Source organism: Pyrgilauda ruficollis, unplaced genomic scaffold, assembly GCF_017590135.1.
Source record: "Pyrgilauda ruficollis isolate IOZ18807 unplaced genomic scaffold, ASM1759013v1 scaffold51, whole genome shotgun sequence".
Classification (NCBI taxonomy): domain Eukaryota; kingdom Metazoa; phylum Chordata; class Aves; order Passeriformes; family Passeridae; genus Pyrgilauda; species Pyrgilauda ruficollis.
The window spans coordinates 537,368-681,546 of record NW_024526711.1 but is presented as its reverse complement, the minus strand read 5'-3'; the positions used below and the strand labels follow the sequence as shown (position 1 = coordinate 681,546).

The 144,179-nt window shown below is 38.0% G+C and overlaps 1 protein-coding gene across 1 annotated transcript; it reads right to left on the bottom strand.

Moving 5' to 3' along the window:
* Positions 1 to 25,866: 25,866 nt before the first annotated feature.
* Positions 25,867 to 131,991, bottom strand: BCKDHB (branched chain keto acid dehydrogenase E1 subunit beta). Its single transcript, XM_041480409.1, has 11 exons — positions 131,839 to 131,991; positions 129,328 to 129,405; positions 126,699 to 126,767; positions 110,589 to 110,722; positions 109,752 to 109,907; positions 105,715 to 105,823; positions 99,355 to 99,452; positions 97,146 to 97,256; positions 68,657 to 68,743; positions 31,078 to 31,230; positions 25,867 to 26,203 (listed from the first exon to the last, which is right to left on the bottom strand). Exons 1-10 carry the CDS (start codon positions 131,972 to 131,974, stop codon positions 31,090 to 31,092), a joined length of 1,119 nt encoding a protein of 372 aa, XP_041336343.1. The 5' UTR covers positions 131,975 to 131,991; the 3' UTR covers positions 25,867 to 26,203; positions 31,078 to 31,089.
* Positions 131,992 to 144,179: the final 12,188 nt, after the last annotated feature.

Genomic DNA, 144,179 nt, shown 5'->3' with positions numbered 1-144,179 from the left:
AGCAGCAGTGGTATCTTTGAGTATATTTTCAAGCAAACACATGAAGCGCTTCTATAGTTGAGGAAAAAATTGAAATTAAAGGAGCCAGTAAGAAGCATAAGCACAATAAAACTACCAGGGCAAAGAAAGGGCATTTCTGGAGTGTCACTCTGATAGCAATAAAATGCTCATAAAAGTAATCAAAGATTAGATGTTTGCTGTTTCCCAAATTGCACATGAAAATACCACCAAGAGGAACATATTTACAAGCAAGAAGAACATACAAGTACTACAGCAGCTGAGTGTGTGTGCAGCTAAAAGAGTGACAACTGGGTAAATAGCCATGACCTCTGGCATTTGGCTCCATATAGACCTTCCTAAATAGCCAAAAGCTCTGCTTTAACTAAAAGCAGCAAACAAGGTGTGTGCTGATGGTATCTGCCTATAAGGGAATTTTATTTTGTTCATGCCACAGAGAAATGGCACACTGCATTCTAGTAAGTACCCCAACATGGCTATGACATTTGCATTCTGCAACAATGTAGTCATTATTGTTAAATAGGAATTAATGGGATATTTTTCCTTTCAACACAGTGCTGACAGTGCTGATTTTATAACACACTTACTGCAGGCATTCTTGTCCTGTTTAGAGAAAGGGAAAAATTGGACTGAATTTGGCTTGAAATCTGCATTGGCTTCTTGATTTGGAAAGATGGCTTTAAGATACTCAGCAGAGATTTCCAGTCTGATTCCATTTGTGACACCACAGCAACACATTCCTCAATCCTGAGCTGACACCCTCACAGTTATCACTAAAGCACTGACTGTCTCCCCTGGGGCCAGCCCTTCAGCCCCGGGTGACACTGCCCATGGTAATCACAGTGATGCACACGTACAATACTTTGCCATGTCCTCTGTCTATCACTTCTTTTCATGCTGAAAAATACTCAGTCGTGCAGCAGACAGATGTTTTGATTTATCCCTCAGTGCCCAAAAACAGTGGCAACTTCACAAAACATCTACTGATGCCTACAAGCTTCTTTTATTTAGAAACAGAAATGAAACAAAAATTAATTCATTGATTACCCACACAACACGTTAGCAAAATTAAATGCAACAAATAGTCCACCACTTTCAGAAAGTTCAGTAGGGTAGTAAGTCTTTGTCCTAACTTATGAAGACCATGTTTGTAGATGTGCAATGAGTTTGAATGGGATAAACACCTCCCCAAAAGCCAGTTTTGGAGGGGACACTTGCAACACCCCTTCCACTGACAGGCAGGCCCCAAATCCTGGCTCCTCCTCTGAGACCCAAAACAGGAGATAGGGGATGAAGGAATGGGGACAGGGGGCAAAACATGCCCCCTTTCTATCATGCTGACAGCATATAACCACAGAGAAATCTCCCACAGCAAACCTACCTTTTATTGACATTAGAGGTAGGATTAGAAAAATCAGTGAGAAAATTACTAAGATGCAATTTCTTTTTTACAAAAAAGAATTCCCTGATGGCAATGAGAGCATTAAGACATCGCAGGAGCTGCTCTGACTCCGTGCAGCACATACTGAAACCCCAGTAAACTTCCCTAAACCACCAAGTACACAGGTTCTGCTGCTGTTTGGTTTCTTGTTGATGCAGAAGTTATAGATTTCTCTTGCTGCCTGTAGTAACTGTAAATTTATCTTCTAAACACACAGAAAGGAGTTGCAACTCTTTTTGTGAAATCATCTAAGTTACAATGCTTACAATGCCACTACAGCCTTTAACATAATTTATGTAACATCATCAAGAAGTCTGATGGAGAGATAGCAGAGAGCTTAGGAAAAGGAACACTGAGTACAAATAATGTTCAAAACATATACTTGATATTTCTTCCACAGCTCTAACATGGACCTAAAAATCATAAATGTGTCAGTATTATTTTCTGATTATATCTTTGTATGGAATATAAAGTATCTTTTATTACCATGTAAGTACAAATTTCTAAATTGCCACAACTCAATAATAAATTACATGAACATGTATGAATGTCAGAAAAAGTTGTTTCCAGAATAAATAATGTTTTGCAACTCTTCATTTATCTACACAATGTTTTCCAAATTTTTTTAATAAAAATAATTTTTAAACTATGTTTTTTAGACAATACCAGTTATACACTGAATTTTTCTGGAGTTTATTATAAAATGTAGATTTCAGTGATTTGAAAAAATACATGCCTTTTTTTTAGATAAACCTGCTAGAATCTAGGCTTTTGTCCTGCCAGGGGATTTCAACCATCCCAGCATCTGCTGGATGTTCAGCACAGTGAGCTGTAGGCAAACCGGAAGAATCCTGGAATGCTCAGAGGATAACCCCTTGAACCAGGTAATAGAGTGGGTGAGGAAGGCCAAGGCAAAGCTGGAGCTGAACGTGGCAAGGGAATAACAGGAGGAGCTTCTACAGTTAACCAGGTCTACATGTTAATCAGAAAAGGAAGGTCAAAGAAACTGTACTGCCCCAATAAACACGGCTGGCAAACTGGCAACCACGGATGAGGACGAGGCTGAGGTACTCAATGACTTCTTTGCCTCAATGTTCATTGTCAGCCTCTCTTCCCACTCCTCTCAAGTGGGTGGAATGCAAGATGGGTACTGAGGGAGCAAAGTCCTTCCCACTGTAGCAGAAGGTCGGGTTCATGACCACATGAGGAACCTGAACATACATAAGCCTATGGGGCCTGATGAGATGCATCCCAGAGTCCCGAGGGAACAGGGAGCTGCCCCACCACTCTTCATGATATTCAAAAACTCATGGCAGTCAGATGAACCCCCTGGTGACTGGAGAAAGGGAAACATTGCACCCATGTTTCAAAAGGGTACAGAGGAGGACCTTGGGAACTACCAACCTGTCAACCTCACGCCTGTGCCTGGGAAGGTCATGGAACAGAGAGGTCCTCCTAGGAGCTGAGATAAGGCTCACAAAAGACAAGGATATGATCTGTGACAACCAGCACAGCTTCACCAAGGGCAAGTCCTGCCTGGCCAACTCAGTAGCCTTCTACGATGGAGATGACAACATCAGTGGACAAGAGAAGAGCTATGGATATCATCTATCTGGACTTCTTTGAGGCACAGTTCCCCACAAACATCCCTCTTGCTAAATTGGAGAAAGATGGATTGGATGGGTAGATGGTTTAGTAAATAAGAAATTGATTGGATAGTCACATCTTGAGGATTGTGATAAGTGGCTCAATGTCCAGATGGACATCAGTGGCAGGTGGTGTCCCTCAGGTTTCTGTACTGAGAGCAGTGCTATCTAATATCTTCATTAATGATGTAGACGAAGGTATTGAGTGTACCCTTGGCACATGTGTAGATGTCACCAAGCTGAGTGGGGTGGTTAAAACACCTGAAGGATGGGATGGCACCCAGAGGGACCTAGACAAGTTGAGCAGGGGGCCCACGTGAATCTCATGAGGTTCAACAAGGCCAAGTACAAAGTACTCTTCACCTGGGCCAGGGTAATCCCCAGTATCAAAAATGGGGGTTGAAATTAAAGGATTGAGAGCACCTCTGCCGAGAAGGACTTTGGGGTGCTGGTGGGCTACAGCTGGACGTGACTCAACAATGTGCACTTGTGACCCCAGTTCACTAGAGAATAGAAGTGGATTGAAAAGTCCTTCCACACACAAAAGAATTTAGTAATGTGAAATACCCCTTAAATCATGTGGGTCACATGAAGAGTGGTGAGGTCATGCTTATGACCTCAGCACACCTTGCAGAACAGGATTTTTCAGCAACTCCATTTCCAGTGTAGGATAGGTACCCACAAGAAATGTGGGTGGCCATGGAGAGGGTGAGGGCTGGGAAATGCACTTGTTTTTTCAGCAGAGCTGTTTGGGCCTCATGGCTCACTTAAGGACTATTTTACAGCTTGATGCTCTTCCACATTTCTTAAGTATATTCTATATTAAACATGAACTAAAATAGACAGAAGCAATTTACCATAGAAATGTTGAGGGCTGCAGGCTGAAAGTAGAAGAAAAGTATTATGTTCAAACATGCCAAATCCTGCCTACAGCTCTGGAGTTTACCTAAGTTCAAGCTAAAATGAGGCTTACAAACCGTCACTAAGAAATAAGAAGCCCTGAAGAAAAGAAGCCTTCCATATTGGTTTTTTACCTGTCCACATAGACCAGCTTCTCAGGTGTTATTTCAGGGCCTGGGAAGGGCCAGAGCCATCGCCTCCTACAAGTGGAGCAGTGGGAAGGGTTTAGCTAAGCACCAGAAGCTCTGGGGAGAGAGATGAGAAGACAGAGATAGGAACTTTAGGTAAGAAGGAGATGTCAATTGGTACAGGAATGTTTTGGGCAACCAAGAGCTGGAGAAGGTGGAAGTGCACTCAGAACTCTTCAGCTGGGCTGGTTTCATGGTGAGGGCACTCTGGGCTGCCATGTCAGGCTGAGATTAATGAGACTTAATTAACAGTTCCTTGCTGTTGAACAGAATACAGCTGCCCTACAAAGCCATAGTTTCATTCAACTGTGCATTAAAAGGTGAGATTAATGTTTCTAATAGCTAAAATCAGTGCTCTTGCTTTCCTGTTAGTTTTCCCTCCTTGTTTTCACATCTTAGGAAAAGCAAATGGTATCCAGAAATAAGATTGAGCACAGACTGTGAAGAACTAGCTCTTTAAACTTGTTTTGTCTTGTTGCATTTTTACAAATTCATTTAGCATTTCTTCACCAAGCTGATCAATGTGTTACAGTAATGTCCTTATTGGTTGTAAAAAATCATTCCCACCAATATGACAATGACACAATAACCAAGACAAGATACATAATACAGTTAGTCTTGAGACTCACAACTAATTAAAAATAATTAGTGAGGCGCTACAGACATTCTGACTTAAAAAAAAATTCTTTGTTATTCTTGCCATCCAGTTCAGAGAAGCTGATGAAGGGAACAAAGTACATCTGGTTAACTCTGTCCTCCAGATATAAGTCCAAGGTCTCCTCAAATGGAAAAAAAAAAAAAGGTTTTTGTACTGTCAAATGCCCTGTGAGGGAAAAAAGCCTGAGCAGCTTGTATCTTTTTCACCTCATTTGTTGCAGCTCCATATGACTTGCTCTCTGGGTACTGTAAACTGCTCATTTTATGGAGTTTTATTGAAATATGAACCTGCAGCTCCTTTAGGAAACCCATTGTTTTGCTGTTTCTGAATCTCTGTCAGGAATAAAATCTGTCCACAAGTCTCTGTCACTCCAGGCTGCATGTCTGTGTTACATCTGACACAATGGCAATTAAATAGTGCAGCAGAGTTAAGGCTTTAGAACTTGAGGTGTGTGTCTTGAACTTGGGGTCCAAGTTAAGGCTTTAGAAGGGGTGTGTGTCATTCCAGGGGGAGTGAGAGGGGCTCTTGTATTTCCCAGCAGATAACTGAGGTTCATGGGGAAAGAGAGCCACTTGCTCTTGCATTCAAAAGCCCTCAGGAGGGATTAATGACATCTGGTTGATGTCTGTGCAAATAAAGACACACTTTATGCTGCTGCTGCAATACCAGGAAATGGGGGGAAAATGAGGGTTTTGCTCATGTCCAATAAAAACTAAATGGAAATTTAATCTACAGGTACTTCTCTCAGAAGTGATTAAAGAAGTAATTGAATTAAGCAGACAAACTGCAGTGGCAAACCCTAAGCCCAAACGTGTCTTGATCAAAAAGCGAGTGCTGATAATGCATGAGCTGCAATAAAACTGATTAGGCCACTGACTGGGAGGAAATTGGTGGTTTTGTTGTTGCTGTTGTTATATTGACCAGATCCTCTAAGTCTATTAATTCCTTAGACCTGTGCTTGGGTAACACTTAGAGCACTGCAGAACCTATTATTTGAGAAATAACCTCAGTAAAGCCACAGATGCAACATGCAGAGATAAATGGGACAGGAATCAAAGCCACACAAGCTGGCTATCTTTCTTCTATCAGAAGTGAGGTGAAAATCATTAACTAGCTCTCAGAGGGAAAATTCAGCAGAAAGCTCAAGGGGATGGGTAGGAGAAGTAGTGCTGCAGTGTAGTGCTACCTATTCCAGGTAACTGAAAACACATTTCAGCTAGTTTGCTGTGGTTTTCATTCAGAAATTATTTAGCTTTGGTCCTTTGCTTTCCTTTCCTGATATATTCTAACCACCACCAAAAATGAGTTGTGATCAGTGCAATCTCCTCATAGATATTTGACAGAACATGTGACATCCTGAAAACTATCACCAGGCTGAAGTAATTGTCATTCCACTCCTGCCTGTCTGTGATTTTTTAGTAGTCCTCAGGAGTCCTGCAAACAATATCCAAACTACACAAACACCATGTCACTTTTCCTTCCTGTTTACACAAAAATATACATTTGTACAGATAAACTTAGACCAGCTGATTACTGTGGAACTGACCACCAGCCAGGGGGAGGGAACATTTGAAGTATAATAATTTTATCTTCAGCTGCTTTTGCTGGGAATGGGAAGAGGTTTTTACTCACTCTCCCAAAAGGCAGAGGACAGAAACTAGTGTTTGGGGGTTTTTTTAACAGGCATCAGATTTCTGTGCAGCATGAGCCACATGTAATTCTGCAAGACCATGGGTGAATGAAGATCTGAGCAGAAGTGTCTGGATGCTAAAGGGCAGAGTGAGGGTCTGTAGTATACAACAGGAGAATACAGAAATGGGGGAGAACTCCTCACTGCATGCCAATCACAGGCCAGCTAGTACATCCCTACTCCCTTCTTCCCACTAAAATTTCAGAGAAGTTGCAAAAAAAGTGTTTTCCTTGCCATTAGAGTGAAGTATTATCAAAAGTTCCACAGTGATAGAGGAATAAAGGTGTCACTGGTTTTCAGCAGAGTTTTCTCCATGCTTTTGAAATCCCAGCCTGCTTGCCTCACATACTCACATGACCTTCATGACTGCAGCATCCAAGCACCTCATCATCTTTCAGACATTAATCTTCCCAGCATTCTGCCAAGCAGCCTGGCTGTACCAGCTCTGCTTCACAGCAAGTGATAAATGGCAGTACCGAAATCAAGACCTAGAGACACAAAAAGACTCAGGCATTCTGCTGCCCAGCTCAATGAAATGTGTGCTGGGGGAGGTTTAGGTTGGACATTAGGAACAATTTCTTTACATAATGGGTGATAAGATACTGAAATAGGCTGCCTGCAGAGGTGGTGGAGTGATCATCCCTGAAGGTGTTTAAGGAGAGACTGGACATGGAACAAAGCGCCATGGTCTAGTTGACATGGTGATGTCTGGTCATAGGTTGGACTTGATGATCTCAGAGGTCTTTTCCTACCTAGCAGATTCTGTGATTCTGTGAAATGCAACATGGATCCAGCAGCATCTACAGCCTGCTGCTTTTACAATACACAGGGAGGCTCAGGGATGTACAGCTCTCCCTCCAGTGCCCCACATGGGCTGCAATCCATGGGCTGAAGGAGGCAAGTCGCTGCACCAGGAGGGCTCAAGGGCATCCGAGGGATGTGAAGGTTCATTTCCAGTGTCACACAATCATTTCCATATACATAGTAAGGTCCTTCTGAAGCCATCCCAACTACTTGACACTTTCTTTTGTTAGAAAGCTTCTGCCAGATGCCATTTCTTATGTAACCAGACAATTTCTCATTTCTGACCTAATTTTCTTCATCACCATTTCTTTTTTTTTTTCCTACTAATAACACTGCCATTTAACTTAAATAGTTATTTTCTCTCACTGTGATTTCAACACATAATTTTTTCATGAAGGGCCTGTTTTCTTCATATCATTAAGCCAAAGAAGTCACTCTCAGTCTCCACGTGGAAGATAGACATCCCATTGCTTTGATCACCCTTAGAGCCTTTCACCACATCTGTTTCAGTTTATCTTTTATTAAAACACAACTGATCAGAGCTGGAACCAGTTTTCTAAACAAAATCATGCACAAAGCCTTGCACAGCAGTGCTAATGTTTCCCATCTCTAGGGGGAAGATGCTGTCTGTCTCATCCCAAAACATGAGTAGCTCTTTTTAGGTCACATTTTATCTGCAGCTGTAGCACCCCTGCAGCTGGGCTCAGTTGCTGCGACTGCTCGAGAGGCACAAGAGCCCAGCCTGCCTCACACCTCCCTGCTTGTTGCATGTTTAGCAGCTCTGGAATCAACACACTTTAACTTCATCCCTACTTCATACTTAACTCTGGGCCTTACCCACTGTGGTCTGTTGTGAAAATGCCCACGGTCACCACGGGAAGGAAAGGGAAAGCCACCCCCTCTCTTCTGGCTATCTTGCTTATCAACAGGAGCCCAAAATAGTGAAAAGGCTCAAACTTGACTCACACAAGTCTGAGGCTTTCACTTCCAGGTGCTGGTGTTTGTATATTTTGGGCAGGTTTCACTGAAGAGGACAAGACAGCCAAGAGTCAGCCCCACTTGCCTTTGATTTTTTCCCAGCCAGAGTTGTCAGAGCCTGCTGACTAATTAACAAAGGAAAGTCTTGTGCTTCTGAAGTGCATGTGGCCTGACACCCAGAGCAATTTCTAGAGCATAGAGGCAAATATTCCAAGGAATACAAATGCAATAAGAAACAGTTCCCTAAAGGTTCCCATCCCTGCTGCATCCAGCTGGCTGGGCAATTAGTCTTTTATTCATTAATATAATTTTCTATGGCAGCCCATAGTTCAATTTTAAATACCTGCCATAACCTTCTGGAATATGTACACAAGCACTTTATGAAGCCTTAAAAACAAAATTAAGAAAATATCTGTACAGCAAGAGGAATACCAAATCTTCTGGGGTGTCCAGTGGCACCCTTCCTGTTCTTCTGGGATTAAAAGAAAACAAATATAAACCCAGCAGAGCATAAAGCAAAAAGTAATGAACATGCCGAGGTATCCTTTGATAGGGGTATCAAGCAGGAGTGCTGTAATTGTTCAGCTTAGTTCTTCATTTTAAGAAACTTCTAACACTGAGAAATGTCTTTGATCTGCACAAGGGAACAAATGGTTTTGATATGGAAAAAAATAAAGGTGCTTAGAGAGGTACATATCCTGTGCCTCTTGTATAATTACAGAAATGTAATCAAAATGGAGTTCTTTGGTGAGCTACAGGCATCTTTGATGGGATTTGCACAAGGAAGTGACAGGAGAGACTCTGGGAAGGTGTGGGCCGGAAGCTTACTGCACTTGTGAAGAGAAGTATTGTGGTCTCCAAACTGCCATCAGAATTTTGGAAAAAAGATGCCTACCTCTAGACAGAGGTGATTATGCAGAAAACAAATTTAGAACTTATTTTGAAGTCAGTCCAAGTTTTATGTCACAGCATTTTTTGCCTGCATTCTTAGCACTGCTCTGGAATGACAATTGGAAAGGAAACTACTTCATCTAGTGAGCAGCCGCACTTCAGATGAGCTGTTTGAAATGCTGTGTGAAGGAACCATGTGCCTTATATTTCCGAGACTGCAGTAAACAAGAACACCTCATGACTGATGTGTGCATCAAAGTTTAATTTAGGAAAAAAACATATCCAATCTCTTTCTGTAGGTAAAAGAAGTATTGACAAGGCTTTCTGTTCTGTCTACTGGGTGAAATCCTGAATTTGCAGCTAGGACTGTAGAAACTGAACCCAGATACATCACCAGTACTGCTTTTTCCACTGGTCTTCCCAACTGGACCGCAGGCTTACCATGGTTGTTGCCGTTATTAGAAATTTCAATCACAAGGTGTGATATGCCACTACCTACACGAACAGGAGGAAAAAACTAGCACATCAGGGACTTTCCCCTGCAAGTCAATGAGCATCAAGAGCAAATGGAAAACACCAGATCCACCAGTGATGCTGGCATCCCAATCTACAAGCACCACAAGGCTATTAGTGACAGAGAAATACTTGGTGTCACATATTTGAATTACTGTGTCATGGTGGCCTCCAGTAACACACTGTAAAAGGTCCTCAGAAATGTTTCCCCATACTCTCAGGAATGTGACAGAAACAGTTTGCCCTCAGACAGGCTCCAAGCAAACAGAGCACATCGTATAAAACCACAGTCCATAACTTGCTGCATCTCATTTGGTTACAGATGCAGATGCAGCCATGTGCACACATCTGGCCGTGGGTGCGTGACCGCTGCCACCTCTCCAGCTATTGCTCTGGGACATTAAGTTCTGCATGCAGTACTCAGTGGCTTCATGGGAAAGGAAAGTAGCTGGAGCTGAAAACAGTGGGATCCAGCAAAAACAACTTCGTTTTGCAATGCTCATCACTGCTTCCAGTGTCCTACCATAACTGTAGTAAATAGATTAAATGAAAGCAAGGGAACAGCCCAAGGTTACCACGTACACTAAAACTGATGGCCACCAGATTCACAGAAGCAGTGAAGCAAGTGGTACGAATTAAACTCACAAGTGTTACTCATTTTTCTGGGTGTAAAACCCCCTATTTTTTAATTCAAATATGGAGAGAATCAGCAATACAGTACATGCAAAATAAATTAGTGGTTCATTCCCAGACCCAGCAGGCCATAACTCTGCCTGCCCTGTTCTTGTTTCTATCTGGTTTTCATCTCTGTGACTCATAAACCCAGCAGATTATTTCTCTAAAACCGCAGACATTGGTCCTTTCATCTACTTCTTCCCAGCTGATCTTCAGCTCATTTAGGACTTTGCTAATGTTTTGTTGACACAATGCTCTTGGTCATCCCTGACTTGTCTTCCCAAACATTTTCTGGACCCTTGTTGGCCATAGGGTCCTGCCAGATTTCCACTTCAGTATCTTCCTGATCTAATGAGCTTTCCTACCATAGTTTACTGGCTGTGGTCCAGCTCTCTCAGACATTTCCAGACCCATAACCCAGTATGTTCTCTTAACTCTTATTCCCTGTCAACATCATTAGAACATGTGAATAACCTTAACTCTTACCACCCATATTTGTTTTTCCCCAGGAAGAACAATATGTCACTGCTTTACTGTTTTCCCTGTTGAAAGGGTTTTGCCAGCTTCTCTCCTTGATCTTTCCTCTGGTGTTTCTCAGCACTACTGGCCTTTACAGTCTCTTGTTAAGCTGCGCCCGCTCTTTTTCTCCAGTGAAAAGCAAACGAGAATTCTCCAGGTTTTCCTGCCATGGCAGGTGCTGCACTTCTGTCTGCGTGCCAGGAGTAGGTGCTGCAAGATGTCTACTCATCCACACACCCAGGGCTCCTGCCAAAAGCTGGCACCACCCCAGTGTTGCTGTTAGAGGCATCCCTTTCACCCAAATAAAAAAGAAGAAGTGATTACCATCACCTTTGCCTAATTTCTGATGTTACCTTATAACAGCTGGCTGGTTTGGGGTTGGTGTTTTTCACTTTTGACATAGAGCTGCAGTTTTGTTTTTTCTGTTTCTTCTAACATCTCTCAGGTGCTACCATCTTCCCTGGGGTCTCTACGAACCACTGCTACTGTGAGGAGATCATTGCCAAGACTTTATGGGTAATGGTTGGCCCAGGCTCCCCAGTGCAGTTTCTTGAGTCTCTGTCACCATCTGTGTTTAAGCCATACACAACCTCCCATCTCTGAATCCGTCCCATCTACCCCCATCGTCAGGCACTGTCTCTTCCCATAGAGCCAAGCTTTTCTTGCTGGTTGAACACCAAATCAAATTAATCATAGAATGATTTGGTTCAGAAGGAACCTTGTACCACCTAGTTCTCATTTCCCTGCCACAGCCTTCAACTAGACCAGGTTGCTCAAGGCCCAAGCCAGCCTGACCTTGAACACTCCCAGAGACTGGGGCATCTACCACCTCCCTGGGCAACCTCTTCTACTGCTTCACCACCCCAATAGTAAAGAATTTCTTCCCAAGATCTAATCTAAACTCACCCTTTTTAAGTTTAAAGGCATTACCCCTTGTTCTATCACTACATGCCCTTCAAAAAAGTCCCTCTCCAGCTCTCTTGTAGGCCCCCTTTAGGTATGGGAAGACTGCTATAAAGCCTCCTCTGAGTCTTTTCTTCTCCAGGCTAAACAACCACAGGACTCTCAGACTGTTTTCATAGGAGAGGTGCTCCAGCCCTGTGAGCATCTTCATGGCCCTCTGGACTCTTCCCAACAACTCCATATCCTTATGTTGAGACCCCAGAGCTGGACACAGCACTCCCGGTAGGGAGAGGAGCAGAGGGGTGGAGTCATCTGACCCATCCTGATGGCCACATTGCTTTTGATGCAGCCCAGGATACAGCTGGCATTTAGAGGTGCAAGTGCATGTTGTTGGCCCATTCTGAGCTTCAGTGTGTCCAGGTGGCCAAGAAGGCCAATGGCATCCTGCCCTGTATCCACAGTAGCCAGCAGGACCAGGCACTGATTGTACTCAGCACTGGTGAGGCCACACCTCAAGTCTTGGGTTTAGTTTTGGGCCCCTCACTACAAAAAAGACACTGAGGTGCCGGAGCGTATCCAGAGGAGGGCAGTGGAGCTGGGGAAGGGTCTGGCACACAAGTCTTGAAAGGGATGCCTGAGGGAGCTGGGGATGTTTAGTCTGGAAAACAAGAGGCTCAAGGGAAGACCTTCTCACTCTCTTCAACTCCCTGAAAGGAGGTGGTAGCCAGGTGGGGGTCAGTCTCCTCTACCAAATAACAAGCAATAGGACAAGAAGAAATGGCCTCAAGCTCCGTGAGATTGAAGTTGGATATTAGGAAAAATGTATTTACCTAAAGGGTGGCCAGACATTGAAAAATGTTTCCCAGGGAAGTGGTGGATTCACTATCACGAAACATGTGCAAAAACTGTGCGGATGTGGCACCTGGAGACATGGTTTTGTGATAACATGTTGGTGTTGGGCTAATGGTTGGACTTAATGATCTTAGAGATCTTTTCCATCACTAGCAGTTCTATGCTTCTTGTCAAGCCACAGTCTCAAGTCTTTTTTCTAAGAGCTGTTTTCAATCCATTCTCTTCCCAGCCTATATCTGTGTCCTTACACCTGTGCAGGACCCTGACCCTAGCCTTACTGAACTTCACAAGGCTGACATGGGCCCACCTTTCAGGCCTGTCAAGGTCCCTCTGGATGACATCCCCTCCCTCCAGCAGCCAGCATCACCATGTAGCCTGGTCTTGTTAGGAAAATTGCTGAGGCTGTATGCAATCCCAGCGTCCACGTTGCCAACAGAGATGTCAAACAGTGCTGATCCCAATACTGATTCCTCAGGAACACCATTCATCGTTGGGCTACCCACATTAAGCAGGTAACCAAGGCATTCCCAGTTGTTATTATTGCAGTTAGCAGACGTGCCTCTGGCCTGGCCAAGCCACAGCCTCTCCCCTGCAGAAGATGCCCCTCTGGGACTGACCATGGTGGTGTTAACTCGTGCCACACTTCCACACTCACAATTTTGCCCAAAGGAGGTCTGGAGAGCAAAACCAGGGTGTTTTGTACAGAACAGCTCACCCCAGCAAGCACTTGGAGTCAAGGTCATGCCTGGAAAAGCAGTTTTACCTTTCAATTATTGGTTTTCTCAGTTTGTATCAAAACGCAAAGTGGGATTGCGAAAAATAATACTTCAAAAGATTTCAGCACGAAAAGGTTGCTACATGTTTCTGGCACAGGGGTCTGAATCAGAAAACTTCAAATATGTAAACACACCCAAAATGCTACAAAAGATCAGGCCAATCATATCTGCCACATGACTGACTTTATTATAACTGGAAGCCATACAGGTACTGAACACGGATTTTTTTAATACTTTTAGATATTTTGTGAGCTTCAGAATGGGAATTCTTGGCATGAATACTGCTTGAAAAGGGCTTTTCAGCAAATGTATTAACCTTACAGGATATGCCAAAATGAAAAAGCCATCTATCCATGAAATTCCTGTATCTTTTGGCATGTCCATACAATAGAAAAAATTTTGGGGGGGTTTATTTATGATTATTATTTTGGAAGCTCAGTAGTGCACTCGAGACTTTAATCCTAGTAGCTGAATTGTGCGGTCAAACCACTGACCTGTGGACTACTTGCAAAATAGAAACTTACAAAGGGCTTGACAAAGGTTATTTCTCTCTGCAAAGCCACAAAGGTGCCAGTAGGTTTGGGTCCAGGTGCCAGCCTACAGCTTTCCCTTGAGGACATGGAAAACAGGGAACCAGCTCTGATTTTCACCCTGGAACCCTTCCTGTTCCAGGAATGGCAGCCAGGGCAGGGGGAAGCTGAGGCTCCCTTGGGGTTGGGTTGAGCAATGAGCAAGATCCTCTGGGTTGAATGTCCCCATGCCATCCCATCCCATCCCATCCCATCCCCACCACTGCTTCCAGAGCTGGCATGCTGCAAACGCCCCTGGCTGGGCTGGTGGCACCGCCTTCCTCTGGTGTGTGAGAGGCAATGCCCACAGTTTCATTTCTCAGCAGGCCCCGCTCAGTTCAGTGGTAATAACATGTTTGCTGCAGGATGTAAAAATAGAAATGTATGGATGTGGTAATCCCTCCCTGAATGCCTGGCCAGTGCTGCTTAGGGAATGGCTAAACAGGCAAGCTAACCCCCATCACACTTTCTTTCATGTTTTTCATCATCTCTAGCTGTACCTGTGCTGCAGACTGAAGGTGGCCAAGTCTGAGAGGTGGGGTTGAGAAAAAAATGAATCAAGGACTTTGTTTAAGCAGGTTTTTCTGTTAAAGAAATTGTGTCAATTCAGAAATCTTACATCTTCATGAAAGTATTTTTAGCTACCATTGCTACAAGCCCTGCCTTAAGTCTCTGGAGCTAAAACCAGATCTTAGCAAACAAACTAAAGCATAATCCTTCTTTTTCAATATACTTACCTGTGTGAATTTCTGGCATACGGCACACTGGCAGAAAATCAGCACTTTTCACTCAGGTGGTTTTTTGTTATTTTGTTTTTGTGGTTTTTTTGTTGTTTTTTGGGGGGTTTTTCACACAAGTAAAAGGAAGAGAAAAAAAAAACATTTAGAAAATTAAAAAAAAAAAAAAAAAACAAGGAAAAAAATTAGAGTGGGGAGAGGTGTTGTGTTCAGGCATATCCAACATACATTAAGAAATTCTTCTCAATTCTCCTTCTTTTAATCAGAGATCTGTTCATCAAATCCACTTTAGAGAACTGATTTAGTACATTGCTGGCCAGTTTTAGGTGTTCTCCACATGAAACACCAGAGATGTCTCTTGATCATTTTTCCCTTTCAACAATGAAGGCAAGGAAAACCTTCATTAACAATAGGCAAGGATATAGGAAGAAAAGGAATAAAGCTGAACTTTGGTAATACATGTGTAGATTCCATCACAGCAAAAAATATAGTCAGTCTAATAGCATATACGAGGCTGAGTATATATAATAAAAGCATATAGCAGTATACAATGTTTACTGACAATACTGGGTCAGTAAACAGTTCAACTAGAAATGCAAGTGATGAAGTAGTTTTTAAGGTGATGATGCTGATGGTGCTGAAGGAGAAGCTCCTCAGCTATTCCCTGGCACTCCCGTGCTTTCTCCTGAGAGGACTGCTGGCTGAGGGAGGAGGTGAGGATCTCTTCCTGCTCACTGCATGTGTCACAATATTCCAGTGGAATTTCACCCATACCAGCACATAATCCAGGGGCTGCAGTTTGGACTGGATAACAGCCTTTTGTTCCCACCTCTGTGGCAGAGCAGAGCTGGTGCTGCTCCTGGCACTGTGGCATGGAGTGGCCTGCCTGCTCAGTGCAAGGCCCTACCTGTTGGCCACACAAACAAGAGATGCTGCAGGCACAGGCACATCTGTGTCACTGCTCATGAAAGACTTTCCTGGTGTGACAGGAATGCTCTGGCCAAACTGACAGCACTCTGGTCACAGCCTTTCAAATCCCTGAGCACAGCACCACCAGCTTTGTGGAGGCTTGCATTCTTTCATGGCCTGGAAGCTTTACCCGGGTGTGGGACAGAGCTGGAGCCCCTGTACTCTCGTGTTACGTTCATTGGCCTGTTTATTTCTATGTGGGCTTGCAACCCAAAAAGCCAGCTGTGTCCTGAGCATCCAAAGCAGTGTGACCAGCAGGTTGAGGGAGTTGATTCTGCCCCTCTGCTCTGCTCCTGTGACACCCCACCTGGAGCACTGCATCCAGCTCTGGGGTCCCCAACACAGGAAACACATGGATCCATTGGAAGGAGTCCAGAGAAGGGCCACAAAGATGATGAAAGGGCTGGAGCACATCTGTGAACACGGGCTGAGAGAGCTGGAGTTGCTCAGCCTGAAGATAAGATCCCAAGAAGACCTTGTGGCAGCCTTCTGTGACCTAAAGCAGGCAACAAGAAAGCTGGAGAGGAGCTTTTTACAGGGGCATGTAGTGATAGGACAAAGGGGAATGGCTTTAAACTGAAAGAGGGCAAATTTAGATTTAGATGTAGGAAGAAATTCTCTGCTTTGAGGTGAGGCAATGGAACAGGTTAGTGAGAGATGGTAGATGCCCCAGTCCTGGAAGTGTTCAAGGCCAGGTTGGATGGGGTCCTAAACAACCTGACCTAGTTGAAGGTGTGCCTGCCCATGGCAGGAGGGTTGGACTAATGACATTTAAAGGTCCCTTTCAATTCTGTGATTCATACTTAACATCCCAGTCCTGAGAGATTGTGCATCAAACCCCAACAGTTTTCAGATCTTAGAGAAACCAAACCTGCTCCCATTGTCCATATGTCCACCTCACAGCCATCATCACTGGGCTCTCAGTGGTTTGAAGACAACAGGACAAAAAGGTTTCCAGGATTTTCTCCTACTGTTTATATTGCCTGAAACAATGTTTTTCTCCAGACATCCCCAGATCTCAGCAGCCAAAAGGCAGGGCTGCATTTACCCTGGGACTAAGAGGAGCAAAACAAGAAGGAAAACAGAGGAGTCTTGCAGACAGGAGATGGGGATGGGTGAGCCAGAGCTGGCTCAGGGCTCCGCCTGCAGCCGCTGTGCCGTGAACGCCTCCCTGCCTGGTGCTGGCTCCGGTGGCTCTCAGATGGGCAACAGAGCAACCGTGACTGGCACTTGGCAGGAGGATAATTATAATCTGGGCTCTGCAAGTGTGGGTTAGCTCTCACTGAAATAAACTGCTCGAATCTATGATGAATATCAACATTGTAGGCACAAGGGGCAAGGCAGTAAATTGTAGTAGGATGAAATACCTACATTTAATTATGCGAAATTATATAGAATTTGAGAGTTTTCCTGATGCATGCTATTTAAAGCTATGCCTAAGTGCACTTCCTTGTCTGAATAAAGCAGCTTTTATTGCAAGATGTGGGCTTACTTTGCAGTTTACAATTTTTAGTCTTCACCACATTTTGTCACTTTCTTATTTCTTGACTGATGTTTCTGAACACCTTATTTCAAATAATAGAACAGAGCTCAAGTGCTGCACTATATACAGCCTCTTAAAAACTCATGAGCAGCGTTCTGTTGATTTTTTTTCCTCCAAGATACTCATACTTGAGTATGCTCTTCACCGAAGTGTGTAATACATGCATGCACAGAAAGTAGTCATTGCTCCACCAGCCTAAAATTCATGCACATGTACACCATGTGGATGGTGCCAACCTCACTGATTTTCATTGCAAATAATTTTTGATCAAACCAACCAGGAGTATTTAAATTGCCCCAGACCGGCCCAACAGAGCTCACTCTTAGTCTCCAAGGTTGAGCCCTGCTTTGGGACACTGCCTTGGGAGCTCTGTGCTGCACTCTCATCATGGTGGGGCTTGCAAATTACAAAGTAAGGAGCATCCATCTCGATGCAGAGGGACACCTAAATCATTTCCAGTGTGGGCAGAGGAAATGACCAGCTGGGGAAGCTGAAAGGGTTGCCACCCACACAGTTCAGCAGCCCTGGAAATAAAAGAGGGTTTATGTGCAAATAAGAGCCTGGAATATTCCTGCCTGACTGGCTTGGCATGCAGGATTTTGCAGAGAGTGAGCTTACAGCCGCAGGCCAGTAAGGATGCACAGGATGTCAACAGAGAGACTGAAATTTTGTTCAGCCTCAGTGAGCACAACATTTAGCTGGTGATGGTGACCCAGACCTGAACCATTTATTCACATGCAAAGACACATGGGAATATTTCTGATCTGATGTTCCTGCCGTTACCCAGCCCTGAGCACCCTCCCTGAGCTGCAGGGCTGTCCTGAGGGGTGGTCAGTCCTGCACGAGCCTTGCCGCTGCATTGGCTGGTAGAGCCTGGGCCTGGTGATGAGGCACCAAGATCTGATGTCCTCCAGGTGTACAGGACACAGGACAGTGTAGTCATGGCTTTATTTCTCAGTGTTGTGGTTTAAACCCAGCCAGAACTAAGAACTGCACAGCCACTCACTCCTCCCCTCTACCTCCCCAGTGGGGAGGAGAATAGGGAAGAAAAAAGTAAATATTGCAGTTTGAGGTAAGAAGAGCTTAATAATTGAAATAAAATAAAATAAAATATTATAATAACAATACTAGTATTGGAAAGGAGAGAAAGAGATGAAACCCAAGAGAAACAAGAGGCATGACACACTTGGTGACCAGCCGCTGACTGATGACCAGTCCATCCCCAAGCAGCAATCCTCCTGGCCAACTGCCCCCAGTGTCTCCACTGGGCATGGCTTTATTTCTCAGTGTTGTGGTTTAACCCAGCCAGCAACTAAGAACTGCACAGCCACTCACTCCTCCCCTCTACCTCCCCAGTGGGGAGGAGAATAGGGAAGAAAAAAGTAAATATTGCAGTTTGAGGTAAGAAGAGCTTAATAATTGAAATAAAATAAAATAAAATATTATAATAACAATACTAGTATTGGAAAGGAGAGAAAGAGATGAAACCCAAGAGAAACAAGAGGCATGACACACTTGGTGACCAGCCGCTGACTGATGACCAGTCCATCCCCAAGCAGCAATCCTCCTGGCCAACTGCCCCCAGTGTCTCCACTGGGCATGGCATTCTATGGTATGGAATATCCCTTTGGCGAGTTTGGGTCAGCTGTTCTGGCCCTGTTTCCCACCAGCTTCTCATTTGTCTCCTCACTGGCAGAGCATGACAAACTGGAAAATCCTTGAATTCAGGTCAGCACTACTGAGCAAAACCAAAGCGTCAGGGTGTTACCAACATTATTTTTGTACTCAGTTCAAAACATAGCATTGTACCAGCTACTTTGTGAAGAAAATTAACTCCATCCCAGCCAAAACCATGACACTCGGATACACTATGAGGTCTTCATATTCCCTGGCAGTGAAGGGGAGCAACCACAGACATAATTCACCTCATTGCATGGGACTGCAGCAACATTTACCGAGCAGATTTTTTCAGCATAGTATCAGAATTAATGAAAGAATGAAAGAGCTTCATAAATAATAAAAGAACAAATCTCACTTGAATTTAACTATTTCCCCTGGCTGAAAAACAAGCAAATAAATCCAAAGAACCTGCTTTGTAGACAGGCCCATATTTAATACTTAGTTGAAGAATCTTAAGATTTCATCTATGGATATATGTTTCATGTATGGATATTTGTGGATAGTTATGTTACCAGGACAGTGGAAGGAAATGACTGTAACCTAAGGATTGCTTGTCTTTAAAAATAAAATTAATCAAATTCATTGGGAAAGATACTTTAAATTTCAATCTCATGGAGCCAGATTCATTCAAGAGCAGCCTCACTAATTTCAGTGTGTCTACAGACACCACAAACACCAGTTTGCTTTTGCGGCTGTGCTCCACCGAGATAATTTTAACTGTATTAATAACTTGAACATCCTCTTCCCAAAACATCAGGATGAATGCAGGCAGGATGAATGCTGCCACAAAATAGCTCTGCAAGAGCAGAGGCAGCTGAAGCTGAGGGGAGTGAGCTGGTGCAGCAATGACAGAAACCCAGGCAAATTAGCACAGGGCATCCCTTAAACTGCAGTACTATGGAAGCCGAAGGCTCGGTTAGCGATGCTGACAGCAAAATGCTCAGTGATTTCACTGCTCGTAACACAAGATGAATCACATGTTCTTCGTTGAAAGCTAATTAGATAAAGTGTCATCTCCCAAAGGCTCAAGCTGTGCATATGACAACACCCAGATCACTGCCTGAGTGGGTGTTTCACAGCCTGAGCAGTGAATTGCTGTAAGTCACCAAAACTGCCTCCAGCTGGGTGAGAAGGAACAAGAAGGGATGGGGATGGGACACGGTGGCTGCACACAACACAGGTAGGGAGAGATGCACAGTCTGTGATGTCCAGGCTGGCTCCCTCTCCCAAGGGACTGAGGCTGGGACTGGCAGTGGAGTGGGAAGTCTGGGAAGGATGGACTCACTGGTTGAGAACAGGCAGGGCTATGACCCTGCAACAAAATGCTAATGCCTGCCTCACACCTCTTCTCCCTCTCACTCCTCATCACCCAGCAGCAGCAGCTGCCACTGCTCTGGTACTCACTCCATGACCTCCCCAGGCCCAGTCCCACAGCCTGGGGCAGCAAAACACCCAGGAAAGTTATGGGTTGGCTGCGGCATGGGGCCAAGCCAGGAAGGGAAGGACCAAGGAGGAGGCCAGGGCTTCAGACCAGCTCTGCTTTGTAAGACTGTTCAACATGCACTTGCTTCAGTGGCCTCTAACTCAACTGCAACACAGCAAATGAGGAACAATAGTTCGGTTATATTACTAAAAAAAAGGAGTGACAAAAATTACTTCAAACATTTAAAAGTGTTGTAGTTGAAGGAGCAACTAGGTTGTTGGCAAAAAGGGAGGGAGGAAACTTTACTGAAGAGATGGGAGGGGGCACTGACAAAAAATCATTTGAGAGCACTAAGTTATGATTACACTAAGCTTGTCCTTAGTCCTTTTTGTTCTCCATATATTAACATTTGAATGCCAACCTGCTTTTCTTCCCAAGCTAAATTCTGTTTTGTGAACAAACCACAGGATCAGTAGGTTACAACAAGAGATGCCATGAAACCATTAGAGCTGCACTTGAACAAGGCTGCACTTTGCTCATCCACTGCCTCAGCACTTTCTTGAGAGGCATCTTTGAAACTTCCTGAGGCCAAAACACTTTATTATGTGACACACACATCTCAATCATCTTATGCTTAGACTTAAGGCACTACCCTGCAGCAGGCTGGATGGTAGAGAAAAGCATACAGCACTATGTTACAGCCACGGGTCCTGCTGGAGGCACCTTGCCTGCATCTCCTGCACAAACCATCCAAAAATTTTAAACATATCTGGGTTTGCCCCTTCCTGCAAACCCCTAGACTAGCAAATAACGAGTGTGAGACAGCCGAGCTGCATGTGGAACACTGTGCACTGCAAATGCAGGCAGGCTTGGAGTCACACAGCGCCTGTCAGGTCCCGGGTCATCACTGAAACACAATCTCTGCTATCTCCCGTGCGCAGCTGCCGCTGAGACCCGCCTGGATGCGCGGCTCGGGCCGTGCCAGAGCCCGTTCCCGGCGCACAGGGCCGAGCGGTGCCGCGCTCCCGGCTCTCCCAGGGGCTCGGCAGCCTCTGTGCCCCCGGCCCCCGCCGGACCAAAGGCCGCGGGCATCCCGGCACAGCTCCGCACGCCCACAGCGCCCTTTGCCGGCCGGAGCCTGGGCAGGGGCTGCCTCGAACCCCAGCACAGCTGAAACTGGCGGGGCAGCAGAGGGGAAGGGGTGCATCAGCTTTGGTACCCGTAAAGTCCCGCAGCAGCCCGGGCCGCTGTCCTCAGAACTGCCAGAGACTACTCAAACCTGAAACTAGCAGCGGCTCAGGCAGGGCAGAGCTCACAGAGCTGCAAGAGAGCAACCACAGGCAATTCAGACAATTTCTCTTTTCAGCAAGTACTCAGCTGCAAGCAGAGTGCAAGTAAACAGGAATGATTTAATTACCGTATAAAAGTAATTAATTACACACAGGAATCAACAGGGATGCCTTATGAGACACTGGTGGCACATTACTGTCAGCTGTAGAACAGTTAGCCACAGACCTACATGAGCAAGACCAGACACTAGTTTCTGCTCTTCGAGTAGCAGAGTCATTTTGGCAGACAAAAATAGGGTTTAAAAACATCACCAAAGACCATAAAGCAATTTCAAAGCAAGTAACATAAAACCAAGGCTGGGGTTGCTTCAGTGTTGCCCGTGAAATATGTAAATAGGCAGCTGATCAAATTAATTGGTATTGTTCATCAGGAGGTTTAGTTCTTTCTGTTAGGGGGCTGGGGATGACTTACATGACCTTAAGTATGGATTAGGCCAATGCTGCTCGTAGCAGCTGGACTGAAGGACAGACCATCCTCTCCCAGCTCCTTCCACCACTTAGTGCACGGCCCCAGCATCCACAAAACACTTCATGTGCTTCCTCTCCATTCCATCCCTTCTGCATAGAATGAGTCTTTTCATCTGAAGTTAAGAATCTAATGTCTACCTTTGGACTGTGATCCCATGGCAGCCATGACAGCCAATGGGGAACTAGATCCTGCTGCCTGCACATTTAGCAATGATACCCCAGATGACTTCGAGCATGGTGGAAGATGTACCTTGAGTAGCAGGTGTGACCAAGGACTGACAGGAGACCTGAACCTTTCCAGACAAGCAGCTGAGGGCCAGGCAGGACACCTTAACGGCACCTAATGTGGCACCATGCAGAGACAACCAGTCAGTGGAATCAGTTCAGCTTGCAGAATGAGTCAAGATTACCTTAAAGGAACTTAGTACCAGCTCACCTGCTCTGCTCAGCCATACACACCTAAATCCAGACACATTTAGGTGGCTTAATCCTGAGTTGAATCCCACATAGAGTATACAGAAAGAAAGGGGACTCATCTCCCATTAACTCACTCCTGTTGATCATGGTTTTGCTGAAATAGAACTAGGTCCTTGCCCCATTACCTTCAGATAATCATCAGAAACCTTGTGACATATGGCAACCAACTCCAGCCAGGTATCAGTTCCAAGGCTGGGGTTTTTTATTCTCCTTGAGGAACTAACAGTGCAGTGCAGCATCAGCCCATCATCTAGGAGATGATACTTTCTTTCACACACAACATCATGTAGCCCACCTTATGTACATCCTGTAGATTTGAGCAATATATCTGGAAAATCAAGGAACGGACCAATCTCAGTGCTGGCATTTTATGCAAGCTCACAGAAAAATAGTCAGACATCAGCTATCCAAATTTCTAGAAAACAAAGAACTCCATTTAGATGCCTGAATGCCAGCATCTATGCTATCTGAGATGCCTTGAGGCACCCAAGATACACATGGGGTTGGCAGATACCACATAGGACCTATGGAAGCAGCAGCTGGAGACATGGAGACCATGGAGGATACCCCAGGGTGTCTCAAATGGTACTCAATGCCAAAGCACAAGCAACTGAACCAATTTTTAAAAATCATGTTTTATACTGAAGTCAGCCGTAGCTCTCCCATATCTAATCAACGTGTATCTTGCAAAGCAGCTAAGCTGAAAAAGAGCTACAAAAGAATTGCATCCTTATTTCAGGTCTGCTGAAATCTGGCAGAGCTTACAGACTGTGTCAGCTTATTTTGTTATGAACATATAATGCTCACTGAACCCCATGAGCTGCTGTGATAACAATCTGTGCCAGCTTGCTGAATGGATTCCTTTCAGTTGCTGCCTCTGAAGTTATGTGGCTAGAACAGAGCTTCTGCAGTATACCAGTGCACCAGAAACACCAGGTTTCAGCTAAGGGAGCAAGAAATCTGTCTGGAAAGATTAATGGGCTCAGAATTGGTTATCAGACCGTAGGAGCAGAAGGTCATTGTGTCAAGGCTCCTGGCTACTGCAGTGAGAATATACTACTGGCTAATCCTCTTACAAACACATGCACTTCCACGAGGAAGAATACCTCTAATGATTTAAATCCAATTTTTATATAATCAGTGCACTGTTTATTATGATAAGGTTGTTATGGCACTACAGTCTTAATTGAGCTAGATGACAGAAGAGGATACAAGTCTTTCATCTGCAGTTAATAAATCTGGGGTCCCATGAAAGCTGTGTAGATCTTTCATAGAATCATAGAATAATTTAGGCTGGAGAAGACCTCTAAGATCATCCCAGTTCAACCATTAACCTGGCACAACCAAGTCCACCACTAAACCATAATCCTAATGTCAAAGCTACACATCCTTTAAAAATCTCCAGGGATGGTGACTCCCCTATTTCCCTGGATCTCTTCCAATACTTGACAACCCTTTCGGTGAAGATGTCAGGACCCAGCAATAAACTTTGTACCGCAAGTATTTCCAGCAATTGGTGTTAAATGAGCATGACTAGATAGATTACTAATTTTCTGGACTATCAGCAAGGAGCAGTGACACAATTTTTCCTTTAGGAGTTACTTAGAGTGAAACAATCATTGCCCAGGTTAAATCTAAGAATAAAATTAGGAGACCTAAGTGGTTAAAACCCAGAAAATATGACTTGTCTTTGGATTTTATTATTAGGAAACTTAATAAGAAACAGTTATTTGTATGTACCAGCATACACCTTCCCATCCAGAATAGCACAGTAAGTCATTTTTCCGTAACACGCACTTAAACAGTCTCCCTCCTTGAGCACAGGTTATGTGAGTGAATACTGCCATCTAGGCAGGCTTTTGGAGGCAGCACCTATTTTAGAACATTAATCCATATTTGCCAGGGAAAAACATACTATTACCCAAAACCGAGGAGAAAGGAACAACTTTTTATACTATTAAAACCAACACACCACCAGTCACCGAAAACACAAAGCCTGCCCTCAACCAGATTGTAGCAGTCCACATTAAGAGCAAATATTTTCTACATGTTTATTAAGAAATATATTATCCCATATTTCAATACAGGCAACTTGAACTTAAGCTTTGCACTAAATCAGAAATAACTTTTTTCTGTGAAAACTGTAAATACAAAGTATATTTTATTAAGGCTATTAATTACCAAAGTACATTTTACTAAGGCAGTACTATAATTGCATCTATTGTATATGCTTTGAAATACAGTAACAGTACATTTTGAGGAGACAGTTACTAAAATATCTATTAATGTTTTACAAAGACAGAAATAATTTTTAAAACCATTTTTCTTCATATAGCCAAAATAGCTTCCATCCAATGCAAAAAAAATATAAAGTATGTAATGCATGTATCTTATTTCAGACAATAAAGTTCTATACATGGCATTTACAGGAGACTTACAAGATTCAACAACAATCTCATTTTGATTGGATACATTAAGAATTAGCTTCATTATCAGGTGTGGAATTCTTCAGGGAATGCACGAACTATGAAGACAGAATCTTACACAAAATGGTAGGACCTGAAAAGATAAGTTTAGCACTTTCCATGGATCCAGTGATATTGAATGTGAAGTTATCCTCCTCAAGTTCCTCCCTGGTGTGTTTCACCTGCCACCTTGAGGATTGTCCTCAGCAGTTTTGTGTACAAAGGTATTCTTCTTCCTCTCAGAAAGACCCCCCTGAATAATCACAGAAATGTGATTATCTGGCCACCCATCTCCTCAACCCCACCCCAGTCATTCCCCTTACCATTGGGTAAGAAGCAATGCAGCATGAGACTGATTTGTACAGAGAGCAAAGCAGGCAAAAAAGAAGAGGAACTGCTTTTTGCACAGCTGCTTAGTAGAAACACATTCCAATTCTAGAAGGAAGGATATTGCAGCAGAGATGTACCAATTAAGCCTCTCACTCACAGCAACAAAGCAAAAAAAGCTCTCCTCCCCTCTCAAGAAAAATGGACTTTCCCTTGCAGAAAAGGAAAACAGTATTAGGGACTATTTTACATGAAGCCACTCAAGTAAAACACTGATGCCACCCGTTAAAGCAGGTCTCCATCACACAAGCTGGGCTGGCTGTGTAAGGTTTATCGTGTTGAAAACAGTCACATTCAAATAACTTCTTTGGGTTCTTCCAAAACAATAGCAAAACAAAGAGACTACATGAGCATAACATGTTTTATTGAATAAAATTCTGCTTCTAATATTTACACAGTGAAGTCTAGATGTAACCTAGTGAAGCATGGCAATGTGCAATTTTCATTCAACATCTGGAATATCTTTAAATACATCTGAAACTACTTACTGTAACAATCACCTGCCCATCACTGATTTCATAATTAAGGAAAATTTGAACTTGCTGAAGAATAGCCAAGATGAACATTCAGGATAGCTGAGTTAAAAGAAAAGTGTGCTATGTAAATTCCAAACCCAAAAGATCTGATTAAAATGTCAAGAGTTTTGAAGGCAGCTTCTGTATTTCCCTGTTGTTCTTCTCCTCTCTGCAGAAAAAGATGACAAAATAAATTATAAATCTGAAGACTGAAACTAATATCTGCACATTAAACAGACAGCACACTCCAGGGTAATCTTAGTTCTTAATTCATAATGTCGTAACTTCAAGGTGTATGAACTAAAACAAATTACTACCAATTACTTACTGATTTTGTATTAAATACTATTTTACATCTTTAAAGCTGCCAGGGTAGACCCACAGAAATTAGAAATGCTGCAAATGATACCTAGAGTCAACACACCACTAATTATTGCCATTCACGCCAAGAAATTTATGATGAACTACCTTCCCTCCTACTCTAGAATGTTAAGTAAATGTTTTGTATTTGTTCTACTAGATATCCTATCATTCTACTATTACAGAGAAGAGGGGTCTGCTAAAGAAACTATAATCAACACCCTTCCTGTTTACAGGGATTTTTTAAAAGAAAATTTCAGTGCTGATCTTGCGTGAGTTCTCAGCAATGTCTGAATGCAAGTACAGACTTGCAGCAGCCATACTAACTCATATGAGTCCAACTCATAGCTCTAATACACTGGTATCTTATATGTGGACTACTCACTCGTCGTAAGACATGATTCACTGACCATCTGTATGATTTTTGTCATCCAGAAGGAAAAGATTATAAACCAGGAATGTTGTGTCCTACTCAAGCTTCTGGAGGTTGTTTATTCTAGTGGGTTACAGATAGCACTTATTAAGCAGGCAGTCAAGCCTGCCACATTTGTGATTTATGTGTTGAAAAAAAAAAATGGTTGTTAGTCTCAGGTTAAAAAGATCTTGCACAGTCTGTCATATATTATGTATCAAACAGGGAGAGAGGAAGTACAGTTGTCCTGTTCTCAAGCTAACCTGTATGAAGCCCTGCCAAACAGCCAGGAGTTCAAGGAAGACACAATTACTAACTAAAGTACCTTCCAGCTCCCTTCCTGTTTCCCAGCACCAATTTCAGCAACCAGCAACCAATTTCAACTGCATGCTTGGAAAGAAAAATAAATTTAAATCAGCCCCCTAAGATTCCCCTAACATCACCTTTAAGCACCAAGATTAAACTTCTCATAAAATAGTTCTGCAATGAAGTTCAGTGACAACTCTGAATTTTTAGAGACTGTAACAGTAACAATGGTTCTCGATGAACACACACACTCTCATGGAGGAAAAGTTAAAATCTAGTTTTAAAATTCAGAATTTGACAATAAAACAACATATGCAAATGTGGTAGTAAAAGCTGCAAAATATAACAGAAAAGTACTTGGACACCTGCCATTTCTATGTTACAATCAGCCCTCAACATATTTGTGAACAACAGTATATTTTATAAAACTTGTCACTATTTTCTTCGATTTCATGGCTATCTTCTGTTTCTTCTTTTAGGGTTTTTTTTCCCTCCTCAAACAAACAGCCAGACACTGTTCCATTTACCCAGGAAATGTATATCCATCCTAATCTCACTGCTTTTTTTATCTTTATATGCTTTCCAACTACAGAGTTATCTGGAACACAGCTGCCTACCTGGAAGCTATTTCTCATATACCTAACATAGCCACAAATTTTAATAACTGAGAAGCTGCTGAAAGATAGAGACTTTGCTCTTGCCTGTCTCGTTGGTGAGGTACACAGGACACATTAACAAACACTGTCTTTACGCAGGAAATCCATCTGTACTGACAAACTCAAGATAAGCAACTACCTGTGTGTGAGATGCTGTCAACATAGGCTGAACAAAACTAAATGTACATTAAGATAATAAGGCTAACTTTAGAAATTATTAACCACAGTACCCAGATTTTATTACTCTTCCAGTTCTCTCTCCCCTATCCCTCTGGGGGGAAATGAGAGAGGCTGTGTGGGGCTGAGTTTCCAGCTGGGGTTAAATCACAACACCAGCTTGACTATTTCTGTAACTCAAAAGCCAACTCTACACCCCTCTTCACCACAGGGAACTCCCAGCTGCTCTGTCTCTTCAACAGTAGGACATGAAGGGGCCCAACCCCTCTAACACCAATAAGGACTGACTGTGCTCAAATCCACACAAACTGTATAACCATTTCTTAGAACAACATAAGAGATGGCTTGGAACACATAACTTCACTCTGTACCAATGGCAAGTAACAAATGTTACCCTGAGTACAAAAACAAGTACATGTAAAGCAATCCTTCAATTTCTTAGAAACATAAGTGGGCTACCTTACAGGCAAACTCTGTGGAGTTAACAGCAGAATGGAGCTCTATTGCAACTGCTGTGTCAAGTACATAAGACCAATGTGTAGCAAACAGAAAAATAAGGGACTACTCCCCTGAAATGTGCTTTACAACAAGGCACAGTAATGTTCTCTCACAGAAAAACAAAGAAAAACTTTGAGTAGCTCACTCTGTAACACGAACATCTAGTCACACCAACCAAAAGATATGGTGCTATGGGTGCCAACATCTGGACGTTTTGTTAGACAAACAGGAAGCAGAATTTTCTGTGTCTTGACACTGTTTTTCAGACAACCTCTAATAAACCTGCTCCTTGATATGCTAAATCCTGGCAAATTTTTTAGACCAGGTTTAGCGTGGATTTCCAGAGTCGAAACTGGGTTGTGCACAAATTCAATGCAGTTGAATTCAATGCAATTCAGAACCCATTTTTTCAGCTTATACCTCCCTCACTTTACCATCCTATAGAGGAACAGGGGGTTAACTAAGTCTCTGAACCACAAAATGCCCTCAGTTTGTCTCCCTTTTCTTACAGAGGTAACAGTATTTGGTCCTTTGGTTTCCTCTGAAAAGTAGCAAATCAGAGGCTATCTAGCATGAGCCAGTACTTCACCTCAAGGAACAGATACAACCAAACCATTCTCCTTAGGTAAGATACCCTGACTTTGTAACAGAGGTGCCAAACAAAAAAAAGCAAATAAATCTTTAATGAGTTTACTTCAACCCAGATCAAAGGCAAGGGCAACTCTTATAAAAAGGATCACACTGATTACATATTCTACAAAAAAGATGACAAGTCAGAAAACAGCTTTACTTTCAATTCCAAGGAAATGAGGCGCACTAAGAACTGCATCACCAGCTGGGCAAGGGAGGGGATTGTCCTGCTCTGCTCTGCACTGGGGCAGCGTCACCTCCAGTGCTGGGGCAGTTCTGGGCACCACAATGTAAGAAAGACATTAAACTATTACAGAGTGTCCAAGAAGGGCAAGAAAAATGGTGAAGGGCCTTGAGGGGAAGCTGTGAGGAGCAGCTGAGGGCACTGGGTCTGTTCAGCCTGGAGGAGACTGAGGGGAGACCTCACTGCAGTTACAGCTTCCTTGTGAGGGGACAAGAAAGGGCAGACACTGATCTCTTCACTCTCATGATAAGGCAGGACTAAAGAAAAGAGCATGGAGCTGAGTCAGGGAAGGTTTAGGCTGGATATCAGGAAAAGGTTCTTCACCCAGAGGGTGGCTGGGCATTGGAACAGGGACCTTAGAGAAGTGATCACAGCACCAAATCTGACAGAGTTCAAGGAGCATTTGGACAATAATCTCAGGCCCATGATGGGATTCTTGGAGTGTCTTCCACAGGGCCAGGAGTTGGACCTAATGATCCTGATAGCTCCCTTCCAATTCAGCATATTCTGTGATTCTGTGAAATGCTCTGGTATGTCAGTAACAAGCAATATTTGAGAAAAGTAGAACTACATTATTTTTTTGAGACACTGCATCACTGCTAGCAATCCCATTTCTCATAGAGAAACTCCACTATCTTCTATTGAGGGAAACAAACAGAGTGGAATGCCAAAAAGTCTCCTGAAAGTAACTCTGCATATACAGGAAATGAACATTATGGTATTGGTAACCTTTTATCCACGGCTCTAAATTTAATTCACAGTTTAATGCAGAGGTAAAACAGACAGAAGATGGCACCCCTAATATAAGGCCCACCTTGGCCCTCCTGTCTTTGGTGTCAAGAGCTGAAAATCCCTTGCCTGTCCATTACAGTTTCTATTGTTTTCTTCTTTTCATTTCCCATGTACAAGACCCATCAAGACTGTATCTCAAAAACTAGGTTAGTTTGTTCAGTTAAAGGAAGCACAGAATACATTGTGTCAACACATTTTCTAAGCTCTTAAACTTTGGTCATTATACACCAGAAGTTCTCCCACAGCAGAATTCTAAATCCTCATCAGCCCACCCCACAGTCAAATGTTACTTAGTATAATATTATAATGAAACAAAAGATGTTACAGACTGTAACAGACACAGGAATATGTATTACTTCACAGTCTTTGTGCTCTGCAAACAGAAATCTTCAAGCATGATCAAATTACATTGAAGACCATAAAGAAAAAATATTTTTATAAGTATTAAACAGTAGTACTTTAACAGAACTATAACACACTACAGATGCTTCATGTATTTCCAATGGTTTGTGTGTGTTTACAATACAGAGCCAATATTCAGAGTAAACTGGGTGTTATTTGTACATTGCAGGATTACAGACCAGCCTGAGGAGTGAAAAATAATAAAATTTAACACTGTGGTTAGTATATTCTCTGCATAAGTATTCCTTTCACCCTTCACTTTATACTCTTTTCATTACTCAAGATTTAAGACACTTAATTTTTAAATTGATTAAGCAAGGTAATGAATTTTAAACACTGATTTCAATGGCAGTACTCAAAAATATTCAGACACCTTTAAGACTGAAGGCCCAAAGCCATAAGAGGCAATTCTTACTATAAATAACTAAACAAACTAGTAAATTAAATAAGTAATTTAATAATAAATAAATATTTAAATAAACAAGTATTACTATAGGCCCAAACCTTGCAGTAATCCTGTCAGAACCCTGGCAGGTAACCTGTCAGTACAAGCTGTTATTTCTCACCTGCACTACTGCTCAGTAGTTGATCATTCTTCTAAGAGCATCATAGCATTTCCATTTGTCTGGGATGTAGAAAGGCTCAAAGATGTGAGGGAAGGGAGTGTCATAGCCACATACTCTTGCAATAGGAGCTTCCAAATTCAAAAAGCATTCCTCCTGTTAATAAAAATACAGAATAAATCTTAGTGAGGGCATTCTTTTCAGGAGTCTTGCATCACAAGTTGGGGTCATATGAACTTTGCCAGACAGACAGTCCTGGAAACTCAGAAGTTCTATTTATATCACTGAATAAGTAGTCATAACCAGAATAGTGCTTCCTCTTGCACAAAGGTCCTTATTAAAAATACAAATTGTATTACTGTTATTTTCATTCTCTGCATGTGTGCTGCATTAAATCATAGGCAGACTGTATTTAGTACATCTGCTATACATTCAGAAAACTGCTGCCAAGAACCAAATATTTTAGGAGCAAAGGAGTAAGAGTCTCTTTCCTGTGCCACTTTAAAAATATAGAAAAATTATATAATCTAAGAGTGTATATTATTTGTTGGATAAAGGAACATCATATTCAAACTTCCTTGAACTCTTAGATTATTAAGGCGCTGTCTAAGCATTAAGCAGTTAGGAAAAGTAAGTGGATTTGCGTATCTCCAACCTTTGAGTTAAATCCATGCACTAGTCAATCCCCCACAATTTGTGTTCTACTTGGAGATCAGATTTGACAATGACTCTGAGAGTTTCATTACTTGACCTAGAACAGCACAAAATATTACAAATGCCACATTAATTTGAAAGAAACCCATAAATATCAGCCTTACTGATAACATTATCAGTACATTATCATAACATTATCATAACATTATCAGCCTTAATAACCAAATAAATAGTGAGGTTTCCATCCTCCTAGTCTCAAGTACCAGAATGATGGCATGCACCACAAAAATCTGTGAGAAGTGGGTGTAGAAATAACTTAGCCAGACTGAACTGATGTTGATGCTAATTATCAGCTCCCTTTTCTCCCCATATCTTTAGTATAGGTATTTGCTTTCCAAAGCAGACAAATGAAGTGATAAAACATGTCTCCTCCTGGTCTCTCCTTTATGGAGTGCAGCAACTGAGAAATCCTGGCCAACTTCCCCTGTACTTGGCTCAGCAAAATGGAAGATGAAGTATTATCTACCGGCCCTTTTCCGCCAGGTCCACAGGGAAAACAGTTAAAAAGTTTTTCTACAAATGTTTGAACGAAAAGTTAAAATGCCTTTCTACAAATGAGTGCCAAGTATTTTCTCAGACTGATGAACTGTTTTGAATGCACGTTGCCTTACAGTCCATGGCAGCCTAACTCTTCCTACTGTGCTTTCTATACATCACTATTTGGCAGTATAGAAGGTCCTGGTAACACACTGAGATCACAACCTTTCACTCCAGCACTGGGTTTTCCTGGACAATGAACCAAAGTAAAAAGTCCAAGAAGTGGTGTGATTACACACAGTATAAATTACACTTAATAGTGCATCAATTCACCTAGAAAACTTCACAGTCTGAGTAGGTCTGAGGTAAAAGATAAAGGTAAACAATATAAATATTTTTGAGCTCCATTTCCAAGCACTCTTTTCTTTGCAAAGCAAAAGATTCACATTAGTACAAAACCCTGGAAAGCAGAGTGTAATAGGTCTTTTACCTATTATCATGAGATAGATAATGATGTCCTACTCTGACCTGCTGGCAAGGTAATTTTGATACTAAACAGACCTTGATTCCCATGTTGTAACTGACCAATAAGACAAGGCAATAGATTTTGGACCATCCCAAAACTGACTGCCCATTCCACCTGTCAGTTGCATTACATCAAAACATGCAAGTATATTCTAGACCTGCAGCCCTCCAGCCCTGCAGTGCTGTTTTCAGGTGCCTAACACAGATCACTATCCAGAAGACAGACTGTTTAAACAAACTGGTATCTCCCCAGGAAAGACGTTAGGGAAAAACTTTAAAGTTAAAAGGTCTTGGAAGTAAAGTAGTAGGCATGGGATTTCTGGTTCAGTGTAAAATGTTTAGTTTTGAAAACCTGTAGGAAAAAGTCATACTCTATTAGCAGGATATCCATAACCTCCAAAATTCAATTAAAGTAAAAAATTATTATTTTGTTAGAAAATTAAGTGTTTATGAAACCAACAGCTATAGTTGTTAGTTCAACCTATCTAAAATTTTCTTAATGTTAAAAAATCCAACAAAACATTAAATTGCTGTTCTTCTTGCCCTGCTTCCTAACTGCAGAGGCCAAATTCTGGCCTCAGTTATTCAATATGACCTTTGCCAATTTTCCTTCATTTGCCTGATTTTCACTGAAAGCTTTCTGGAAAAAATGTTATTATATTAAGATATAAAGCCATATAATTGGTCACATAATTCTATTTCAACATTTGATGCTTAATATACTCTTACTAAGACTTTTCAAAACAACTTAAGAGCACAGGTCCCAGTAAAAATCTGTTCTTGAAATTCACAGCAATCATTCAAATTAATCACATATGCAACACTTTAGAACAATCACATGCCTTGATTTTTTAGAATAGAAGCTAAAACCAAGGACTTGCTGGATGTTGCATGATTGTATGTGAAATGGATCCTCCAGTATGTGGTACACTCAGTCTATTTGCCCAGATTACAATATCCCAGTATGCTAATATAGAAAATTTTATCCAAGTTTCTTTTAGCTTTATTTAGAAGTATATTTTACTTTTATCAGAGATGCAGGTACTCATTGGTAAATCCGGGTTCTGAGTTAAAAACTCTTAAAAATCTTTGAATGAGAAGTGCAGACATTTACAGAGATATACAGTTCTACAAAAAGGATAAAATAAAAAATCAAGTCCATTATTCGGCATAACTGAAAGAAAACATTACTCATCCATCTGCAATGTATGGAAAAATAAAGCAATCTCCTCTGCCATTTGGAGGAAGTGCTTTCAGGCATCTGGGCAAGAAGACAGTTAAAGGAGTTTTTTTTGCTCCAGCCTGTCCCTCCTCTGAAGGGAATCTCTACAGTTCCACAGTCACAATAAACAGACCTTCAAATGCAAACACTTTGGTAAGTAAGTATTGGTAAATGAGACTATTTAATGCATAGCTAGTAAATCAGACAAGTTCAAACTCAGTCTTTCCCCCTATTATAGTCAATTTCTTTATTTCTATATTTTTTTTGGATGTATTTAATTTTTCCCCTGTAGCTGGCATGGATTAAAATCCATAAACAGGATTTTTTATTTTTCATTTCTATTGTGTGTAGAATATTTCCTAAGTGAGAAAGCGCTCCTTTAAAAATAAATTATTTCTGCAATATTTTATGTCATCAGAGTCTCTCCCACACTGTTCTTATTTTGCAACACTACAAGTACCCCAAAAATTAACAGCTACTAGAATGCTAGATGGCTTCTATATGAGACCACTGATTTTACAACACCTTTTCCAGTGTAGGAATTTACTTTCTGAAGGATGATAAACAACAAGTTTATATAAAGGCTAATATGAATACTAAGAGTTAGATAGAACTCTTGATGTTTATTTTGGTATTATAGCTATTCTAATAAAAAGAAGACTAAACATAAAGTCCATTACACAAGGCAAACTGTAGGAACATTCTTCATGCAGGAATACTCATTTTTTTGGCTGACAATAACAACAAAATTTAGACTCAGGAATTCTTTTGCAAATGAATTGCAGGTTGCAAAGATTTAATTAAATTGTGATCAGTTCTGTCAATTAGAACTCTGAATTTTGCCATCTCATCTACAGATTACAAAATTTAGAAACCACATATTTAATTAAAGAGCTTTTCAGAGGGAAAACTTACTGCGTCAGAGTTTCACTTTCTGTTCTGTTTTTTTTATTCAGATTTATTTATGCTGTTGCCATAAACTAAAGTGTGGGGCTTAAACAATTAAGAAAATTTATTTCAGATCACTTTTCTCATGATTGTTACATCTATATTATCTATTACTTCCACATACAGATTTTCAACTGTAAAGTACCTATTATTGCAAAAATAAGATGAAAGCTACTATAGGTTAATAATGAACACAGAAATCTCATTTACAATAAAATCTGTTCTTTCACTTATAGCTTAGATTTTCAAAAGAAGCTTTCCAAAGACATTGTCAATCAAGCCCCATTTTATAAAATGTGGATTTCATGCAATAAAGCTGACACTAAATAAAGACTAAATGTCTTTTTCCCTGATTTCAGCTTTAAAATAATGTCTTATTTAAAAAATCTACTTTTTATAACAGAAAAGTCAAGCGTCTCCCATTTTCATATGTTTCTCAGTTGTAGTACAGTACTTTCCTTTACAGCTGCAAGCGCCAAATGCTACACATTTTAAACACAATTTGCTTTGACAACAAATATATGTCACATTCCTATGAACAGTCACTTCTATGAGCTACATAAGTACTATACAATGCACCCACGAGATATTTTCAAGTTGAGATATGAGTAGAGAGAGTGATTTATATATTCTTTCTTTAGAGGAACTTTTTTTTTTCCCGCCAGCTTAGCCATTTTTGTCTTAAAGTACTTTTATAAATCTTTTCCTGATAGTTACAACCATGACACAATTTTTCCTCAGAGAACTCTGCAGATGTAGGTTGTAAACTTTTAACTTCTATCAAATATTTTTCTCCTTTTCAAATCACTTTAAGACTAGATATTTATAACTTAGCAGAGATTAATAATGATCAATTTTATTTGTTACCAATTCTATGTAATTAATATCTTGTCAAATACAGAAAAATAGTTAGCTGCTAAAAATATTTATTTTTTAATTGCCAAAAGAGATCATACTTTTACTTACAAAATACTTCAGTAATTAGAAAACAAAGAAAAATTTAGGGGGGAAAAACTCTGTTCTGTGTAATTAATTGCCTTGTTACCATTAAAAAGCAATAACTGCAAATATTATCTTTGCAGTAATAAATCACATAAAACAGTATTTATAGCATAAGTCACATTTATTGATAAAAAATCAAGTATTATAACATAAAATGAACAATTCATACACAGGCTTGAAGACTGCTTTGGAATTTCATTTCAGACAGCTTCAAAAATGAATAGAACAAACTTCAATAAGCCAATACACAACTGGTATGGTCTGTTAAATTTTCCTTATCAAATTAATAACAGAACCACTCCAACAAACATTGACAGCAAGAGCATTAACTTGAAGCTGTTGGCTAAGTTGTCTTGGTGGCAGAACTGCACAAAGAAATCAGCACTGCATTCCCAAGGTGTTTACAATACCAAAAAAAAACCCAAAAAAACCACAAACCAAACAAGCTCAAAACTTCATTTATATCAAATAATTATCTTTTCAACAAGGAGGGAAATTATTAAAAAGTAATTTTTATTTCTTTACAACCTAATCCTGTGTTTTATGCAAAAAGTCAAAGACTTTCTATGAAAATACTACACCAGCTAAATTGACTCTGGTAGAATCTAGGGCTAGAATTGAAATATATTCAGTTCAGAAGAACACACAGACAGGAATTAAGGTCTTCCTGGCAAATGTATAATTTGCATTGTTTAGGGTATGAGGTACAGCAGCCAGTACATTTCTTCTCCACAAAATAAAGGGCACAAGACAGATACACTCAAGAGGATATGGAATGGCTTCCAGGTTATGGAATATGCTACTTTAAGTGAACCATAAGAATGTCTTTGGCAAGTCAAGTTTTTGGTAATTAATTGCAATCCGCTAGATGATCGCTTCCCACCTTTTTGCTACAAATACTAGAAATATTTTTTTTTCCTAAGCAATTATGTTAGATGTGCAGAATGTGACAAAATTATTCAAACAGAAGTTGTTCCTCTATATAGCAGCAAACTACCTTACAGCAAAGTCACTACAAATTGTTATTCTATTCTAGGATATTCCAAGTTTCCTGTACACTTTCTTAAGTGGCAATTACAAATATTTGCAGCGAGACCCAATATTTTCTAAAAGCATGCCCAAAGCCCAAGAGCTAGAATGATTTCCTAGGCCCATGAGTATCTGAACATTCTTGCTTTATTTAGCTACTTGGGATTACAAACTGATCTGTTCAGTAAATGATCCTGCAAACTGCTACATGTGCAATAACATGGCTGTATAATCCAAGGGAAATCAACAGAACTGAAGTGCCTGCATAAAATTATTCTTACATGAAAATATTGCAGATCACAGGTCATTTTTCTGCATGAATGAGCAGTTGTTCTGCACAACAAACATTTGTTAAGATTTCCAGTAACGATTACCCTACTTCTAATTATTTCCTACCTTTTAATAACAAAGGTAGAAATATGCTACCAATGTAATCAAACTTTATACTTTTCGATCATCATTTATCACCTACCATTCTAATTACTTACTTAAGTATTTTGTAAAAACATCTTCTGGTTAAGCTCAGCATGCCAAAAGTGACTGGAAGGATTTGCTGCTAAGAGTTTTAATAGTCAGTGAGTGGTATTTTTATTTTTACAGCTGTTGAGGCAGCTGAGAGATTCTTGCAAAGACAGCCTTGTCAGTCTACATATCTGGCACAGTAAAATTCTCCTAGAAGTATTTCACTCAACATGCACTAATGAACTTCAAAGGAAATGCAATTTCAGCTGCTGTTACTAAACATTTTAAACCAGCACATTTCTCTTTTTATATTGAAGCATTTGCATTTTGGGACAGCGCAGTGAGAATGAAGCTGTCAGTGTGACTGTCACTAAATCCTTCCCCAGGGCAAACCTACAGCTTGGCCAGGCAGCCAGGGCACAAGTACAAAGGAACTACCCTGTTCTCCCATGAAAAGGTCAGAGCTTTCCTAATATCTTTCCAGAATTTTTTACATGATCACCTTTGCAAAACAGGCTCACAGTGGAGGGGATTATTAGATCACTTGACACAAAGATATAAGGAATTTCATGGTGTATTATTTCAACCAAGTCATAATTTTACTTATAAATTTAATTTCTCGGAAGCCGCTTGATGGTACAAGCCCTCAGGTAAAAGAATTCTAGGGAAAAGCTTCAAGTGAATAATAAATATTCTCTCATATATAAAGGCAAAATTAACAGTTAAGAAATCTGACTGGTGAGAACAGAAATGTAATTTTTATTCTACAGAAAAAGTTTAAAAAGTTGGAGAAAAATGTAATGAGGTTTTAATATAAAAGTTTATGTAAAAAAGTACTCGGAAACACTGAAAATAATTATATTGGAGACTGAGCTTTTGGGTACAGGCTAACCTTGAAAGCATGAAATAACTATTTCACCCAATTTCTTAGAGTAATTAGCTTTTTTTCTTTCCTAGAGAGATGCAATTTTTTATGGTTTTCATCATTCTACTCTATACTTCATTTCCTAAATTACTATTCAAAGAGGCTACATTGATATTCCAGTGTATGAAAAATTGCCAACAAAACAAATGAAAACAAGACCTCTAAAAAAATAAGAAATGAATACTTCATTAATTTTTGCAGCTATAAATAGTCAATGCAACTCTGTTACAAAAGACCACGAAATGGGCTGCAAATGAAACACTTTCATTTTAAAATGTTTAATAAGACCATAAACAGTTCACATTACATCTCTTAATTTAAAAAGTGATCCAAAAATGAAGACAAAGAATAACATATTTCGGAGGCTATGGAATTTTGAGTTTCTTTTATGCCAGAACAAACAGTTGAAAATTATTGCCCTGATTTCGAGGAGTCGATGTGTATAAAAACAAATGTGTGGGACCTGCAACATATTCAGCACTATTACACACAGAAAGACAGATAACAGAATTAATTATTTTTACACAAGAGAGAAACACAACATTAGATGTCAAATGTATATTTTAGGAGTCTCACTGAAGTTTGAATTGGATTAAGCCCAAGTATTTAATTTGGTCTATATTTTAGATCATTTAAATAAATTTCTTAAAATGGTTATGTGAACTTTACTTTTATACTAAATCATTTACACAAATTTAATTTTCACCCTACTAATGAACTTACTGCTTTTAAGTTGAAAAATAAATTTCTTATATAACCTAACCTATGTCTTCCATCAATGTTATCAAATTGTACAGTGAAATTTCTTAATGAAGAAACAAAGTAAAATACCTACATAGCTGCCTTAGTTACTGTGAAGCACCTCTCATAATTTTCTTGTTTTCTGTTTCAATCAGTACTCAACATAAAATTACCATGAATAAAATGCAAAAATAAGCTATTGGTAGTACTGCAAAAGGAAAATTGCAATGGAGTTCACACTGAGATTTTCTTTTCTGCCTATGTGTCTGCAAAACCGTAAAAAAAAACCAGTGTTTCTCTCATGTAAGTACTTGAGAGAAATTCTCAGTTTATTCACTAACTAAAATTTTTGCAGAACTCAATCCATCAGGACTCTACTGGACTAGATATCTCTAACAAATGTCTTTCAATAGCATAATACATAAAATCAGAATATCGTAAATATAAAACAGAACTATAGTTCAAATGGACACAAAAATCAAAGCACATTTTTAAACAACAGTTATCCAGTCATGGAAATTTCTGTGCCCACCAGCCCATATGTCTGATTTCCTCTCAACAAATGAGACCACCAGCCATGCACAGCTGAAGTTGGAGCTTTTTCCCCAAACTTCTGACAAAGTGTAAGGATACAAAACTCGGCAAGTTCTCAGAACTGAAGTCCTGTCTCTGACATCACAGAAGGCCACAGTTTCTATCACAAATCGATATTGATATATTTGACTGTATTGTACTCTATTGTGGTGGTAACGTTGTAACATGGTTATTGGCTTTTTTTATTCACACTCGTTCTGTATGACAGGTCATCTTGAAACTCTTTTTCTAATTTCAAGCTATTCATTTCAGATTCATTCATGTATAGTTTTCCCCCAGTATTACTTCAGCAAACGCTTTTCTGCTGGTTACCTTTGTTTATTTTCCCAGTAAATTTATAAACAGGACTTACATGCCTTTAGTCTTCTTTTTGATAGCGGAAAGAAGGCAGAGAGCAAGATCTCCACAGCTTCTGATGACCCTAACAGCTCCTGACTCATGTCACCTGGTTTCACTACTTATTTTAAAAAACTAGTTCACCACACCACTGTCTTCTACAACAAAGTAAGTCCTTACTGTTTCTACCATAAGGGCCTCTCCAAACACACTTGTCTTTTTGTTCAACTGCAGGATATACAACTGAGCCAAAGCCAACTGATACACCAGATACTCTTTCACCCAACAAATCATTTATAAGCTTATGCTTTAAAAAGTTAGTAGTTCCTAGCCATGTAGAAACTCTGCTTCTGAGACCCTCAATATCACCCAGGTTCATTACAGGACTCTAATTTTTACTATATCAATAATAGACTGACTTTGTGACTTCAGAATTCTGGGTTTTTAACTAAGAAACTACAAGACTGTTAAGATTTAACTGAGTCTTTAAAAATGCTACTCTTTACAACTCGGTAATATTTTTGAGAGCCCACCATACCACAGTCCCCACATCATACACCTTGGAGTTCTTGTACTGACAAGATTTTGTAAGGTCAGGATCTAATCTGTCAGGTTAATCTGCCACAATCTACACTCACTGTATAAAGCCCAGCAAATTCACCAACAAATTAAGTTTCAAAAACACGAGGCTGACAACATTATCAGAGCACAGTAACACAAGAAAACTAGAACTTCATGATTTTAGAAGGGAATTATTAGCTGTCAAGAGTGAAAAACAGTATTCCAAAAAATCCAGCCAGTACAGAAGTTATTATGGGGCTTTTCTCACTGTATTTGGTGTGATTTTTCACTTGTCAGATGGTAGAAATACAGTCAACCAATCCTGCTAACAACTGTAAGAATGAAACATGCAGACACTGCTGATATGGGTTTAGATCGCTAAAGATCCAGTTTAAGTGTTTGACATTGTACTTTTTCTTGATCAAGACAAGAAACATGTTCTCAAATGTCTTCTTTTGTGGTTGACTTTAAAAAAAGTCATGAAATAAAGTTCACACATAACACTATTTTCCTGGGTTGTTTCTGCTATGAATTCAGGGATACTCCAGAAATTACGGGGTTTGTTGGCTTCATAGTTTCCTATCCATTGTAAAATCAATGTTACTTTGAATACTCTACATACAAAAATAGAGGTTTAAACATCTTTCTCTGAATAGTATATAATTTTTCAAGGCATTTCTACTTATTTTAGTGATCACCACAAATTATATAGAGAAAGAAAATGTTAGCTTGAACTGGTTAATAAACAACTTCAGCCTAGAAGACCCAGTGACTGAACAGATCAAGGGCTGAGATTTGCTGCAGCACAGTGACCACAGCATGCTGAAATTCAAGTTGCTGCTTGCAGTTTTCTTATTGAATACAATGGTTTCCTTTATTCAAACATATTTTGAAAGTTTTCTTAATTATTTGATATAATTTCTCAAAATTATTAAAGCTGTTTTCTAGACTTCTTTCTTTCTGATTTACTCCCCACAAAAAAAAAAATTTTAGGGGTAAAACAGGAAGTCCTGTGTAATTCATTAGGTTACCATTAAAAATCAAGTAAAGCCATTTATGTTCTTAAAACGGAGATAATTTTAGGAGTAAGAATGTCCATCAGGAACAGTGAAAGAGACGATGATACTTGGAAAATCAATCCATATTTCCCTCTCTTTTCAGTCCTGATCCACTGTCAAAGGTGGCAAAATCTTTATGGACATAAAATACAGGACAATATATATTCTCAGTACACAGACAGTGAAAGGTCTTCACATCTTTCAAGTTTCTCAGCTACCTGGAATTCAAAGTTGGTATAACATCCAGCTTTACAGGTGAATGAAGATGGCAGGTAATCAAACATATAAAAGGAAAATAAATGCCATTCATTAGGTGACTTCTGAAGTTGCTCCTATAATTTTGGCAAACCCACTGGTTTTTTGAAACTTCTAAATCCATATATAATGTTACATATAGTATTTAGAGCCAAATGTTTCCCTCAACTAGCTCAAAACTCCATATGAAAATGGGGCAAATTCAGATTTCAATCCTTAAACAACAGTAAAACTTTCTTTATAACTTGTGCAAAGATGGTAACACCCACATTTATTCATATAATCCCATCACACTTACTTATAGAAGAAATCTTTTTCTTAGTATTCTGAATATGGACAGTGATTAAATAATAAACAGTAATTAGACAATTTTGACTCAGAGGAAAGTAGATTTTTCAATTTTGGTTCAACCAAGTGGAGTCCACTTAGAGAAAAGCTGCTAAAATTGTCTTGGTAAGGCAACATTGATGACATAATTTGATTTTTGAGTAACAGTGGACTGCCTCCTCTGTATTACTTACCAGGTTCCTTGCACATCTGAAACATTTTCAATACGTTCTGGAGACAAATTGCTTACCTGAGGCATTCTGAATAAATGGGAACAATTCTCTGACTCAACATATTGCAATATATGGTGTTACAACTCATATTTCAGAGACATTTTGTCTCCTTTCACTTATGCCCTTTGGGACTGAATAGAAGTAAGTCCATCAATACATTTATTAGCATATAATCACATGAATTCCATCAATATCAATATATTTTGTGATTGACTCAGACATACGCATATGCAGACCTGAACTTGACACAGAATGTGTATTGTGACACCTACAATACACAAAATGTGTATTGTGACACCTAAAATAGACAATATTCAATGCTAGTTTTTTATAATCAGTATTTCTTATTCTCAGCCAAACAGCATTCTTCATGTAAGGTGGTGGCCAGGTAGCAAGAATCAGATGTTTGGAACCTACTCCCCAAGTAAGGTATTTGAAGCTAATCTACAACAACCACATAAAAAATAAACAAAACAACAAAGTCTAATTTTTTAGACTTTGAATTATATGAATAATCAATAACCACAGAGATGGGTAAAATTTGAAAGAAGGACATTCTCTTTGTGGGACCCCAAAAGTCACAGTGCCACTGAACAGCAAAGAAGGGACCTCAAGTAGAGCACTTCTGCCCATGGCCAGGGTGCTCATCTCAGGGATGGCAGCTCCTGACACCCCATGCTCCTCACATAAGCATTTTATCCAATGGACATGAACACAAAACAGAAAATAGTCCAGGGAAGAAGCTCAAACTTTGAACCAATAACACCAAGTTTGTCAGAAATTCCACCTGGAAAGACAGAACTAGTATTCTCTGAAAAACCTCCTGCTAAAACTGGCAAAATGATTTGACATTGGCATTTTCTAACAGAACAGTATTTTGCCAAAAGGACCGTGGTCAGTCTTAAAATAGAGGCACTTCATCTTTTTTTTTCTTTTTTTTTGTGCTAAAGAATGGAAGTGTTTCATGTAATTAGCTTTCTACTTGATTGAAATAATAGATTGGCAGGGACTAAATATTAGCAGCCCCAGTGGAATTGGTTATTCCTCCTCCAGGTCCTCAGCAACTTTCATCTGTCTTTTTCCCCTATCATTAATGTCTTGGATCTAGCTATGACTTACAGAGGTATTCAAATGTAAGAGTCTGAACATCTTTTACAGTTCATCTTGAAGAAAAATATTGAAACTATGTTAGGCAAAGGGACAGATACATCATATTTCTACTTGAATATTTCATAAATGAATGGCAATGCTTGTTTCTCTGGAATAACACCAGTCAATGCTAGCCACCCAAGGGGCCTTCCAGGATTTAATTACCGAAACTTAGGCCTGAAGATAACTTTTTTTCTGTGGCAATACTGAACAGTATAAGTTTGACTGTATTTAGAGTAGCAGCCAATCCTAAAATGCAATTCATCCATCTCAGCTGTCCAAAAAAAGCACGAAGCTTTCACATTATAATGCAGGATTTAAGGAGTGGGGTTTTCTGCCTTTTTTTCCCCTTCAAGTTTTTGCAGGAACACCACGTGAGTTGTCTTTGGCCTCACCAACTATTTCTTGTATGCTTTTTGGATATCACTGTTACCATTATTTCTGCCTCCCTGATGGAACATCTTAGGTCTGAGGTTTCATGATTCAGAGCAATTATATCATAAAAACTGAATGTTAAAACAATTCATTTACACATATGTTTGTACTGCTCCAAAGACTTTGTACACTGAGATCAGATTATAAAGCACATGGAACTAAACTTGTGTTTCAACTTCAGTTAACAGACTATTCAAATACAGTAAATTGTTTTAAATTAAGATTACTAGATTTAATTTTGAAATTTGTGCATTTTTATAATTATATTATACTCTAATGTATTTTGAAATGAATTAATTATATTATTTGGCAAAAATACAAATGTACTGCCTTTATGTTCCTATTGTATTATTTAAACCTGGCTTTGATTATAAAACCTATGAACAGCTGTAGAAAGAATAATTTTTCCTTTAGTCATAAGTTATATAAAAGAGATAAAATGTAAAAAATTAAATATACGGAGTTCCACATACCATAAAATAATTATTATCATATTTTTAAGGTATGGAAAACTAATTTTTAAGATTTACAGTGCGTCAGCCAGTGGGTTTTTTAAATCAAAAGTTATGGGCTTTTTTCTAAAGTTCAATTACTAATATGATCAACATATTTCTGATCTTTAGAATTAAATTTAATAATTTCTAAACAGTAATAAATGATAAGCATATTAATTTAAAATAACAGTTCTGTCTTTAAGTTCTGAATGTATATTCCATAATTCATTGTTAAATTTCATGCTATGAAATAGGCATGAGAATGGCTTTCAGATTTTAAAGCTGTAGTGCTACTACAAACCAGAGTACATGGAAGCAATTAATTCAGATTGCAATCATCTTCTGCTCTGTTTATAAAAAATTAAGCTTTAAAAATACTTATTTAAAATTGTGATAAATCAAAAATATGCTTGGAATATGCATAAAGATAATTAGAGGTAATCTATTATTTTTTAGTATCAAAGTATGCAAAGAAATGTACTGTACTACTGAAGTAAAAACAAACCCATACACTTTCATTAATTTCATAAATTATATATTTCATACTTGTTACTAATATTTATATAAATACAGTCAATAAATTATTTCATTATTACTTCCACTAATCACCATTTTGAATTCTTTCTACAATGTAAACAAAATCACTGGCTTGGAAGTGTCAAAAAAAAAAAATAGAAGTTGCATAGACATTAACAATTGTGACTTGTGAAATGCTTTCCCATGCTTACTTAAAACTCAGATTTCAGTCAAAGGTGACAGCAATAAATAACACAAAGGGTTAGGTCTGAATTTTTTGTGAAAAAAACAGTACAAAACATGCTAAGGCACTAAACTCTCTTACTTATTTTACTGCTTCAACGTGTTACAGCCCACTGAACTGTGGACTAAAAGCAAGAAACATTTCATTTTTAAAACAACTCCTCAGTTTGGTTTTTGTGCCCTCAGGCAAGGACTCCAGTTCAGCTCCCTGGGTATTTTGGCTATATAGGAAGATAGGCATCCATGCCATCAAATATTCACATTTCTGCAGTATCTGGTCAAGAACTGTAAGAGCTAAACCAACCGATTTTGCTTTATACTTATTGTAATTCAATTCATTTGAAGACAGGGACCAGTCTGCTTCAGCCGCTGCTCTGGAAGTGGGCCCTGAGAAAAGCCATCTGTTCCACTCAATAAAATCAATTTTGTGGGCCCTCTTCCACTTTTATTTCTGAATTCAAGTGCCAAACACCTGCAAATTCTCCAGGCAACTTTCAGATCCAAAATTCCCACTTCCCTCAGGACACATTTCAAGACATAAGTGCACTACTGCAGCGACTGGCAAAGCTCCCCAGGGTGGAGCCCCCACAGTTAGGGGGCATCTCCAGGGGGGACAGAGCCATCCCCTCCACTGAGCAGGCAGGGACAGCATAATGATCACTCTTCCACCTTGGGCAGTAAAATTCAGGCCCTCAAGTCACAAAGCAAACACTGAAGACCAGGTTTGGCAGGTTTAAAACACCTAAAAGCAGGTTTTGTTCCTCAGAAGCCGCTGAATAAATTTTTGTTGCTACCCAAAGGAAAAAGGCAACAACCACAGCTGAGTATTACCTGAAAGGACTTCAAAATACATTTGGACAGTAAAATATTTAATTTAGAACTGTTTTGTCAACAAAATGTCTGAAATTGGTCCAAGAGAGTGGGCAGTTTCTAACCTCAGCTGGCTATTTTAGAGCCAGCATCTGGTTTAAGCCAGTTGTCCAAAACCTCCTCATAGTTTGAGGAGAAGAGAGGGCCCCCATGGGGCATGGCAGACCCCGGGCATTCTGTGTGACCGAGACTTCTGCTTTGTGACTGCAGAGGGAGCTTATGGCACCAAAACTTCCCAGTCCCTTCACGTACCCCAGGCCAGAAAATTGTCCAGTCAAGCAACAATTAAATAAAAAATTAAGTTCCCTTTACATAAAGAGTTATCACCACTAAATTTAATGTATCTGAGCTATAAAGAACATACAAAACTGCATACAAAGAGTACGCAATTACCGCAAGCCTCGGTCATCCTGACGGTTAGCTACATAGTGAGGTGAACCTTTGTTTTCCATACAGTGCAATAAATCATGCTGGTAGATGACAGCGTAGAGCAAAACTATCCAGCCAAAAACTGCAAAGAACTGGCACTAAAATTTCCCATGTGCCAAAAAGCACTACAGGGTTAAAAGGAAAGTGCAATAAATCATGCTGGTAGATGACAGCGTAGAGCAAAACTATCCAGCCAAAGAACTGCAAAGAACCGGCACTAAAATCTCCCATGTGCCAAAAAGCTCTACAGGGTTAAAAGGAATGTATAAAAATACTTTGTGGTGGGGAAATGCACAACAGCTTTTAACACTGTAACACACTTGACTATTAGTATGGTTATCTGCTTATCTGATATATTTGTCTTCTATCAAAGATCAAATCTTTTCTCTGCCTCCAGGACTTTACCATTTTATGGCATCACTCAGTGCCTAGATGAAATAAGTGCATCTGTCCGGGATTAATGACTCTGGCCTCCCTCAGTTTAAAACATAGATACCCATGTTCTGCAGCTGAAAATCCTAACTTTCAAGCTCTCTTGCTATAAATGCTAAGCATTTCTGAGCTGAGAAAGAATTTTCTCTCCTTAATACTCAAGGGTGAAGACTGGCAGGAGAAAAATGAGTAACGGGTCACTCACCATTTTCCAGCTACGGAAACAAAAAAATCAGCGGTTCCAATCGGATCAAACACTTTGCTCTGGAAGTCTGAATCAGCTTTTCCAACCAACTGAGTAGTTAGAGGTTACAGCACATGATAAAATCAAAACACCAACAGCATTTCAGGGCAAATTATTGCAAACATCAGGATTTTCAAATATTCAAATGCAGGAGATCATTCTTAAGTCTTCTGAATAGTAAAATGTGCTCACTTGTAGAATCTGGCACCCACATAGGAGTGTAGATCTTATGAACCTGAGCAAAAATCTAAGAACAATCTTTGAAGTTTCAAATATGTGTTTTATTCACCATCTTATTTTTATTCTTTAGAAATTGTGTTCACAATGAAGAAAAAAAAAAAAAAGTGAAAGTCCAATAAAGCGTAAACATAATTACAAACATATGCAACAAATCTCCGTAACAAAACATTTGTGGAAAAGCCTGAGTGACCTGGGAGAATATCACTCAACAACAAAATATATTTTCCTGATACAGTCCTCTTGCATTTTAAAATAACTATTTTGAATACTTTTATGATGCAATCCTCTCAGTCTGTACAATTACTAAAGATAGTAAGTCACAGGTAATGCCAGTTTTATATCAGAGCTTCAATCACATTTACTTATTTTGCTGTGCTTCAGAGGCTTGTCCTCTAGAATTAATGTCATCTGTCATTTTAAAGACTACCATCTTGATTGTGTATCCCCTCCTTTTTATGAATTCTGAACTTTGCAAACACTCCTGAAATCCACTGAACTCAGTCCTCCTTTTGGACTCTATTCTGAACTCCAATATTATTTCTTTCCAGTAATATTAGTGAGAGAATTAGAATTTGACCAATTGCTTTGCACAAAAATCCAAATTTCTGTCACTCTTTCAGGATATTTGACAACTAAGGCATTGAGCAAACACACCACACTGATAAAGCTCATGTTGTTAAGTGTATTTCTTACTAATACTTAAAAATTTGAATGAATTTCTGCTTTCTTTCACTTGATAAAGTGTCATTTTATCTACAACACTACACTAAAACAAGTCAGATTTTTGACAGACCTATTTCACTTTCTTGTATTTTAATATCTGAGACAATTATTATTTAAGTCATTTTCAAATCCATTTAATCCTCACATTTCTCAGCTGCATTGTGGGTAACACTACTGCTTTCTCTTTATGTATGTAGTAATGTTTAAAAGGATATACTACCCCTTTTTAAAGAATAATTTAAGGTTGGGATTTGAAAATTAGTTTGATATTCCTTACAAACTTCCCATTGAATATTTGCTATTACAGGGTAAGAGGTTGTTTTTGTAGTTATCCTCAGAAAAAGAGATATATCTTTAGTCTTTAATTCCTCTTTTTCACAAACACCATTTTTTAGGCCCTCCTACCATCTGGTGAACTTTAGGCATATAAACTAAGGCTTCTGGATACTTGGAAAACTATGTCTTGCTAGATCATACAGGATCTTTATTAAATATGCTATGGTAGCTTAAATAGTCATTTTGATTGGGTTATGATACTATAAATACTTATTAACAGATTTTCTCTCACCAAGATTTTTCAGTGTGAATCCTTATTTTATAGCAATATAGAGGTATGCAAATATATTCAAAGGTATTTCAAGAACAGCTGGCCCTTCTGCTTCACTTACATTTTATTAATAGGCTCACAGAATCACAGAATTTATAGGGTTGGAAATTACCTCTAAGATAATTGAGTCCAACCATTAACGTAGCATTGCCAGGTCTCCCTCTTAACCTTGTCCCAATTTGTCACATGTACACATCTTTTAAATACCTCCAGGGATGGTGATTTCACCACCTTCCTGGGCAGCCTGTTCCAATGCCTGACAATCCTTCAGTGAAAAAGTGTTTCCTAATACCCAACCTAAACCTTCCCGGGTGCAGCTTGAGGTCATTTCCTCTTGTCCTACACTCCTGTCACAGGGAAGAGACCAACCCTCAGGTTACAACCTCCTTACAGGCAGTTGTAGAGAGCAACAAGGTCTCAGAGAGCTCAGGGATCACTTCCATCAGCTCACTCAATACCCTTGGGTGGATCCCACCCAGACCCATAAACCTGTATGTGTCTATGTGGTGTAGGAGGTTGCTGACCACTTCCCTTGGGTTATGGGATCTTCATTCAGATCCCCCCTTCTGCCTTTCAGCTCAGAGGGCTGGGTACACAGCTATTATCGTCTTCAGAGCAAAATTCTTAGTCACCTCTGCATTTTAAAGCTAATCTCCATACCACATCTTCAGAGATCAGAACGTTAATCTCAGTTCTAAATACATTCTTTATCTTATTAGAAATGCTGCATTATCCTGAATAAACAACTGTTCTTTGAAAAAGCACAGTAGTCCTCCTTTACTTGGTAAATAATCATTTATGTGGAGATAAATTGTTTGATTCTGAATAGACAAACCAGAGTGTCTTCAAGTGCTAATCACACATAATTTATTAACGTCTCCTTTAAACAGTAAAACTGAACAAGTACTCCTGAAAACAATGTGCTGTCTTATGAATGTTTATGAATTGTCTGAAGAGATGACATTAGCACTCCTTACTCAAAATTAGTAGTAATGTTTAAAAGGATACACTACTCCTTTTTAAAGAATAATTTAAGGCATTTTCAGCATGTAATTCTTACCAGACATGGAACTCATAAATCATCTATTGTAAATTATGCAGTCTATTGCAAATTATGCAGATAATTCAGCTGTCTGTTTTTCCTCCCTCTAAGAGTGGAACCTCTCCCTAACTTCAGTTTAAGTGAGGCATCCTAACCAAGCACCAAACACAAGATACAACAGAGATTAAACACCCTCTGCATATGTTAATTGGTTTTAGAGAAGGGTCAGCTCTTCTGTGTAAAATCCTGTTTTTTTATCATCTGCTATTTAAAAAATAGATAAAAATCTGACCTTAATCAATAAAAACTATGTCTGACAGTTCGCATTAAGAAATTATCTATCCACAATTAAATTAAACTATTGGCTTGTATTTGATTACAGAAGCAGCAAAATTGCGTTTGGAGAACATTCCCAATCAAGTATAGATACATGCAGAATATAAAATAGTCACAAATGTAATTGATTCAACATTTTCTTTGACTGTTATTAAACAATTTTTAAGTAATGCAAAATAAACAGATACCAATCAACACATCTCAGAGTTACAAAGATCATATGTTGCTATCATTTGTAAGTGAAGCTAGCAAGCTTTACATAACAACTCAAAGTTTAAGGAACTTATTTTCAGTTGCTGACATTTTTATTGATTGCACTGATGCCAAGTGGAGGTAAATTACATGAACAGTGGAGCTCAGTTAAGCAGTAATTCAATTCAGCTACACAATATTTGTTGATGAGCACCCACCTAGAGCAGAAATCTCAGCAAGATCAATTAGCGACCTGCCAATACTGCCACGGTTTAGGGGATGTCCCCTGCATTCCAAGTCACTACACCTCTGCAACTTCTGGAAAGACTTTGTGCTGCATTCTGCAAAATCCCTTACAGAGTGCCCTTGCTTAAGATGCAATGCATCTTAAGACAGTAACAGGTTTACTTGCAACTTCAAAATGCTCCTCTAATTATTTTTATGGCCTGAGTTCTAAAGAACAGTTTACCATTTCAGGTTTTCCTTAGATCATTTAAAAATATCTTATTGTAAATGAAACCATATGATTGCTTTCCTTCCAGAGCATTTGAAAGAGCTGCTAAAATAACTGAACAGTGCTGAATGTGACAAAAGGTAAAAATAAAAATAAGAAAGGTACACTAAAAACAGAGGGTAAGAAAAAACAATACAAACTAAGCTTTAATTATGCAACAGGGTCATCTAACTTGACAGTGTGGAGATCTGAAGTGTTCTCCAGAACACCCAGTCCACTGCCCCATACAGAACCATTCTGTTTCACACAGACAGCTTCCAGTAATCCCAAAGATAAAATGGATTCATACACTTAAGGCTTTATGGAAACTATGTGACACCAAGAAGTAAGAGATAAAGTAGAAGCCTTTTGTCAACAGCAGTCAAGGCTTATCTAGCACCAAGGATCAGGAGAAATAAGGTCAAGCAATCCTAGATAAGAGATGGACACCCGTGCTCCAATGCTCTGCTGCTTTTCTTGCTACCTTTTCCAAACAAACACATCATGGGTTCCCAAAGTTTCCAAACTGAAGTCCCCTTTTATCTAAATCAGCCAGCAATATACAAACCAGGAGTTTAGGAGAGAAAATTTTCCAGATTTCCTTCTGAGCACTGTTCCATTTGTCTACTTTTTGAGCCCAATTCCAGCTGTTGCAAAGGAATGCAGTGCAAAAAAAAAAACCTTCAGAGAAATCTGATGTTGAAAACCGTGCAACGCTGCAGGATACGAAGCCTACCAGACTTCCAAAATAAATACCCTCCTTCCTTCAAAAATAATAAAATATTAATTCAGCTTATCTTTTCCAAGTATCTCAAAGTATCACTGTTTGAACCTTAAAGTCTGTCAAGAGAATGTTCAAAGAAAACCCAAATTGACCTGTTTGATGATGACTGGGCTTGACAGACCAGATGAGAGGTAATTTAGGTAGTGGGAGATGTTAACACATAGCAAAAGCATTCCGGTCTCATATGGTCACTGCAGCTTTTCATATTGACACAATAACTGCCAGGCATTGAATTGCTATGTTTTTTCTTTCAGAAGTGCTATCATTAGTTTTCTTTTCTTTCCACCATAATATTCTAGATTAATTAGAAAAATTAGTTATGTAAGAATAGACTAGCCCATGCACTTCTGCCAATCCATTCTGTTCAGGCCACTGGGTACTATATAAACAAAACCCAGCATGGCCTTCCAACTAAATCAGGTGGTTGATACAAGGTTGAAGTTTTTGCTTAGAGAGACTCCCTGGTACCACAACAAGATTTATAAAAGCTGATTACTTCCTCAAATCCTGTATGATTGTAGGAATCAGACAGAGCAGGGATGTGATCTACAGAGGAATATAATTAATTCACATTTTTAGGAAGGGCAAGAAGGTTCTACAGAAATGTGAATCTACAGCTGTAAGCCAGTCAGCCTAATATCAAGTTTCTAGAAAGACAGAGCAAATCATTCTCAATTCCATGTCCAAGACCACCATGGGGCCTCAATGCCATGTCCAAGAGCAAAAGTTCTTTGGGAATGGTCAACATTAATTAAACAATGGCAAATCTTGCCTGATCAACCTGACTGCCTTCTAACAGGCGTTTTCAAAGATAATGGACAACGGGAGAAGAGTAGACACTGTTCTACGAGGATCTGGATCTGTCAGGTTCAAAGGGTGGTGATCAGCAGAACAAAATCTAATAGGAGGTGATTAGTAGACATGTTCCTTGGGGTCAGTGTTCACCAACAGCTTTATCAGCAATCTTCAGGGACTGAGCACACACAGCAAAAATACAGAGGGGAAAATATAGGAAGAAAGGATTGATAAGCGGGGACATGGAGCAGCTATTCAGAGGCACCTCATCACGCAGAAAAATGGAATGACAAGCACGTCATGGAGCACAACAAGTACTACACTCAGTATCCAAGCACTGTGAGCACCAATGCCGGCTGGGGACAGCTGGCTGGAAAGCAGCTCTGTGGAAAAGATGCTGGAAATCCTATCAGGCAATGAGCTGCATGACAGGTAGCATCAAGCACTTTCAGCAAGGGCAGGTAATGGCACTTTGGGCTGCGTTAGCAAGTCCAAGATCAGACTGGTTTTAAAGACTTTGCTTTCAATGTCTTCGTTTTGTGGTTTTGAAAATTGTATTCCTTACATGACACAAATGTAATCTTCCTGGGTTAATACTACAACTGGAAGTAGTTCTCAGCTAATGACTTCTTCCTCAGCTCTCACTGTCTTTTCTTTCAGGACTTTTCCTGGATTTTCATTTAAAAAATAAATTAAAAAGCTAGGAAAGGAAAACAGATAGGCCAAAGTCTGACAGATACATTTTTGTCAGTTTTTTTTTCTTGCTTTAAATGAACACTCTTTGCTAATGAATCATAACACATAACCCCTGTTCATACTATATTAGTTCAAAAGAATAAAAGCCAAAAATAATTGGCATCGGCAAAGATTTCAGATTTAAAGAGAGTGAGCACAATACATGCCTTGTGTTATTCCTCTGTACTGTACCAGAAACTCTGTAATATCCCATCATTACAAAATGTGCTTGTGAAAGAATATAAAAATAGGCAAACAAAATAAAGACCAAAACACTCAAGCTCAGAACACACAGTGCACAAAGTACATTCCCATTGTATTTACCCAGTCATTAGCTATCTGTTTGCATTGTATATGGGGAAGTGCAAAGTAAACCAGAAAGCCTGCTTGCGTAGGCACTGACATCAGGACTGTAGGGTTATTAGACACTGGACAACCTTTCGCAAAAAGCTTTTAGGATTTAAAAACTTTCTAAAATAACAGACATGGATTTACTGTGAGAACTGAGAAAATTCTAAGCCCTCATTGCTCTACTTTCTCTAATTAATGCTCTTTGCTATGGCAGGCACAGCCCCCAGCACTGCATGACAGAGGCGTCATGCCTTCTGTTGATGTAACATTCTTGAGTTTCAACATATGACTATTTAAAATCCATAAACACAGTGCACTAGATTATGCATTTCCCTGTTAATTAAAAGCTGTTATTTCTCTCCCATGCCATTGCCAAGGCACACAAAAATAGAAGGAAGAGTGGCCACAACTGTGAAAATATCTCCAAGATCTGTTAATGATCTTAATGATCTTCTCAAGAGCTGCAGCTCACATTGCCAACTACAAATGAGAAAGCAGAAAAAAGAGTCCAGAAGAACAGTAGCACAAACACATCCTTTTCAGCCCAAAAGAAACTATGGAACAATAATTCAATACACATTCATCTTTACGACAACACACAGACATGACTCTTTAGCAGAATGGCTATTGTAAACCTGTGGGGTTTGCAAGCACCATAGTAAGAGGAGAGTATAAAAGCAGCACACTGGCACATATCTCCCCAAAAACTGGTTTTTACTATTATTTCTTGTTATCCAGAAAAAAATGTTTTATCAAAATGGACAGAAAAACAAAATCACCTCTATAGGAAGCTTAATGTTGATGACTGGTTTGATTTTTCATGATTGATGTATACCAGCAGTTCAGCATCATTCACGTAACTTAGTCCAGTCGGGAGCTTAGGAACAAAACCTTCCCCTCCCGCCCCACGAAAAAAGAGAAAAATTTTACAGTTTAAAAAACCTAAGAGTTATTATTCCATTTTGGAAGCATCAAAACAATATTTATTTCACTATTTTCAAGCTTGAAAATTGCCAGTAAAATCTGCAGCCATACTTCTCCAATTTTTTTCCTTCTGATTTGCGTACACCTAACGATTCAGGAAGCACAAGCACTGCCACTTCCTTCAGGAGAGATACAAAGGCATGTTACAATATGATTACTTTTAATCACTTCAGCTGCCAGGCCAAACTTAATAGTAATTTGAAACCCTTATCTCAGCCATCTTCCTCAACTGCTTCATGTTTTAGTATATCTATTGCTAGTGAATTATGACAAAATTAAAAGCAAACACAGATTAATGGATTTTACAACTGACTGGAGAAAGGTATGATGAACATCTAGGACTCCTAAACAGTGAAGCTGCCTGGAATACTGTCAGAAATTTGTCTCTACGCCTTTGCAGAAACTGCCAGTTACAAGGAATAAAGCTGTTACACAGTGCAGCTATTTCCAAGCAAATTGCTAAGGCTCCAGCAATTGGAGTGGGTGTAAATGACAATTCTCTAAGAGAAACAGGGGGTTTCCTTTCAGCCCTCAATAGATATCAAGGGGCAGAGGGAGAAGATACCACCTTCAGGTTTTGTTGAAAATGATGCTGTTTGCTTTATTCAAGTTAACACATTCGTGATATCTCGTGAGACTCCATTCTAGCCAGTATCAGAGGGAACTTTCGTTATGACAGAAGGCAGCTTTGAGTGTTTTGATACTACTCAGGCTGTATTTTTCCTCTCAGGGAGAACATGTTTCATATCATTCCCTGTGGCTGAATTAAAGAGACTTTCCTCCCTCTGCTTGTGACAAAGAGGAAAGGAAAGGAAATGCATACGTGTTTAATTCAGTCACAACTGAATGGCATGTCAGATCTGTATATCCCGTAAATTATGAAGCCCAGCCTTTCCTAATGTTATCCCACATTTTTATAGCTCTTTCGTGCTGATGGTTTCAATCAGCATTGGAAGTGTTTACTTCTACTGCAATCCTGGCTGTGATATTAATGTTGTCACAGTCAGTCAAGAATAGGAGTAACCTATATATTGGCCCTTACATATCTCGTAATTTATTTCAGCCTTGTTTTGAAACACTGTAATAACCAGCTCTATTTTTATGCCTCTCAGTGCTACTGACCTTAACTATTGCAAAGCAGAACTGTATTAAGACAGATATTACACAAGGGCTGATAATTGGCCCTCATACCTCTCATATCCAAAGTGCCAGGTAACTCACAAGGCAGTGAGCACTGGGCTGCTGCCTGCAGCTGGCACAGTACCTGTTAGCACAAAATAAAGGACCAAGATCTCACACTTGCGATGAATTTTAAATATTGCACAGGGCTTTTCAAGTAAAATAAATCTTACTTCCACAGGTGTAAGTGATCTTCATCATATTTTTAGCAGCACTCCCATCTCATGACTCAGAGTAGGACTAACTTATGTAGAAGTACATCCTATACACCCTACAGTAAAGCATTAAAGCACTGGAACATGCACTAACAACCAGCATTTTTTTCCCCAGAAAATATTTTAAAATATCAGTGAGGAGGACCTGGTTTCAATAATGTAAAATATACCTACCATAATAAATATTTTAGGGGCTGATTAAAGAAAAACTGCCCACATAATTATAAAAATGTGTAGCCTATAGAACTTCAAAAACAAACCAAAATTCTATTTTGTTTAACACTGTTAAACCATTTTATTTTAGATATTCAGCAATTTTATTTAACTACCAGCTGCAGTCAGATTAGGGAAGATATTTTCTTTGGCAATGCATGCTTGTATGCTTAGAAATACATTTTATTCTGGTCATAGTTTAAGTTACTAACACTGGAATGCAAGTTTCAGTAGCAGATTTTTCTTTCATCTTTAATTCAAGCAGTATCATGTACCACCACGACTCAGACCTGAAATTCACTTCTGCATTATGAAGTCACTTGGCTGCCAGCATTTCAACAGTTCTCATAGTACAACTCTAGCATGCATCACAATAATTCTGTATTTAAAATGATATGCAGGATTTTCTTTAAAAGTCATAGCAGCTAATTGTATTATGTCATCTAGAGTGTATTCAGCTGCGATGTTCACAAGAAGTGATAATGAGTTGCCTTACCATGGCATCAATTATTATTCAATTATTTCTGCTTACTTTCTATTAGACTGTTTGCACACATTAAATACAAAATATATTATCAGTGTAACAGAAAAAAAGCCTATTATTTTACCACAGTGGATATGCCTCTGTCCAACAAATGTTATATGTGTGGTAGAGATTATTACATTTGCATCTTTTAAATGAATCAATTCCTGGTAAAGCCATGTTTTTAACCACAGGAGGCTCAAATTATGTATTCACAACATCACAGAAGTCACACAATTTTCTAAAAGTTAAGCAATTGAAAGGTTCACATCTCTGACATGAAAACTCTGAATTCAGTATGGAAAGATTTCTGAAACATAGTTTGCAATAATTCTCAGCCATTCTTTTTTGCAAGCCATCCTACCTATAAATAATGCTTGCTCAGGGGCAAGTTCAGCCCACAGGTAAGGAAATAAATCAGAGGAAAGGACAGGAAAAATTATTTTTATTCTAAATATTAATTTTATCTCTGTTTCAAAAAATTCTCACTATATTAACATAATAGATTTTTGTATATATTGGAATAATACATGTGAAAGCCAAGTCTCAATCTCTGTCCATGGGGAGGCAAATTTCATCATTTAAATCTGCAAACCATGAAACACAACACTGTTAAACACGAAAGTGCTGCTGCCTCAGGAAATAAGATACTCCCAAATCTACAACCCATTTTAAGAGACCCTTTTAAACCACACAACTTCACATCTTCTTATTTCTAAAGCACTCTAAATTTGAAGAAGTTCTGAAACCAGTAAATAAATGGTCAGATCTGGACAGAAAACCCAACACCTTTTCAGTCACATAACTACGAGTACAAAATTGCTGTGTAAAAATCAGATCTCTCTCAAAAAGTAGAACAGATTCTTTATAATGAAGTTTTGAAATGCTAGCTACGCCAAAGTTAACTAATGATGCGTTGATCTCAGTGGTTCAATTACCTTCCAACCAAAAACTTAAATACAGACCTTTCCTTTTTCTTTCAGTACTTTCTTTTGAAAAAGTATCACTGTGATTACGACATTTTTTCTCATTTCTTCCACAGATGATCTATGGACTATCAACTTGAAAAAGAAGAACTAGGAGATTAGATTACTTTAGAGTAGATTAGATTAACCTTTTGTTCCCTCAGTTTCTTGATGAGAACCACTAAGAAAAAGAAGCAAGCAGGATTGTTTCAGTAAGCTTCATGACAGATGTGGATTTTTTATTTTTTAAGTCAGGCAATATATTTAGGTGAACAAATACAGACTTCTAACTACAGATATCTTCTAAAGGAGAAAACCAGACACCTTTAAAAAAAAACTTATATGAGAAGGACTAGAAAACAGAAGACAGAGGAGTCTCACAAATGGTTTTAAAAACAAAGGCTAAAATAATAGAATTTCCTTTTCTGATTGTCTGTGACAAACCCACCATAATTGTGGCATATTTTTCAGATGGTTGTGTGATGCCCAGAAATACACTGTATTGCCTTTTAAAACTTCCAGCACGGCAAGACACACTGGATAATGAAGATTCCTTCTTCATTGCTGCTTTTACCATTTCATGTGGCATGGGTGCAATTTTGAACTGAATCATTGTGTTGAGGAACACTGAGTTCTCTCAAAAAATGTTCTGCATTTTGACGAATAGAGCTTAAAGTAAGTATGTCCAAGCTACAAGTTTACTCTTACAGCTGGCTGCTATACAGACTCATTTAGGTCTCCCAATATACAGTAAGTACTGGATATTCATGCAATATAAAGCATCCCCTCCTACAAATACCTCCACCACAGAACTGAAATAACTTGATCTTGTGAGTGTACATAAACATCAATAAATACACACACACTGTTTTACAGGGCTTGTACGTAATTATTAGGTAAAACCTGCAAGAAAATGAACTAGGCAAAGTTCCTTACATATTTATTTTTATTTTTAAAATTTCGCTGAGCCATTAACATAGAAGGCTAGACTTTTTATCTGTTTTGCTCTATAATTTCCCCCTATACTACATAGATTTTTAGATGCCACAGGTCACTCTTCTCTAATCATGCTATTCTGAACTATTCTGTTGCTCTAAACTAATAGTCTAGCCAGACCATTTCTAACAGCCATATCAAAATATGAAAGGCTAGGAAAAAACCAGAATATACTTGCATGAATCAGCACTTTACAACCCCAAACCAACACACCAAAATAATTTTTTTAGTAAATAAGACAAGGTAGTGATTGCATGGTCCAAGGAAGTAAACCCGACATATAGTGCAATTAAAAAACTCCACATTTTTCTTTACTCTGGCTAGCCAGGGTGCCTTAGTACATTCTAAGTTGCTATACCTGTGGCTAGTAAAGGACTCTAGAATCCCACTGAGGCATTTGGAAAAATTATGCCAAAGGCTGAGCGACATTCACTACCCAAGAAGTTTTTTACAGCTCCAGGGCACTGGAAATTGAAAGAAAGGTCATTATTACACTTTTACAGGGGACTCCTGGGCTGCCTATCACAAACTGCTGTTCAAAGCACTTACTAGTAGTTCTCAAGCAACTCATAATTTACTGGGAATTAAACATAATGCCAAACAAAACAGAATAAGTTAAACACGGTATCGTTCCGTTTTCAGGAGAGAGAAGTTGAATATCCTTGAATCAGTAGTTGCTTTGCAGATTGTCTTATTCTGGAGCCCCATCACAGATCACCTGCTATCAGACTAGAGTCAGAATTTCAAGAAACTTTATTTATATTAAATTTCATTAAGCAACAGTTAGTGATTTGACAGGGTGTAATACAAAGAACTGCTGAGTAATAGGCTTATCAGGGACCCCAAATTGCTAGAGGGAAGTTCATAGTTCTGATGTTCTCCTAGATCATCATTAGCTATATTTACATATCAGTTAGAAATGCTGACATTACTGAACTACAACATGGTATTAGAGGGGGAAAAAAAAAAGAAAAATATCACTGGATCACAGAGCAGAAAACGTAAGATGTACAGTTCAGAAAAGGTTTTTTTGCCCTCCTCACAATTAAAACCATTTCATTTCTATCAGCTGTATGAGCTATCAGAAATGTAAATGTTAGAATCACAACATGATTCTAATCAAAACAGTTTGCATTAAAACTGTAAATGCAAACTCTATCTTAGAGTAAATAAAACCACAAAAATGTTCCTTACATTAGAAGAATTCCTGATAGCTAGGAAGATGAAAATGCAAATGAAGGGCAGTGCACAGAAAAGAGAAAATTTTAATTCTGCCTCAGTGCCCATGTTTTTGGTCTTTTTCAGAATTAGCACATGGAAGACTAAACACATTGTTCGAAGTTATAAATCACAACGAATTAACATGGGTGTATCAGCAGGACAATGATGCTGGAGCTCAGCCTCAGGCATATGAGCATTTGCATGCCAAATTAAATATTAGAACATGGAAAAAATGTCCTTATTGGATACACTAAGAGCACACTTTATACTCTACACTTGAGTGATTAGGGTGAATCAAACACTGAATTGTTCAGTAGTTAAAACTTTTGATTTCACTGAACCACAATGACTTTCAGCATATTCTGCTACTTTACCACTTCGTATTGCCCAGGGATAAACTCGTGCCTCTTCAGGAATTTGCATTTAAAAATAAAAGTACTTGGCTGCACCAGTACTTCTGTACCCCACCGATGCAAGGAAAACCAGTTCTGAGAGGAGAAGACAAACAGGGTTTGATGCAGCTGGAAAAACTGCTGCCCTCTGCCTAACACCCAAAGCAGCTGAAAGTGGCACAGGAAAGAGTTATTTTGTTTCAATCCCAAAAGCCTTTGCTAAATCCATTACTTGAAAATAAGTAACTCCATAGAAAGCATTCAAGTCAACCCCCAGTTTTAAAAATGCTCTTTTCTCAGTTGAAGGCTTTTGTTAAAAGTGCCTATCTCACAGGGCTTTGCCTACCTTAAATGGCAGCCTGGAGAAGCAGGCAGTCACAAGCTGATCACTGGCTTGAGCTTTCCCTGTTCCATCCATGGTGAGGTGTTCATGGGCACACAGCTCCCCTCCAACCCATCCTTTCCATCTGTAAGCTCAGGTCCTGCAGCAGCAAAGCCGGCATGTGCAGCACACTCCAAAAGAGCGGGCATTTACCCACATACACTGGGAACAGTTCCTCAAAACCTTACTGCTGGACTTGTTCTTTCACCTACACAAGACTTTTATTGAGGCAGAACTTATTGTACTCCTCTCCTTTCAGTGCCTATGGAAACTGCCAAGCTCCTGTCTCATTTTTCATGTAAACAAACACCTTTAGCCCCATAGAACATGGGAAAAGCTTATCCCAACCCATATTTTTTAGACAGAACAGACCCAAAGCCAAGTAGATGGGCACACTCACACAGTGTAGAAATCCATGTCCAAATAAGTGCCAGTGGAATTCAAACACAGTTTAATCATCTGCTATCAAGAAGGATGTGCCACAGGTGGCTGACTGAAACACCACCTGAAGGCAAAGCACTGGTTCATGTCCTCTCTCACACATGGAATGACACGGTGTCCAAAGCCAAGAGGAACAAGTGTGCATGAACAACCTCGTGGCTGGGACAACTCTTAGCCCACGTGCCCACTTGTTCATGAAGTGCTTCACAGAAGCTGAGAACATTTCAACCTAAGCTGCAGATTAATAAGACATTTTGATATTTGTTACGTCTAGAGACTGGACTAATTGGGCATGTAAACACTTAATGTTTACACCTTTAGATAATGTATTCTGGGGCTGATTTTATGAAAATCCACCACTTTTGAGCACTTCATTTCCCAATGTTGAATGCCGTTTTAGGATTTGCAGGGTGAGTGTTTGTTTTAAGAAACGTATTTGGGAGGTTTGCACAATACAGAATACTGTGTCCTGTTCAATATTTGGCTATACTGAAGTCATTAAATCCCTTTTCTCTGCTCAGTATTGAATTTATTCCAGCCTAGAGAGAACACAACAGTCCCTTGTAGCTGAACTGGTAACATATAACATATGCCACTATTACAATAATTTGCTGTTTTCATTGTAGAAGAATTTGTTCTTCCTTATGTTCACTAAAATTAAATAAGTATGCATAAAGTCTCATGGGTAAATTGGACTTTATCACATGATAACATCAAACAAAACATTCTAAAAGTCCATTTCATCCTGTGCTGAATTTCTCACATCCTCCACTGCATTTCCTAGTTGTTAACCAAGACATCTGTGTGGGTATAGGTGTCAGAATGTAAGACAAATGAAAATTAAGATACCTCCATGCAATGAGACAAACTGTAATAAGAGACTTTTGTGCAACATCCAAAACAGTTTTGGCCTCATGGATTTAGTGTGAAGAAAGTCCCAGGCACCACCCTGTGAACAGGCATTGCTTGCTAGATTTTGGTTCTCTTTTAAATGTGATATAGGTTCAGGAGAATGCCATCTCTGACTGACAAACACAACCACCAAATCCCAACAGTTGGGCTCACAAACCCAGGACTGCGCAGGCACTACAGCAGTGAGGGGCAATACTCCTCCACAGGGCACACAGTGGAGTACAAGGCACAGAATTTCTTCTTTTTTACACAAGAAAGTAAAGCATAAAAAAGCTAAATGTTTACTGCTATATCCAAGCTCTTTAGAAAGCTCTTTTAAAATAAAGAATAACTCTTAGCTTGATAATTAATATAAACTATTCACATTAAATTCATACATCAAATTCCTAATCTGAAAGCAGATTTTTTTTAATATTGAGTTTACTGAACTTTTCAGAATCACTGTTGAATCTTACTTTTCAAATATTTTTCATAGTGCATAAACCTTTTTTTTAAACAGATCAATAACAAAGCTTAATTTCCTTTCTAACATTTTGTCTATTTACCTTTATTTTCTACATTGTGTAACAAAATATGCTGACATTCAATGCTATACAAGACTTCAGACTTAGCAAAAATTTCTTCTATCTGCTTTATGATGCAGTTCATCCTGCATCATAAATTGGGAGTTTGCTGAATTGTTTAGAGTCACATTTAATAAACGCAGGCAACACTTTAATGTACCTTTGTCTCCAGTCACTGAATGGCAACTTTATGCTGGTATTTCCCTTACTGCTCCCAATCTCTCACTTAAGAAATAATCTTATTGCTTTTCATAATTATGGCTTATTTCTGTGTACTTTGATTTTCTTTTCCTTCAGAACCCTGTTCTTTTTTGTATTGCTAAACAATTTATACCCACCTTGAATTTATTTGCCTGCATTTATTCTAGCTTTCCTTTACATTCTATATTAATATTTTCTAGACCACACTCCTACTGACAGAAACTGATGGTGTGAGCTATAAAACCAGACTTTTATATTGTAGTGTGTGATTGCTGCTAGATGTGCCGAGAGTGATAGTGAAAGTTAAACAGGATAACAAATGAAGGATCACATTGTGTCAATATTTAATCTCTTCCAATTTTACTGCCCATTGTAATTGTGATTTACTGTATTGTAATTGTGTCAACGGAAGTTAAAAACCATCAATTCAGAAGTAATAATTTTCTTACATCAGCTGAACAACCATACTGCTATACCTGCATGTTTTAGTGAGCCTTTTCCTTGGATATTTATGTTACATTTAGTCCAGAGCTTCTTTCTTTAGCCATTCCATGAAATGGTACTCAGTGAAAAGGGATTGTGTCCTACAAAAAGCTGTCCAGGCTGGCCTCAATTATTTTTCTAATCAACTCAGGGAAATATAATTTGAGTCTTTTTATTATTTCTCCAGATGAATAGAGAACAATTAAAATTTCCTTCATTTCCATAATTATGTAGTTCTAACAATTTGTACCTCAAGCTCCTCCAGCTTCTTAACACATACACATTCCATTATGCCTCAAAGGTCAGTTCAAAAGGCAATTTGCTTCAATACACCTTGTGAGAATGAAAACATTTACCTATAAATGAATAACAATTAACCCAGAATCACTGCTTTCAGTAAAGTCAGACTTTTGATACCAGTTTACAGCCTGTTCATTAAAATAAGATTTCAAGTGGCACCAGCATAAAATCTGATGCTATTCACTGTAACTTCAAAATCAATCCCAGAGACAAAGTTATTCATTAGTTCCTTTGGCACAAAGTACAAACACAGGTGCATAATCTGAAAGTCAAACCTGGTCCCATGGATATTTTTAAGTTCTGCATTGCATTCACTTCCTCAAAGCACCACAGAGACTCAGAGAGGACTCTTACAACTTCCTTGGGAAATCCCACCCTAACTTCTACTCATGGGAAAACTGAAATAATGGAACTGTTTGGAATATCTCAACATCCCAAATTCTAAAGACAGATAAAGCAATGGTATGAAGAAGTATTTGGGACAAACATTCTGAAAGCATTTTGTTGGGAAGGTGAAAGTTTTCATTAGGATTCTGTAAAATAATAGTTACTCAACACAGTTCCTGTTCAATATCAGTCAGTACCAGGTCAGTTTATTTTAAATGTTCATACTGCTGAAATCATTACATTTCTCTTTCTTGTTCTTTAACTTTTTTGGGCACATTTTTTCCTATGGTAACCTGCATTAGGATATAACTTCTGTGGAACTCTTATGTCTTACAAAGGTATTTCATGATACACCCACTTTTCCTTTTCCTGAAATGCTTCTCACAAAACCAGCTCATCTAACAGTTTCCCCCAATGCCATGTTCTACCAGGAAATTACACCACTTACTGGAGATTAGGCCTAATTTTGCTGCAGGAGGAAGAAATCTAAAGTATCACTGATCAAACAGTCAAATTGTTATATCAAATTTGTAGACACAGAATGCAATATTTGAAAAAAAAAAAAAAGATCATGTAACTCAACTCTCAGAAACAGGTTATTTCACTGAGTTTCTGAGTCTTATCCTCTGATTGATACCAGTCCTCTGGAAGGCCAATACTTCTGTGTAATTCTGAGAAACATGCCGAGTCCTCTGGAAGGGCTCCTAAGGACTGAGCTGTGCTCACCTGTACATTTCTTTGGTAGCTGACCAAACATCCCCTGGGCAGGCAGATGCCCAAGGACAAAGTACTTACCAGGCAGTAAGAAAAGAAACTGTGCTAAAGACAGGAACCACAATTAAATCAGAATTGCTCTGTTCCTGCAAGAATGATGCATCTGCGCGACTGCCTACAAAAAACAATGTGCTGACTTGTTACTTTATAGACAGCAACGACTTTTACCAGGTCAGCTAACAAATTTATTTACTCAGACACATTTCTTTTACTTTAATAACAGCATATATTTTCATGGTGTATCTAGCTATAATGGCATCAATGTACATAAAAATCAAAATTCCTAAATGAAAATTTAAATTCCTTAAATGAAAACATTAAAAATTATAAGAGTAATTTTCTATTTTTAATAATTTTAGCCATTTCTTGCAGAGAATGGGTAGAAAACCACCAAGATCATCCTGAGATGTACATTTCCTGTATTTGCAGGATCACTACCAGAAGGTATATGCTACTTCCCTGAATTTACTTCAGCCCTATCAGAAAATAGCAGCCACCATATTATTGAAGCCACAATACAAGCTTCCTTTTCATCCCTTTCTCTCTCTATTTTCCCATATCTGTGTTTCCCCAAACCACCTTGGCCCTCACATCTCTCCAGTTTTGATTCCTTCTCTAAACATCCCACAAGGCTTGTATGATTCCAAAATTCTTCGTCCTGCATCTCCTATACCAAGTTCCCAGTGCTGGCAGGCAGCAACCCTGTGAAGTAATCTGAAGAGTCTCTTACTCTTTGTGCTAGCTGTCTCCATCCTGCCTGTTTCTCTTTTTTTTTTTTTAATTTTTGTTTTTAAACAGGACACAGTTACTGGATTTATGTTTCTATGTATTACAAATGATTAATATACTGATGATTTCCACACACAATTCTTCATTATTTTGGAAGTGACATCTCAGTGGGCTTCTCTCCCAACACTTCTCAAACTATGCTGCAAATTTAACCCTTTCTCTGTTGAACGTGACAGTTTTGCAAGACTTTATAGAGAATACAAACTATTTTGACTTTTAACTATACGTGTACTGAATTTGTCCTGGTATCTCTTGCTCAGAATATCTCTTCAGAATACCGACTGAGAGAACTTATGAAATATTGTGGGCAAAGTTGTATCATGTAGAGTTTTAAGTACACCATCTTTTCTTGGGTTTAGTTTTACATCTGAGCAGAGCAAATGACCACTCAGTGCAGTAACATACCCCTTTTAAATATTCTGTACTCAACACACAACAAATCTGATTTAACATGCTCTCCAAATGCTGCTTTTAATCTCTCATATGCAAAAAGGAAAATATTCAATGTACTTTTTCCTATAGTTTGTGAGTGAAAGCCATTATTATCATTTGATCTCTTTTCCTTGAATTGTATATCACAAGAAGGGTATGTGACCACTAACTTTTAAAATAGCCTATATACTTCTATTCACCTTATTCTGTGATGAGACCTCACAGCAAGGATGGAATAACAATATGGAAACTAACCATCTAATCCAACTGGACATATTTTATTGAAGTCTTATTACTTCCATGTGTAAGAAGAAACTAAAGCCAACTGCAATCCCCAATTTTTGGCTTTCTCAGTATGCATCATATCCAGCAAAAGAGAATTTCACTTTTTGTTTTCATTTTTACAGTACAGTGAAATTAGCCTTAACTTCATCATTAAGAGATCAAGATTTTTAAATAAGAAAAGCAAAGTCTTGATTATGCCTAAAGCAATACTGTTCTTTAAAAAGTTGTAACTTTTTATTTTAATCTCTTTTGCAGTATAATCTTTCAAGTACTCATATCAAAATTTTAGTATAGATGATAGAATCTTCAAGAATGGAGACACAGAGTAATGACAAAATGGTTATAACACAGAGTCAAGTCAAGCAATTTATATTAAAGAAACTTGTCATGGATAAATGCAATGGCAAAGAATTATATTCAAATTTTTTCTGAAGGAGCATATCTAATAGACCAATAATTCTTAAGATACAAAGCCTAGTTTCCTAAGAAAGATGAATATAAAATCATGAGCAACTATAATGAAACAAATATTTTCTTTCAATATTGACAGAGATAAATAGCCCTTTACTAAAGCACTTTCAACTTTGTTTTCTAAACAAGTGATATTTGTCAGATATATCTCTGATATGAAAAACAACACCTCAAGAAGGATCAATCAGGTAAGTAGCTTTTTCAGTGAAGGTCAGAGAATTAAAAACTCATATTGTAATTTTAGCAATATGTTGGGCATCCTGAATTTTTCCAACATTATTTACTGATAACATTTTTTTCTCCACTCACTTTTTTTTCCACCATAAATGCTTTCCTCTGTTATACGGTAGATTTTGACTTTGCTGCTCACCTTAGAATAGTTTTCTCCTCAAATGTCAATAATAATACAAGATTCTAGAAGATAGGCTGTTTTGGTTGAGTCTATTTCACATTTTTGTGAGAATTTAAAAAGAAAATTAATTTCCTGCACTCACAGCTGGCAGGACCTTATGGCTTTATTAGCCCTAGTTTAATCAGAGGCTATCTACTAAAGAAAGGAGGTCAAATGCTGATCATTTAGAAGGATGAAAAATTATGGAATCATAGAATGGTTTGGATTGGAAGGGACCTTCATCTCATTCCAACTCCCTGCCAGGGACATCTTCAACTAGACCAGGTTGCTCAGAGCTCCTCCATTCAACCTGGCCTTGAACACCTCCAGGGATGGGGCATTCACAGCTTCTCTGGGAAACCTATTCCAGTGCCTCACCACCTTCACAGTAAAGAATTTCTTCCATATATTTAACATGAATTTCCCTTTGTTCAGTTTGAATCCATGACTCTTTCTTATCGCTAAAGTTCCTGATGAAGTGCCCTTCTCCAGCTTCCTTGTAAGCTCCCTTCAGACACTGGAGGGCTGCTATGAAGTCTCCGTGAAACCAAATATTTGATTCTTAATGGAGAAAACATTTTGGTAGACAAAATGAATTTACCCTAATATGATTATGTTAAAATTAGTACAACTACTCTTTAAAAGAAACTGTACCACAAAGATAAAGAAACATAGTATTCTGATTCCTTCTGCATATTTAATTCAGAATTACACTCCCAGAATGAATAACACTATTCCTTCCCAGAAAAAGGCTAATTACCAAGTTTTAATTACTGCCTATATGATTTATATTTTGTGAATTTTACAGTCCCATTTCACTCTAGTCCAATAATTTAACTATTCTGAAATAATAAAAAAAGAGTCATCAGATAGTGATGAACACACTTAATTTAGATATTTCTAGAAACTAGAACTACTGATGTGCATAGGAAAGAAATCAAGTTAAGGGGAAAACTCCAAAGAGATACAGGTATAAAGCACATCAGAAAGCTCAAAAGGACTTCCAAAACCTAATGTTCCAGATGTAACTGATACTGATGTACATCTCAGCCTTTCCAAGCTGTTCTGTACTTACGAGCTCAACACGCGCATGAGCATCACCAGAACACACGTGAACAACTTCTGCAGACTTTTCTCAAGAGATCTCTGAACACTGTGTGTCACAGTGTGTTATACTGTGCTGGACATGAATGCTTTTTCTGTGTCTGATTTCAACATTCCTAAAATGTATTTTTAAGAAGCTCAAGGGATAAGCACATGAGAAAAATAAAAAAGAACATTAAAACCAGACTACACATGAAGATTTTCCCCCTGCATCTCACAGTACACATTCTCCCTGCTTTGCAGGGGAAGTTAAATTTCTAGCTTAGCAGACACTATGCACAATGCCTAGTAGGTACATGATTTCTCATTTGTTCAGCTGAAGAAAGGCAAGCATGCACAAAACTGCAAAAGAGAATAACTTTTAAAAAATATAAAACCTCAACTTCTAATGTAAAGTATTTCTTCTACGGGGAAATATATTCATCCACACAGAACACTTAAAAACATATAACCTGTGTACCTGAACTGTGGAACTGATTTCAGATGCAAATCCTCCTGTCAAGGGAGCCTCATGGCTAATCAGCAATCGCCCAGTCTTTGCCACCGACTGAAAAAGAAAAACAAATGCCCAAAATGTCATCAAATTACAGCTCTCGTGATTTCTTACTTGTACTACTTGTGGAATATATGAAATATGTGACTTTGTTAGCACTGTTAGAACACAGCTACTTTTCCCCTCTTGCATTTCCAGTGAACAATAAATTATCCTAAAAGACTCAACTGACTCATTAATAGGATGGTTCTATACTTACTATAAAAGTATTCACATTTTCCACTCAATTTTAAGAAAGTAACAAGAATAAATTTAAACCAGTTTCATATTAATTTACCCTATCAATGCAAACTGTAACATTTCTGAAACAGAATAAGAATTTTAACAAGTAGCCAGGAAAAAACTGAGTCCTCAAAATACTAAAATATACATACACAAAGAAATTCTTCCCTGATATCGCTATACAAATAAATCCTATATAAAGTCATGAAACACTGCTATTCATAAAGTAAAATTGCTAAATAAAAATTTTAGGAAGAAACGTGTGGATTAGTGCTACACATTCAAATTTTACATGGCAATTAGAAGTACCGCTTTCTAATTTTAGATTTCAATATTTGTGCACTTGTTATGTAATCTACTTCATAGCTAAATAAAGGGCATAATATATACAGATGATCTAATCATCTTTGATCAAAAAACCAAAACTGTGCTCATTGGAAAAGGTAACAATGTAACAAAATATTTTTAATCTTATGGGAAATATAAAGCCTCACCACACACAAATATATTGATATTTATTGGAACTATGCTAAATTGCCTGAATCAAACAGTATCAGATACCTTTAGTAAGAAATATGGTAGCAAAGTGTCTGCTTCCATGACATGCATTTTATAATAAAAAGGCTCATTAAAAAGTTTCATAAACTCCTAGATATGTACACCAGAAAAAAAATCAATTATTGTGTATGTTAATCTTTCAAGAACAGTTACAGTCTGACATTTAAGATAAATACATAGTGTACTCCTGGTCTAATGTTATCCATCAAGTGGAAGAGCCCAAGACAGCGCTTGCTATCAGAGCAGACCTTCTGAACACTGTGATCTCTAATTTAATGTCTACACCAGCACACTCTCCAGCCAGACAGCTCCATGTTATCTACATAATAGGATACATAAAGGCAATGCTCTAATTATGCAGCTTTCTCTCTGATTCGAGTATTTTACTAATTCTTTTGCTTTTCTAGCAATGACTCAATCAGTGGCTCTAACCAGCTCATGCACAGATGTACTGGCAACTCGTAGGCTATAAACATGTTCCGTATACTGTACTACAAAATGGTTTCAAAACATTCAGAGCTAAGCAAGACAGAAAAAGTAATTTCAGCAGTTGGAAACTAATCCAGTTACATAGGCTGATTTCCTGGGGTATTTTTCCAGCACTGGAAACTCATATCTAAAGGAACAGAGGTATTAACTGCACTGTAAATCTGTCTAGTACATCAGAACAACAGTTCCATGAACAAAATGTACACTCCAGTTTTAAGCTGATATGATTAAAACTGATACAATCAGTTGCTATAGTACAAGTTACTATAGTAAAACTGATACAACTAATCAATGTTAAAGTTCAGGCCAGTTGTTCAGGGTTTTTTTAATCCTCTATTTCAAAGAAAGATTCTTTTGCATTACAAGCTGTCATTAAAGTTACAGATTTTGTTTCTCAGAGGATAACAGAGTATAATCCAACACTGTTAGTATATGGGAAAATTCACACAGGGTCAAACCAATAAGCCATCAGTCCAGTAAATTATCTCCCCAGAGATAATTTAATGTTTAGGGAAAAATAAGAAAAGGACCTTTAATGTGTTCCTTCACTATGTCTCAGTCTCCAATTATTTTGACATCTCCAGTTTCTTGAATCTAATATGGACTTTTATACTAAATAATTAATAACTTTATTTCATCTGTTCTCAAATTGAATCCATGTAAATAAAGAAAAGATGGGGGGAAGGAAAAATATTCTCTTCTTGGTAACCTGCTTCTACTGTGTGAGAAATCCTTGCTTTTACAAATGATTCCCACGGGAAGTCCATGTCTGTGGGAGCTTGTTAAGAGTGAACAAGCAGCTGTGATCACCAAGCATTGCATACAAACATCTCAGCCCTACTATAACACACTATATGTATCACTCCTGCTAAAAAATCATGCAGAAGTTTGGTGCTTTTAGAACCAAACCAACCCTACAGTACATTTTTCAGGAACACATGCAATCTTAAGTATTTCTAGTGTTTGTAAATGAGTCGTACCTACTAGTAAATTGTTCCAGTTTTTACATCCCTTCCTGGTTACAATTTTGCCCTATTTCCAAACTAATTTGCTGATTAAACTTCAAAGCTGCTGCTTCATGTTTTATTTCTGTTTGCTAGAAGAAGGTACTATCTATTATCACATTTCTGCTCCCAAATGAATACATTAAGACTGTGAACAAATGGTCTCTTAACCACGATTTTGCTAAATTAAGCAGACTGAGCCGTAAATCTTTCAGCAGACAGCACATTTCCAATTCCTTCCTCATTCTTACAACCCTGCTCTGAATCATTTGCAGTTTTCTATGTCCTTCTTGAAGCACACCCATCTGGAGCCAGTATTCCAGATTTTTTCAGAACACCATCAAATGCAAAGATAATGGAGCTGCAGTACTGCAGCTCTTGGATGTATGAAGCCTGTTGGCCAAAGCATAACAGGAGAAGTCCAGCTTTTAGTGATAACTGCAACTCCCTGCTTGTGGGAATGAAGGCTAAAGCACAATGGTTTCCTGGAGTAAAGATGAAAATATAGTGTGCCTTTATTACTTCAAGACACAAAATTATATTTGGACATGCTGAAAAACATCTTATGTGCCTGAGCTTAGCTCAGTTAATGAGCTTATGTTCTCTTTATCAGTAACTGTCTATTTTATCTGTTTCTTACCTCTAACTTTTTTACCAGTAACGCAATGTTTTCCATATACTTGATAGAAATATGAAAAAAACAGGTTCAAAATCCAACTTTGCAGAACCTTGAGACTATTTCCATTCACTGTCACTGCCTTTCTATGCCACACAGTTACAAGTCAGCTCACTAATACTGTCTTACTTCTCAAACTATGATAATTCATTTTTGAGCACCTATTAAATGTTCTCAATGCTGAACTGTTGAGCATGTATTTCTAATTATTTTTGAACAGCTGCTTCTTTCTTGATAGTGTCTTCTGAACTTACAGATCATTCTCCCCAATTAATTTAGTACAGTTTTTTGGGGGGAGAAACTGATCCATAAGGTATCAAGACTAAGAAATTCCTGGTCAAGAAATAACTTTCAGTTAGCAAACATAGTGCAGTCTTTGTATGCCCTCTTAATTTTAATTACGATATTGTTTTTCTATCTTACATATGACAGCACAATACAGTAATAACAACAGACAACAACAACAGATGGGATTCATCTAGATACAATTTTTCAATATCTATTACAACGAAAAAATATTTCAGTCGACATAGCTTAGAACAAAGCCTGCTAACAGATTCATAGTGTCCTAGAAAGCTAACATTTCATTTCTATATCTTCAAATGAAAATTTAACCTTACTTCCTGGAAGCAAAATAGTTACTCAGTTAAAAGTACAAATTTCAAAACTAGCTGCTCTACTATCTACAGGGCACAGCAGACATGGTTAGTGATTATTTGCATGTATCATCATTGCTCTTTCATAAGTAATTAATTTCACTTTATAAATCTATGGCAGAACATTAGCTCCTGTTAATTTAGACGAGGTGATCATTCAACCACCAGGATAACCAAAGCCCAACATTGAGAAGAGCATTTAGAGTACAAATAAATGCAGCTCAATAACATCAGGTACTGGGGTCCTCAACCAGACTTCCTAGGAAACACCACTGCATAAAACTGGAGAAAACAGTGGCTAAATCTGCACAGTGTAGCAAACTGGCCAACATAGAATCCTACCATTTTACCACTTTTTCTGAAGGTGGATAGATGGAGTGGTTTTATTGGTCTGGATTAGGTACAGAAAAGGATGGCCTTTCAAAGAACAATGCATTTTGTCCCCTCACAACCAAACACCTGTATTTCTGTACAGGATTGATTCACCCCATTTCCCCAACATCCACATTCTGTCTTCCAAAACCGTAGTCTTTACAGTTTATTACCTAAGTAAAAAATTAAGATTTTGAAATGCATGCACATTCTGCAGCTCATGAAGATCACTTTTGAAAATATATCTTCAAAAGTGTGGTATGGCTTAAGAGATTAGCACTGATGAAAATGTTACTTCTTTACAACTAGAAGTTGTTGCTTGCTGATCTTTAAAGTCTACATACACTTCAGAGGGCACCAAGAGATTCTGTATATACATCATATCTCGAATTAAATGAAAATTGATTTTTTTTTTTTTTTTTTGCCATCTTCAGTAACAGACCATAAAGGGAAGTCAGAGGCAACATCCAGGCACTTAGAGAGCATGGCTTCTCTCTGTATCATGGTCATTCTGTGCTGTCACAGCCAAGTCCAGATGATACAACCCTGGGATTTCAGGAGAGGGAGAGGTCCTACTCTGCCCAGAACCTCCTTTTCCCAACCCATCCCTGACATCTCCTCAACACCAGCACGGCTACTGGGAAAGTCACTTGACAGGGATAATCTGATTTATCCTGTACAGTTAGCACAGAGCAGCAAACACCACTTCAGAGACAGATTTTGAGATGAAAGGCATATCAAGATTTGCACAGAAAAAGCTTCAGCAGTTCTCTCTCCTTCTGGAAGGCAGCAGAGACCCACGTTATGGCACACCAATGTCACCTCTGCTATATGCAGTTATTAGAGAAGAGAACTCTAGGGCTTTAAACTATTCAATTAGCCCCCCAAAAAAAACCAGAAACCAATACTGAATATACTCTTCCACCTCAACTTCATTGTCCTTTCTGTTTTACATTGGTGTCATTCACAAGAATGACAACTGACAGTGCATCAGAGAAAAAGGCTAACAGCATGATCTAATAAGGAAATGGAAAAAAAACTAATGCCTCTGCAAAACAAATGCTTTCAGGGTGCACTCTGAAGGTTTACTGAGATGCAGCCCAGTGTTTTTATAGTGAAGCAGTTGAGCAAATTGTTTTCAACATCTCTGACCACACTCTCTATCCAAGAGTTTCTATAATCACGTTTCTGTTCAACTCTCAATTCATTCTGTTGGATGTTTTCTCCTCTCCTACTGGCACTGATGACAGAAGAAAACAACACAAGCCTGGCACTTCCAGCACTTTGAAATCCAAGTGCTGACACTACCAGTAACATGTTCTGCCCTTACTTAGGAGAAAGCAGCCAACCCAAAATGAGTTTGATGCTAAACCACATGTAACACTACTGCTCTCCACATATAGCAACACCACAACTACCAGTGTAACCAGCTGCTTCACTAACACAGACACTGCCTTTAGAGATATCATCAAAGTCAAATTTTTCTTACAAATAGCTGTTATTTTGTCACAATGGTAAGCTAGCTATTTTCTTCAAGAAAATTCTGTTCTCAGAAAAAAAAAAAAAAAAGATTTTCCATCTCTCACAGAAAAGGATTTTTATTATGTTCACTTTCCCCTTTAAATTTTTGCATACCTTTGATTGTGTTCTTTAGAGACCATAAAAATTTCCTGCATAATCGAAAAACTAGATTTCCACAATAATTTTTAAAAACTTGGCAAGAGAACTGAAATTATATTTTTATTGTATTCCATTTTGTACTGAGCACGTATGAAGCAATTATAAAACTGAATAAAAATGAACATTAATTGATATGTGCTTTTGCTGAAAACAAATCAGAATATGGAAACTTTAAAAAAAATTACTTGGTCAAGTTTCAATAAATGTCTTGAAAAACATTTTCCTTTTTCTTAGACCAGCTTTAATGAATTTGTGCTTGGAAAATGTAAAACCTGAGGGAGGCTACTCTCCCCAACCCATTAGTTCTACCTTCCCTTTAACATTTCAATAACAAATTGCACAGCAGCATTCTTGGTACTGAACCACAAGCATAGGGACAGAAATATGATCCCAGATTTCTATTCAGCACTTCCCACACAGAAATATGTAATATAATCTGCCAGATAAATCACTGAGGATTACATTCACTTAGCACATGCAGATTCACAGGATGACACATCCCAGCTACAATGAGTTGTTTGTGCATGTGATACACTGACAGTCTAGATAATGCTGTTACTCCATCCCCTATTTGCAGACATCCCAGAGGATGAATCCCACTGCATTTTTGTGATCTCTGGAAAATCAAACAGATCCTCAAGCACCATTTTTTTCCCCACTAGGGTCCTAAGAGAAGGAATAGAAAGGAAGGGGAACAGTTTATGCCCTAGTAGCCTGGACACAAGAAAACCCTGCAGCTTCCTAACAATCATATTCTAGTTCGCAAAACTAGGAAAAGTATGCCCTCTTTAAAGATCCAACCAACAAAAACTAATTTTTAACATTGAAGAAATAATGAAACAGGAAAACAAAATAACATCATTTGCTGTGGGTTTCAACAGAACTAGATTTCCAGAGAAGGAAAATGAGAGATGTACTCTATCACAGTGTCTACACTGCACTCCCAAAGTTGAACAAAACTCATTGAGTCATTTTTCAATAAAACCAAGACAAGTCCCAGATAAACAAATTACATGAAGACCATTACTTCATCGGTTCAACAGCCCAAAAGCATGAATGAGGTTTCTCAACTACTGGTAACAAGGCAGTCAGTCTTACCCTCCTTCTGTTAAAGATTCTCTTAAGTATAACAAATATTATCACAGTATTGCAATTGTATAGCAGAGAATCCTAGCCTAACACTGGCAACAATCTATGAAGATCAAAGACAAATCTCCTTGGAAAGAAAAAGAAGTAATTTTTATTACATCACTTAGGAAGGCCGTTGGACAAAAAAATCTTTAACCAAAACTTCTCAAACAATATAATGAAAAAAAAAACCCACATAGGCAATTCTGTAATAAACTAGTATGCTGATTAACAGCAGGGAATGGAAAACAAGTCCATCACCTTTCTAGCTTGAGACAAACAGCTAAACAGTTGCCAATTTGAACTGACCCGCATTAGCAGAGCACAAATCTTAGTCTTCCTCTTACTACTCAACCAAAACTGATCTAATCCACTCCTGTCTGCTTTTTCAGCTGACGTAACCAAGGTCTGTGCTTTCTGACCTACAAGTCTGGAATTCATTGACTGCAGATGGCACAGCCAAAGTTGCTGGGATAGGCTCAAACCTACTGCCAGCTTTGGAAGCACAGAATGAGTTTCCCCAAAGCAAAAGGATCTGTGATAACTAATTTATGTGTCAAGAATGATGACAAGCAGATCCTTTATGGTTCCCAGACTGCAAAGAGCCAAAGATGAAGACACTTTGATTCTGGTTTCTGTCAAGGAGAAGCAAAACAAAGAAGATGACAACACTAACAGGTAACTGTGACAAGGGAAAGAACAGAGAACAGTCATCCACTAATGTTGAACAAAATGTGTGGCCTTCACATATCAAGAGTGCTAAGAGAGGCTGTCCTGCCACACAACCCCCCTCTGACACTGTCCCTATACCTCTACCTGCTTTCTCTGGAGTAAAAGATGAAAACAAACAAAACCCACAACACCCTCTCCCAAAAAAAAACAACCAAACAAAAAAAACCCACACAAAACCTGAGAATTTTTTAGTCTCACCTCCTTTCCAATTGATTTCAAATCACAATAAAAGACCAGATATTAGAGAACATCAACAAAGACCTAAAGTATGATGCATTACAACAGTAACTATCATTGCAATGGACAAAAATGTAGGAAAATTAAGGGAAGTATTAGAAATTTATTTGCTGCCCAATAAGATGTTTACCTGAAACCAAATGATTAATGCTTCACCAAATAAATTATGAAACCATGTACTCAAGTGTAGTATGTTGTAGACAGCTGCCATGCTCTCTACTCAGCTCTCTGAGAATTAATACTACGCATTTGAATATTGACTTCTAATAATGAGAAAAGCTCAAAAAAAAAGAAACTTAAGTTCATTTTACATAGCCCCTTTAAATCTGTTCTCTCCTAAACAATCAGTCCAACTGTGCTTCTATCTGGCTGCGTCTTTTACCAACTCCTTAGTATCAGCAATATATAGCTGGAAGAAAATCCTAATGAGAGCTCAAAGGAAGGGGAAGCAACAAGCAAACAATCTGCAGCACAGAGAGAAGCTGGGCTATGTTCTTGACAGTGCAAACGCAGAAGCAGGAGACAATGCAAAACTGGAGCATGGATAAAGGAAGGGAGGGAGGACAGGCCCTGGTACAGATCCCTGTACCAGGGCCTGTCCTGGTTTGTCACCAGCTTCCAGGCAGAATACTGTGCTCTACCCACGAACCATGACTATGCCAGCACACAAGCAGTATTTTACCTACCCAGCTGTCCACTGGACCAGACCTGTTCATTGGATACAGGAGCATTCTGAGAGTATCAAAAGCTTTCTTGCAGTCAAGGTGTCATTCACTGCTCATCCCTTATCCACAGATCCAAATATTCATCACAGATTTAGCCTTAAAAAGGCCATACTTACTTTTCCTCATCTCATTAACACATTCAGAAATCATGAGAAACTTTCAGTTTGGGTGAAGAACACTAGTTTTATCAAAAACAGCTTAAAAGCATTTACTGATAACTCTTTTGTGAAATACGTAACCTTTTCTTAAATTTGGTCACAAAATGCAACCAAGTGCTCACTGAAGCAGAGGATATGCACCTGTGAGCTGTCTTGAGTGCTGTCAGTAAGATGACCCACAGCTGAGAGCACTCCAGCAATCTCAACACACATTTTCAAGTCTACATTCTACATCATTATTTAGAAAATATTACTGTTTTCTTCTTGGGCAAATCTGCAGTTGCATCTGAATAATGGGGTAGACTGTATACCCTTAGTAGAGTTGCAGATGACACCAAACTGAGGAGCAGCTGATGGGCCAAAGGAGATGTGCTGCCATCTCGAGAGACCCGGACAGGCTGACAGGAACCTCATGTAGTTCAAAAAAGGGAAGTGCCAAGTCCTTCCCTTGGGGAGGAACAACTCCAGGCACCTGTGCACACTGCGGGCTCCACAGCTGGAAAGCAGCCTGGCAAGAAAGGGAGATGGATGTCCTGATGGACACCACATTGACCATGAGCCAGAAATGTGCCCCTGCAGCAAAGAAGGCAAATGGTATCCTGGGCTGCATTCAGAGGTGTGCTGGCAGCCATACAAAGGATGTGATGCTGCCCCTCTGCTCAGCATTGGTGAGGCCACAGCTGGAATGCTGCATCCAGTTCTGTGCTCCTCAGTAAGACAGGCATGGACATACTGGAGAGTCCAACAGAAGGCCACAAAGATAATTAAGGGACTGGATGAGGGGACTGGGATGGGGGGACCTCATTGATATATCTACACACCCAAAGGGAGGGTGCAAACAAGATGGAGCCAGGCTCTTTGCAGTGGTGCCCGGAGGCAGAGTGTCTGTTGTTATGCTGATGTTGAATATTGAAATCCACATCAGGACAGACTTTTTTCCCTAATTGTATGTATGGCAGAAACAGTTCATAAAGAACTAATGTGACCACAGCAGGGAAGCACATATGAAACATCTTGCAGAGAAATGTTAACACAACCATAAAATTTACTGACTCAACATACCAGGATTTTAATATTCCAGTATGTATCATTTTACACTATAAATGCCAAAAATAATTCTGAAATACTAATGTGGATTCTTCCTGCATAGCACCAAGAACAATGCTGTAGTGTAAAGATGGTGGTGCAGAGATAAAGAAAAATGAAAACAAGCACAGGAATAATACAAAGTAACAAGGAAAATTTTTTAAATTACAGTCAAAACCAAATGGAGTTGCTACAGGGCTAGGTAGAACATCCTAAGAAACAATGAAGAGATGATAATAAAACAGTTATGGCTTTTATACCCTACACAACATTGTTAGCATATGACTGAGATGATCAGCATAGAAATTTATAAGCTTCCTGCAAAGCCAAGAACCAAAGACAGATTCCCCCATGTGTAGAGCAGCACATGCAGAGTAGCAGAAAATTCCTCTCCAAAGAACTTGCAATTTAAATAGCTGAGACCGTGAAAAGAGAAACAAGGTATGACACACAGCAGGGTGCATCTCAATACAGTTTGGGCTGCTTGATATAATTTTTAATAGAAGAGGGTTAAAGTACACTGAAAGGACTAATATTCTATCAAGTAGTGACTAACTCTCCAATGCCTTTCAGTAAACTTACTCTTGTAATACCACTGCTACAAACCCTCTTGTAATACTTTTATAACATCATTCTACACACCCTAAAACAGATAATTGCTGAGAAGACAACAGGTGATAATAACGGTCATAGATTGTGGGGACAATGAAGAAAATTGATGTTTTATGTAAATGGATACTCCTGATTAAATTTAAAGTATTTAAGAATACATTTATCAACTTCATTAAGAGATGGGCAAAGAAAAAGTACTCCTGGAATTCCATAGCATGGCTTTTTGACATCCTTAAGACAAATTGCTACATACAAACTAGACTGAATTGGTTAAGGATGAAAACTGATTCAGAATTCAAAAGTAAACTTAAAAACAAAACAAAACCCATCTGGACTGATTCTTATAACTTCAGATACACTACACTGATTTTATTGCATTTTTTTCCTCCACCTCTTCACATCTCATTTACTTTCTGGCACTGGAAGCTCTCTTTAATAGTGGCAATTAATAATTTTAAATACATTTGGTGAAAGAGTATGTTTACTTCTGAGGACTCCACATACAATCTACTAACACTACTCAAATAAGTAGCATGAATGTTAAGAAAAACTTCTTTTAACAAAATACCTTTAGATTGCCCAGTCATTATGTTCGAGCAATAACTATGAACAGATTCCCTAAATAGACTTTTAAAGTACAATGGCAACTAAACTCAAGGAAAATATTCATGAATCCACTGGACTGGTAACTCATGATTCCTCAGTACTGTGAGCTACATTTGCCTACTTGACCACAATTAAATACATCTATTCAAATAATCCTTCTTTGTGTATAGACTAAAACATAACATTTAATAGCAAAGGTTTCAGAAAACATGAACTTTTGCAGCAGTTTCCAACATTCACCAGCGTGATTAAAACACTGTGGATAGACCTATCCTTCTTCATCCTCATTACCTTTTAGTTCCCTGTTTATGGGAGCAAAATTAGAAAGTCTCAGGAAATACAGATGAACAATACTGCACCAAAGAGATCCTTTACACTAAAGAGATCCTTTTCATCCCAAAAATCTACATGGACACATTAGAAGACACCCTTCAACTCTGTGAGGCATCACCACATTCAGCTGACATTCCAAGGAGGAAAGTCCTTTCCTGAGTTTTAATTAATCGTTAAACATACTAATTACTGCCTTCATAAATTAACTTGCTTCTTCAGTTTTTCTTTATTCATGTTCAAATCCAGCACTTATTTTAGGCTTTAAATGTTGTAAGTCTGTAAGTTAATAAGTTAAAATTTGAGGTTAGTAACCTTCCTCTCGCCTTTCAGAAATTACATGCATATTGTTTATTAATATTCTCAGGTTTTGAAAATTTCATCTGTCCCTCAAATTCCTGGAATAATCAGGCTGACATAGTACATCTTCTTTTCACTATAACACTTTCTTTTAAAAAATAAAAGCCAAGCTTTTAAGTCTGAGTGTTTTTTGAGGTTACTCCAAGATAACCTGTAAGGAAAGACTGCAGTCTTCTACAGCCAAAAAGGCATGGAAAACACCCACATTCCATAAGATGAAGGTCCCAAGATCTTAGAGGGATCTACCCCAGGATTATGAAGGTACCTAAACCCCTAAAATACTAAGAGCCTCTAGCTAGCTTTATTTATCTCCCTTCTTCACAACCACCATCATTCTCTCTGCTCAGTACCCTTTCTCTTCCAGATGCTCTGATTCTCAAGTAGAATTACATCAAAAAGTCAGATAGTGAAGCCAAGTTATAAAACAAGAGGATGAATGGTGCCTCAGCTATTCTTTTATTCTTGAAAAACAGATGGGATCCTGGGCCATTCTTAAAGGCCCCACCATGGACAATCCAGTGATTTGCAAGATCCATAAATCCTCTATTAATCCAAATATTGTACTATACTTTCTGTGAAGAATACAAGAGAGAGAACTTCCCCAGCTCTTCTGGAGGATCTAAGAATGGGACAGCTAATTCACTGCCACACTCACACCCCAACACACACACAAAAACACTGTCTTGGAATAAATCTTGGCAATACTCATCCAGAAGCAAAACACCATCCTGCCAGATACTACCCACAAAACAAGTCTCCTCAGAGTAATTTTACTGAAGCTAACTATAGGTTTGGAGAACTTGACCGAAGCCAACAACTATTCTTAAAAGAAAAGAGAAAAACAGCATCAGGTCACCAATAAAATAAGTAAAACAGACTGCAATTTCATTGCTGAAGACAATGATACTTTCATTTTCCTCCACTGAATTGGTCAGTAGCTTTTAACACAATTCAAATAACCCTGTAGGACAAACAATAGTTGTGCCCCAGCAAAAAACCTGCTTTTGTCCAAAGAGAAAGATTAAAATAAAAGTGATGTTTCTTAAATTTGTAGATAAAGAGGAAGACTGCAAGAATATAAGAACCTGAAGGCAGAATAGACAGAAGAAAAACATGAATTCTGGAAAATGAAAAGTGCAGGAATGTCGATGAAGAACAGCAACAAAAAAGAAAAGGGCCTAGCAAGAGAGATGCCAAGTTCTGGAAAAAAATATCTGGATTCTGAAAGGTATGGAGAAAGGAACTGAGAAAAGTACTGGCAATACCACTTGTGGCACACCCCTCGTTTTTGACTCTGGCTCATACTGGGAATTGTAGCATGACCAGGACAGCAGCGAGACTTTGTTTCACCAAACCTCCCAAAGAAGCAGAAGCTTCAGCATCTCTGCATCCAGCATCTATTTCATTCTTATTTCATAAATTACTTTCAATTTTGATAGCACAAATTCATAAAGTTCATTACAGACATCTGAATTAATTTCACTGCAGATGTTGAACCCACTTAGGCTTTATTGGACTTAGTATCTGAATAACTAACATGGACTATATGGGAAAGCACGAGACAATATAAGGGAAAGATCTGAGCAAAGTAATCACTAAATAATTAAATAAAAACACGAAGCAGACCAGGATGATCAAGCAGAGGTCTGAAAATGAGAGCTGAGCCACCTCTGCCCCTTTCAAAAACAAGCATTAGCAGGTGAAGTGACAGATATAACTATTTGAATAACAGATTGTTACAGAATTTTGTGCCACGTATCTTGCAAACCTATGCTTTAAAAATTACTGTATCCTTTGTTTATGTTCTTCTTAATATATTTTTTCTGTATTACTTCCCATTTATTTTTCTAAAGCAACAACCAATTCACTTTCTCCTTTCATTCTTTCAGCATCATTTTTTTGTCCTATTTTCTCTTCTATCTTATGTGCTCTCTTCATTCAAACTATCTCAGCAATCCTCATGTCATTTCTTCTACAATCTCCATTTTTTCTCCATCAGTTACACTCTCTCCGTATCTGACCTACTTCAACTTACAGAAGAAAGAATAGTCATTTTCAAGATATGTATTAATTTTCAGCCTGGCAGCCAAGAAAATGAAGGTCCCACAACCTGATCTCATTTTTCTGTCCATTTGTCAGTGTCCTGATAGACATTTTGCAGCCAAATGCAAGTCTTAAAAATATTAAGTTCCTGAAAGCTTGGTAAAAATCAGTCTGTATGAGGAAGATTAGAACTCCCACTAACTTCATAATCTCATGAAAGCCAAGCTGCACTTAAGACAATCTCTCCCATGGCTCTTTATGGGTAAGCACCAATAAATTGTCCTGTTGCTTTTTGTCTAGCCATCCATTTTAGAAAGGAGCTGAGCATCTTAATGTAGGTAAATGGAGGACATGAAATGGTGGAAAGCAGGAAATATGGGACATAAATTCACAGAAAAACAGGTTTCACTCCTCATGTAGTAATTATTTTTCATCCTTTATCATAATGTTGTTATTCAAAGTAAAGAAATAAATTAATTTCTGTGTCTTCACAGCATAGCATGGGAAACGAAAATATGGTAAGGCATCCATAAATGCAAAACCCACGGAAGACATATCTGAGAGCTCTCTAGGGGCTTTTTTCTGGCTCCTGTTTCATGGAACAGTCCTACTATGCCATTAGAATTTCTAAATCATCAACACAGAGTTGATGATTTAGAAACTCAGTAATTTGCCCATAATTTCTTCATTTAAATTTCCATGAAAATACCATGAAACAATAGCTGTTTTCTATTTAAGCAATAACTCTGTTGCTTTTAAAACAATTAATTTGACCTTTCTGATGTCTGTCACTCAAGCCACTAATTTGGATATAACTTCTTTTTCCCCAGAAGAGGGACTACAGCTGCAGTGCTTGGGATAAAGGTAAAACAATACTTCTCAATATCAACTGAATAAGATCACGTGATGACTCAAGTCTATATAAATTTGCAGGTTTTATTATTCCCGTTTTCTGGACATACAACTGTATGTAACAAAAAGTCTGTATCATATAAAAGAAAGGTTAATATTCAGCAATCTTTTCCTTAATAGATAGACTTGAATTTTAAAAACTACGATTCCATTTTCTGGCAAATGCCACAATTATAATCTTCCAGCATGCTCCATATGTCTTTCATATCCAAGCTAAAATTAATAAAAATATTAGATTACACTAAAATAAGAACTTCTACTGCTGAAAAACATTACTGAGGTGAATCATATGCCGTTTAGTGCTACTTGTACTCAACTAAAGTCATCCTCCAATTATTTATTTCCATAGTTTAATGGTCTTTTGGCTACTGAGAGCAACAGTAAGCCAATGACATTTGATTAGCACAGGTTAGCACAGGACAACAAAGCATTAGCACACATAAAAACTGTCACAAAATATATGCATTTGACACTGATCTCAATGGAAGTCTCTTTAGTGACAAACAGCAAATTAAGCCTCATATTTGAGACAGGTATTTCTTGACACACAACTGAGCTTCATTTAATCACTGCATCGAACCTTTTAACATGCTAGCCCAGGAATCACTATTTACAGTAATTTTCAAATGTAGACAAAAGAAATTCTATCCAGAGACCAAGAAACACATTTTATTTTTAAATAGCCTCTCCTGGTGAGCTGAAAAATCTGTGAAAGCAATCTGGGAACAGCCTGATATAAACTTTTTTCATTGATCACTGATCACCATAGCATTACAATGAGTCAGCAGCATGAGAAAATTATCAGAAATAAGAGTTTGCAAATATTCCTTATATATTTGGTGCATACTCCTAAAATAATTAACTATTTGGCTTCTTCTGTTCAACATGATACACAGGCATTTGCATTTTTCACTTAGACCAGCAGCTTAAAAGGCAATGAATCCTTTAAATGTTTATCAACTAAAAGACAGTCATCTTTGTACATGACAGAAAAAATAATCAAAGCCTGTAATTCATTTACTGCAGAGTTCTGACTATTGCTGAATAATACTCTTTGTTCCCTCCTGTCTGCTTATTTTGTACTCCTTGCATATCTGAGACTGCTTTCCTCTAAGCAGTTTGAAATGTCATAGTCTTAAACTACGTGTCACATGAATATTTTTCTGCCAAATTGCTAAGGCAGTTTTCATGTTCGATGGCAGAGGGGATACAGACAGAAAAACCATGAAGTTGCTGTAAGAACCATACAAGGCACAAATGAGACCTTTCTGTCTTGAAGCTTTAATTTCCAAATGCAATACTATTGAATAACTCTCATTCCCAGTCCAGAATTAATGCTGAATCATTGTCATCCCTGAAATGCCTGTAGAGATCTCCTCATTTACATCCTCTACATATGCAGGGCCAGAGAGAGAAGGCATTCAACACAGATCCATGGCAATACCGGGGAGCTTTGTACATCTCAGAGCAGGACAATGAAAGAAGCATAACCAAGCTTGTCAACAGAGCAAAACTGTATTTTAACATTCAACTAGAATGGCAATTCATTTTTGGAAAGCAGTAATTAGCAAAGCTGTAGTTTTGTTAAGGATCTCTAAAAACCTTGGTTTGCTATGGGAAGGGCCAGAGGGAAGACCAATTACCCAGCACTGTAGGTAGCAAACAACATGTGGTTGTTTACTAGTTTTCCCCATTTTTTTTAACTCTGAGCAACATTTGCTTACAGAAAAGCACTTGCTGCACACCACTTCTCACAGAAGCTCAGCAACTTACTGCCCCATAACAAATTCCATGTGCTCTGATATTCTTTAGAGGTCTGTTTACAAAAAACTTTTTTGAAGCAAATTTATCACAGTTTCTACAGTTCTCAGGTAAAATTTTCTTGAGTAGAATATAAACATTTTAGAGAAAGACTTGCTTAATCTTTGTTGTCACTTCTTTTCCTTAAAGAGAAATTGGTTAAGGAAAAATTTAACAGTTAGCATGTAAAATTTAGAAAATTGGAAAAGGGAGCTAAGGGTCTGTATTGTAGTGCCTTGAAGAAAATGAGACAAAAGACCTAAAACTTTAAAAGTTTCTGGAGGACCTAAATGATTCATGTATTTTTCTCTGGCAACACTGGAAAAATGAAAGATTAATACAAAATTTACAAAAGGTAAGACCACAGCATAAAGAAATTAATTTCACAAATATCTTAAAGGATCTGTAAAACACTTAACTAATGCAAATCCCAATTTCTTCCTTAATACTTCCACATCTAATGATGTTTACTTATCAAACCATTGAGCCTAAATTACGTAATTTTAGATTGCTCAGAGTTTCTTATTTATTTAAAGATCAGCATTTCTGTATTGCCAAAAATATTTTATTTCTTTAGAACACAGATGGTGAAAGCTCAAAACTTCATCACATCAGCAATTTCCTCTGTACTTTTCTGAATCATCAGCTGCTCAATTGTGTCAGTTCTGATATTACTTTAGGTGATAATGAAATAAATACTAAATTAATACAGAAGAGAGGGGGAATGTGAGTCTTCTACACACCTTTATTTTGACTTTTTCCTAATATTGGGAAAAAAGAAGGGATTTTATTCTAGCGTGGTACAGGTCAGAAAATTAGCACTGATGACTTGAGCAAAAACAAGTTACAATTATACTAAATATCTGAGAACTATTGAAGTCACAGAGAAAAAAATATATAGCTAAATTTATCTTCTCTATTGAGCAAATCCCACTGTGTTACTAAGTCATTTCTGAAACAAGAAAGGGTCCATATATTAGCTTTTCAATTATCCCAAGTAATTGCCCTAGAAAATCTCTACATTTTGGAACACTTCAGTATTGCATCTACACAATTAGATATAACAGCCAAGATCTTTCAGGTTTAATTTCAACACAGATACATCAATTCTGATGATACTTAGATGCCTAGATAATCAAGATAATATAAATCTAGACACATACATACCCAGTAACATGTGCATTAACTACTTCAAATGTATTTTGATTGTCCAGTAGAAAGGACAATTTACAAGCGACTGTAAAGAATAACCTGAAAGATTTATTTTCTTTCACTGGAAAATAAAACTGTACTACCACAAACTGCTGACAGTGTTTTAAGATCTAAAAATCACATCTCCCCCTTGCCAATCTATTATTTAAAACATCACTGAGCTCTAAGCCAAAAAAATGACAGTATCAAGACAGTTTTCTAATGTCAGCAAAACACCATAGCTGGTAATCAGAAATTAATTGTTTCCATGGGCTTGTTAAAGTACAACAATTTTTCCCATCATTTGGAAATAGTTCCATATCAACATGTGAAAAACTAGGTCCCACTGCTGAGCTTAACAATCCAAATTTTTTTTTCCCCTCAACACCATTTTCCCTGTAAGAAAAAGCAGATAGAAAACAAACATCTTCTAAATTTAATTTAAAAATTGAAATTTTTAAGAAAAATGTTTTAAAACTTTGGAAAAGTTTTAGCAAATCAATTTTTCCCTTTAATACTGAAGTAACATACCAGTTTAACGGCAAATGAAAAATAGATGGCACTTGCTCTTTAAACTCAAAACTGATTCCCCTTTTTGCAGCAAAGCCATGTATGTCCTCCATCCTTAAGAAATCTGTAACCTTCCAACAAAACACTGCTGTAAATTTCTAAGTCCAGGTAGCATGTCAGCAAATGCACCACAAGTGCCAGATGTGGTAATATAGCATAGATTAGTACTTATTGGTAATGCGCTGACCACATGCCAAAAGAGTGATTTTACAGTTTTGTCATGTGCAGATCAAGGAACTTATTAAAACTGGCAATATGGGGATTCTCAGATGGACAGAGAAATTAGAATGCACATTTACAGCACAAGCATTATACAGTAACCAAGTGGTATTAAATTACCACTTCCTCTTTTCTCATCTGGACAGTTTGATTAGCATTCTCTGTAAACTTTTCTAAGTCTTAAGCTACAAGACACAAACCTAAGCACAGTTCCAATTTACAGCACACTTCACTGCTGATCCAAGTAATGTGACTACAGTTTAAACAGCATACTGCTTAGGCAAGTGAATAAATACCTCACTTATGAATCAAATGGAAAAAACGAATCAATTGCATGATCTTAAACATATATCATGTTCATATATCATATACATTATGCTGACAGCTTCCTCAGTAGGCTGAATGAACAATTCCCATCACACCACACTATTTGAAAAAATATTTAAGATTATTCTTATGTTTAACATAGTTATTTTAGATTGCTTCAGATTAAGACCTTCCAGTACTTTAGTAATTTAATTTCTGACTGCTTTTCTTGTAAGTTGTTATTTATATTCTCTCATCAATGAGATGAAAAATCAGTCTGAACTAGTTCTCCTAGAAGACTTTTTATAATTTTAATAAACTTTCCTATTTTAAATTAAATAAATTGGCAAAATAACTATATAACACCAGCTCACAAGCTACAAGGTAGTTTTTCTAATTGATTAATGGCAAAAGCATTTGCAGAATAATCACACAAGCAGAAAAGTAGGGAAGAACAGTGTCAAGACAGTACAGGAAATTTATTTTGTACTAACATTCACAAAAAGCAGAGAATACCCTATTTCCCTGCAGATTTAGCACTGTGGTGAGATTAATTATGCAGTAAGTAAAATCACATAACTTCCAGAACTACACAGATGGGTAGTTCTTAGTCAAGTCATGGGTAGAAGAATAAGACATGAATCAAGCATATGACATTTGAGCACTGCTAATGGAATCTCCTGCTTTTTCTCTGATGTCATTGGTCCATCCTGCATTTCCTATCACAAAGGCCCGATTTTTTCCGTTCTTCTCAAAGTAACGATGATGTACGCATGCCACAGCTCAAAGCACTTCCTTTCACTTGGCTCCTCATTTTAACTAGTTTGTACTTCAAGTACAAAGGCTGGCAACTATTGTTACACATCTCTGTGAACCTGAAGAAGAGAGCAACAAGAGCAGCAGCAAACGGTGCAACAGTCATTCCCCCTGCTCTTTGGGAGAGACAAAGACAACCTCTCTAATCAGATACTTCTTTTCCTTCTTTTTCCCTTTGTGCCTAGAAGAATCAAGTTGAGTAATAGCAAAGCTTTTCTCTTTTTCAGCACAGGAAACAGATAGATACCAGTAAAGAACAGGCACAAAGATCTGCAGAGATCTTAAAGGGCTGATATTAAAGGTAAATTAGATGAGCATCTTCCAAGAGATGAAGCCACATGGTGTCATAGCACCACTAACCACTTCCTGTATCCAGCATGCAAACACCAAAAAATCCATACGTAATTTAGCCGGGAGCAAAATTTCAAGCAGAAGAGATTAAAAGTTAAGATCTGCCCCTTGGAATTCTGTCATGTGTTGTCTGAAAAAGAATACTCTGCACAACAGGCAGCTGCTTGGTTCTGTAGGGTCAGTTCAATATGATAATTGAACAGAAATCACAGATAAGGAGGAAAAGTTGCTAAAGTACACTGATAAAATGTAGTACCGCAGAAAAATATAATTAATTATTTTGTTTTATAATTTCCTTTTATGTTAAAGTCCTCATGAACTTTGAAATATACAAAGTTTAGGATTCTCAAAACTGCACATCAAGTGAAAATTTCTGCAGCAACAGCTTTACATATCAAAAGCATATTTTGCAAACAAAAAGCTAAGAAAACAAAATTAGTCTAATTTGTTTCTGGAGAGAAAAAAAATGCAGGCCTGGTTTTTTTTCCACGTTAAACCACTATAAAACCACGTAATAATTAAATACATGCATCTCATTCAAGGACATTTTTTGTGACATTACAAAACAGCAATTTTTTGGTTTTCTATATCCACATGCAAAAGTAAAATGTCCACCAAGCCCAAGCAAATTCTGTCCTATCCTATCATACTATTAAGTGAAATAAATCATCAATTTCAGGACAGTGCAAATTACATACATAGAAAAAGTAAGCAAATTGCAAGGTTTTCAGATTAGTTCAACCTCCATATGACAAAAACAATAGTAGAGAACTCATTAACATATAATCAGAATTTCAAATATTTCTATACGGTAAAGGTCTTAATGTATCTCAGAGCTATCAAAAATTGTATAACAAGAAGTTATAATATGTATAACAAGACAGTAGCTGTTCTGTCATAAGGAGTCAATAAGGTAATCACATATTCAGGATTTCATGCATTAGTTCAGCCCATCAGATTCCAGGGAGCAGAGTCAAACAGCCTAAAAGAATTTCAAGAGACTTGGGGGATTTTAGGAGTACACCATAATAGCTTGACAGAAAAAGTTATTTTGGAATAGATTGAGTTTATTTAGAAGAAACCCAATCTCAAATTGATTGTGCTGAACACTGTTGTGTTGCAGACAAAAAATGAAAGCAATCTTTAAGTACAGACTCTTGAACATGAAACAAAGATGAGAGCGATAGGAAATTATTTGTCCAGCTCCATATTAGTAGTATCACAGAAGGTAACAGCATAATGGAAACTAAGTAACACCAGGTATAACTCTAAGACCTTTGGAAAATAGATATCTGAGTATATATATCTTAAAGAAAAACAAAGCCTTCCTATAAAGAAAATTTCAACAATATTTACCTTTGGAAATCTCTGTAGTCTATGCTTTTATTACAAGCACTTCAAATTACTTTCACTGTGAACATAAAAATACTTACAGTAGGCCAAATACAATGCACTGTGCTATTAATAAATGCATATTGCAAGACAATAATTCAGTAAAAAGCAGATTAAATCTTGGCATAATGAATTTGAACATTATCTTTTGAAGTACAAAATTATTGTAGAAATACTTAAAACTTCATTCTCATAGGGTAAAGGTTAATAAAGCACAAATAGGAAGAATCTACAGCATGTGAATCCTAAAAAGAAGCAGACTAAAAGAGCAGCTGGCTCAACTAAGTGATAATGGCAGGATAAATAGCTACAGACATTTAAAGAAAGGCAATACTGTAGAGAAGCAATAATTATGTCTGTGGAAGAATGATTCATATATGATTACCATCATAGAACTTCATCCCAACTTCCATTAGAATTCAATCAGCACCACTAGCAAGGAAAAAAACAAATACACATACTGGAGCCATAAGATAGCTTCTAACCATAGACTATGTACCACTACCCATTTATTTGCATAAGTGCCTTTAAAGCTGAAGGTTGTAATACATAATGTGAGCACAAGGGAAAAGGTTTGATGAAGAACTGATAGACAGTATCATCAGCACTATATGTTAAGAGAAACTACACACAAATGCCTTTTCTCACCTATGGTTTTTTCTAATCAGATTCTTTCTCAAGTATCATTTGTCAATATATAGGCAAAAGACTGAGAACTATTTTTATATTGGGAGGGAGAAAGGAGAAAACAGAACTATATATACACAAACCCCTTGGCACTGAGGTACTTCCCTTAAAAAAACAAGATGCATACGAACAAAAAACAAGGCTTCAAAGCTTTCTTAAAACATAGAAGAACAAAGATATGAATAATTAGTTTCTAAAATAGTTATGTATATATTCTCGTAACTTTAAAATGTCTGCCTCCAAGTATGGCTCCAGCCTTCTGCTTCTGGAAGCCAAGCAACAATCCACAGCACGCTCTAGCAACCTGAAACTACAAGACTAAAAGACACAAGTTTCTTATGGAAACAGTGACAAAATTAACTGTCATCATGCAAGCAGTACAACTTTAATCATATTTTATAGGTACAAGATCCATTTAATAAGAAATCCAAGGAGCAACATGTAAAATGGCAAAAGACCAAGAACAGATAGCCAAGAAACATAAATCTGATCCCAGGATACCTGTGCTACAATTGTACAGTTCAATGCCTGGTGAGTGTAGTTAATGCATAAAAAACCCACATCAGGGTTGCTGATCTTGATTTTCCTTTTATTCACAGTCCAAATAGATGAAGTAAACTCAAAGGAATGGAACAAGCTGGTAGACCTATAGGTCTGCTAGGACATGCTGCCTGTTAAGTATAGGACATGAAAGATGTACTACTGAAAATTATTCACTGATGACATCTGACAAAAATGCCACTTGTGCATTAAGGATAATGCTTCAATACACGCTGGAAACAAAGGCCTCTGTCAAGAGCCTCAATGGAAAACAGGCACAGAGTTCACCCAATCTGTATTACCCCCGGTTCCCTCTGTGGAACCCTCTTTTTCTTTTGCTCATATTGGCTCTTTCCAATGAGCAGCAGATGTGTTTGCAGCCTGACAAGCATTTTGCTGACCTCCATGAGGGAGACTGCAGAATCCTTCCTGAAGAGGAGCAAAGTAACACAGAGTGCCAGAACTACATACATGCCTTCGCTTGACATCAACATTTCTTTGCACTAAGGCAGCAACCCTTCAGAGACAGTTAAGATGACTAATTAGGTATCATGGTGCATGGCAAATACTTGCCTTCTAAATAATTCAAAAGGGTAAAAAGTGCATTTGCAAATTTTCACTTGCACAGTTAAAATGACAGATTGATACTAATAGGTTCAACATTTAAATTAACATTCTTGCCTCAATTCAGAGTGAAAAAACTACAGTAACTTGCACAATCCTTTAAGAGTACTTAATCCTGGGCTAGATTTCCTACTTCCAGTAACACATATTTTTCAGTATAAAAACCACTACAACTACATAATTTTACCCTGAATGTGACCAATGAAGCACTGGGAAGTGTGCCATGGGCTTTTTAATCAATACCACACCACCCAGCAGTTCATAGACAGGAAAGTCCACACAGCCTAATCTATCCAAAGTGTCCAAGCAAATCTGTTAAGTATAGTGAAGGAAATAACTATACTATACTTCTGCTTGAAAACTTCATTTCTGAAAGGGAGAAAAAGTGCTTTTAAACAGTTTTGTGGCTTATAAATAACCAATTTTATAGACATTTCATACATGACTCATGTTTCAGTTTTCTGAGCAGTGTCCTTCATGGCAGCTTAGTCTTTCAATAATAACACAGCTAATCAATCAAGTAGTGGAAAAGTGTTATCTGTCAGGATTAGGAACTGACATCTTTGCTGTGGCTGCACTAAATGCAGATGGCTGCATGCACATGAACAGCTGGGGAGTCAGCAGAGCATTCAGGGCTTCTTTATCAGCAGGATATGTTGAGAAACATATTAACTTCATGCACTTGTGTTTACAGGTGAAGGTATAATGGGAAAAAAATCACTCCTGATCCCGGTTCACTCATACATTAATAAAACAGACAGATGTAGGATGCTGATGCTAGAATAAGCACAGGGAAACCATTCTCTCCCTCAAAAAAATAAACTCTGTGGACAGCTAGCTCATTTCTCCTTGAGTTATAACTGCTGTACTACTTATACTCCAGTCCTAGCGAATAAAACAAGAGCTTTAGTCAGAAATCAGTGAAGATTGTCAAGGTAAACAAGAGACCTAACAAATTTCTCACTGACCACAATGACACCGTACTTTGAAAATGTATACATGGACAAGATGTTCAGTAATCTAAGGACAGCCTTTGCTGTTACACTTCCTAAGGAAGCAGCTAAGGCAGCACATACTCTTTAAATAAGCTTGTGCCACTTTTCTGACACATAACAACAAAACTTTTTCAGTTCATTTATACAGCTACATATTGAGAGTTAATGTGGGTTTACTTTCAATCCTGCAGGGAAAAAGCACATGTTTGCTTTTGCTTCGTGTCTCATTCAGAAGCAATATACTGGGAGCCTGTGCACGTACAACCTGTACAATCTACCCCATTTTTCTTTCAAAAGACCTTAGAAAGATCACAAATCAGCATGCATTTTAATGTACAGAAATGTATATAAAACACAGATTCTTTGCTTTTATCCTAGTAAAAATGCCAGATATGTTTTTTTAAACTACTTATGTCCTTTATCTCAGCAGCAGGTGTCATTTCTCAGCTACAAAATTAGAGTTCAATTTGCCTCACCTAACTTTACTCTAGGAAAATTACAGTTTCCCTTTTTTTTTTTAAAGACCAAATTTTTAAACCATGACATTTCCAGAGGCCAATTTATCTCATGAAAAAACCAGACTGCTGATGCATTTGCAGAAATATCCTTTCTCTAGAATAGCTCTAAGAGCTCCTCTAACTAGGTCAACCTTCATTTTTCCTTCTTAGACATCTGAAGATCAACAAAAGAAAAATCTAGCCCCTGTTTGCATGTTGACCCATTCCAGGAATTGTACCAAAAAAAGTTTCAGTAACTGCTGGGATCCATTAGAAGTCCATGGTAGTCTGCTCCAGGCAGGTGCAACCTCATCTCCTCATGCAGATGACAAATGCTAACCTATTTCAAAACTGAGAAGAATCTCAAAATCTTAAAAATGCAAAAAAAAAAAAAAAGTAAACTTAGGCAGCAATTTCTATTTATGCTCACTGTATTTATTCTTTAAGTTTATTTATGTTTCTCTCAGAGATATTTATTCACAAACACTCTCATAGGAGCAATGCAAAGTCAAAGCAGATGCTTAACTTGGCTAGAAGAGGCCTCTGCTGGCAGTTGTGAAGTACAGCTTGTCATCATTCTAGAAAATATGAATTTTGATTACATAATTTTCTGTAGTAAAAAAGCTACAGAAAGCAGACAAAGGAGTTAGATTTGCAGTGAACATTTACATATTAGTGCTCATCTCCAGAGCACTAACAATTTCAGCTCATCCCTCTTCATGGCTACATCACAGCTGTCAAACTAAAGTTGCATGTATTTCCAGCTAAGACTAAAATGACAGCCTTCACTAATCACAAAGGACACCACTCCCAGCAGTGAAACTCAGGGATGTGTTTTTACAGCAAAACCCAAAGTCCTGGTCTCCAACACCACACAGACTTCCATCAGCCATGGACCGTGCATTCCAGCATATTATGTGCACCACCATCTGCATCTCACAGGACAAACAGATGCATTTTAAACACACATGTAAGACAAGGAAAAACAAAAAGCTGGCCTGATGTTTATGAGTGCTGACACAAGTGATAGTCAGAGGCAAATAGTCAGACCTGTAACAGCTGATAATTTGATCATTGCTTGGACTGGAGTAAAAGTAATTCCATTAGCATTTAAGAGCCCACAGAGAGAACAAAGCAGACCAATGGACAGCTGAGGACTTTCTCTGGAATGGCCAACTTTTCTACTGATCTTTTGGACCTTGACACTGGCATCTCAGGAAGGGAATAACAAGTCACGTTACCCAAATGGATGCTGTGAGCCACTATCAACTACAACAGCTGCCACAAGCAGCTCCTCTTGGGATGAGACTAGAGCTGTAGTTCCATCCATCTGTTTACACTAGCAATCACCTTAAAAACTGTCCAGGATGCAAATTAAATTTAAAAAGTTTCAGTGTTACATAATGCAACCAACTAATGCACAAACGCAAACCGCTAATTATTTTCAGCTGAGCATAACAGACAAGATCTAAAGAAGAAGAGAATTTAACATTTCTCCCATCAGACCAGCTAGCATACAGCCAAACTAACATAACAGCAATGCTAACTAAAAACATTTACTGTTTGGTATTTATTATAATAAACAGCTGAACTGCCTAGCCAACAGGCACTATACAATTTTTGAAATGATTCTCTTAATTCTTTATAGTAAACTTTTTAACAGATTTAAAGCAACAGGTCCATCTATTCCATCTTTTAGAGAGATGGAAAACCTCTCCTACAAGGAAACACTAAGAATTGGGATTGTTCAGCCTGGAAAAGAGAAGGTTTTGGGGTGACCTAATTGCAGCCTTCGTGTACCTGAAGGGAGCCTACAATAAAGATGGAAAGAGACTTTCTACAAGAGCATGTAGTGACAGAACAAGGGGGAAGAGCTTCAAACTGAGAGAAGGGTTAGATTAGATATTAGAAAAAAAAAAACCACCTTCATTGCAAGGGCAGTGAGGCACTGAACAAGCTGCTCAGAGAAGCTGTGGGTGCCCCAGCCCTGAAAGTTTTCAAGGCCCAACTGGATGGGACTCTGAGCAACCTGATCTAATAGAAGATGCTTCTGTCTATGGCAGGAGTGTTGAAACTACATGATCTTTGAAGTCCTTTTGGCCTCAAACTATTCTATGATATTTTTACTTATGTCCCAGTTACCTTAAAAGATGTTCAGGACAGAACATGAGAATGAGAACAAAATCTTCATGGAGTATCCAAATTTAAAGAACATATTTGCAAAATATTGTACAACTAAAGCTCTGCATTTCCTATTCACAGCTACATTTTTTCCTCATGGCATTTCAGTGCAGGTCCAACCCAACAAAACAGACTTAAGTGCTCTTTCAAAGAGATATTTTGTTTTCAAAGAATGACAGCTCGAATCTTCAAAGAAGGAAGAAGAATTACCTAAAAAAAAAAATCATTTTACTTGTCCAGAAAAGATTATAAAGTATTTATTATGGCCAAAATTTCACTTCATATTGATGACAGTAACTCAACACATTTCATTTTTTACAGCTAGAAAGTACATCCAAGTAACAAGAAATACACTTCAAACAAAGAAATGAAAACACTTCAACAAGAACATCAAATTTATATGAGGCAACTGATAGCTACACGTGTAAGTACACAATTTGTAACACATCCAGAACCAGGCAGCAGAACACTGCCAATAGCAAATGCACAACATGGGTCTTTCCTCCCATAATCTACTCTATCCCATCCCACTGGCAGTCCCTCAAATCAATAAAACTGAGGAGAAATGCAAGCTTTGCCATAGAGTAGCAGATCAATGGCCCATCTTTCCCTTTACCATATTTAATGTGTTTATATGTTACCTGACCAGAAGCAAGGCCCTTACTGAGCAAACACAGAATGACAAAACACTTGTTGACACAATCAAGATATTCCAAGTATATAGAGTCAGGTATGTGCCTGATCTGCCCTATTTAAACATCTGTACAATCTGAGTTAGCTGCACACGACACCATATTGCCTTACATTAGAAACTGCAGGCAGAGGAAGTATTTGATGGAATCACACACCTTTTTCCAAGCCCATGGCTGCTCTCATCCCTGTGGTTAACTCAGTACACTACAGTCACTAGGCCTGAGCTAAGAAAGCTGCAGACATTTCTCAATCTCCTGAATAATTTGTTTAGGACCATAAAATGAGCAAGTGAGCCCAGCATGAATTAGGACCCAAGGAGTTGTTAGCCATGGTCCTGTAGTACTGTGGATTTGCCAGATTAAGGAAACTCAGCTCTAGCAGAAGCAGCAAGTGTTCTGTCAGTGACATCAAAGACTTCCACAAAGAAGAAAAGGACTTTCTAGTACCCAGGAATTTCAAACTAGGTAGTCTGAGAAGAGTAAATGCTGCTTTTTCTCCCCAACCCAAGAATTCATATAGCTTAAATCAAAACACTGATTTCTAAAAATACAGATATACAACACTGAGGCACATTACTGCAGACCTACAACTAGATGAAGATCTTAATGTAAAACAGCAAGAAAATAAAAAAGATAAAGGTTTTGCCAAAGACAGCAAGGATGTCAGAAAGATGAAGACTCAGAAATCATGGAAAAGCAATTTGCAGGCAGAAGTCTGATTAAATCATACCCTCCACCTGAACATAAAGAACATGTATTCTGACATTATTTTGAGCCCGGAAACATAATTCCCTTTCAATGCCAAAGCAAATGTCTGGTCCATGCAATATGCATGTACTCTGCATTTATGATACAGAACAAAAAATACAAAACAAAGCAAAAAATGTAGTTTGGTTTTTTTTTTAAATAACCTAGCTTGTTTTTAAATTAATATGCATCATTTCCTTACCTTGCAAACAGTCTCTGTATCCCATGGTAAGATGGTTCTCAGATCAATAACTTCACAGGACACACCAAGCTTTTCTTGAGCCATTGCTGCCACCTCTTTGATCACATGCACCTGAAAAAACAATGTATCATCACCAAATAATCTAAATTATGCAAATTGCTCTAAATTACACATATGGAATACAAGCAGTAATTTGACATATCACCAGCATGCTGAGCAGGGATGTTTCTATTCAATAATAACCATTTAGTATCTAGTGCATTTTTTTATTAAGTACCTAATTATTCCCAGTATTTTAGAACCACTCCAAAAACTAAATTCACTGAAGAATCACTGAGAAAAAAATTTGCTTTCTAGAGAAGTGTCTTTCAGTGAATAGTATCAGTCCTCACTATTTTTTTTTTCAATCAGCTTGAATGAGTTTTGGAAGATTTTTGTTAGGACTGTAACTAAGCTAATACCCAAATACATCAGAGTAATGTATTTTAATGTAGCAGTCCCATGCAATCCAGCAAGAATCATTAAATACATTCAGAAATGCCACACTGCAACACATCTGATCTTAGCCAAAAAGCCAAGAAACAGTTCTAGTAGTCCCAGTAACTACTCTTCCTCTAATTTAGTGAAACACAGCCAAGTGATCATCTCCAAAGCATTATCTTATGAACAGCTAGGAGAAAAAGTAATTACTACTACCTGTAAATATCCAGTTCCTGATCCCCATAATCAAAGCATACAGCAGTAGCACGACATTATAATCATTTATTGTTCTTCCAACACACAGTTTAACACCAACAATACAAATGCTGTATTACCTGATTACTATAATTAACATTCTACTAAAATAAAAGAAGTATTCCCCTCTAGCAGGAGGCTATCATTGAACTGGAATACAGATTATTCCTTATCCACCAATCAAGGAATCTTTTTATTTAGTAGCAGTGAATCACAGTAGATATAAGTCTTTCAGATCTATATCCATCCTTTACATAAGGTGTATTATGATAAGAACAGTAAAGAAAGTAATACTATACACATTCAAAACTGTATCTTGACATTCGGTTATAATACACTTTTCAGCAAAATGTATTTCAAGCATTGGCTTCTCTAAAACAAATATTTGCAAGCAAATGCTCCAACATGGAAAATAAGAACTGTTACAACTCAGATTATCCTCCACAAATATCTCAGCAAGAAACATTTGCTCCTGAGATATGAAGGTAGAAAAAATTCTCAGTATGACGTTGCCAATAAACTCTGGTGCTCTCTTTATTGTTAGAACATTTCACAATGCAGTTTTGGACTAGCAAATGACCTCCATCAAGCAACTTCTAGGCATAGTTAAGAGGTTAAAGCCGAGGACCATCCCCAATAATCAATTTGAATGAAGTCATCTTCATCTTGAAGGCAACAGAATTTAGCAACCTGGACGCGGTCAGGCAGTGTCAGTTGCCCAAAGATCAGAGGGCATTAATAAATCCTACATAAATAAAATAAATAAATCCTACAATTGTCACAAAAGTTCTAAGCTCCTCTCCTCTAAAAGCTTCTCAGATACAACTAGGCCAAGAAAATAGCAACTTCTGATTAGTCCAAGCTAGACTCAAATTTCTTTTCTGTAATTCTGATGTACGAAGATGTATTTTCTAAAAAGCTTTCTCAATATTTGCAGACCTTAATTTGGCTGGGGGAGAGGGGAGGCAGGGGGGGTTGTCAATGATGTTCCTGAACAGCTTTGAAATGTAACTGTTAGAATCAAACCTATACCAATCCCTACTGTTCCATGCATTTTTAACTTTCTGTAGAAAGGGACCCCAAGGTTACACTTCTTTAAATCATGCAATGAAGATCTATACTTTTCATTCCGCATACCATTTTGAACTTTTCTTTCCCACTGCCCTCCTCAGTTACATCTCACTGCCCCATTCTTAAATCTATCATTTCCATAATCATAGAAAAATCATTAGCCTGATGCACAGGTACCTCTTCTACGCTTCCAGAGTCATCTTCAACCAAAAATGGGTAAAAACTTACACAACAAAAAACAGGTTTTATAGAAATTTAAACACTGGCAAACATTCATCCCAGCATATAGTGATGGAAGACACACACATTTTAACGTCTGGCACTTGAGCTTGCATGCAAATATCACCGACCCCCTAGGCCAGGCTTTGCTGGGTGACAAATAGCTTCTAAGAGAGTTACTGACCTGAGTGCCCCAAGCAACCATTGTCACATCACTGCCCGTCTGCAGCACCTCAGCTTGAGACAGTGGAATGTTGTAGGGCTCTACAGGAACTTGTTCCACTGAAAAAAGAGAGAGGGGGCAGAATAAGAATAATAAAGATACCTTTATTAGTCAATATTATCCCATAAAAACATACACTGAAATTTTTCTTCACTGTTGAAGCCATCTAAAATAATAGACTAAAATTACACTGAGTATGTTACTGGTGCCCAGTGACAGGATGAGGAGCAATGACCATAAACAAAAACAGAAAAAGCTTCACCTCAATATGAGGAAGAACTTTATGTTGAGGGTGGCAGAGCACTGAACACCCCACAACACAGGGAGGTTGTAGGGTCTCCCTCTCTGGAGAAATTCAAAACCCACCTGGATGTGTTCCTGTGTCACCTGCTCTAGGTCACCCTGCCTTGGCAGAGGGGTTGGACTGGATGATCTCCAGAGGTTCCTTCCATCCCTAACAATTGTGTGATTTTATTAGCATTAGACCAAAATAATTGAGTATTAGCATTCATTTCAAAGGTTTAGCTGCAATTCAAATTCTTTTTAATTAGACTGTTACAAATATGTTCAGTGTAGAGTTTAATTTGTTATATACCACAACAAGATTATGCATATATACACATGCAAAAGATAGTAATAAGTTCTGATGTACACCAAGTCAAAATGTCAGCATCAGATTTGGAAATGGACACTGCTACAGTTGATAAAAAAATCTCAAGTAACAACTAATTGATCAGAAATCTTGATTATTCTAGTAATCATCAGAAGAGTCTTGAAATTATACTTTAATACTCAGACAAAAAGGATCACCTGTGCCAGCATCCTCCTGATGCTCCAAGTATGGTGCTGTGCAGTTTTATGTTTAAATTGAAGTAAAAAGTTTTCAGAACCTACATAGGGAATGTCAGAAAGAACTTCTGATTATAGCAGTTTTAAGTAAGTCTAAATATTTTTTCTTTAAAAAATGTTACCTAATCACCAAAAATACACAACAAGAGAGAAGGCAAGAATTAGGCATCTTGTCTTGTCCTAAGACATTTAACATAGCTCCATTCAAGACTCATTTACTAGTTTTCATCTGGAAAAATGTTAGGTCAGTAGTGCTAGTTTTGAATCAGTGCTCCAATGCACTACACATTGACTGGTTTAATGACTAAAACTATGATTAAAGACATCCATTTAACACATTTTAAAAGAAATACTGGTTGTGATCTAAAGATGAACTTGTCTATGTACCAGCAAGTCAAATAATACTTCTTGAAACATATTCTAGTGATAAGTAGAAAAAAATAAATCTTCTAAATACACAGAAACAATTTATAAGGAAAACACTCTGCCTTTTTTTGTTGACTTATTTCATAGCTCATAAAATAATTATTGAGTTCCTGTTGAACAAAATAGCTTCTTGAAGTAACAATAAAGAATCTCCCTGAGTCATAGCAGTAATGAAGTGGTTAGCATTTTTCCTTCACTGTTATGGTAGATCCAACACAAGTAGAATGACCTAGGTTTCTTCCTGGCTCACAAGTTCCAAATGTAACTTCAAAAAACGAAGTAGCAAATAATTTTCAATCCTGGCAGACAATTTTCTTTTTTCTTGTTGATAATGATCTATAAATACCAGGTATATCTCAGAATCAGAGAATGGCTGAGGCAGGAAGTGACCTCTGGAGATCACCTAGTCCAAACATCCTGTTCTGCAATAATTTTTTGAATAACAAGTGGCTAGAAAAATATAGGGCTGGGAAAGTAAGGGAAAGAATTGCACATCCAGCAGTTGCTCACTGCACATTAGTGGCAGACCAGGTTTCTATGAATTGTACACATTGTACAACCCTCAGGCAACAGAAAGAGATCCTGAAAGACAATGAAATCCACAGCTATACTAATTGGCATTGCATGACTGTCTTTGTCATGAAATCGCCACCTACATGAAACCTGGAGAAAAAGAAATTTAAAAAGACACCACAGGACCTTTGACTGGAAACCCAGGATATTGACATGAATTAGGTTTTGAAGGGAGTGGGATGAGCCAGAGGAAGAACTAGAAGGTGTACATGATACAGAAATAAAAGTTTTTTCTCTGCGCAGTGGTTTTATCCACTTAGGGAAATGAAATATAACATACAATTACCCAAATTAATTAATTTCTTACTGTAGCTGAACCGTTTTGCACTGAAATGTCCATTAAATGAGTTCATCCATCATACCTGACAATTTTAAATGAAAAATTCAGCTTGTCAAAAATTTATAAAAAATTCCAACTTTGAAGTATTTTTCTTGATTGCTTTGCAAAAACTCCTCTCCCAAGTAATACAGATGAAAAATAGCATATGAAATTATTCTATTAATATTCTTTCATAGTAATTACCTAATCCAGGATAACAATGTTTACATACAAAGCAGCCTTTATTACTAAAGAAATAAAGTATTTTAAATCAAATGTTTCAAACACAGATTTCAAATACAGCAATTAATAAAAAGTTGTAATTATCAGTGAAAAAGGGCCAGGGCAATTTTAAGAGGTTACAACATCTGTTGCATTTTCTAAAGGAGCAGTCTGAATAGCAGAAAGAAAATACATGTTTTCTCATCTTACCTGCCTTGTCTCTATAACAACCACTGATGCAAGTTATATTTATTTCTACACCACCAATGTCATATATAGTACAATTAAATGAAACTGAAAAGGTCAAAAAACATCAGAGTAGGTTCTTCACAAGATGTCTAAACCTGATAATGTCAAGGTGACTCATCTTCTCCTTTGATTCATAATCATTATGTTCTCTTGACACTGCACAGCCTGTTAACACTTTTTATAAATCAAAGGCTCCTTTTCCTTTTTAATTCAGATATTTTCTTAGTATCTCTGACATTTAGGGGGACATCACTACGGCACTTTCAATAACATTATGATCTCGTAAGTTAAATAGCAACAGAATTCTCTCTTTGCACGTGTACTTGCATATTTAACTCTAGATTTTTACTCAGAAAGGTTTACATTTCTTTGCTCCTTCCTAATATAATTGAAGGAAAATTAACATGCACAATATTTCTGATAAACACTTGTATGGTTATGTGAAAGAAGAAAGCATCTGCTCCTTGAAGGGTGTCTAGAAAAGGATCTTTACAATGCAAAAGGGGATAACAGGAAGAGAGAAAAGCCATGAGGAAGGACACACAGGGAGACAGACCTTACCACAAAGGTTGAGAGTGGCAGAACCAAACCTGTTCAGTCCCACTTATTGATAAGGGTATGGGGAATATGTGAGTGTTTCTTTCAGTAAAACTATCTGATGGGATGATAAACAAAAAGGAGAAGCTATAAACAAAATTTGCAGACATATAAGTGAAGACAAATATGACTAAGACAAGAAAAAAAACTTGTCAGGAACACTCAGAGAAGGGTTATAAATTTTTGGTGGTTGGAATGGAGCAGGAGTGGGATTTTTGTCATTATTTTAGTTTAATTTTTTGCTTGCTTGTTTTAAACAAAGCATTATTACCTTCAGGCCTCCTGAATAAGGACAGATACCCTGTCTTTTAAAGACTATCCCACCTACAGTTTCTTTTCAACTGCAATTTCAAATATATCAACTCTGAACAATCAGAGACAAGTATTTAGAGGCCTCATAGGAAAAAATAAAAGTCCATTAGAGGAAAATGACGAGGCTCAAAAGCCTACATTAATTTTACAGATAGAAAATCTTCTTTCTCATTAACATCCTTAACACCTTAATTTTTCAGCTAAGTCCCTACACACCCACTGTAACATCAGTCACAAAGCTCTCTGAACAAACATGTCTATTCACATGAAGCTAAAGAAAAAAAAAAGAGCTATAGTAGGGGCATATAATTTCATTATTCAATGATCATCATGGAAATAAAGAAAATTATTTTCATCTGGAACAATGAGATCCCAAATCTTAGGTGCAGTATTATACCATGCTAAAAAGAAAAAAAAAAAAAAAAAAGATAAGTAATAGAGGACAACTGATACCATTTTGTGTTCTTGTTTTGGAAAGCCTGCGTGTTCCCAGCCTTCAGAAAACCCTGTACTGTTTTGAGACACTCATGGAAAGACACAATAAATACAGACATAGTTGAAGCTTACTGTCTAAGCCAATTTCTGAATGCATATGATTTTCTTTCTCCTGCTAGAATCAACACACTCACATGGGGTATTGTAAAAATTTTCTTTAGGAAATACAAGAAAGTCGCATCTTTAAAACCCTTCTTTCCACCATTTATCTTATTCTTGTTTACCAGGCTTGTGTCTCATTGCTGCTGCCTCTTGATCTTATCAATCATGATAGCCCCGGTCCATTCCTGAATTCACCAGGCCACCTGGTTTTCTATGGTGGAATTACCAGAAACCCTGACTGTGGCCAGGAGAATAAGAACGAACTCTAAGAGAAATCAATTTTATAGGAGAACATAAAAACCATTCCATACAGTAAAATATTCCTGCTTTACATTGTAGAAATAATAAAACATCCATGTAGATGAAAGAAGTTACCCGTTACAATCATCCCTGTCAAATGTACATATAGTACATTTGTTGATGCAAATGTACTATAAATTTCAACTTACACCACTAAACTGATGTTCTTAGAAATTTTAAGACAAAAAATATTGGTAAAGTCTCTGAAAATTAGCCATCAGAATACAGGAGGAAATCACTGTCCTTCAGAAATTACCAATAACAGCAATGCTGTAGCTGGTTACTGACCAGCACATACATCACATTAAACACTATTTCAGCACATCATTACTCAACATTTCCATCACAAGCCTGATTTATGTTCAATAAATGTCCAGTAGTTGCTTTACAAGTCATTTCCTCAAATACAAAAACCTCCCTATATTCTCAAAAGCTGTGTGATATTGATGTGCAGCCTTTCATGCCAATATGAAAGCAAGTATTTTAATAACTCTACAGTCTATACTTGTGACTTGTAAATACTGGGGGCAAGGGAGAGAAATAAAGGTCTGTTTTAAAAACACTTAATTTTTTTTCTTTGTTTAACAGGACTCAGACTCAAGCTCGTTTTTCAAACTACTTCCTCTAAATGAATGGACAGAGGTTTTATAGCTCTGTTTGAGTAAGCCCTCAAATTTTAGTAAGCCCTCAAACACTGAACCTAAGCAATGCAGCACCCTAAGGATACATCACACCCACCACACTAAAAATAGATGCACTTTTAAATTTACATTGCTAATGGGATTTCTGGGCCTTTTTTTAAAATATAAAAGCAAATAAGCAGTTTTACCAGTAAATATCCTATTTGTTCCTGAATTATATTATTAATTTTTTGTAGTTCTGATGTCTATTTTCTAAATTTTTCCTTTCTTACTGTCTCCCTAGGAAGAGGAAAAATTTACTGACAAAATGGATGCACTGATGGAAAAGTGCTGTCACAAGACCCAAAGTAAAATAGAAATATTTTGTCTGTCACTCAAATTCAGCCAACACTGAGTCAACTTATAAACTGGACTGATGGATCAAGCATAGTTCACATATAAAGCCACAGGACAGGGAAACGCTACAGGTAGGTCAGGGCTTCAGTTCTATTTTATCAGTTGCTTATTCTATTTCTCTGCCTGTCTCCACATGCAAAATTTTTCATCTGTTTTCTGTTCTGTCAAGTTTCTCTAGTCCAAAGAAGTAACAAGCTAATTTTTAGAATGAATTTAAACACCATCATTGTTAATTTCTGCTGTTCCAGTACTTTACATATAAGCGAGTTGTTAAAACTACTCTGAACCAGAAAGTTCACTATGACTAAAAACAAAGTAATCACAATCACATTTTCTTTCTAATAAGGTTGAAAGCTAAATGAGCAGATTTTGAAGATTTTTAGAAATTAAGCATTTCAAAGAAATTTGAACTTTGAGAAAATGGTGATGGTGGGGCTCAGTTCTTTTGGAAAAATAAAAATTGATCTGGAAACTTATTTTAGTATTTAGTGTTACCACAAGAAAGCAGTTCAAATTCTGCTAAATTTATATTGTAATTTGATAAAGAATAATACCTCTTAGTTCTACTTCTTCTTTTAACCTTAGGCTGTAAAGCATTCCACTTCCAAAGCTAATTGAGCATAAATCAGATGGTAAATGTTTGTTTCTCTTTGCAGTCAAACTTTGAGAATCTACTCAGTTTTCACAATTCCTCTAAAAACCCAATCCACAATATAGCTAGAGACCAAACAAGTCAAGATTTCTACTGAAGTATTGCTTTAGCTGTGACTATTAGCATATATGTGCAAAAACCCCCAAACTTGTTGCTTTTATTGGCAAATACAACATACAAATCTTTACCTGCTGCTCTGTAAAGTATTTTAGGTTCAAAGAATATGCATGGATTTTTGTCCTCTATGCATGACAGCAGCAATCCTTTGGCCTGCAAAGGACTCCTCGGAATAACAATCTGTAAAAATATTTTTAAGTACTTCAGTTAAAATAGCAATTTTGCTAGAAACTTCCTCAATAATACATAAAACTAAGACATTATTAGCTTTAAATAAATCTACATACAGATTGAGCTGTCCTTACAAAGTGAATTGACATCAGTGCTACATTATTAAAACACACTCCAAATTTTGAATTTTATTTTGTTCACTGATGAGGCTTTAATAGTTCCCCTCTATACAGTGATTTAAATACTAAGGTACTGTGCTCAGATAAGGTAGAAGTAACATCTTAACAGTAACATTTGAGGTAAAAGAAATGGAAAAAAGTCAGATTAATATACATATATATATGCATAACCTTGATAAAATAAAAGTAGATGTACAACAAAAAAAAAATGCAGCTGAGTGATCCACAGCTACTTGGGTAAAGATTCATCAGAACAGACCTTAAAGGTATTCAGACTTAGTCCAGTAAGTTTAGAAGGCTACAAAAGGAAATAGTTATTTAAAGCTGACTTTCTTTGCTTATGGTGGAAGCTTGAAATTTGGTCATTTTGGAAGTAAGTAACCAATACCTTAAACCATTATCAAGCAAAAAAACCTAAGGCCTCCAGATGTAATCCAAATACATGGAAGGAAACAGTATAATTCATTTGCCAATAGAAGAATTAATTTTGGATGATCTAAGAGAATTTCAATTATTAAAAGAAAATTACCAAATTATCACAGTTTAAATGAAAATAGAACCCAAGAGCCAAATTCCCTCAATCAGAAGAACCAATTAATTTCCACCCCAGGGACCTCAAAGAGCTGGAACATGCAGGGTGAAGCCTACCAGCAAACACTTTCATAGCTCTGAAGTTAGAAGTCACTGAAAACATTAGCTCTAGCACTTGTTTAAAAAAAAATATACATTTTAAACACAGCCATGGCTTCAAAATATATTTTAAGAGTAATATCATTTATTTATATAAAAATAATATAAAAGAGTGAAAACACAACCTAAATCTCCTATTACATGAAATTAACTTGAGAAGTGATTTTCTAAACAAGGGAGAAGCAGTTTATTAATATTTCACCAAAGCATTTGGTAACAGACACATGAGAAATTACCCATGGATGTCACTAGCACAGGTCCTTAGGAATGAATCACTTTTAGGACAGACTTTATTTACCTTATTCATTTACAATGTTAAGTCAGAACATGGTGATGAAGACTATTCCAAAGCTGGAAGTCACTACACTACAGAGGATTATACTAAAAAGACACAGTTCACCAAAACAAACTGAAAAATGCATAGAGAAAGTCACATGTTTAAGGACTACATTTTTGTTACAGATTTAGAACTCAGGAGTAGAAATTCAGATGTGAATTTACTATCTACTCAAAAAATGACTAGCATACTATGCAGTTAAGTCCTAAAAAAAAGTAACAACATAGCCAAGGAACTGTTAATGCTATTGTAAAAATCACTACTAGAAACTCAAGTGGAATACTTAATGATTCTTTCAACCCTTTGAAAAGAAAATTAATGAAACAGACGTCAAAAGAGCTCCAGATACTGTTAACATTTCTTTGATACTTTGATTTCTTTAGTCTAACAAAACAAATACTAAAGAGAGTACAAGTGTTTTAGGATATAAATGGGACGGTGAAGGACAGATAAGTTAAATATACAAGTTAGTCAAGAACAAATTCAGGCTGGAAATGAAAAAGAAAGCTTCTAACCATGAGAGAAGATATTCGTACAATGGAATGCAGAGAATCAATATTAATGTCTTCCATGTACACCCTCACAACAGTGGACAGAAGATACACCCATCCAGCAGTGTTCTCAAACCCCAATAAGCTTTGCCTAAGTACCAATGACCACAATCCTTCCCCTGAATAACCAGAGTTGAACAAACTCCCCTTGGCTTGAGCAATCCAAACTCTACCTGCCACTTAAGAAAAACAAAAAATAAAAAGCCAGAAACCTTTCAGAAAGTTTAATAAGAGGGTTGTTTTGAAAGCCACTCTTTCCAAAGATCAAACCCTGCCCTTCTCAGCTTGCAAGACATGGACTTGCCTCCTGTAATACTGAGAAAGTATGCTTAGATATGGGACATTTGAAAATGCAACTGAAACACCAGTTCATTTTAACTTCTTGATTTCTATTTTAAGGGCCAGGGTTATTCATAAATACCTGCAATCTTGAAACATTATGAAGAGTACCAACAAACAGCATGCAAAAAATATTAAAGTTACAACATTGTTTTCACAAAGCAATAATATTCAAAAGATAGAGTCTAAAACACTTCTCTGTGCACAAAAAATAGTAGATTGCTCCATCAGTTCCACAGAATTAATGTGCCTTTAAGACGCATCTGAGATGACAGATCTTAGTGGTAGCAACCTATTTTAGCATTTTTCCCAAGGAAAAGTGAAAGAAAGTGAAAAACCAACACAAAGATCAGAGGTGGGAACAAAGAAATCATATTACATGAAGTGACTAAATAAAATTCTGACTTACTAACTTGCTGATAAGACTAGCCACCAATCTAGGTAGTTGGTATGATTCAGAAAGAGAATTAATCACCAGAGAGGACCACTAAACCTCATCCCATGGTTTAGTATATAAAAATTTGAGACTGACCTACAAGGTCAGCAGAAATTAGCTGGACCTGGAGTCAGTATTTTAACTATCTAAGCTATGTTTTGCTTTCATACAATAATAAACTACTTTAGTTTTAAACAAGCTCTAGAAAACATTTGACTCAATAACCTGACAAAAGACTTTGTAGATTGCTTTTGTCTATAATCAGGAAATACTTCCAAGTTCAGAAGAGGACATCAACTACCAAAAAGAACACAAAGACAAGAATGTATCCTATTCCTCAAATATAATGAAAAAGTGTGAATAATACAGGGTTTTTTATTTAAGAGAAGAACAAGTAGGAGAAATGCCTATGGCCTCCCTGTAGATGAGTAATATCTGAAGCTTTAGGACACCAAAATCATACAGAGACAACAGTATAAACAGAAGATAAACAATGAACATGTGTCTTTAGAACACAAATACTGGTTCTGCTTAAATCTTCCACATTGATCTGCCATGAGTCATTGCTCAATGGACTGGATGCCAACTAACCCAGAAGTACAAGCTCACAGACAAAAATTTGGTCAGGAAAAAATGCAGAGCCTGACAAACAGTGCTCTCTTGATCTGAGATGACTAGATCCTACACTTCCCTTTCTCTAGGAAAGTTATCCACCTGAGCACTAGGCATCTTCACTTCAAGGGAAGCCACCATCTCAGGTAGAAAGCTTGCCTGAAGTTCTCACTCAGAGAATCAGCAAGCAGTTGAGTTTGGCAAGGATCTCCAGAGGGTCATCTGGTCCAATGCCCTTGACCAAGCAGAGGCATCCAGATCCAGTTGCCTGGAACCACATGCAGACAAATTCTGAGTACCTACAGGAATGGAAACTCCACAAACTCTCTGGCAATCTGTACTTCCTCATGTTCAGAAAGAGCCTCTGGTGTTCCAGTTTGTGCCTACTGCCCACCACTGTCTTTCATATAAATTAATTCAATAATGCACTTAAGAGAGACACACAAATGTTAAAAAAAATAAAAGGAAAAGTACTACCTATTAAGTGTTAGTTTTTAGGTTCTGTACTATACTGGACACAAAACTATGTAAAATGTATGGTTGTAGTGCAAAAAAACAGACAAATATAAAATGCTATGTGTACTAAAGATTGCTTCAATAATGGCTATAAATTTTCAAACACTTAACAGTTTAAGTTTTCTAATAGTTTTTAATTAACATATTCAGATATTTTGTCGTGGATTGACACCTACTCTCCTTCCCCTGTCTGCACACAGACTCATTGTTAGCTAGGTCCATTATAAAACAAACAAACAAACAAAAAAAAATCTTCATAAAATAAGAGTTATTATACCTTTATTCCTGGACAGTGAGCAAAAAAGGCTTCTGGACTTTGAGAGTGATATAGTGCACCATGACCCACACAGCCCCACGGTGCTCTAATGGTCAGGTTTCCACAATTGAACAGATCTCCAGAGCGGTAACGATATTTTGCTGCTTCATTAACAATCTGGGAAGATTTATATACAAAAGTAACATTCAGTCCAATACCTCTAGTTATGCATCAAGACACTTCAATACATGCAATGTAGCTACATCATCTGTTCCATGCATGGGATTCAGAGGACGAAATTAGAAGCAAAGGAATACTGTAAGTCAGCACAAAGACAAACATTTCCCAAGGCAATAAACCAATAATTTATTGTGTTCAAGTTAGATGCCTAAGCCTCAGGGGCAGCCTTATAACCCAGTTGTTTCATCATTCTATACTGTCAATCAGCCCAGTCCAGACCTGTACTTTGTCCTGTGGACACATGGCCAGCTGCAGCTGTATGCAGAAAGGAGACTGTGTTCAGAAGACACAGACTGTTGACTTTATGGCTGCTAAAGCCAACACAGCCACAAAACCAAAAATGAAAACAAACAGACATCTGCCTCAAACCAGATCTTTAATTTCCATTATTTAATAAGCCTTCAAATTTGACATGGTACAGTTTACTGTTTACAGTACAGTACTAGCACTGTTTGCAGTTTATGCCTGTTTACCTAAAGCATGCATAAATATTAGTAATGCAGCTGTGGCTATATTTGCAAAAATTACATATTCAAACCAAGTACTAATGCTAACAGAAGAGTAATTTAAACAGTTGTAAGATTTATTTTAACCGCTCTCAAATTTATTAGTACTAACCTGATCAAATGCTGGAAAAATGTAATCTGCAAACTGAATTTCTGCAATGGCTGTAGCACCTGTAACAGCAATTCCAATACCAAAGCCAACAATTCCTTGTTCACATAAAGGGGTGTTGAAAACTCTGTCTTTACCTGTATTAAAAAAAAAACAAACAAACAAAAAAACCACACAATTCCTTTAATATAACCAGCTTTAAGCAGAAAATATTGTCCCGGAAATATTTTATTTATAAATAAGTCACATGCAATTAAACATATGGCTGTTTAGATGGGCTTTTACAGGTGTAGCAACAATAACCATCCATTAGAGGTACAGATACTTTAACTTGTAACAACCCAGAGGAAGAAAAGGAGAAACTAAATGAAAGCTAAGAACAGTTTCTGTAACTTAAAACATTCTTAACACTTGAAGGAAAATTTGTTCTGATGTATTCACATTTAAACATGCATACCCCCCATGCTTATATGTGAGTGAACAATACTTACAAGTGTTTTTAATAGTTCACAATAAAGGTAAGTGTTGCTTCTTCCATTTTTTTTCCAGGCACTGACAAGTAACTGTCCCTGCTCAAAGGCAGGCAGATGTCCAGGGGCACCTGCACAAAAGCACACTGCCTCTGGTCAGCAGTGCCCATTCTCAGCACTCTTCTCTCCCAAGGTAAGGCCACATTTACATAAGTTGCTTTGTCTCCAAGGAAGTGCAGTTCCTGCTACAAATCTAAAATATTTGATTTCATTTCTTCCCTATGGGAGTGCAAAAGGTTACCTTAGTGCTGACACATTTCTGTGCCACAGTAATTTCAGATCCCAAATATGCATCAATCTAATAGATGGTTGCACACAAAATTGTTCAGTTCATGAAATCAAAAACAAGTAGGAGTGGGAGGGAGATGAAACACCACTACAATATCCTGTAAAAGACACATTTACAATATTTGCCAGCAGTACTTTTCTGCCAAGGGAGTACAGCAGAAAAAAATCTTAGTCTGCTATTAAATCTTCCTTTTAGAACATTGGGTAGACAGTAGGTTTCTATAGGAATCCATCATGCATGAAAATGCCAAGACTTCAAATTGGATGGAAAAAATGTGCACAGTGCACACCACTGGCTATGAAATAAATTAAACAATAACAAAATAACCATGAAACAACTAACCAAAAAACCAGACTAAACTAATAAGTGGGAAAGCTGTTACTAGGAGGAATTCTAATTTCAATATCAACCATAAAAAGGAAAGCTAACAAAAGTTTTGAGAGAGGGATGATTAGGGAAAAACCATTGTCCAAGGCTGTATTTGCAATATACTAAAGGGAGGTGTGTTTTACAAATCTTTAAAGGACACATCTTTCATTTTCACAGGTCACCCAGCACACCACTCTCACCCCTTGTCTCCTGTCCATATGCAAGTATGTACGTACACATATCAGTGAATACATTTTTGGCTCTCCCTCTGCTTTCCTTTGTTTCCCCTCCACGAGCAATATTTGTTTAAAGCAAGTAAAAAAAAAAAAATCCCATCAAATGTAACTACAGTGTTGCTGGGTCAGTGAGGCTACACAAGCCAACACCAAGTTCAAAGAGCTGCCACAATTGCAGGACACACCATGATTTCTCATACAAGACAGTGGAAACAAAGAAAATCCAAGATTAATTTTTCCCCTAGAGGGACTGTTCACTGTGTAAATTGTTTTCATCCCTGAAGGAGCTGTAATTTCAGTTCCTATATTGCATTCTGTGAAAAATGTGTATTTTATGATTGGCTTTTCGCAAGTATTAAAATGCGAATAGTTAATTAAGTATTAAATTAACTCGTTTTTCACACATTCTCTGGTGCACTCCCTCTAAACTAAAATTGTATTAACAATATGATGATATATGGTAATGTTGGTAATTTTCCTTCCTGCTTTCTACTTTCCTGCTTCTTACAAATCCATCAGCAGATCACTATTTGTCACTTCACTTGTTTACAGGATATTTTGATCTAAGGCTTATAGCTTACCTAACCTTATTCTTTATTAACCGATTATTCAGAGTACACTGCAATAGCCTAATACACAGGTTCCATAAATAAATAACCCTCACACAAAAATTGAAATGTATTTGAACAATCCTGTAAAATAAGCTTTTAACTAATAATTGATACGAAGTTGAAAATTAATTCTTTAATTTCAGTTTAGGGTGGTGAAATAATTTAAAAGCATGTTAGCCCCACCACGCTAACATGTAACACTATAATTCAAAATATAAAATACATCCTACTAAAACTGCTGAAATACTAATGAAATATTAAATGAGAGGTATCACATTGTTATCAATGGAGTATGATGAAATAAGTGAAGTGAAAATCATTAAAGCAAAAGTGAAATGTAACAAGACAGCTGTAATGTGAAGCACCTAGTTTGGAGTTTCAGGACTAAAGGTACAATTCTGAAGCACTATGACTTAGAAAAGAGTGAGCGAGGGAACTCAATGAAAGAAATTTATTACTCAGGAATGGTTTTCATTGCAGCATTAAAACAATAATACTGACCTCTTAAAAGAAAATCCTACAGCACTTTACTACATATTACATCAGAAAACAACCTCAAGCAGAGTTTCAAGGAGTAGGGCATTCTTTATAAAATCTAGCCCCTTATGACAAAAAGACATACACATTGTTAGGATAAAACAAATATATTCATTTCCCCAAACATTAAAAATCGTATGGTGTTGCTTTAACCTTCTATGTTTATTGATACAGTATGAAAATCATTACTAAAAGTAACACAAAATATTTAAATATTTAGCATTTAAATGCATTAAGATTATATATTTTTATCTATTTTATTTCATATTTTCTTATTTTTCACTTTTTTCCAATACATGAAAAGGAACTCCATTTTGATAAGCCACCATTCACACCATCCTCGGCAAACCAGCTGAGTCAGATTTCAGCTGAAATCTGACTGAAGCAGACAAACAACCCAGAGATACTTTGTGCTTCTATATTTCATTTCCTTACCAACAAAGAAACATTTCCTAAAATGTGTTCCTCTCCTATGATTTGCGTCAGCCACACAGCTCAAAACAAACACCAACTCAAGGAGCTGACTCGTCAGCCCAGGTGAAAGCAGCACCTCTGTATTTTCTGCAGCCAGGTGCGTCAGCCCCTGCAGGAAGACATTACGCTGGTGTGCATTTCAATTAACCTGCCTGGCTTTATAAACACTCCTGGTTTCAGCCATCTTAACAGGTCCGTGCCCTTTGCCAGCTACTGAGGGAAGCAATGTCAAAAAAAAAAAGGATTATTCTTCTCATCGCTCCATCCCAATAACTCAGGAGTAAGACTAGATGCATGTTCAGGAAGTAAAAAAACACTATATAAGTCTTCCCTAACAAGGAAAATCTGAAATTATGAAGAACAAACATTAAAGAAAAAAGCAATACTTGGTTCAATTTTACTTAAACAAAAAAGGACTGATCTTTGTGATTTTCAGAACAAAGATTGCTCAAATTACCACTGACCCTTTGTGTAAGAGACAAAAGCTTTAAGGCAGTCTCATAGTCATCTTCTCATTCGCCAGGAATAAGGAGTTTCATAGCAACCTAACAGAACATGTTTACAGACATTTGTAGTCGATTATTGTGCATTAATGTTTTGGCTGCTTCATCTTTATTTGTTCCAAGCCATCAGGAAAAAAGGACTTCAGGATTCAGTAACTGCAACGAGTCATGTTCCTGTCTTAATTTAACTTCAAAAATGAGATATTCAAACAATATTAAATCTCCTATAATGTTAACACAACACCCAATGCTCCAACTCTGAATAATTTCATATCACTCTGCAAGAGTCTATCCTGGACCATTTGGGTGGTTGAAGGAATACTGCTGGTGATTTAGCCAAAGGAGAACTGTGCTTTGTTTTCAAAATACTGCTGTATCACTGGTGTTAAAAATGCATAACACATCTTAAAAGATATCAGTACTGATCAGTATTAACAATATATACAGATAGCATTTTATTTGTCCCAATGATCTCACTTACTTCCATTTAAAACATCCATAAGAAGCCAAATAGAAAAGTCTAAGAAGCTAAATATATTAGGAGTTCAACCAAAGCAGTCAGGCTGCACATGCAGAAAGGACTGGAAAGAAAAGATGAAGTTTTTTGGTACCCACCAGGGACTTTGTGTAGGAAATTCAAATAGGAATTACTGATTTCCAATCAGTCCTGCCTTTAAAGATCTTTTTTAACCTTAAAATATTTAGGATTTTTCACAGATGTACTTCTACATCAGTCTACTAATTTTATTTCTTAACATAATCAAAACAATCTATCCAACATTTAAGCTTTCTTGGTCCCAGCCACCCCTTTTAAGCCTCATTTTACAACTGGTGACACTTGTAGTCTTCCATTTCTCTGATACTATACAAGAGGGCAAGCCAAACAGCAAGTAAATTTACTCAGCTCTTTTGGAGCTCCTGGGTTAACAAAAAGTAGTTCTACTAACTTATTCCTTTTAATAATTTTGTTCTACCATTTTTTCTACTGATAACCTAGTCACAGTTCTCCAGCTTTAAAAAATAGGCCCTGTTGCTCTAAAGGGAATACCAGTAAATATACATTAACTTTACAGCTGAATATAGACATTTCCAAGCTACTTGTCCAAAGCAGAGCTTCAGGCTCACTGACACAGAGATGCTTTAACTCTCAGTCTTGAAACTTTGCACATGCTGTGTTGTTTAAAAAGCTGCTTTTTCCAGAACTATCCATGTTACAATACACTATTTCACCTAACTGATGAAAAGTGATTATATGAAAAGGATTTCATATGCTGAACTTCTGAAGATGACTTTTTCCTACTGTGCATAGAATAACAACTTATAGAATTTAGCTGTACTCCACTCCTGTTCTTTCCCAACGCTGTATCGTACAAAAGCCAAGAACATTTTTGTGTGCCCAAACATTCCTAACAGGCTTCACAGACCCAGCCATGCCTCTGGTTTAACTCAGCCAACCCCAGGGCTGAGTGACCAGGTCTCAGCCCTCAGTCAAGCCAGTGTAAAGCCTCCAGTCAAGTGCAGTGATTTGGTCTGTTAATAGGAGAAATGTGTGTATCCACACACACTGTGTACACACTGCGTATGCCTTCAAAACAATTTCAACATTTAGGTACCCTGAATTAAAAATTCATTCAATTTTTGATTATTCAGCTACTAAGTACGCCATATTCCCATTACATTTGCCATAAATATTCCAAAAAGTCATATTATGGCAGTAAGATGCAAAAGTTCGTAAAAAAAACTAACTGTGAAAGTTAAAAATCTGTGAGCAACTGACAACAGGGTCAGAAATGAGATTTGCATGCACTAAACTAAATTAGCTGCTTCCTATTTTGCTGCTGCAAAATCCACTATCATGCTCTATTTTGCAACAAAGGAGCTGACTTCCTATTATGCTCTTAGACAGAAGCTTTTAGACAGAAGTTTTAAAGATCAAATGACAGATAAGTCTTTCTTACTTGGTTTCACATGTTCACAGGAGTCCTAATTATGCTTCATTTGGGGCAAAAAAAGGAAAATCCCACAAAAAAAATACATTCTTCTCAACCACTTGTCACTACTGTGTTGCCCAAAGTAAAGGACACCTGGCAACTGGTAAGAACAGAATTACCTGGCAACTGGTAAAAACAGGAATTCTTCAAAGGTTTATCACATAAGTCACTGACATATCCAACATTTTAGAAAAGCACTTCAAGTAATTTGGAAATTAGGAACAGCTGAAAGATGTATTTTCTTTTTAAGTCTCCCCCATTTATTAAATCATACATTTGAAGAAGCATGAATGTTTGAACTAGTAGTTCTAGCTCAAAGCCTTCTCAACAAGTCATTCTTTGACCTAAGATGATGCATTTTTCTTCTAAGAGTTTATTAGATCACGAGTACACTTTCACATTCTCTCCCCCAATATTCCCTCAGGAGAAAAGCCTGTTTACTGCATTTCCACTTAACCCTCACTCTCACAGACTACACATAGTATCAGTCAGGAGAACTGCTGAAGTACAAAGAAAAGGTTACCATGGACAGAAATTCTTATAATCTGCACAGTTACCAAATTTCAGGTTTGGAAGGAAAACTTTCTACTAAAACTTAGTAAATTCTGAAAGTTCATAGGATGAATATAACATTAATAATGTCTTTGTCAGGCTTATAGAATTTTGGATTAAAGAGGACCCAGAAAAACTCCGTAGATACCTGTGCCTTCCTAAAGCAAAGAATGAAGACTTCATTTTTAGCCCTCTCTCCCAGTTCAGATGTCCTGTAATTTGTGACAAACTAGCAGCCACTGAAAGCTACAGAATAAAACAAAAATATTAAAATATGTTATGTAATCCTTTCCCTTTCTCAGGGAAGAAGTGGGAGGAGTTGGGGGAGGTTAATGCAAAGCTTTGGCTTTAGCTTTGAATGCTGGTAACCTTGCAAGTCATTTAATCCTCCCACAATGGAAGAGCAGCCAAGCAGTAATATGAACAGGGGGAGGAGCAGATTCTTTTCAGGTACACAGCATCAAGTGAAAGAATGATGCAAAAAAGTAAACCAATCATAATAAAGAAAAAATTCTCACTATGACAGTAGTTACATGGTGGAATAAGCTGTTCCAAGAGGTTTTAGAAGCTCCTGCCTTGGACATGTTCAAAACTAACCTAGACCAGACCACAGGCAAACTAAGCTCAACTGTGTTGAGTACTGAGTGGTTCGAAACAGATGACTTTCAAGGTCTTCTCCTTACATCCCTCTATGGTTTATTAACAGCCCCAAGCAGGGCTACATGCTGACTGCCAAAACTTTTTATGCCTGTCTTTTTTACCTGTCTTGTTCATGGAAGCAATTAATGACATCAATAAAATAATACTCATTCAGATCCACACTCTTAGGAAAACATTTTAAAAGAAGCTCACATCTCAGTGACAGATTTCCTCACCAGAATTTCTTTTTACTTTTCTAAGGGACTCTTGGAGGAAGAGAAGGTGAAAGAGTAGTTGTGATCTAATGAGCTCTTGGAAGGAAAATACATCATCCTGAGTAAGAGAATGACTTGTTGAGAACACTTTGATCTGGAACTGCTAGTTTAAACATTCATGCAGGCTGCCCACTCCACACTGAAATCCTCCTCATCATCTGGCTCATACACCCAGTTGCAGCCTAAATAAAAAAAAAAAAGAGCAATGCCTAACTGGACAAAGCATTCAAATATTCCTCCAGCTATGACTAATAACATTCTTTGTCAACTATAAAAAACTTTTGCTGCGTGAGAAGCACACTTGCAGAAAAGCATAACTGACATACAGTTTGACATGAGAAGCTACACCAGATGACCGAGTGCTTACTTGCAAAAATATGCCCCAAAATTGACATCTATCAAATACTGTATGTGGGTATAAGCAGGGGACAACACACCAGCTTAAATTACAAGGCTTAGGTCAGTTCCATGTATTTTCACATCATCTGCAACATGATATGACATGACAGAGATTCAACAGGAAACACAGAACACTTGTCAAAGCTAAGTATTGCAACCTGTCAATGAAAATTCTGCTGTAATAAGCCGCGCACACCATCTGGATGACAAATCAAGGAGCAGGCAAAAATGTCAAATACAAGTTACCCTCTCTCTCATTGCTCAGTTTCAGTAGTGTAGATGTATTTTATAGTAAATGTGCAAGCATGCTGGATCTACCTGGAATTGTGAAGCAAGTATTCTCAACACAAGAGCACGGATTTCATGCTGCTGTAGAAGTACTCAGAAGCAAAGAGCTCAATGACCAGTAACCTGCAGTAATGAAAGCCAACTTACAAATCTCACTGGTAACCATGCCTGTCCTTTTATAATGCAAAGCATGTGCAAGAAAAAAATTAATAAAGTAGTCTGTACTTGGTGCTTCCATTTAAGTGAGAAAACCCTGTGCCAAGTTTTGAGGATTTAATGTTTCTGCAAATTAAAAAGAAAAGAGATCTTTTATAATGAATGACTAGCATGTTATATCAACCTGGTCACTGAAAGATGGCTCTGAATCAAGCCAAAATAAGATTAACCTGCACCTCAAAGTGCTTCTGCTTCAAATCTGGTTAAACAATTCCCAGACTTGGATACTAGTCTTGATTTTTTTCACCCTTTTAGGCTTCAAGTAAATTACTTCCAAGAAAACTCTTGAGAGTTTTATTCCCTGTAATAAAGCCTACAGAACCTTCTTAAATTGAAATTACCACCCTCTTACCACCAAACTCAGAGTAGAAAAAACAGCAGACATATTGAATTAACCCCAGTTGATGAGTGGGATAAATAAACACACAGATAAACAGAGGGAATCACAGGACTAACCAAAGAAATTGAGAATCACTTCATTCCACCTAGAAATTGCAAAGGCATAAAGAGAGATGTCTAAAACAAGGTACACAAAATGTGCTTGCAACCTTGTATTAATACAGCCTGCAAAGACTAGTTATGCTCATCAATTCCATCTTGGGTCTTTATTACATAAGGTTTCATCCTCCTCGACACTATATTATCAAAATACTGGTTTTACATTATTCACTACAAGTATTTTCTGAAGTGGAAAATTCCATTTTTATTAAGTTCAGCAGCACATACTTTTTTGCCCAGCAATGTATCTTGAAATATCTTAAAAATCTGAGAACAGCTTTCTCTTTTTACTCTGCACTGAGTATCAAGTCCTACATTAAAAAATACATTCCTTATCTTTCCCTCAAACAGGTTTACAACACAGGAAAAGAAACATTATAAGTATTAGCAAGCCCCAAATAAATAAAATACAGTTTTCACACCAGGCACACTATCAGAACAATTTAAAAAAAAAAGAAAAAAACAAAACTAAAATAAAAGCTATTTAGCTCTGACAGTGACTGATTTATATCATTATCCCACAGATAAAAAAGGTGTAGAAAGGACATACTAAATTTTACCAGGTTTTTACATTTTACCAAGTTTTCAAATAACTTTCCTTCTAACTGTAAATCTTCAAAAAAGAATTGGCTATTTAAGATGAAAATGAACAAAATGTACTATTGTGTAATGAGTCCGGAACACGTTCTCCAGATGTTACTGTTCAAAGACATTTATATAAATCAGAACAAATCCAGGTCTTGCCAAACTGTTCTGGAAGAACCAGGCAAGCAAGCTGCAGAATTCTCCACTTAAATCTATGCACAAAGAAATGATGATAACCAAACCCCAGGCTATTTAGGTTTTATTCAATCTACACAAAAGTAGTCATTATGAACTCAGAACAAAATGTTCCACCCTTAGCTTATGTCCATGATGTTAAAAATTCTGAACTCCTTCCTTTCACCACATGCAATGTTTTAGGAAGGATCAGGATTTATGCAAAAGAAGCACCATATTTCTCCAGCAAGCTTGCAGTCTCCTTCTGAAGCACGGAGATAACATTTTTCTATCTGCTTATACAGTAAAGCCCTAACACTTATGCTACTTTAGGCTGAGTTTTTCCTCTTCCTCGTAATAGCCTATGGTTATGTTCTAAAAGAATGTAAAAGACGCCATGATTATTGATTCAAAATTCCACATAAAAACCTCAGTGTCTTCCTACCTGTTCAATTAAGACCCACCTACTAGCAGCTTTTGGGAGGCAGAACACACTGCCTTAATATACTGCATTACAGCCCATACAAATTGTGTTCTTGTACTTCTTACCTTTGCACTGTAACATTTGGGACCACAAAAACAACCAGAACAACCCAGAATCTCCATTAACAGATATCTGCTACCTTGCCAGTAACATTAAGTGTAGTCTACACAACAAAAAATGTCCTGAAATCACTACAAAATTATTTACTATATAAACATTTTAAAGTATTTTATGTATTTTGGAGGCAAATGATCAGAATTTTTTTTAAAACAACCCTATACTATATCTACTTCTATTATGTCAGCTTCAAAAGGTTCTCCCATCACTTCATGCTACTAAAAGCCATCAGGACATTAAGCAGTTTTTGCAAGAACATCCAAACTTCAGCCAACAACCTTCACCAAATACCGTAACAAAACATGGGGACAACTATCTTCTCATCCATGTTTTCCTCCATAGGCTTTCAGTTAAAACACAGAACTTGCTTTCAGGAGTTTTCTACAGCTAAAGCTCATAGAATAATATTGTGTTCAAGTAAATACTTATCTTCAAAGAATGACTACTACTTTTTTGGAAAAGCTGGTGTCCCTTGGGCATGGCTAGGTACAGCCATCTCCTGGCCAAATAAACAAAGACTCATGAACTAGTTTACTGGACTATAAATAAACTATTCATTTACTGAGAATGAAGTGTTCCCTGAAAACTCACACACGTGTTTACACCTTAGACACAAGATCTACAGAATAACAACCAGGGATTACAGTGGATCAGGTGTTGTAAATAAACATTACTGCTGAAGACAAGCTAGCATTATCATGGGATGTAACAACAGAGAGCTGTAAGCAACCAGGTTTTACTCAGTAAAACACAAGAGTAAAGTATCTGGTTTTGGATGACCTATATCATCCAGCTGCAGCAACAAGAGTTCAGAGAAACTGATCAATAAAGAAAAGCTTCAAATCATAACAATAATCCTGCACTGGGACCATGTGTGTAGGAAAGCCAGAGAAACTTCACCACTGAAGGCTAAAAACAGCCTTTGCCAGCTGATCTGTCCCAAAACATACCCTGTGCTTCAGAGAGAAAATTTTGTAAGGAAGACAGAAAGAAAAACAAATATGGAAGTGATAAATAAAATCATTTTTAAAGCATCCAGCTGATTGCTAATGTGGCTAGGTCATCCTGACATAAGGAACATCAGGATACTATTTTCTTTCACAGCTACAACTGTGGTTTCATATGTAGCTCAGTCACTCGCTTTTCGCTGAGTTTGAAACTTGCCACAGAGGAAATTTCTGATCAACTTTCCCTACTCTCGCAGGATTCAATACAAGTGTTACCTCTTCTCCTGATGTTCCTTTTTTGCCTGTGATTTATCAATTTGCAAGAAAATATCCTGAACTGACTGAATAGACAGAAATTACTGTTTACAATCTGCTCCCCATCTATTTCACACTTTTTTCAAAATATAGTTTGGAAGGAAATAATCCTAGCAACTATATTTACACTCCTAGCTGCATCAAAATAATAATAATAATAATAATAAAGCACAGGAAGGATTATATAAAAATAATCCTATAAGCTTGAAAACATTAGGGAAAAAAGAGAATTAAATTTCAAGTAACTTGTACATTCCCCTTCCACTCTACATGACAAAACCGTAACATGAGTAAGGAGAAAAAAAAAATGAAGCTGCTTATTACATATTTACTACTACCTGCATGTAATAATGTCTCTAGCCATGGGTACACCTCAGTATTACCCAAAAGCAAATCAGCTGAGATTGATTTTGTTTTATCCTACGTACATATAGGAGTGACACACAGTTGCTCTTACTGAGTTTCATTTTATTAAGCATCCACCCAGCAAAAAATCAATTAGTGGCTGCACAGCAGTAGATTAAAAAAACCTGGGGACTAAATCGGGCCACAAACTGACAGCCAACACTGCATTGCTAATAAAGGCAGCAAACATCCCTCTAGAACATTTCAGCAATGTTACACAGAAACCTTGGGAAAAGCACTTTGTTCTAACTGACTGTGTTTGAGGGCACCATAAGCTGCTGTGGGCAGTACATCTCTGTGTGCACTGACGCACAAAAGGAGGGGAACAGCAATAACAGAGACCACAGAACAGATGAAAAATAAAAAGCCATGAGTCAGAAACTCTCCAATCAGTGATGGGACATTAATCCAGAAAGGAAGAACCCTATCTTCCTCTTGTTCACTCTGAGATCACACAGAGGATCCCAAACAGTGACACATTAACCACACAAGCAAAAGACAAATTCATTCCAAAACAGTTCAAGCTAACAACTGCTGAAAAAAGCATTTCTGCTGTATCTCCACAAGGATCCGCTTTGGTAGCTCAGCCAACTCTTTGTGGAGTAAGTTCAGAACTCCTGAGGAACAGCATTAGGTCAAGTCTCTTATACCCTGGGCAAGCATTTGCTTCTAGCAGGAGATACCACAGTGACATCCTCCTGGAACTGAGAGAATCTTTGAAATAAAAACTCCCATTCAAAGTATTCACATTCTACCTGTATTTGAAAATAGTTGCAAGGGAATTAAAATGGTATTATTCAGGAATTCCCTACTCAAAAAGTAAAAGACTCATTTACACTACTGTTTCAGTCAAAAATAATTTTCAATAGCTCAAAAACTTAGAAAACAATCAATTCAGGCCTGTAAATACAGTCACCTAGACTCCCTTGGTGGCAAACAGAAGGACATTCCATGACAAGGCATTGCTGTGCAATAGGGAATTGAGCAGAACCTCAAAGGGTTTGCAAACTTCATCTGTAAAAGTGAACATATACACCCAAAAAAAGTCAGCCCTTACTCAAGCACTGCTATGGGGAAAGACCTGCCAAGCTCACCTTTCTTCTGTTGGACTCTCAAGAGTTCTGAGCAAGGACTGATTCTCTTCCACATTCTCAAAATATCAAGCTCTGAAATAGTCAAAAAGCTCCTGATCCTTACCCTCATGCACATTAGATTCTCCCTTCAAGTGCAGGCCAGAATGGTATGAAAGAAAAATCACCACAGAGGCCAAATCACCACAGAGGCACTCACAGATAAGGAAGCCCCCAAGCTGTGGGTGTTTGGAGGACGGCAGAAAGAACATTCAAGGGAAGTATAATATACATATATATATATATATATATATATACATATGCACTTCACTACCCTGTTTATGTAATCTTCATTTCTTGGCCACAGTAGGATAGAGAGGTCTTTTTTTTTTTTTGTGTTACACAAAAAACACCTGCCCTAGCATTCTTCTGGGTTACATCCCTTGTCAATCACTATTTTTGCTATTCTTGTTTCTCAGTCTTTACTTCTGTCCACTTTCTCCATTTTTACCTTGTTTTTACCCCCAATTTCTTTACCTCCTATAATCTAATTCCTACCTCTGATCTCCTCTATATTTCTGTCATGTGGATGATACCAATCTTTACATGTTGCCACCTTATTTTACACTTCAGGCAGAGCAACAGGACATATATTCCTATTCCAAGATCATTGTTTCAAATCCATTTGCAGACTCAAAGACAAATGGACAGCATTTTGTCTGAAGGACTGGAAAAATAATGTACTTCCCTTTATAAAAAAAAATTAAAATGTGTTTGCACACATTACCTAGGCTATCAAAACACAGCAGGCAGTTTACACCACACTGTTCTAAGGACAGGAAACACCTCCAGAGAGCAGGACTACGGAACAGCAGGCATTCCTTATTTCAATAAAGATACTCTAGAGGTTAGAAGATGTAACTTCTGCAAAACGGTGACAATCAAAAACCTGTCAGAGGGCGATGGGGAAGGAGATAAAAAAAAAAACATGAATTTGACTTCCAGGGTACCAGACCAGAGAGAGGGGACAAAGGAAAAAAACTGTACAACACTTAATTCCCTTATCTGAAAGGAGCACTCTGCATAAATATTTCAGAAAGTCTCCCAATTTTCAGAATTATACAGCAACAGATTTTTAAACATTCAACTCAATACCAGAAAACTAGAATAACGTATTTCAGACCTTGACATAAGATGCATAGGAACAAACATACCATCTTTAGTCATGCTATCATGAAAATTAAACTTCCACACACTGACTTATTTACATACAATTCCTTAATTAAATATTTTTAAACATAATTCCTGGTAACACATTAAAAATTCATCTGCTCAAAAGGTTGCATTTATTTCCTTAAAAAGTCAATAAGCTTTCCTTCACTTACTAGTACAGGCCTCTGGCTATGTTTGTAACACTCCACTGGAAAAAAAAAAATAGCAGCTTTTATATTTAATGACCAATTTATTCTAAAAGCAAATTTCTTTTCTGTCGCTCCACAGAGACTTCAGTAACATTCTGGACACCAACCAACATCTCTATAATACTGAGTATTACTATATTGAGTTCTTCCTACTATAATATTAGATTATATTTAGACCTTGACCTCTATAAAAGTGCTTTAAAATGAACTATCAGTTTTTATCAAAATAACAAATTACAGGCATAGACTGCCACCTAGTGATTTTAATTATTTACAAGGAAAAAGAAACTAAATAAATGAAACAAAAATCAGCCTCTCTTCCAGGACAGAAGAAAAAAAACCCATTCCTTCATATTTTATATCAACATATAGAAACAACCTCACATTATATTACTTGCATCACCTACTATAATTTGACAGTAAATTCAGGAGGGGTGTGGGGAAAGAGTCAGTAAGTGTATGTCATCCTCCTCATAAGATTCATCAGGTTGGTTGGCTGTCACTTCCATCTGGAATTCCTCTTTATTTTACAGGGAGTGTAGCCTTTTCATAAAACAAGCATTCCATCTAGAATTTATTTCATCTCGGAGACTGCACCAATAGGCAGACACACCCCTCAAAACACTGTATTCTTTCAATTTTTTGCACTTTCGGTCTTTTTTGTTTCTCCTCAGTATTATAACTATATTTTCAGTACATTTTCCACTTCATCTTTGCCATTCCCTCCTCAGCCACTGCCTGTTTTCTACTGAATTTCACTATCAGTGAAGAAAGAAGCTGAATTACCAGTGTCCTCTTATCTGCCTTACAAAACTGAATTCCCATTCTGTAAATGAGTCCTAAATTCAGGACCTTATCTTCAGACTCTCTTCCTGTTCAAACTTGTATTTCCTCTTGTTCACCCTGAGGAGGTTAGTACCCTTTCTGAGCAAATGGCAATTCTCGTTTCATTAGTCTTTGCTCAATGCCCGTATAAGTACAATTGTACTTCATATAAGTACAATTCCCATGTTCCCTCTCAAATTTTAAAGGAGTTCTTTCCAAATATTCCTGAAGTCACACCATAGCTTCCTCAAAAATCTCATTAAAAATCTTTGTTATAATATGCATGAAATAAACCTGACTCTAGCTAGGCTGCTGATGTGCTGTGACTGCTGGTTATCATTAGCACAGTGTAAACAGTCCTTTGCACTCCCTCAACAGACCCCCTGTGCTCAGGGCACTCAGAGCTGTCACAGAGTCTTTGAACAGCACTGGCACATTGGAACACGCTATCAATAAAATGCTACTACAAAGATTAAATAATCTCTTTTCTTCACTCCAATATTACGTGACACCTTACATCAAAAAACGCATCAAAAGACCCTCACAGAACCACCCTAACAATACAAAGTTTGTCCCCTCTGTCTTTTAAACTGGAGATGTTCACTAAAACCCAAGAAAGTTGCTTATACAACCACCTGCTCCTGTTACTTCCCAAACAACATCTTCTGTTGTCCATGTATCCAGCAACCGGTTGCTGTCTCAGAGGCCTGGTTTTCATATGGAGTCTAGCACACACAGTCAATGTATCACACCAGTTACAGAAATATAACTCAGTCTCAACAAACAGCGCTCAAGATCATGGCTAACAGAAGTTCAATCCAAACTATTTGAACACTAACATGTAAACTAGAGAGCAAGAGAACATCTACATAATAATTGAAGCAGAGAAGCAAGGCAACAAAATATGGTTGTGTTTCTGAAACTTTTCATAAGTATAGTCTTCATCCTCTCCTTTTTTGGGTTTACTCTCCAAGAGTACGTTTGCTTTCCAAGATGGCTGTAACACATCTTTATTATCGTTGAGTAGATTTAATCACTTGCTGCAAAAGGTCCAAGTCATCTCTGTGCCTTGAAGAAAGTAAGCTGCTGAAACTTAATATGTTATAACCTCTTCTTCTCTGTAATAGCCCATTGGGGGAGTAGCAATTGCCAAATTAAAAGCTGCATCATGTTACTGTCTCCACAACCAGCTTCCAAGACCTGTAAAATGCTATACACTAATTAGCCTGCATACATGAAACATTGATTTTACGGTTTTTTAGCATTCCAGTAACAACACTTCTCACAGCAAAATGGGTAAAAAAAAAAGAGCAGAGATGTTAATATGAAACTGATGTCAGACTTATAAATTACATAAACTTACCATACTTGTCTCGCAAGCCAACTGTACATCTGAAGACTCCACCAAAGGCCACGTCTTCACCAAATACAACTGAAAATAAGAATAGTAGGGGAGGCTAACATTACTCCAACACATCTTACTTTTAAACAATTGTGTTTCAAAGGCTTTTATATGAGACACTAACAAAAGTAACTGCTAACATTTCATTTCACTTCAAGATCTATCTAGATCTAAGCACTTCTCATGCATAGCCTGATTATACCAAATGAAGAACCATGGTTAATGAGGAATCAGAACACTAACACAGCTGTCTCAAAACAGAATTCATGACAGTTATTCTGTTAGGCTTTCATTAGCTATCTACTTTTTTGAACTATCCTATAGTAACACAATGTCTAAAATTAAATGAGTAAAATTCCAAAAAGCAATTACACTCAGTCACAAATGAGTCATTGAAATTAAGCCTTCTGCTTCAAATGGGAACCATTTTCATTCTTCATCCACAGATTTCAATAATGTTTTGAAAACCATCAAACTGAAGTTTTTTTCAAAATATTAATCCAATATGAAATGTCAAGCCTCCTCCAAACATACTTGCCAGAGCCCTGAAGAGTGACTTCAAAGGAACACCTTTACAGAAAAGATGACTATTTAATAACTAGGACAGTTCTCAGTATTTAACACTACTATTCTTGTAGTCAATAAACTTTTATCACTAAAAGTATTTGCCTTTAAAACTTAGCTTCATATCAACTAATCTGTTTGTGGTTTTTTCTTTTAATTTAGGGGATGGTTATGTCTAATTTTCTTAAAACAGTTTTGTTGTCTGTTTCACAGAAACAACTATTGAACATTTCAAATTTTTAAGCATGTAAGATGTGCAGCAATACCACCAATAGCTGTTTGCCTGAACCATGGTCAGTCCTTATTATTCCACAATTCTTCAATATTCTCCATATTCTAAAGGACACAAAATAATAAGTTAACCTTCTTGCCTTTCAAATACTATTCTTCGTTAAATAAAATAAATTTCTGATTGGAATCACTAAAAGGGATTAGCATACTTGTGCTAATCACATCAGTGACACCACAAAGAAAAATAAATTCTATAAAGATGTAAAAGGAATGCACTCATGGAGTTTATGATTGAACTATGTCCCTAAATCACTTCTCTAATTTTTAACAATTTGGGTGGGGTTTTATGTGCTTAAAATCTTTGCAAGTCCTTTTTGTTACCATATGGCTCCTTACTTTAGAGCCAGCTGGCATCTACAAAAAATATTCCCGTTTAATGCTGGTATCCACAAACTTGAATGGATTTACTCATTCAGTTCAGCCACTGAAATGTATTTTCCTGGAGACATTCTAGTTCTCATCAACACAAGTATGAGGATATCCACACTTAAACAACAATTGCTCAATTCCTATACAACTAAAAACATATGAAGGACATGTTTTCCATTGTGAAAAGTCCTAATTAGTTCAGTAAGTGCAGTGATTCTGAGAACTCGCATCTGGACCGTAGAACTCCAACATGGTCTTGCAAAGGGCTTTACAAAGACTAAGCCCTGCAAAGCTGAGGAGCAAGACTGGAATCCTAGAGCAACTGGCTCTCTAAAGGCTCAAGATATATATATGAGTCTAGGCTCGTGATGGACTAACATTCTACTTGCTTTTATATGGCTGTTTCTACAGAAATGGTAATCAAATCTGTTCTTGGCCCTAATTTACCCTCAGTTGTCTAAGTTTAATCTAATTGAGGTGCATATCAAACAGCTGAGATTGAGAGGGAATGTACACAGGCATAGTACTGGACAGATAACACGGAATTTGTCCCAAAAGATAAGACAATTAACTTTAGGTTGAGCAGTGATTCAAACAGTGCCAAAAAGAGCTACTAACAAACTAAAAAGAAAACCCAAAATTACACAAGATGATGCAGCCTTAGCAGCTGTGTTCATGGCATGAAGCATCTCTTTCAGATATCTGGCCATCATCATGCCTTTGTTAGGACAACAGAAGCAAAAGACCTCCTGTTATATATAAGAATTAAAAGTGGAGTAAATAGTTTTGTGCAATAGTTTATGGTAAGCCTTTCAAATCCCACTATACTTCCAAGTCATGGGTTATCCAGACCACAAAAGCCTAGCAAATCTTACACTGCTTATGCACAACAATGAACAGAAAACAGTAAAGCTATAGATTAAATTTGGAGGGCAGGGAAGAAAGTAGAATGTACAGAGCAAGGAATATATGGTCTCTGAAAAAATACCAGTTTTAGGGAACAGAAAGTTTAAGAAATGCAAAACTAATGTTTACATTTTAAAAACTCCTACTAGTGGGACTCAAGCTGCCCTCAAGGACAATTCTCATATCAGTAATACTTTAAACATGTTAAATAATGTATCTTCTGTCCTCACTTTCAAGTGAAATACACAGAGCTAATACAGAAGATACAACTGCATTTTAGACCATACAATCCATTAGTAATCTGTCAATGCAACATTTTTTTAAGATTTGAGATCAAAGTGTAGTAATAACTTATTAGAAAACTTTACAGGCCATGAGAAATACATTAAATATTGTACATAGATAGGCAAACCAAAACATAATTCATATAAAGCAAAATACACTAAAAAGTGCAAGGTACCTGCAGTTGGATCTTTGGCTAAAGCATTGTCCAAGGCACTTGTTATGGATTGGAAGAGATTCATCTTCTGAGTTTCCCCTGTGTGAAAATGACCATTCCACTATTTAATTTGGTTCAAAACACAAAGTACATTAGAAAACACTGGTGCAAACATGTCTAAAAGCTTAACCACCAAAAACAAGATCCCTGTTAGGAATACCCAAGATTCATTTGTTGAATAAACTTAAATTACAGGACAGATAGGATTGAGCCTTCCCAAGGACTATAATTCCACTTCTCAACTTTTTTTTCAAAAAACTGTTCTCTTGCCTAGAGCAGATTCAGCTTTGCAAAGCTCAGTCAAGCACTGGGAAAAATGCCTTCCTTTTCAAAGGAAGAAACCAACATATTACTGTTTTGAGGACTGGGATAACGCCCTTACTAAAATTCACTGAACCTTACTTTATCATTCTTTAATCACACTTTTTTAAGCTCCAGACTTTCCCATTTACAGACATTTATTTTTATCAGAAATTTTCTAGACACTGGCCTGCTCTCTGCACTGCAGTTAGTAAGTGTCTGAAGCTTCAAATCCATACTTCAAAGAAAGAAACTTGGTGCCAAAGTAAAGCAAGCTGTTTAATTCAAACCAAGGCTACCAGAATGCCCTTCTTCATTCCAGCACTTTTGGGAAAAACAAGGAGACCTGAAAGCAAAGATGGACCAAAATAGTAGCCTAGTCCTCACTGCTGTGACCAATGCATACTCTCCAAGCAAATACAGTAATTCTTAAAAGAAACCAAGTAAGTAAGAAATTGCTTGGCTACATTTGGTAGCTCTTTAACTGGCAAAACCTCTTCAGTCATGACTAGAAGCCACAGCCCAGGAGAATGCTACCTACCAACACACACAGTGTGTAAAACTAAATAAATAAATGAGATTATTAGATGACGATCCCACACAAACTTACAGGTGTTAGAACTCAGCAAGGTGAACTACATTCTTTTCCCAGTAGTTATAGTACCTCTCAACAAACATTCAGCTTCCCTTTCTTCTAAATCTTTAATTAAAGTTAGTATTTTTTGTTAGACTCATGTCACATCACACCTGAGTAGCTGAATAGCTGCATTCCTACACATTCCTGTGCTTGCTAACTTCACCTGTTATACTTTACATGGCCCTTTAAGGAGAGGAAAATGTGGAAAAGAAAATGTTACAGGAACTGTTCAAATTATACAAAAGCCCTAAAGAACAAAATTTACAAATTCAAGAGATGAAAAGCTCAGGAATGGCAGCTGTTTCTCTCTTTCCGTAGTCATCCATATTGGTACTTAGGTTATCTTTTCTACAAGACACCATCCTTCCAGTATTTGAAATAAATAAATGGCTATTACTTAAGCTAGTGTCAGAAACTTCTCACCACAATAGTTCTAACCTGCTTCTCTTGCTTGTAACACAGGCCTTTGTATAAGCCCTTCAGAGGAAAGGGTGAACTAATTGTCCCTTTTAGATTTGAACCATGAAGTTGGAAAAGCAATAGCTCAACAAGAGCAGGATCAATATTGCCATAATTTTATTTCACTTCCACTGCTTTTCACAGAATTTCAAAGTGTATTTTCACTCACAGGGAATTCATTTTCTACTAATTAATGGCAATAACTGGCATACCACTCCAGAGCTTCTCTACATGATCTCAAGCAGGGACCTGCCATCCCCAAGTTTCACCATGTGGCACTTTGGTCACCTGTACATCTTTGTCACTCATGGAAACTCAATTTCTGTTGCTCATGATTGAGATGCAACACCAAGGCATCCAACCAAGTAACAAGTTTTCTAGAGGATAGTGAGTTCATGTGACAGAAACAGCTGTTCTGCAGCTGGCAGGCTCCTTCCACGAGAACTCAGCACCAGCCATTCACAGGGACGCATCTCAAATAAAAGTCAAATGCCGCAAGTTATCTGTGCTTACTCTCAACCATGTGACCACGAGGATGACCTCGAACCTTTCAGCAGACAGCATGGAGTCTTTATTCATCACAGGTTTATTATCACACTCATGAGCTAAGCATGCCATACAAAAACCAGGATAGACGTCAAGAGAAGTTACTGCCAGAAGCTTTTGGTGCAGGACGGGGGCCGAGGATGGCCTTAGAGAGCACACCATGGGCCCATCTACCGCAGCTCTGGCTCTGACAGCCCGAAACACTTCGCCTCCCCATCGCCGAGGGGGCCTGTCCGCCCCGCCAGCGGCCTACAGGGACCTTCCCACCCACAGCCCAGGAATTCTGCGGACAACCCGCGGCTGGAAGCGCCGAGGACACAGCGGGGTCACGCGGCCGTGCGGATGCCTCCGCCGCCCGGGTCCCGACTCGCAGCGCCCCACCGGGCCCTCGGCGGGTCCCGCCTGCCCCCCTCCCATCCCGGTTGTTGGCGGCCTCCGCCAAGAAGGGGGGGGGGCGACAGGACGGACCCGGCGGCAGAGCGAGGTTGAGGCCGGCCCGCGGGGTGGACCCCGGCCAGCCGCGCTCTCACCGTACTCGCTGGGCGCCGGGTCCGGCTGGAAAGAGAAGTGCGCGGCGGTCCGGCGGGGCGCGCCCGGCAGCGGGGCCAGGCGGCCCCAGAGCCCGGCGGGGAGCGCCGCGCGCAGCGCCCGCCCCGCCGCCGCCATCGCCGCGATGCCGGCCCTCCACCGGCAGCGCGTTCTAAAGAGGCGGGGTCCCGGACCGGCCTCCCATTGGTCAGCGCCTCCGGGACACGGACCAATCAGCGGCGGCTCCGCGGTGGGTGGAGGAGTGGGAGGGAGGGTGGTGTGCTGCGGGCGCGCAGGGGGCGTGGCCTGGGGGGGCGGGGGCGCGAGTAAGGGTACGGGCTCGGGCTCGGGCTCGGGCTCGGGCTCGGGCTCGGGTCCGGGTCCGGGTCCGGGTCCGGGTCCGGGTCCGGGTCCGGGTCCGGGTTCGGGTTCCGGTTCCGGTTCGGGTTCGGGTTCGGGTTCGGGCTCGGGCTCGGGTTCGGGTTCGGGTAGGCACGCGGCAGCCGTGAGCGCGCCCTGAGGGCAGGAGCCCGCTGCTCCCGTGCGCCCTCACAGCTACAGGGACCGGGAGAGCCACAAGCCATGGCCGCAGCCATAGGCACAGGCACAGCCATAGGCACAGCCATGGCCGCAGCCATAGGCACAGGCACAGCCATAGGCACAGCCATGGTCGCAGCCATAGGCACAGGCACGGGAGGCCTCGCCTTGGTGCTGTCCCAGTCACGGCTGAAACCAAAGGCTTCACTTCTCCCCTCAAACTCTTCTCTTTTCTTCCACTGCAGGAGTTGCCTTGTCACCACCGTAGAACTGACAATCGTAGACTGAACAAACAAACCATAGACTAGTTTGGGTTGGAAGGGACCTTAGAGATTATCTGGTTCCAACAGACTTGCCAGCGGCAGGGACGCCTTTCACTAGGCAAGGATGCTCGGAGCCCATCCGACCTGGCCTTGAACACTTCCAGTGATGGGGCATCCACAACTTCTGTGGGCCACCTGTTCCAATGCTTCACCATTCTTGCAGTAGAGAATTATTTACCTAATATCCATTCTAAACCTATACTCTTCCAGTCTGAATCCATTCCCCCGTGTCCTGTCACTACATGTCCTTATAAAACTCTCCATCTTTCTTCTAGGCTTCCTTCACAAATATCTGAAATCCTCAAATTCTACCCCAGCAGCTGCCCCAGAAAGGTAAAAAGAATTCATAGACCTGCAGATATTACCTGTTCCACTCTGTCTCTCAAAATCCCTCTCAACTGCCCATCCAACCTGGCTCTCAGTCTGTCTTATTTTAAATTAATTTTTTCCAATATCTTTTCTTCCAAACACTCTTGCTCAGACCTTTGTTACATTATTTTATTGAAATTATGATCTTTCATATGCACATATTTTCTTTGTCAAGTTTTATAAAAACATTCTTTCTAATGTTCTCCTCATTAAAGTGTGACGACCTCACATTCCTTCCATCATCCAGGTGAATCTTCTTGATCTACTTTTACAGCCCCCATTTCTTCCTCTGTACACCCATCCTTGCTGCCTTTCAGGTGTCTCCAGATCAATCTTTTTCGACTTCCCCTTTTGTCAGTGCTTCACATCTTGTCCCTGTGCATGCCTCTTCATCAAGCCCTTTCATGCAGCCTCCAATGCATGTGACAAGCTCTGAGTTGTTCTTCCCTGTCTGTTTTGGTATTATCTGTTAGACCAGCCATTCTGGCTAGCATTTTTACTTTGCTCTAAGAACTCTAACTCAATATTGTGCCTCAAAGAGAAAGGCTAGAAATTATAATTATATTTAAATTACATCACGTCTTTCAAATGAGAGAGCTCATATGTAACCCTGTATCAACAGGGCCTGGTTTAAACACTGGAATGTTAGATTTCATGTCTAATATAAAATATGTATAACTGTTATGATTAGATATTTTTTTCTATCTGAGTTCCAAGCCATTACTGAATATCCCTGTAATGACCACAGTTCCATTTCATTGAAGACTTTGTTTCATTATGTATTTTGTGAAAAAAAAAAAAAAAATTGTGTTGATTTAGAATTTCTTAATCATTAGGATTTGTGCAAAATAAAAGGCTTAATCCTCCTGCTAACTGGGGAGACAATCCACTGGCTCTTTAACATACCTTTTATCCTTAGAGACTGCTAAAAAAGCACTCAAATTTTCAGTGATTGATCATGGGATCAAACAAGTTTGAAGATATCCCAGTATATTCCAGGGAAACAAGGCACTATTTAAGTTTCTAAAGGGCTTGAGAATTTTAGCAAACAATAGAAAAGCCATCTTAGCTATGAACAAGGAGTATAAATGTCAAATGTTGAGGTTGCTTCCAGCTTCAACTGAAGGCAAGGTTTGATGTTTGAAAAAGTTTAGGACCTGGAAAGCATCATAACCATCAAATGATATATAATCATGTAATATGTATTGCTAAGAGTGTAAGATATTAAAAATATCCAAGTTTACTATTCAAATATTTGTGTTTCAGAAAGCAATGTATCTGAATAGGAGGAATTTAGCTGTATTTCACATCATTGTGGCAAGATCTGCAAAACTTAAAAATGGAGAGCAATAGTATAGAAAGGAATTACTTTACATGTGAGTCTGTCATCTATTACTAATATATCAGTTACTGGGAATTGCTAAACTCATACTATAAACTGTAAGATATATTCTGCTTATGTACAGTTAGTAGATACCATGCTGTGACTCTTGTCTCCTATACCTGGTGATACACGGAACTTGAAAAGGAAAAGAATGGTCATGTGGCCCAATATCTTACAGAGAAAGTTATAGCATTTATGATGGAAGGGTGGAAAGAAGAAATATCTTCAGTAAGACATTCACCTCCAAGTCAGACCTAGGTGAAAGAGAAAAAAGTATCTGGAGATATACTAACACCTAAATTGTTGTTGCCTTTTGAGTACAAAAGATGGCTTGTCCACATGGCCTTAGATATTTGCACTGGTAATAAAAAATAATAAATTAAAAAAAAAAAAAAAGGCAATCAAAGAGGTTTATCCAAATGTACATTGGCTGTACAATATTTTAGTGGAGTTTAGTCCCAGCATTTATGTCTTTCCAGCTCTGATGGGGTAATAATTATATCCATGTTGTTGCTGGTATATGTTATGATATTCCAGCAACTTTAATTACATTTTGAAGACATTTTTCTCTTTTGGAAGATGTTCAGTCACTTAGGGCCACTTCTGTTAAATCTGTACAGCAGACATTAAGAGCTGAAATCCACTGCATTCCCCATCTGTGTGTATTAGTCATTTTGCACATCCTTAGTATTGTTGACAACCATTAAAAAACTCTGGCAGGGATTACTATTATTTGTGAATAATCATGCAAAGCAATTAATAAGGATCTGATGATGATTGCAGACTCTACTGACCCAGACCAGATTATGCCCGTATTTACGCCAGCATCAATCAGATGTAACTACTTTGAAGTCCATGTTGTTGCCTCTGATTGACATGGATCTAACTGGGAGCAAACTGCAATATTGGATTTGGACATAAACATATGCCTCCAAGTCTACTATTCTGTTTCAAAATCTCTCAAAATTTTTACATAGCTTGCAACTGAACCTTACACTTGTCTCATTTCCCAGTAGGTGTTTCTTTAAATTACATTTTTGTAGACCAGGCGATTTCTGTTGCATTCCTTCAAGCATGGTTGTTTTCTTGTCACTTCTGTCTGACAGAAGTGTTGCTGTAAGTTTTCCTCCCTGCTCTGTGGTTTGTGGAAGGAATTTTGTTGCATGTTTCCACCCCAACAGTTGATTAGCTGTTTTATCCCCTCTTATAGGAGCTGCTAGTAAGTGCTCTTGTCACGCTGATACAAGGTTGTGGTGTTACAGCTGTTTTCATGCTTTGTTTGCTGTCTTCTGTCTTCCTTCTACCCTAATTATTGTCTGCTTTGTCCTTTTTCTGTGCTGATACTTTGGAGCTGTTTTCTCCCATCCCTCCTTCCTCAGACAAATGGGGTTTTTTGTTGATTAGGGACAGTCATTTTTTTCTTGGATGCGTGAAAAAGAAAAGTTGTACCATTTGGCCTGACTGGTTTTATTGCCAGTCCTGTACAGAATAAATGTGGGAACAGAAAGGGTTGTCTTACCCCTAAGAATGAGTAAGACAAACTGAACAAGACCAGAGCAGTAATGGTTTGATCAACAGGATTTAGAAATAAATGGTTTCATCTTAGGTAGCATAAATGCCAGAAACCTTTTTGCAGTTTAGCCGAGAAATTATTATTTTACACCTCGATAAAAAGCAGGTCAGGGCAATCTATCTGGAACCAGACAAGTTGTAGTCTGGCAGAGAGCAGGAAAAAAAAAATGAAAATAATCTTTCATGGCATAGTTTTGCACTCATTTTCATGTAAGGTCAAAAATCATCCAGTTACTTCTGCCATATGACCACCTCTGTGGTAAGACAGTGCTTCCCACTCAGTCTAGAATAGTAACTGCAGGTTTCATCACCAATTGCTTTTTAGATTTTTAAATACTGCACTCTTAAGTTGAAGACAGTCCTATTTAAAATTACAGGAGAAATTCATAACATTAAGTGAATCAAGGCTAGAAACTGCAGTGTCTCTCCATAGAGACATTATTCAGCTTTCTTTATACAACATTTCAGTGTTTCATAATTACAGGATGAGAATCCCACTCTCTTTAATTCAATCAGTTTTAATTGCCTTGAAACCGCAGAGCATATTTAACTCTGTTTTCTACTAACTTAATCTAGAAATGCCTGTACAGGGAAATGATTTCTGATACTCAACAGTTCACAATTCTAATGCCAAAAAAGTCATAATTAAATCCAATTTGTGCGAGGAATAGGGATCACATTTTTATCCTTGGGATAGTTAAATGTAGGAACAATTTACCTGAGAACATACTGGATTCTCATCACTTCCACTCTTCAAATCATAAATCTTAATCAGATTCAGAAATATGTGGAGTGATGGATTCTTCAGGTATATTGAATGTATTTGTGTGTATGTATATATGTTTATACATACATATGTGTATATATATATATATATATATATATACATATTGCTGACATTATAAGTAGTGTTCAAAAAACAAATATACAGAGATGGCTTTAAGTAATGGTCATGTGATTTAAATAAGTCACATTTGGATCCCATGAGTTCCCAACAGGTTTCTACAGTTTTCTGTCTGCTGCTGGCTGGTGCTGCTCTAGAGATAACCATGTACCAAGCAACACATTCAAGAGGTTTAAATAAGAGTTTGAGGCAATGTTCACCTTGCCACAGTCTGGCTTTCAGCTGCTATCAGAGTGGGAGCTGTGATCAGTTACAAAAGTAACAAATCTCTCCCCAGAATGTTAATAGTAATTTCTGAAATTAAACATACCAAATGTGTATGCTACCAGCCAGTGCACAAGTCCTACTGCAGCCATATAATTGTAAAGTATGCCAAACTTTTACATGTGGAGGCATCAACTTTTGTGCATCACCCGGCCATTTGTTGAACTAGTATCACTAGCCAGAGAAGCAGTATTGCATAAGTCAGTGCAGTATCCAGATCCATGTTTCATTGCTGTCAACCATGAGAAGATTGAAGAGAACTGTATTCAGAGTGTGAATAATCAAAGCTACCCATAATTAGATCATACTTTAGGGATACCTGTGCTACTAATTTTATTAGAGCCAAACGCCATACTCAGCCAAACATACTCAGTTTGCCTAAATTTATTCCAAACTGCAAGGGATTTTTTCCTTCTACATGTCTCTTCCTTTTAGTTTGACCATCTGTGCAGTTACAGAATGTTCTAGGTGGTTTTTCCTAGACTAGGTTTCAGGTATTGGTTCACATTCAGATTCTAATGCTGCTTTCAGTGTGGCACTGCATTCTGCACCACTGCAGTCACCCACTTGCAGCTGTCTTATATATATATAGCTGTGGTATTTATTGTGGTATTTATTATTACTTCTCTTTTCCTTTACCCAATCAATTCTCTTCATCCCAGCAAAAAATATCTAGGTGTGGTTTTTTATTTTAATATAGAGTGTATTAAATATATCAATATCTATTAGAAATAGTATAAATTGAGAATTGTCTTACTGGTTTGTAATTTTTAATGTATACCATTAGGTGGCAGGAAACAGTAAAGATTTACTTGATGAAATACATATGTTGAAATACAGATCTATCAGATCATTCTCTCCACCCTTTTTGAATCAGATTTCCTACTGTGAACTGTCAAGAGCTTTGTTTAGCTAATTATTAAATGACTTACCAACAGGGCTCACTGCTTTCATCAAAACTGCTTCAGATTTCATTTTTGTGCAATCCTTTTATGAAATAAGAAAAAAAAAAAAAAACACAGAAAAAAACAACAAGGCAAACTCATTCCACTGGGAGTTCCTTTAAAAATTAAACATCAGCACTGTTGTGTACTTCTAATCTCTGCTTCTGGTCAGGCTAAATCTTCTGCTGGAAGAAACCCCTCGGCCAGTCTAATTCAGTAAGCATTGGTGGAAGGCAAGAAAGTTTATTATTTTTTGAGAGCCTTGGTTGTAAAGGCTATGCTTTTGTCTGGGTCCAGCTATAAATAGGGACCTTTTCCATAGCATAAGCATAAAAGGATTGAACTGACAAGGCTAAGACACCCAGGCTGACAGAGGGCTGCAAGGAAAAAGATAGTGAATTTATACTGCTAGCAACTTTTATGTCTCTAAATCTAGCTGGCTGCTGATTTTAGAGTTGCAATTGATGTCACTGGTGAGAGGGTAGGTGGCAGGAATCACAGGGCAAGACTTGTCTGCTTGATAACTCACTCAATGATTGATGTATGGGAAGTTAATTGCACTAATAGTGACTCTGTAGGAGATAAGGAAATCTATGCTCAGCATTTCCCAGAGATGTGGAATTAAATCCCTTGCAAGAGTATCCCCTAAAAGATTTATTCTTGTTCCCTCAAACTCATCAAGTGCTATTGGTAGGAACTGTGCCACTGATATTGTCACACATGCTTAACTGGAAAGACCCAAAGCATATTTTTCCATTTGTTTATGTGATAATCTAGTGCCAAATAAATAACAATTCCAGAAAATACTATACAGCTGCAGTTTATCATTCCCATTTGATAAGCTAACACCTGAAAGGAAGAGAAGCAGAAGAGAGATATTTTGTTGATTTGTTATTGATTAGTCTGATATGCAGAGAAATTCAGCTCAATGCAGTTTTAACATGTCAGTGACTGCCAAGAGATGGAAATCCATTATTCACAGAAAAACACATGGTAGCAGCTCAGAGAACTCTTAACAGTGTGTCTCTTTTGTGTCAGGCAACTGCCTCTGCAAGCAAGGAGTCCGTCTTTTCCTGCTGTTCAGACCAGTATTGCCTGAGAACACTGATAGTAACTACACAAGCCATAACCTCACTATTTGTGAAGTCCACATGTCTTCTTGAGTTAGAATTCAATATTTTTAGTCTCAGTCTCTGAGTTTAGTAGTTGTATTTTATCCACACTGTTCAGACGTAGGCATTCTTGTGGGAAACTCTCTATCTCAAACAGGAATCTTCAGTAGTTAAAAATGCCAAACCAAATAATAATAATGGTACCACAAGATGATTTAAGCAAAAGATTGTATTAATTTGGATTTCAGAAAATCAGATTACTTCCAAATATAAATACTCAATGTCTGTGCACATCACAGTCCCATAGCCACCATGGCTGTCAGTATTAAAAGGTGGGTCATCTTCAACAGCAATTTCTTTCCCTCACAAATAATAGCTACAGATTTCAGAAAGCTGCCAAGCAGGATTGAATCTAATTCATTATTCTATCAGCCTTAGCATCTGACAGCAGTATTGGTACTCCAAATTGATCCGTCTAGCAGTCAATCTATAGATCACCCTACCCTGTTTCTATCGTCTAACTGTGTAGATCACAGACCTCCCAGGAAAGATGCAACATAGCCCTGGAGACCATGGGAGAGGAGTGAAGCGTGTTAGGAGATTGAGCTCAAACACTGTGTGAAATCAAAAAAGCTATATTTTTTCTGGTGCATTGTGAGTTGTTCAAGAGTCAAAAATTTTTGTCTTTGAGAGACTGATGTCCCTCTAGTCACTGTCACTAAGCCAGTGTGTTTTTCAGAGGGAATTGTGTTCAGTGGGGCTGCTCAAGCTCTCCAAAGGACAGTCTGCTGGGAACAGGTGGGTACCAGGCAGTGCAATATGCAATGCAAACTGTGTGCACATTGCAATTGACCCTGGAGTTTGCAGCACACTGTGAGCTCTGGGGTGGATTGGGCATGAACTGATCTGTGTTTGCACATCCTGATGCTGCTGCTGGGCTTTCACTAGCACAGAGCCTCACAGGACATGGGTTAATGCTGGGCTTCAGTCTGGGGCAGTGGTGGTTTAGTTATCTTTGTGGGAAAGGGAGGAACAATCATAACCATCAAGGTGATCACTTATTGTGCTTTATGTTTTCAAAACCACTGATAAGCAGTACCAAGTATTTGGATCTCCACAAAGGGAAGGTCTTTCCAGTCTGCATAATTCCAATGTGGGTTACCATATGCCTGAAGCTAGGAAACATTATTTATATGTTATCAGCCTGTTTTCCTTATGTTGTTCTTTACAGTTTTACCAGAAATGTCAAGAGTTGCTTACTCAGCTGGGCCAAAATCCTGAATATTTCTTTTTGTACCTTTGATCCTTTCATTGCTACACAATCAGATTTGAAAGTCTGCTGAAGAGGATAAATATGTTCTAAGATATTGTCATATTTTGAGAGTGTAAGGACCTAAACAAGCAGTCTCCCTGGATTCTACTTAGAATTTACAGTTGTTTGCAAGAGTGGATACAACCACTTTTTTGATTTCTTCTAATCTGTGACCAAGAGGACAAAGTTCAACCTCCTTTGCAGGACTTTGCATCTTCCATCTACTTTCTGAGGTGGATATAATAAAAAACAGAACTTGAAAAATCATCTGCCTCAACCCCCTTATCCCTCCTCAAAAAAACCCCAGACTATCGGTGTTCTGTATTATCTCCTTTTTACAGAAAGCACCAAAGAGTTTGGTTTTGTTTTTCTTAAATTGCCCATATAATAAACTCTAGATTTGTACTTTCCAGTCCTTTCTTTTGAAGAGACCTCAGTAAACTAAAACATATTTCAAAATGCAAAACCATTGGTCCAAACTAACTCAGATTATTGAATGAAAAGTTTCCTTTGAAAGAGGGATCTCGGGCATCACAGTAGAAGCATGTTATCTAGAGAAGTCAAAATATTCTGGAGGTCAGCAGAACAAAGTGTATTTCCTAGGCATATGATGACTGTGTGAACACTTAAGCTATCTAACATCTTTTTCTCTCTTCCTGATAGGCTTCCCACATCACCCAGAAATGAGATTAGTGGAAAGAAAGAAGTAGGCTTTCCTAGGACACTTTCCTTAGCATGCCGAAAAGGTGATAGCAAGAAGTAGGATGAGTAGAAAACAGGAGTGGTTTTGCTCAGGTCTGAAGATACTGGAATGATTTACATTGCAGTAGAAGAATGCCTAGGGTTGTTTTCCTTCAAATGTGCCAGGAGGTGGTACAAGACCTACTGGTGGTTTCATATGTATTGTCAAAGCTACTGCCTACGACTGCACACATTCAGCTTCTTGTGAAAGATTGTTATGGGCAAGACCAAAGGAAAAATTACTCTGCAGCAATGCTCTACCTACCCAAAACAAACAACAGCAAGGGTGGCTTGTGTAGCAATTTGTAGGAGGAGATCTGAGAATTTTCATCCTTTCTTTAAGGCTGGTATCTAGGAAACTTACCTGAAGGGTAAGAGAGGAAGAAGGATGCAGTTGCAAAATTAAAACAAAAAAAATACTCACTGATAGAGAAGAAAGAATTGAAAAATTAAATTGCAATAATGGAAAGGGATATGAAAAATCAGGCAGAGGATGGAATGGCAAAATAGAAAATTAGGGAAGACAGTTGCAACAGAGGAGAGGGAGATATGTTTGAGATAGCTAAGAGGTGGAGTCTCAGACGGAGCAATGAGGCCTTATGTGATACTGCCATAGAACAGGAAACAAAACAACCTCCAGGTCAAGGAGAGAACAGATGGAAGCAAATCTGAGATTCCCCTCTGTATCAAAGAGTTTCATCAGGGAGGTCAAGTGAGCATAATGTTAGCTCATCAGTCAAAAACAAGAGAGTGAGATGTGGACCAGAAGTTGCAAACTAACAGAGTAGAGATGACAGATGGAACTGCCAGAGGCAGATGGATAGGGGACACCACTGTTGTCTACAAACTTCTTGGCTATCCAACACCTTGAGTGAGAAAAGCAATTTGAATTGATACTGCTAGTAGAAAGAAGATGCATATAATAAAATGTTAGTAATCTAGAACTAGAATTAGAATTATTTCTAGAATTAGAAAGTTCTGGAATTAGAAAGTTCCTAACCATTGGATCAGGAGGCTCTGTCCCATTATATACTGTTCTATTAGGAACAGGGTAAGCAAACACATCCTAGATTATCTTCAGGTGGAGCTTGATAAGTTTGGGGATGCAATCATACACAGTTGATATCCACGATGAGTGAGACCAGATTGGATGTTGTAGGTGGACCTTCCTAGTCCCTGCCCTAATCTTATTTTCCTAATAATGATGCTGTTGACTCATATGTATTGACCAGGACAGGTGCAGACAGACACACATTTGCCTCACTCACTTTCCAAGCCAACTGGATGCCACCCACTTCTGGAATCTGTGTAGCTGGAGTGGCCCAGGGCTGTACCCAAGTTGTTAAATCTGTGCAAATATATGACTTTCAGATCTGAACTGGCTTGCTTTCGCCTAACTTGGAGTGTGGGCGAGGGAGTCCACACCTATCCATACACCCTCAGCAGGCTGTGCAGAGCTCACATGTTCAGTGCCTCAGAGGAGTGTGAAAACTATGGAGATTAGGGATGCAGGGACTGTACAGGGTGATGTAGCAGGACTGAGGGGACTCAGGATCCCAGAAGAAGCACAGGAACAATCTGCCAGTCCAGGGTGCCACAGCAGCATAGTCAGGAGCCACGTGTAACATCTCTTCTGTATGTCACTTCTGTATGACAGTGTGGTGTTTTGTAGCAGACTAGTCTGACACACCACCAGTGTGTACCATGTCCCCAGGAATGACATCTTGCTCTTACATCTTTGGTTGCCCTTCCAGTTGAGTTGAGTTCCTAGACAATGCTGCACAGTGGATACTACTACTCTAATCCTCCAGATTAGAGTATCCCTTCCTCATCTGTCATCATACTTTGTATCTTGCTCTGAGGAGTTGCATTGCTCCTCAACAGATGTGCAACCTCCTGCTCATGCTGCAGTGGCCACAGCCATCTACTGCATCAACTTATGTTCCAAGGCAATAACAGATATTTGAGTATTTGGAAGCAAACATTTTTCTGTTACAGTGTATGGCAGATTACTTTTCATTACTAATAAGATCCTGGTAAAGAAAGAATTTTGGACCCTTCACTGTGTAGTCACCTGCACAAACAAGACCTTTATTTTTCCCACTAGATTTCCATTTTTCCCTCCTAGTAAATCTATGGTTATGACTGTGTGTGGGTTGCACTGTTTCCGCTGTGACTGGAATGGGACCATTCCCACGCTACTTGAAGCTTCATGTTCTTGGCTCGTGAGATTACTTGCAGATAGCTGTGGCCATGTCTTCCTTTGATGAAGATGCTCTTATCTTAGGTGAGATGTGGAGTGCTTCATCTTGCAACATTTCTGCTACCCCCCCAGGCAGAGAAAGAGAGAGAGAACACAGGAAGAATGACAACTTGTACTTTCAAAATCACAATCTCATAAGGACAACAGTTGATAACAAGCCCAAGCAAAACCAAACTACTGACTCACCCTCCTCTCTCCTAGCCTACTGGGAAAGATTGAGGATTTATTCACAAATTGTAATACTGGCTTCAATTAGACCCTTTTTTGTCATTACAGGAATTGTCGCTTTTTTAGGCTATGCATTTATTGTAGAAACTTGACTCCATTTTTTCTCCTGAGCCAGGCTGCTTTTATCAGCAGAACTGTGATAGAAAAGGAGCATATATTTCCTTGTGTGCCTCTATTAATATGAAGTGAAGAACTGCACATTTCACATACCCGTGCCCTGTCTGCAAATAAAATTATGTCTGAGATTATGACTTGCACATACTTTCTAGCAAAAGTGAAATTTTAGGTTTTGAATTAAATTCCTTTGTTTCCCCAAAAGAGGTAAGAAAGGCAATCCACAGGAAAAACAAAAAACCCAGCCAAACAAAAAGAATTCCATAGAAATATTAA

Bases quoted from the DNA above. Each gene is read 5' to 3' on its own strand.
- BCKDHB (XM_041480409.1), bottom strand. From the start codon at position 131,974: ATGGCGGCGGCGGGGCGGGCGCTGCGCGCGGCGCTCCCCGCCGGGCTC. The intron at 105,824-109,751 runs GTATAATAACTC...ATATTTTTACAG, and splicing joins CTCACTGTCCAGGAATAAAG to ATTGTTATTCCGAGGAGTCC. The intron at 97,257-99,354 runs GTCAGTAACTCT...TTGTTTTTTCAG, and splicing joins TGGTTGCTTGGGGCACTCAG to GTGCATGTGATCAAAGAGGT.